The following is a 144,179-nucleotide window of genomic DNA, read 5'->3' as shown; positions in this document are numbered from 1 at the left end:
ATCCACGTTGCTTGAGGTCCAGTGTAAAGTTTCCACAGTCAGTGATGGTTTGGGGTGCCATGTCATCTGCTGGTGTTGGTCCACTGTGCTTTCTGAGGTCCAAGGTCAACGCAGTCATATACCAGGAAGTTTTAGAGCACTTCATGCTTCCTGCTGCTGACCAACTTTATGGAGATGCAGATTTCATTTTTCAACAGGACTTGGCACCTGCGCACAGTGCCAAAGCTACCAGTACCTGGTTTAAGGATCATGGTATTCCTGTTCTTAACTGGCCAGCAAACTCGCCTGACCTTAACCTCATAGAAAATCTATGGGGTATTGTGAAGAGGAAGATGCGATATGCCAGACCCAACAATGCAGAAGAGCTGAAGGCCACTATCAGAGCAACCTGGGCTCTCATAACACCTGAGCAGTGCCACAGACTGATCGACTCCATGCCACGCCACATTGCTGCAGTAATTCAGGCAAAAGAAGCCCCAACTAAGTATTGAGTGCTGTACATGCTCATACTTTTCATGTTCATACTTTTCAGTTGGCCAAGATTTCTAAAAATCCTTTCTTTGTATTGGTCTTAAGTAATATTCTAATTTTCTAAGATACTGAATTTGGGATTTTCCTTAGTTGTCAGTTATAATTATCAAAATTAAAAGAAATAAACATTTGAAATATATCAGTCTGTGCGTAATGACTGAATATAATATACAAGTTTCACTTTTTGAATGGAATTAGTGAAATAAATAAACTTTTTGATGATATTCTAATTATATGACCAGCACCTGTATGTGACACTAGTAATATTCAGTACTATTTAGGGTGGACAGAGTGGATAGTATGCACATTGGGATGCAGGGTGAATGTTGAAATTAAGTGTTAATGTGTTTTTCATCTTTGAGTTTAACTTCTTTTTTTTTTTTTTTTGAGTTCTGCCAACTTACTAGAGTTTCCTCTTTTTTTTCCATACAATGGAAGCCAAAGGGCACAAAAACTTGTAATCTAGTAACCAATGATCTTCAAAATATCTTCCTTTGTGTTCCACAAAAGAAAGAAAGAAATGTAGATTTGGAACAAAATGTCAGTGAGTAAATGATTATCTAATTTTCATTTTGGGGTGAAATAACCCTTTAAATCAGATGAACGAAGGTCTTACGGGTGTGGAACGACATGAGGGAGAGTAATTAATGACAGAATTTTCATTTTTGGGTGAACTAACCCTTTAAATCATTTTATTGTTCACTTACACATGATGCAGCAGCAGAGAAGTACCAAAAGGAAAAGAAGCACCAGCATGCATCCAGCACCAATGGCCAAATCAGGCCTGTCTGAAACAGAAAATCCTAAGAGTAACCAGACAAAGGTTCTGAACAGACAATAAAATGAATAAATGAGTAAAATGAGAAGATGAATTATGAGATACTCACCCCTACACTTCACTTCATGCTGAGCATAACTATCATGCGAACATGATGCTTCAAAGTGAGGTAATATCTGCCATTATATAATACCAGACCAATGTTAATTAAAAAGTCCTTTAAAATTACTCAAGTCAGTTATTATGTGTTAAAAAGAGCATTATTTTTTATAGTATATTTATGTTTTTTTGTCTTTATTTTGACAGGACAGGCAAGGAGAGACAGAAAGAGAAAGGAAAGGAGAAAATGGGTCAGTTTACCTACAGAGAATATGTCTTAAAAATTAACTTTGTTTTTACTCATTGACCTATATTGAGCAAATTAATAGTAAAAAGTTGAGCATTTTAAGTTAATTTCCATTACTTTTCGGAGTGGAACTCTACGCTGCATCCTCAGTTTGAATGCTTTGTGTATGTTGGCCTGATCAGATGTGCCGGGAGTTGAGGTGGACATGCTCCTCTCTGGTCCATCTTATGAGGAGCTGGTTGATGTAATGACCGCTTGCCACAGCTAAATTAAACCTAGACAGGAAGTTACCCCGAGCCGGATCCCTTTACAAACCGGCAAATCCACAGAAAATAGCAGTCGCAAAATAGATTCGGGCCACATCCGTGGAAACGAAAGCACGTTTTTTTCTGGAGTTTTACAAGATGAGACGGCAACAGTTGGTATCGTACCTCAAAAAACTTCAAGAGTGGTCAAACTGTTCTACTAATGAATTAATTTCTTACTGATTATGTTGTTTACTCGTTAGCCTGCTGGGAGCTTTTTTAGATCGGTATTGAATCGTAATGTTAGCTAACTCTTGTTATCAGAAGGTATGTTAACAATGCAATGCAATTTTACTTGTATAGCACATTTCATACATACGGAGCCCCGGACATGACATGCAGGACAAAAAAAGTAGGCTAAATCGTGCGCACAATTTAGTAAATTGAGGGAATGAAATAGTAAATCACGCAAGATTTTTTTCTTGTATGTCATGTGCGGGGCTCTGTACATACAAAATTGTAATTCAAAGTGCTTTACATAAAGAAGAACGTCTCGGTTACATAGGTAACCCTCGTTCCCTGAAGGAGGGAACGGAGACGTACGTCGGACAGACCGACGAATAGGAATCTCGCTAGAGAGGCCAATCTACTTTGAGTGTAACTAAAACGAGCCAATGCACATTGGCATGCAATCATATGCATCAGCTGCTCGCCACGCAGCGCGGGTATATAGTGAGCAGCAGGTGCGTTGCATCTTCAGGTTTTCGCTGAGGAGCCGAACCCAGCAGGCGGCAGCATCAGCAGGATGGATAAGTACATATGGACTAACCTTGTAGGTTGTACAACATATGGAAGAACTGGGGTGACTCCACTCGGTGAGAGATGGGTTCTCCCAGAGGGAAAGACACGGGCTTCGTTTAGGAGCAGCCGTGGAAAAAGCCATATGGGATCCCCGTAGGGTCACACATATGGAACCCAGCCTAAATCCGGTTCTCAAGGATACAACGGAGTATAGGCCTGGCGCCAGACGCTCCGCCACGTCGGCTGCCGAAGGGTAACCGGAGGACTCAACGGGGTCTGCCCGTAGGGACTCTCTGGAGAATAGAACGCCATGTAGCGCAGCAAGCCGACACTAAGCCTGACCTGAGGCGAGAACACGGGAGGAGACCGGCTCAACACGAAGGCTATAGTATCTAGCAAATGTGTTAGGTGTCGCCCAGCCCGCAGCTCTACAAATGTCTGTTAGCGAGGCGCCACGAGCCAGCGCCCAGGAGGATGCCACACCTCTCGTGGAGTGAGCATGCAACCTGAGCGGGCAGGGCACGCCCTGAGCTTGGTAAGCCAGGGCGATGGCATCCACTATCCAGTGGGCCATCCTCTGCTTGGAGACAGCCTTTCCCTTCTGCTGGCCTGCGTAACAGACAAAGAGCTGGTCTGAGGTCCTGAAGCTTCGAGTTCTGTCTATGTACAGTCGCAAGGCGCGAACTGGACAGAGAAAAGCCGGGGCTGGGTCTTCCTCCTCCGAGGGCAGCGCTTGCAGGCTCACTACCTGGTCCCTGAAGGGAGTGGTAGGAACCTTGGGCACATAGCCAGGCCGGGGTCTCAGTACCACGTGGCTGTCACCCGGCCCGAACTCTAGGCACGATTCGTCGACCGAAATGACTGCAGGTCCCCTACCCTCTTGATGGAGGCCAATGCCACCAGCAGCAAAGTCTTCATAGACAGAATCTTTAAGTCTGCTGACAGCAAAGGCTCAAAGGGAGCAATCTGGAGTGCTCTGAGCACCAGAGTAAGGTCCCAAGAGGGTATGGAGGGGGGACGAGGAGGATTTAACCGTCTCGCCCCCCTAAGGAACCTGATGACCAGGTCGTGCTGACCAACAGATTTGCCATCTATGTGGTCATGGTAAGCAGATATGGCAGCAGTATGGACTTTGAGGGTGGAGGGGGACAGCCTACGCTCCAACCCTTGCTGCAAGAAGGAAAGCACGACTCCGATCGAGCATCTTCGAGGATCTTCTCGGCGAGAAGAGCACCACTCGACGAACAGGTTCCACTTCGAGGCGTAAGCACGTCTCGTAGACAGTGCACATGCCGAAGTGATGGTGTTAAGTACCTCAGGGGGTAAGTCACCTAGAACCTCCGCGTCCCGTCCAGGGACCAGACATGGAGTTTCCAGAGGTCTGGACGCGGGTGCCAAAGAGTGCCCCGTCTCTGAGAAAGAAGGTCTTTCCTCAGAGGGATGGGCCAGGGAGGGGCTGTCGCGAGGAGTGAGAGTTCTGGGAACCAGGTCCGGTTGGGCCAGTAAAGCGCAACTAACAAGACCTGCTCCTCATCCTCCCTGACTTAGCACAGGGTCTGTGCAAGTAGGCTCACTGGGGGAAACGCATATTTGCGCAGGCCCCGGGGCCAGCTGTGAGCCAGTGCATCTGTCCCAAGTGTCCCCTCGGTCAGAGAGTAAAACAACTGGCAGTGGGAGGTTTCTGGTGAGGCAAACAGGTCTACCTGAGCCTCTCCGAACTCTCTCCAGATCAGCTGAACCACCTGGGGGTGGAGTCGCCATTCTCCTGGCAGCGCAGCTCGTGATAGCTCGTCGGCCACACGGTTGAGCACACCAGGGACATGAATGGCGAGAAGCGACCTCAGAAGCTTCCGACTCCACAGGAGGAGATGGGGGGCGAGTTGCGACATGCGACGGGAGCGTAGACCACCTTGACGGTTGATGTACGCAACGGTCGCAGTGTCCGTACGGACCAGTACATGCTTGCCCCGTAGCAGGCCTTTGAGGCGGCTCAGAGCAAGGCGTACTGCCAGCAACTCGAGGCAGTTGATGTGCCAATGCAGATGGGGTCCCGTCCAAACCCCTGACACTGCATGCCCGTTGTACGTGGCACCCCAGCCGGTGGCAGAAGCATCTGTGAACACCACAGCATGCCGGGACACCTGTTCTAGGGGCACTCCTGCCCGAAGAAACAAGGGGTCCGACTGAAGGTTCGGCGGCACTCCTGAGTGATTGGCACCCGGAACTTGCCGCGCTGCCACGCCCATCTCGGGACTCGGCCGTGAAGCCAGTGCTGAAGCGGTCTCATATGAAGCAGACCGAGCGGTGTTACAGCCGCAGCAGCCGCCATATGCCCCAGGAGCCTCTGAAAGAACTTCAGTGGGACCGCTGTCCTGCCATTGAATGTATGTGTTTGCACAACTGATCCCGGGACTGTGCTAGAATGAGCCAGTCGTCGAGATAGTTGAAAATGCGAACACCCTGTTCTCTCATGGGAACAAGGGCTCCCTCCACGACTTTCGTGAAGACGCGGGGAGACAGGGCCAGCCCGAAGGGTAGGACTCTGTACTGATATGCTCGACCTTCGAACGCGAATCTCAGGAATGGCCTGTGTCGCGGAAGAATTGAAACATGGAAGTACGCGTCCTTCAGGTCAATCGCTGCAAACCAATCTCGGGGACGGATGCACTCGAAAATGCGTTTCTGCGTGAGCATTTTGAATGGTAGCTTGTGGAGGCTCCGATTCAAAACTCGCAGGTCCAAGATCGGTCGTAACCCGCCGCTTTTCTTGGGTACAATGAAGTAGGGGCTGTAGAACCCCGACCTCAAATCGGCTGGAGGGACCGGCTCTATCGCGTCCTTCGCCAGTAGGACTGCGATCTCCGCACGCAGGACAGGGGCATCGGCATCTTTCACTGTAGTGAAGAGGACGTCCCTGAACTTGGGGGGGAAGCCGGGCGAACTGAATCGCAAAGCCGACTCTGATGGTCCGAAGGAGCCAGCGAGACGGACTGGGGAGCGCTAACCCGGCTCGCAGAGACCGTACAAGCAGGACCAAAGGGACCACCGGTGTACCCGCAGCAGGGCAGCGAGGTGGAACACAGGGACGCGGCTCGGGGGGCTCTCTTTGTGAGGCGGCCCGAAGCGGCGTCACAGTGTGCTAGGCAACACTTACCTGGCTCCACGGATGGACAGAGGGAGCAGTCGAGGCTTTGGCTGCCCGCTGCTGTCCACTGGCGACAGAAGAGGGGGATGAGAGTGGTGAGGTTTTCACCTCCCACTGCTCTCCAAACCCTCTTCAGACCTGGAAATGGAGGAACTGCTCTTTAAAATTTGGGTACTGCTGCCTCTTGGGTCAGTGGCGGAACGGAAACAAACCCAATAAAAGGATTTACCACCTGGCCCTCCTCCAGGGGTGGAAGAGCAGCCCCACCCATCTCTGGGTCGCCCGTCTCAGGGGTGATTCTCACCAACCAGTTAAACAGCTGCAGAGACGGGAGGCATCATCTCCCCGCAATGGATACAGCAGAGCCTGCTGGGCCGGAGTTTCTTGCAGGGGACGACACCCTTGGCGACGAGCAGACTGAGGGGCGGCCCAAGAGGAACTCAATGGTTTGTCATGGGAAGCTCCCCGATCCGCTACTAACTGAGGAGAACCGCTGGGCTCAGTCCTCGACAGTGTCACCGAAAAGGCCACCTCGTAAGATGGGAGCATTGAGAAAGCATTTATCTTGACAACCTCTCACAACTCACAAGGTAAGCCAGGGGGCACTTCTGGACCACTGAGGTGGACATCGTCTGGCTGAGGGCCTGCGCCGTGACTTTGATCACGGTTAGTCAACAAGCGCAGCTCAACCCCAGCACAGAACTACCCTCATGCAAAAAGAGTGCCTTGGCCTCACATGCAGGGTGGGTGTGGTCTGTGTACAGCCACCCCATCCAAGAGGGTAGTGAGAGAGGAAAAACTTATGCAGATTCTGGCACCTTTGGCATTCCATATTTATGGCACCAAAATACCCCCATACTGCCAAGTTTTCCATGCACATCTGGAAGACCCAGGAAAGCATGGCTGTAAACTCCGAATCTGAGTCAGCATAAGCACACACCATTACAGTGGGCAGCGTCACCCTCATTTCCAGAGCATAACAGCACTCTCTCCGATGCTGCAATCGACGTCTGTCCCTCAGCTGGAGCTCTGAATGAAATGCTAGGTTCCCCTATGAAAAGGACCAGCAATTCAATCCAGAAACTGCACAGCTTGCAATGCGCTAGAGAGGGAGGGGCCCTAGGGGGTTGGTTCCCCGAAGGAACCCCTCAACCTCATGTCACCCAAGCCATATCAGCAAAGTAGACCTCTTCTGGTGCACCAGAGAGGGCGCTACAATGGAGATTATGCAAGGGAACCGCGCATCTAGAGCGCCGAGTGAGCGCTGGGTTGCCGTGACAACCCGCGCTGCAGCCCGGCAGCTCGACGGCACACGACACGCAGAGGAGCGAGAGGTTTGCTCTCGTTGATCTCCACGGTCTCCCAGAGTGTCGGGCAGACCCGCGGCTGTGCTTTTACACACAAGCGGCAGCTGGCCAACAACAGAGGGGACTCAAGCTTCCCGGAGAAAGAAGAGTCACGACCGGCGTGTCGACGTGATCATGTTCTCATATGAAAACATGAACACCCACGAACCTCACTTCAGCACGCGCCCAGACATGTGAAACGGTGATTGTGGCCGTCAGTGAGGACAGGAACGACCGCATCCAGAAACACAAGTAGGATGTCGTCTTTAAAAAGACGCGAATCTACTTGTGTAAGCTCTTTCAGGGACTTTACTCTTTTAGAAGTGCTGAAGCACGCAGGGGAACGGCCACCGCAACACAGACAGGGATTGTGTGCAGCCTGTCGTGTGCTTTCTCTCTCTTTGAAGGCGCTCACTCTTACCAGACGTAAAAACGGCTTTTCAGCGCTCAAAAGCGCACCGTACCGGCCGTGAGAACAGCCTTCTGACGCTGTTAAACAGCTATTTGTTCAAAAACGGCAAACGAAACAAAAACAGAAAAAGAGAGGACTTCGACCCCGCTGCTGTGCTGTTCGCCCTCACTCAAAAAAAGAGAAGTTCAACCAAAAAGCTTGACTCGTCTTCTAGCAGACACTCGCTTGCAGAGAACAGGAACAAACACCGTTCGGCTCCGAAGCGAAAAGCTGAAGATGCAACGCACCTGCTGCTCATTATATACCCGCGCTGCGAGGCGAGCAGCTGATGCATATGATTGCATGCCAATGTGCAATAGCTCGTTTTAGTTACACTCGAAGTAGATTTGCCTCTCTAGCGAGATTCCTATTCGTCGGTCTGTCCGACGTACGTCGAACGTGACCGACTGAATGGGAACCAAATACATAATGATAAAAATGGAATGCATAAGAAATAAGACCATTGCATTAGTATTGGCTCTATATGAAATAAGTGACAGCACATTTGCTCCATCCCTTTCAATCGATTGCCTCTGGCTTATGGTGATAAATATTGTGTTTAGTCATGTGTGTTACCTCAATGGTGTTTTGTATTGTTTTGTGCACCTTCTATATATTAGATCTGATATTATAGTTACCCATATTGTAAGGTCTTCACAGGGACCCGTGTATTCCAGTTCTACTTGACATTCTTTGCATCCCTGTAGAGCCAACAAACAAATATGAAGGAATGACAGAACAGGCAGAAAAAATGTTTTACTACACCAGCAGAACTTGTTTTACTTGTTTATACTTAAAACAAGTGAAGAGAATCTTATGCATATTATAAAGATATTTTATTTGAAAACAAGTCTGTCACAGACACGCCAGGCTCCACCTCACCACAGTACCCACGCACCCAATCACCAGCTTACTAATCACCGCCACCTGCATCTCATTCACTCTGCAATCACCAGCACTTCATAACCACCACACTCACACACACTCACTGTCCGGTCTCGTTTGCAATACCTTGTGTTTATGCTTACCTTAAGGACTCCCCTTCATCATACTTACCTGCTCCAGCGATCTCCTTCATCTCCTTCGTCTCCTGGTCCCTTCGTGTGCTTACCCTTCTGTGTGTGTGAGTGTCTCCAACGTCTCCCTCCATCTCACTTCAGCTCCTGGATTATCTACCATACAAGGACAGTATTACTCTCTATTCATCTCTCAAGAACCCGATAACAGCCATTTCCACTCTGTGTACTCATATTGTTCCAATAAACTCACCTGGATTGCTTTTATCTCTGCCTCCGTGTCTATATCATAACAGAAGACCGGACCATAACAACTAACGGCATGAGTACAAACGATCCATTCCAGGAACTCGTGGACGTGCTGCGTCGAGCACTCACACCACAGCCCTCAACATCGTCATCCCACAACACGGCTGTCTCCGCACCCACCAGCACCACTCCTTCACCTGCATTCACCGCCAGTCCCATGGCCAAACCAGCGCCCTACTCTGGATCGGCGGAGGAATGCAGCGGATTTCTTCTCCAATGTGAGCTGGTCCTGGAGATGCAGCCGCACCTCTACACCACAGACACGGCTAAAATAGCGTTCATTATTTCACAACTGCACGGGAAGGCTCTGCAATGGGCAGATTCGTTGTGGACCCAGAAAGGCCCAGTCGTCCAATCCTATTCGGCGTTCGTCTCCCACTTCCGGGAAGTATTCGGGAAACCTCTGACTGATTCCTCGACTGGTGAGAAACTTTATAATCTAAAGCAAAGAAACCTATCTGTTAACGAATATGCCTTGCAGTTTAGAACGCTAGCCGCCACCAGCGGATGGAACGAGCAAGCCCTCATCACCACGTTCCGTCAGGGGCTGGAACCCTCCGTGCGGCTGCATCTCGCTGCATACGAGGACTCCATGGGATTAGAACGCTTCATCCAACTCGCCATCCGCGTGGGGTCCCGTATGCAGTCGTGCATTCAAGAACACCAGGGCCAGTCATCCACCACTAACCTCCTCCGTCGGTCCGAACCCGTCAGCTCCCCAGAACCAGCCAACGAACCCATGCAAATTGATCACTCTCGTCTCACCCCAAACGAAAGACAAAGAAGGCTGGCCCTGAATCTCTGTCTCTATTGCGGAACAATGGGGCATAATCTCTCCACATGCCCAATCCGTCCTCCTCGACCCGTGGTGAGTGCAATACTTCCCTCCATTCAGAAAATGAAACCACTCACTACAACTGTAACCCTTACTGCTGCTAACATCTCTGTTCCAGTGGTGGCGCTCCTTGATTCAGGGTCAGCCGGAAACTTCATCTCAGGCACCCTCTGTAGACAACTCTACCTTAAGATCTCTCCTTCACCGACGAGCTATCAAATCCACTCCATCACGGGCAAACCCCTAAGCCGCAGACACATCCGTCACTGCGTGGGTCCACTTCAACTCAGCATCGGTATCCTGCACACTGAACACATCCATTTGCTGGTTCTGGAGGAATCCACCGCTGACGTGGTTCTAGGGCGCCCGTGGCTGGAACAACACAACCCCAACATCTCCTGGCGCACGGGCGAAGTCCTGAAGTGGGGCGATCACTGCTTCCCAGACTGCTTCCCAGCGCTTCCTGTTCCAAAATCTCCACTCTCCAAGTCTCTTCTCGTGAATGCCACGTCCATCGAGAGCCCTGTTGAGAAGCGCTCCGTGGATGTTCCCCCTGACTACGCCCCCTTCAGCGACGTCTTCTGCCCGCAACGCGCCTCCAAGCTTCCTCCACACCGGCCATGGGACTGCGCCATCGATCTGCTGCCGGGTGAACCAGTGCCCAGGGGACGCATATACCCCCTGTCCATACCGGAGGAGAAGGCCATGGAGGAATACATCAAGGAGGCACTCGAACAAGGTTACATCCGCCCGTCTACTTCCCCTGCTGCTTCAAGCTTCTTCTTCGTGGCAAAGAAGGACGGAGGCTTGAGGCCCTGCATCGATTACCGTGCACTCAACAAGATCACTATCAAGTTCCGATATCCACTTCCCCTCGTCCCAGCGGCCCTGGAACATCTCCGCGGTGCCACTGTGTTCACCAAGTTGGACCTCCGCAGCGCGTATAACCTCATCCGGATACGTGAGGGGGACGAGTGGAAGACCGCCTTCGTCACGCCCACTGGACACTACGAGTACCTCGTGATGCCGTATGGCCTGGTCAACGCCCTCCGTATTCCAGGATTTCATCCACGAGGTGCTCCGGGAGTTTCTCCATAAGTCCGTTCTGGTTTATATAGATGACATCCTCATCTACTCCCGGAGCTTGGCCGAACATCGCCACCACGTTGCGGAGGTCCTCCAGCGCTTACGGCAGTTCCATCTCTTCCTCAAGGCTGAAAAATGCTCATTCCACCAACCCTCCGTCCAGTTCCTGGGGTACGTGATTGATCACAGTGGCATCCGGATGGACGAGGGGAAGGTCTCCGCCATACAGTCCTGGCCCACTCCTACCACCATCAAAGAACTCCAAAGATTCCTAGGTTTCTCCAATTTCTATCGCCGGTTCATCAAAAACTACAGCACAATCGTCAGTCCACTCACCAACCTCCTCCGTCACCAGCCCAAGTCTCTGTCCTGGTCTCCATTAGCCACCGACGCCTTTGAGACCCTGAAGAAAGCCTTCACCACCGCTCCCCTCCTCGTCCACCCTAACCCGGACCTCCCGTTCATAGTAGAGGTGGACGCATCTACCACCGGAGTGGGAGCGGTCCTTTCACAGCAGCAGGGGACACCAAGTAGACTCCATCCATGCGCCTTCTTCTCCCGCAAGCTCAACCCGGCGGAGGTCAACTACGACATCGGTGACCGCGAACTCCTGGCCGTCAAGCTTGCCCTTGAGGAGTGGAGGCATTGGTTGGAGGGAGCTACTCACCCATTTCAAGTTCTCACTGATCACAAGAACCTCGAATATCTGAAGGCCGCAAAGAGACTCAACCCTCGCCAAGCTCGCTGGGCTATGTTCTTCTCTAGATTCAACTTCTCCATCTCCTACCGTCCTGGTTCTAAGAATACTAAGGCTGATGCCTTATCTCGCCTCTATGCTCCTGAGGAAAAGCCCGAAAAACCTGATACTATTCTGCCGGAGTCCATCTTCGTGAGCCCTATCCAGTGGTCCGAAGAAACCATTCCCTCCGCCAATGCCTCCACACGCACTCCGCCGGGTTGCCCACCGGGCTTGCAGTACATCACACGGGCACGTCGCACTCCACTCCTGCACAACGTTCACTCTTCACTTGGCACTGGTCACCCGGGGGTCAAGGAGACCCTCTCGTTGCTCAAACAACGCTTCTGGTGGCCCAACATGGCCAACGACGTCAGGAGGTACGTGCAGGGCTGCAGGGAGTGCGCCATCTCCAAGAGCCCACGCCATCTTCCCACCGGCAAGCTCCTTCCTCTGCCCGTTCCTGAGAGACCCTGGTCCCACCTGGGAGTGGACTTCGTCACCGACCTCCCCGAGTCTGACGGTCACACGTGCATCCTGGTGGTAGTAGACCGCTTCTCAAAGTCCTGCCGATTAATACCCCTGGAGGGTCTACCTACCGCCATGGCCACCGCAGAACTAATGTTTAATCATGTCTTTCGCTATTATGGATTACCTGAAGACATCGTCTCCGACAGAGGACCCCAGTTTATCTCCCATGTCTGGAAAGCCTTCTTCTCCCTCCTGGGTGTGACCGTCAGCCTATCGTCTGGATACCATCCTCAGTCGAACGGGCAGACGGAACGGAAGATCCAGGAGATCGGCCGCTTCCTGCGTACCTTCTGTCACGGCCACCAGAACTCCTGGAACCAGTACCTGGGTTGGGCCGAGTACGCACAGAACTCCCTCCGCCAAGCCTCAACTGGACTAACACCCTTCCAGTGCGTACTCGGCTACCAACCCCCGATGTTCCCCTGGGACGGGGAACCCTCCGACGTTCCGGCAGTCGACTACTGGTTCCGGGAGAGCGAGAGGGTGTGGGACTCAGCTCACCACCAGCTGCAGAGAGCCCTGCGCAGACGCAAGATGGCAGCCGACCTTCGTCGCTCCGAGGCCCCTGACTACCAGCCGGGGCAGAAGGTCTGGCTGTCCACCCGGGACATCAGGATGCGTCTGCCCTGCAAGAAGCTGAGTCCCCGCTTCATTGGCCCATTCACCATCCTTCGGCAGATCAACCCCGTCACCTATCGTCTCCAACTCCCGGCACAGTATAGCAGAATTCACCCTACATTTCACGTGTCCCTACTCAAACCTTACCACCCTTCTGTTGTTCCCTCCACAGAGCCTGACGTGGCAGCCGCCGAGCCCCCCCTTCCACTTCTCCTAGAAGACGGCACAGCCTACGTGGTCCACGAGATCCTGGATTCCCGGCGCCGTGGTGGTAAACTCGAATACCTCGTGGACTGGGAGGACTATGGTCCCGAGGAACGCTCATGGATTCCCAGGAACGATATCCTTGATCCTCTTCTGTTACAGAACTTCCATACCAACCATCCAGACAGACCTGCCCCACGACCCAGGGGAAGACCACCACGACGTCGGGGTCCGCGGCCCTCAGGAGCGGGCCGTGGGAGGGGGGGTACTGTCACAGACACGCCAGGCTCCACCTCACCACAGTACCCACGCACCCAATCACCAGCTTACTAATCACCGCCACCTGCATCTCATTCACTCTGCAATCACCAGCACTTCATAACCACCACACTCACACACACTCACTGTCCGGTCTCGTTTGCAATACCTTGTGTTTATGCTTACCTTAAGGACTCCCCTTCATCATACTTACCTGCTCCAGCGATCTCCTTCATCTCCTTCGTCTCCTGGTCCCTTCGTGTGCTTACCCTTCTGTGTGTGTGAGTGTCTCCAACGTCTCCCTCCATCTCACTTCAGCTCCTGGATTATCTACCATACAAGGACAGTATTACTCTCTATTCATCTCTCAAGAACCCGATAACAGCCATTTCCACTCTGTGTACTCATATTGTTCCAATAAACTCACCTGGATTGCTTTTATCTCTGCCTCCGTGTCTATATCATAACAAAGTCTTTGTATCTTATGCTGTATGGGTTTTCAAGTAAATTTATTTAAAAGATTTTTAGATATTTTATTTATTTACTTATTTTCCTGTGGGTTGCAGTGTTGTTTGTGCTTGGAATTCATTTTAGCATGAAATGAAATGTTGAAGAGGAACATACCTCTTTTTTCTCAACAGTTTTTAGTAGATCTCCTTTTTTTGTCAGTTCGATGGTGTATCTGTCCGCCGCAGAGCTCGCATTGAAGTTCACCACTATTTTATCATCATGAAGGACTGAATAAATCTGAGCGTTCCATTGGACTTTAGCTGGGAAATAAATCGAACAGGGAGAAGAGCAGTCAGTCCCCAAATCACTGAAAAGGTATTAAAAGTATTAAAGTGGAGTGTGTGTCAGCCTGCAGTGTTTGTGCTCCAGACATTCCTCAAATGAAGTGTCTTGCTGAAAGAGATTTGCTGTTATTTTAATAACTGATCAGATGCACAAATTTAAGCTGCTGGATAAAACAAGTGAAAAAGTCCCACAGACATACATTGATGGAGAAACCTGTAACGACAAATCAGACACTATTATTTGTTATATTAAACTAATAATTATTTAAAACTTTATTTAAAAGTTTTATTGCCCTGAAGTATGTGTGTGTTGAACGTAGAGAAGCAGAGACAGAGACACAGAAAATCTCCATCTTTCCTGCATTTTTCCCACAGAACACAGACTTTCCTGCATTAATTTATAGACAGACAGTTCTATAAATGAACATGCACATCCCCAGGAAATGGTATCCATTATTACTCTTGTTGTATTGTACTCACAGTGTATTCACATGTTTTATGATACATTTAAAGTAACTTCAATTATGCCATGTTTAGTGTCTATGGGTTCGTATTGAGAAGATTTAAATGCTTGTGTATACGGTATGTGTCACAGACACGTCAGGTTCCAACGTCACCCAATCACAATGCACACTGGTCCTTGAGATGCAGCCGCACCTGTACCCGAGTGATACATCCAAGATTGCTTTCATCATTTCTCAGCTCAGCGGCAAAGCATTGAAGTGGGCCGATTCCATCTGGTCCCAGCGGGGCGCTGTAACCCAATCCTACTCGGCGTGCATTCAAGAGCACCAGGACCAGGCACTTTCCAACATGCTCCTCTGTCGATCCGAACCCGTCAGCACTCCAGAACCAACCCAAGAGCCTATGGAAGTGGAAAACTCTCGTCTTTCCTCCGAAGAATGCCGCCGTCGGCTGACCCTGCATCTCTGTCTGTATTGTGGAAGCCCCGGGCATGTGATAGCTGCATGCCCCACACGACCACCGCGACCCCTGGTGAGTGCCATTATTCCTGCTACTCATAAAATGAAGCCACTCATCACTGTCGTCAATCTTACTGCCGCTACTGTCTCCCTTTCAGTGGTTGCGCTCCTCGACTCAGGCAACTTCGTCTCCGGCGCCATCTGTCGGCAGCTACGTCTCAAGACCTCTCCGTCTCCGACCATCTACAAGATCAATTCAATAACCGGCAAACCCCTGAGTCGTAAGCGTGTCCGCACCGTGGCTGGTCCAGTTACACTCCGAGTTGGTCTACTCTAGTTGGTCCACCGTCTCCATCGCCTGATCTCTCTCTCTACGCCACGTCCATCGAAAGTCCAGTTGAACAACGCTCCATCGACATCCCCAAGTGTTACGCCCCCTTCAGCGATGTCTTCTGCCCGCAACGGGCTTCCAAGCTGCCTCCACACCCGCCATGGGACTGTGCCATCAACCTGCTTCCGGGTGAACCAGTGCCAAAGGGTAAGATATACCCACTCTTCATCCCGGTGGAGAAGGCCATGGAGGATTACATCAAGGAAGCCCTCGCCCAAGGTTACATCAGCCGTCTACTTCCCCTGCTGCTTCCAGTTTCTTCTTTGTGGCTAAAAAGGACGGAGGCTTGCGGCCATGCATTGATTATCGCTCACTTAACAAGATAACCGTCAAGTTCAGGTATCCCCTTCCTCTCGTCCCAGTGGCCCTGGAACATCTCCGTGGTGCCTCTGTGTTTACGAAGCTGGAGCGTGTACAACCTCATCCGGATACGTGAGGGGGACGAGTGGAAGACCGCCTTCATCACCCCTACTGGCCACTACGAATATCTTGTAATGCCGTATGGTCTGGTCAACGCCCCCTCCGTATTCCAGGATTTCATCCATGAGGTGCTCCGGGAGTTTCTCCATCGCTTCGTCCTGGTGTACATCGACGACATACTCATCTACTCCCGGAGCCAGGCCGAACATTGCCGACACGTTGCGGAGGTCCTCACCCATCTTCGTCAGTACAACCTGTTCCTCAAGGCAGAGAAGTGCTCCTTCCATCAACCTTCCGTCTCATTCCTGGGTTATAACATCGACCACAGTGGCATCCGGATGGACGAGAGGAAGGTGGAGTCCATCACCAACTGGCCAGAACCTACCACCATCCTAGTCGTTGTGGACCGTTTCTCAAAGTCTTGCCGTCTAATTCCACTCCCAGGATTACCCACTGCCATGGAGACCACCGGAATACTCTTCAACCAAGTCTTCAGATATTTCGGAATACCAGAAGACATAGTCTCTGACCGAGGACCCCAGTTCATATCCAGAGTGTGGAGATCGTTCTACTCCCTCCTAGGTGTGGCCGTCAGCCTGACTTCCAGATACCACCCGCAGTCGAATGGGCAGACGCAAAGGAAGGTGCAGGAGATTGGCCGCTTCCTCCGTACCTTCTGTCATGACCACCAGGACTCTTGGAACCAGTTCTTGGGTTGGGCCGAGTACGCCCAAAACTCTCTCTGGCAGTCGACTACAGGACTCACACCATTCCAGTGCATACTCGGCTACCAACCCCCAGTGTTCCCCTGGACAGGGGAACCCTCAAAACGTACCTGCAGTGGATTACTGGTTCCGAGAGAGCGAGAGGGTCTGGGACTCAGCACACCATCAACTGCAACGAGACCTGTGCAGATGCAGGATGGCAGCCAATCTTCGACGCTCCAACACTCCAGTCTTCCAGCCTGGTCAGATGGTTTGGCTGTCCACCCGGGATATCAGACTGCGTCTGCCCTGCAGAAAGCTGAGTCCCAGGTTCATTGGCCCATTCCCAATCATCAAGCAGGTCAACCCAGTCACCTATCAACTCCGACTTCCACAAGGGTATCGTATACACCCCACTTTCCACGTGAAAGCTCACCACCCTTCTGTTCTTCCCACAGGACCTGACGTGGCTCCCGCCGAGACCCCCCCCCCCCCTTTTTTGGCATGCTTTCGAAATGACAAATGAGAGTCTTAAATAACCCCTATTTAAAATCAGAGACGACCTTAAGCTTTTTCCTTTAACAAATACATCAGGATGGGGAGTCACTGTAGATTTTACTGAAGATTGTACAAACAGATTATATTCGAATGTACATATGAATTACTTAATTATTTGTTTTTAGCTCGCACATAAAGAACTGTGTCATCACAGACAGAGTAAAGTCAGGCAAATCCTATATAACCCCCCATCTATGAACTGAACAAAAGAGGGCCCAAAATTGAACCTTGAGGAACTCCGATATTACAGTTAAGATATGTTGATTGACGATTACCAACACATACACTTTTCTTCCTGTTTGATAAATATGAATTCATCCATTAAATGGCATCAATAGAAAAATTAGAAGAGTGTGAGCTCTGAAAGGAGTACCTCAATCGAAAGCCTTCTTTAAATAAATAAAAAAATCCTGCTCCTAGTGTCACGTTCATGGTTTCAAACACAGCTCAGAATATCATATATTTCAGTTGAAGATGATGAAATGAAGATGAAAACTGACCTGTTTCGAAAGACTTGATATAATTGTCCTCCTTTGCAGGTAGTGGTGGTAGGTTATAGGCCCAGATGGTATATGTGTTTGAAGGACAAATGGGTAAATTTGACACAGTGAAATTGAACCACAGCTGTCAATCAAGAAAAGAGTGAGGTTAGGAATATATCAATGTTTTCTGTGATGCTCGATGTCCTTTGACTGGCACTGTGATGTTGTAGTAAAGGTACTGATGACTGTCTAATGATATTAAAATGAGGCTCTCATCTGATCCATCTTCATAAGACAAACAAATGATGTTCTTCCTCTGTATTTTTGTCTTATTTTTCAGTAAAATATTTGAGTAATTAAATATTTTTTTTGTAGTAAAGTTGTCTACAGTAGTATCATGAATCAATGTTTTTCTTTAAAGCATTTAAAAGAGATTTCTGGCATCTTCCTCATTCTGTTATGAAATACGCAGTGTGATCGGCATATATTTACCTGTTGTAGAGCATTGAGATTGTGCTTTGAGGTAAATGGAGGCTGGTATTCACATCTATAAAATAACTCTGAAGTAACCTGTATCCATGTGCTTTTAAGAGTGTGAATGGTACCTAAGAAGAAAATATTCATAACGAATTTATGCAACAATGTACAACTCAGTCTAAAAAATGTGAAAAAGAATATTTTTGGTGCACCAAAAAAAACAAAATAATGACTTATAGTGGTGGCCGATTTCAAAACACTGCTTCAGGGAGCTTCGGAGCGTTATGAATCAGTGTATGGAATCTGCTGTTCAGAGCACCAAAGTCACGTGATTTCAGCCGTTGACAGTTTGGCACACGATCTGAATCATGATTTGACACACTTGCTGCATCCCAATTTGCATACTATCCGTCCTAAATAGTATTCAAGAATTAATATGTCACAAAGCGTATTATGTTGAAATGAGTATTCCAAAGATACCCGAATGGTGTGCTTTTTCCAGTTAGAATTCGAAGTGCAGATCCGTGCACACTTCTAACGGCTAATATTGCCCATAACACATTGCGCTGTGGATGAGGAATCGATTAGAACTACAAACACGAATAAAAATGTGTCAAAAAACTACAAACATGACGGATATGCCAGACCGACGGTTAAGCAGAGCGGTTAACATAAAGGGGCTTGAATGATTAATAATCAGTATCTGACCTGACGAAAAGATATTTATTAAATGTTATCCACATTACATTTCATCTGCAACAGCACTTTACACTTTATAACGATGTGTTTGGTCATTAACTTTTAAATGTATCATTATGCAAAGATGAGGAGAGTTCTCTGCATGAAAGACCCACGACTGGCAGATAAACGTGTGACTATTTCTCTCCGAAACGGTAGGAAATTAAATTTAATTGAATGTTGAGGATTTTATCTGTGACAAGATGACTGACAGGACAGTTTAAACAGTTACAGGTTGCGTAACTAAGCAACAGAACGTCCATTAAAGACGCAATTATGACGAGGTAGTATGTCCCAAAGCTTGCATACTCTCAGAATAACACAAGACGTGTCACTCGTATTGTTTTGAATGGGAGAAAGTGTAACACGCAATATGGCGGAATAAGTCCCGCCTTCTAAATAAGAGCCAATCGCTGACTGGTAAAGTCTTCGCGTCACTTCAGCTGCCGTTAGAATCACCGGTTTCTATAGAAACAGTCAGACGCGCGCCTCCGGAGACGCGCATTTAGGTCTGCGTATGCGCATTAGCTTGATCCAGCCTGAAAAATACTTTTTGTTTTGTTTTGTCATGATTCGAGTGTTTAGAAACTAAATTTATGAGCCGGTTGTTGTTAGATTTCATTGGTGATTTCAAATATGAAATTTAATCGTATGGTTGGCGAACAGTTTTGGAGAATTTGATGTTTCCCCATTCAAAGAGATTGCATGATGCCCAGGATGCCCGAGAGGCGTTTCAAAGATGGCCGCCGAGTGAAATGACTTGTCTTAAAGGGACTTTGATACTCTTCTACTACACACTCAAAAGTATGTACTTTTTCTTTACAAAAACAGTACATACTTTTAGGACGTAGCCTAGTATAAGTAGGCGAATAGCAACTGATTAATTTATGCTCCGAAGCTTCCTGAAGCAGTGTTTTGAAAGTGGCCATCACTAAATAAGTCGTAATTTTGTTTTTTTTGGCGCACCAAAAATATTCTCGTGGCTTTATAATATTAATATTGAACCACTGTACTCACATGAACTGATTTAAATATGTTTTTAGTACCTTTATGGATCTTGAGAGAAGAAGTGACATTACTCCCTATGAAGGCCTCACAGAGCCATCGGATTTCAACAAAAATATCTTAATTTGCGTTCCGAAGATTAACGAAGGTCTTACGGGTGTGGAACGACATGAGGGTGAGTAATTAATGACATTATTTTCATTTTTAGCTGAACTAACCCTTTAAATTTTAGTTTTGGACCTGAACCAGCTTGGGGTAGAAGTGTTTGTTATGATCCATCTGAATCATTATCCTTCTCTAATCACTGCTGTGCTTTTGACTCTCAGAAACACATCAAACCTCTCATCTCTATCTCATCCTGCTGTCATTTTAAACAGGAAGTCAATGTTATCTTCAAAAGACTGAGCTGATCTCCACTTCCTCCCTCTCAGGACTGTTGGTAACTCAAGAATTATACTTCACAGACATTCTATTGTTACCCACATGATGAAAACATTAAATGCAGTAACAAGCAAGCTGACTGATGTCAAATGTACTCGCAAAAAATGCTGTTCTTACTTAGAATTTTTGTCTTGTTTCCAGTCCAAATATCTAAAAATTCTTAGATCAAGAAGCATTTTCTTGACAAGTAAAACTTATTTTTCCCAAAAACAAGAAAATAAGTCAAAATTAAGTTTTTCCTTAAAACAAGCAAAATAATCTTAATCCAAACTGAAAACAAGATTATCTTATTCTTGGTTTGAAATAAGATAATTTTGCTTACCCCATTGGCAGATTATTTTGCTTGTATTAAGGAAAAACTTAATTTAATCATTTTTACTTGTCAAGAAAATGCTTCTTGATTTAAGAACGTTAAGATATTTAGACTCGAAACAAGACAAAAACTCTAAGTAAGAACAGCATTTTTTGCAGTGTACTCGCAGAATATTTGAACAATCAAGCTTCAATTGCTTTTAACTAACAAAAAAATCTTGTGCCAAATAAAAACTAAATTCTAGTGAAATTTATATAATACAAAACTTCTAAACACACAAAATACAATTTCAACAATCACTTCTGGTTGATGTACAGATGTACGACTGATCACACATTTACAGCCCAAACAGAACTAAATAAAAAAAAACTGATTTAAAACTGAGTTAATGTAATAAATGTAAGATGTGATGTCACTTACTATCCACATTAATGGCCCATCTTATATTGAGTGAGGTTTGAGATTCACTCAGGTCCGCAGACACAGCATGTAAGGGTGAAGGGATAGACTCATGAGACGTATACAATTCTATAGGGGTCAAATCTGCTTAAAAAATAAATAAATAAAATTATGGGGGGGGGGGGGGGTTGAAAGAAAGAAAGAAAGAAAGAAAGAAAGAAAGAAAGAAAGAAAGAAAGAAAGAAAGAAAGAAAGAAAGACATTTGTATGTTCATGAACACTCACCTTCTTTGCGACATACAGAAACCTGTAATCAAGGATTTAATAAATTACTGATCAAAATATTTGCATTATTATTTCTGTTATGAGATTATGTTACTTACTATACTGTGAGAACTGCTGTCAGAAGTTGTCCACTGGATTAATAAGACAAAAGCAGTGATTTCCCTCATGAGGTTCAGAAGATCCATCTGAACAGACTCAATCCAGGAACGACAGTCCAAGGCAAACTTCAGATTCTAATTATTAAAAAGTCTGTATTCAACTGCCTAATTCAAACAGAAAACTTAAAAAATTCACATAATGGATTGCAAACCACCGCTTTTTGGCAACAAACCTTCTTCAGGGTCCAACCTTGAACACAAGTTGAAATGAGCAGCGTCTCTGCTTTATCTCTTCTCATGAAACGCCCACAAATCACATGAACACAAGAACAGATTTACACAGCTCTGCTCACAGATCTCAGTTCCTGTCCTCTCTGTCTGTCTATCTATCTGTCTGTCTATCTGTCTGTCTGTCTATCTATCTATCTATCTGTCTATCTGTCTGTTATTCATTTAAGCCATTAGTTTAAACTTAAATACTGGAGAGAATAAACCATAATAATGATCGTAATATAGGCTATAGCGCACGCATAAAGCTTGCACTAAAGAACCGGCAAAAGTAATAATTATGAATGTGATAAAAAAAAAACAGCAAGGAGACATTTTAATTGTTTATTAATAAAGTAATATTTTCTGAATCAGTGTCGGCTGCAAAGATGAAGTTGACATTATTGACTCTCATCATCTCCTCATATACTGGACACACCTAGAAAGAGAATGCACATTTCATTCGGATAAGGCTACATAATCAGAGTAGCCTATTTCTTTTCATTTTTAGATATTTCAAGCTTTCTATAGATATATTTCTCATGTCTGCTAGGCAAGCAGCTTATACGTTGAGTTTCGGTTCATTTCGCCTATAAGTCACGCTCCAGTACACACGCCAGTGATCGCGCCGGCGCCTCCATGATTATATTGTCTGCTATATTTGCTTCTTATTTATTAAATCCAGGCAACTGGTTGATGAAACATTGATTAAAATCAAGATACAATTTTTACAAAATGAAATTCACTTTAAAGAGAGGCTTTTTACAAAACAAAACTTAATGAAGTTGTCAAAATCATGTCTGACCCACTCCAATATTCCCGATATATTGCGCATCTTATGATGCATCTTACTCATGCTGTTCACATTTCATTATCAAATAGATGAATTTAAAACATAACATATAGGACTATTTAAACATAAATATGAAACTACATTTTCTTTAATGGCTACCAACACGTATTGTACAGAGAAATTTCAAAAGCAAAAGCGGATCATGAGTCAGGAGTCGGATCAAGAATAATTTATTCTTAGACTTAGATTTAATATTGGGGACATTGAAGTTATTTGACCTATTTAATTTTTTTTTTTTTTTAAGTAACGCAATAGTTACTTTCCCTGGTAATTAGTTACTTTTATAGTGATGTAACTCAGTTACTAACTCTGTTACTATTTGTGAGAAGTAACCAGTAACTATAACTAATTACTTTTTTAAAGTAATGTGCCCAACACTGGTCCTCTGTCTTTCTTTCTGTCTGTCCGTCTGTCTGTCTGTCATCTGTTTGTGATCTCTCTTTCTGTCTGTCGTCTGTCTTTCTGTCTGTCTGTCATCTGTCTGTCATCTCTCTTTCTGTCTGTCTATTTGTCATCTGTCTGTCTGTCATTCCTCATCAGCAGGTTCTGGCTGCAGACTTGCACTCACATCAGATACCTGCACTTTTATCTCACATTTCTGAATTTTTTTCTTGCAATTGCAAGTTTATGTCACACAATTATGAGAAAAAAGTCAGAATTGCCCGTTTATATAGATAGATGATATAGAGATACATATAGTGGTATAAACTCGAAATTCTGACATTTCTTAAAAAAAAAAAATAAATATATATATATATATATATATATATATATATATATATATATATATATATATATATATATATATATATATATAGATTAAAGTCACCTTGAAATCAAAATTGACAATCCTTTTTTTTTTTTTTTTTTTTTTACAAAATGTTGCAATGTTTATTACAAATGATCTATCCGTGCACATCATTATTTTTTTTGATTCATGTAAACTCCAAAGGCCACAATAGAGAAGAAAAGACTGTCGCAACTTCCTGTTTCATGCTGACTTTTACTATATATGTGTTTGTCTCAGCTTGTGAAAAAGCTACTTGTGGTGAACTTTACCATCAGTGTTATTGTTGTGGATGTGGTACGGAACAGATTTTTAACAGCACTGTGGCTTTGATAATTCAGTAGAAAAGGGTAGTTAGATTTACCGGTTTAAATGTTTTTTGTTTGTTTGTTTGTTTGTTTGTTTTTTAATTTACAGGTTCTGTAAATATGTTTACATTTATATTGTATACAGAATTATTCTGGCAACCACAGCTGACAGTTTTATTTTATTTTTTTTCTGTAAAAACAACAGTATTGTACCTTTATGGGAGAATGTTAGTTAAACTGATGAATTATTCAGTGAACTATTGACTGGTTTGAGCCCTGGTTATTTGTTATTTTTAATAACAAAACGTGGTTTGCTACAGAAACAGAACACATGTTCTTTGTATAAAATGTAAGTTTATTTGATTATTGTAATGTCAAATGCTGTTGGACACCCTCAAGATTCTGTGAACACAATGTTGCACTTCATTTTGCTGTAATTTGCCTATAATTTAGTGCACATTTGCCTGTTTTGTTTAGTTTTTGTGTAGATTCACTAACACTTTTGTCAGATTTTAGAATTATTTCATATCATTAATTTCTTTATTAGGTGCAAAACTAGCAAATTGGCAACTATAACAGTAATAATTTGTTTTAAAATATTGTATAAAAACATTAAAAAAAAAGATTCTGAAATAGTTTGAAGGCGTTTAATTTTCATAATCAATTCCCATAATTTTCAGTTTAATTCTATGATGAATTTTTGGTATTTTAAGTCTGTAAATCTTGGACAACAGTGGGTAAAATAAATTAAACATATGTCCAGACCAGCTGTCTGTCTTGTTTTGCTCGAAAATACAAGGATTGATGGACGAGGTGTAGGAGGGGTTACACGCCACGCCCATACGCAGACCCCGCCCACAGCGTCAGCTTGTAGTGCGCAGTGGTCACAGGCGAGTGGGCGGGGCTTCGCTCAGACTCGAGTCCTTCACTTCGCTTCAGGTCAGCTGTGCGCACTGGACAGCACTACACGGTAAGATGTTTTTCTGTCAAGCAACTTGTAACTGCATGTCTATAACTGTGTATAACTCAGTCTCGCTGGACTATCAGCTCAAAGTCTGTAGTTTTGAAGGGAAAAGTAGCGCAACAAAGCCTAATGAAACTAACGTTTCACGCTCACGCGTGGAATGAATCTCAGTGTTTTGGGCGTAAGCAGTAAACAACTCTAAACCATCGACAAAAAGCAGAAAATGTAGAAATAAAATATAAGAAAGAAGGCCTGGACTTGTCTTTGTTAATCATTGATGAGACATATTTCATCAAGTCAAACAATCCTGCAGGAATTTGCGCAGGATCGCTATTGGAATGTTATCAAGTCCTGAAGGATCCTCATTATAATACTTAATTTGTCATTAAAAGACATTTTTTGTTTTGTTTTTTTCCCCAGTAGATTATTTCAATACAGTAGGTGGATAGACAGTGTTCTGATAAAAATTTTTGATTAATTTTAGTTTAGTTTATTCGGTACAATCTTATTATTATTTGATCCTACCTATAAGGATCTTTTATGATCAAACTGCGATAGAAGATCCAGTAGTGTCCAGTCATGTCACATTCTGTAGGCTTGTTTGACTGGTACTCAACACTATCAGATCAGAACAAAGTCACATTACTCTTCTTCAAATTAAATCATTCAAAATAAATCATTAACCATCTGCCCTGATCACTGAGTACAGGGATTTTGTCAGTTGTTATATTGTTGTTCTCATTCAAACTCTAAAAGTTTGCTTGCTTAGCCTTGTCTGAATTTACTATTCTTGATTTTAATTATATTATATGCTTTTTTATATATTAAAGGTGCAATATGTAAGAATGTTGCAGTAAAATATCCAAAAACCACTAGGCCCTTGTTATATATTTTGTTCACTTGAGTACTTACAATATCCCAAATGTTTCCAACTATTTGTAAATCGTGAGAAAATTGCGATTTTAACCAAGGCTCCAGGACGTGTGAGGAGTCGCCTGTCAATTACCCTTGGTTTCCGGTTTATTTTGTAGAAACCATGGAAACACCAAAGACGCTTTAATATTTTAATAGACAACTGATTTGATATATTTATAGACAGAAAACTAATTATTGTTATATAGCTCAACACGTTTAGTCTTATTGTTTAAATCTAATTTTCTTGATTTTTTGCGAGTCTCATGCTTTGCCATGCCTCAGAGAAAAACACTATTTTGTGAAGTAGCTAACATACAATCAGATGCAGCTTTATTTTTAGTAACAGTAATGCAGCATTTTCTCCATCATACAATACGTTTTAAAATTAATTGCATGTCATTTATCAACACCATCATCCAGCATTTAATGTGATATTGTAAAATGGATCGATCTTACTGCAGTGTGTAACAGTGTCTCACGCAGCTGCCGAGCGAACGCTCAGTGTAACGTTATAACATCATTTTCAACACTCTCAAATGTATCTAATATGATAAACAGAGCTGCGTTACCTCATACTCATGACCGGAAAAGCGGAAGCGGCGCCGGCGACTGTGTCATAATAAAAGTCAGTGTGTCAGTGACTGAACGCCAGTGGGTGGATCTTATGGTGCGATGATGTGTAACTATTCGTCAGTGTCTTGCTCTGGAGGCAGGCATATGCAAATGTATTTGCCTGTGTGATGTGACAGGTCACCCATAATCAAACAAGCTGTTTTTGGAGCTTGATTAAATAAATGCTATGTTTACAACAACAACATTTATTTATAAAGCACATTTAAACCCAATGTAGATTGTTCCAAAGTGCTGTACAAAGTAGAAACAGATCTACACAAGAATAATTAACAGGTTTCCAAACGCTAAAGAATAAAAATACGATTTAAGAGAAGATTTAAAAATGTCCAATGAAGGAGCAGACCTCACATGATAGAGACAGAAAAGGCCTTTGATTTATAGCGACATCGAGGCACAGTTAAGAGCAAGTGAGTCGAAGATCTAAGTGCTAAGATCACTTATATATTGGTGCACGGCCAGACAACGCCTAATAAATAAACATAAGGATCTTAAAATCAACTCTAAATTTAATGGGAAGCCAGTGAAGGGATGCTAAAATGGGTGAGATGTGGTCCCTCTTTTTAGACCCAGTCAGAAGTCTTGCGGCTGCATTTTGAACAACTTGCAATTGTGATAATGAAGACTGATTGAGACCAGAATAAAGAGAGTTGCAATAATCTAATCGTGATGTTACAAGAGCATGAATAACAACTTGCTTGAAAGGAGATGCTTCAACTTTGCAATTGATCTTAAAAAACTTCCTCTAATAACAGCACTAATTTGTTGATCAAAAAATAGTGAAGAGTCAAAGATCACTCCAAGGTTTTTGATTTGTTTGTGTACATTTGTGGAAAGAGGACCTAACTGGTTTTGCAGGACAGCCTAGAATTAAAACATCTGTTTTATGCTCATTTAACTGCAAAAAATGGTTTGCCATCCACCTCTTGATATCATTTACACATTTTAATAGCACATCAGATGAACCAGTGGTGTCAAGCCTTAGTGGAAGGTAAAACTGGGAATCGTCTGCATAACAGTGATATGAGATGTTGTATTTCTGAAAAATGAGGGCAAAGGGAAGCATAAAAAGGGAAAACAATAAAGGTCCCAAAATTGATCCCTGGGGCACACCACACAAAACAGGTGCAGATGACAAGGAGAAATTCCTTAAATTTACAGAAAAAGTCCTATTCTCGAGGTAAGAAGCAAACCATTGCAATACAGTGCCTTTGACATCTACCATGCATTCTAGTCGTTCATGAAGAATGCTATGGTCAGTGGTATCAAATGCTGCACTCAGGTCCAACAAAACCAGCACAACGCAAGAGCCTGAATCCAGTGCAAGCAGCATATCATTTGTGACCCTCAACAGAGCTGACTCAGTGCTATGTAATGATCTAAAACCAGATTGAAACATGTCCAAAATATTAAAAGAATCCAAATAAGACTGACGCTGTGAAAACACTACTTTCTCCAAAAGCTTAGAGATGAAAGGCAGTTTAGAGATAGGTCGATAGTTACTGCACATTTCCAGATCAAACTGAGGTTTTTTCAACAGAGGTTGCACAATTGCATGCTTAAAACTAGCTGGAACAACACCTTTGGCTAAAGAGCTGTTACCATAGTAGAAAAAACATCCTTAAAAAGTCCAACCGGGATAATATCTAACTTGGAACCAGAACACTTCATAGTAGAGATTATATTTCTTAACTGAATTGAAGAAACAGGTTGTTAGACAGACAACTCATAGGGCAAGGCAGTTGCAATTGACACGGTTCAGACTGAACAATAGATAACATTAATTTTTTGAGTGAAATGTTTTAAAAATCATCACAAAGCTCTACCGAGGCTTCAGATAAAGTATTCATAGTCGGGTTTAGAAGAGAATCAATCGTGTCATACAGTACTTTCGTTCTCTTCAGTAATTAATTGAGAAAAGAAATCAGACTTTGCCCTTCTTACTGCCATTTGATAGTTGAACAGACCCGATTTTAAAATATCAAATGAAATCTTTTTTTCCACTTTCGACACTCTTGTCTGAGAGCGTGGGTGGCATTATTGAACCATGGCTGGCCAGCAACCTTCAACTTTTTACACTTAAGCAGAGCAACAGCGTCCAGATCTACAGAGGATACTTTATAAAATTCCTCAACCACACATTCAGTATCCGTTTCGTTAAGAAAAATATTATTAAAATGTTAGAAATAATATTCAGAAAACAAATTTGCAGTGTTAGAGTGAATAGATTGAGAAAGACATGAAGGCTGTGAGCAAATAGATGACTGGAGAAAGCACTCAGATTCAAACAAAATTGGATAATGGTCAGACATACAGTACAGTCCAAAAGTTTGGAACCACTAAGATTTTTAATGTTTTTAAAAGAAGTTTCGTCTGCTCACCAAGGCTACATTTATTTAATTAAAAATACAGTAAAAACAGTAATATTGTGAAATATTATTACAATTTAAAATAAATGTTTTCTATTTGAATATATTTCACAAAGTAATTTATTCCTGTGATCAAAGCTGAATTTTCAGCATCATTACTCCAGTCTTCAGTGTCACATGATCCTTCAGAAATCATTCTAATATGCTGATCTGCTGCTCAAGAAACATTTAATTTTCAAAACATTTCAGGATTATTTGATGAATAGAAAGTTCAAAAGAACAGTGTTTATCTGAAATCTAATCTTTTGTAACATTATAAATGTCTTTACTGCCACTTTTGATTGATTTAATGCATCCTTGCTGAATAAAAGTATTAATTTCTTTAATTTCTTTTCAAAAAAATAAAAAATAAAAATTCTTCCTGACCCCAAACTTTTGAACGGTAGTGTATAATGCTACAGAAGCTTTGTATTTCAGATAAATGCTGTTCTTTTGAACTTTCTATTCATCAAGGAATCCTAACAAAAAAAAAGTACACAACTGTTTTCAACATTGAAAATAATCATAAATGTTTATTGAGCAGCAGATCAGCATATTAGAATGATTTCTGAAGGATCATGTGACACTGAAGACTGGAGTAACGATGCTGGAAATTCAGCTTTGCATCACAGGAATAAATTACTTTGTGAAATATATTCAAATAGAAAACAGTTATTTTAAATTGTAATAATATTTCACAATATTACTGTTTTTTACTGTATTTTTAATTAAATAAATGTAGCCTTGGTGAGCAGACGAAACTTCTTTTAAAAACATTAAAAATCTTAGTGGATCCAAACTTTTGGACTGTACTGTATATCTGACCATTATCCAATTTTGTTTGAATCTGAGTGTTTTCTCCAGTCATCTATTTGCTCACAGCCTTCATGTCTTTCTCAATCTATTCACTCTAACACTGCAAATTTGTTTTCTGAATATTATTTCTAACATTTTAATAATATTTTTCTTAACGAAACGGATACTGAATGCACAATTCCCAATGCAGCGCAACGATCGTATATTCTGCCGGAGAGACGGCAGAACAATTTTAGTCTCTGTAAATCAAGAAACAGACCCCACTTCGAAGAACAAACGGTAGAACTCCAGCACAACAGTGCACAGATGATATAACACCACATTTCAACCTGGATTCACTCTTCCACGTTCAAGGTCATCAGACAGTTCTCAATAGATCCATGCAAAATCCAATCTGAGTCGGTCAACCATAACAAGCGATGAAAAAATATCCGGTAATAATCAGGTGAGATCTCCTCGATCAAAGGTCTTAAAATATCCTCGAATGGGCAAAAAAGATTAAAAGAAATAAAACCGGAGAGCAGCGGCAGCCAAACGCGCCAGCGTTCGCTCGAACCGGAAACAGACAAACCTATTACCTATCATTTAAAATGAGGAGTTCGATTTAAGCTATTAAACTTACAGTTTTAATAGTACAAAGACAAGATCAAAGCAAATTTGGTTCCTCATCTTATGACCCTTTTAACACACACATATTTATTTATTTTTTTAAAAATAAATTCTTATCTTGTAGTGACGAAAAGAATATGTGGGAACCAGCAAGAAATATGTATGCACTAAATTCACTATATATATGCACTATATCCCGTATCACCTTGTGTGTTTAATGCAGTGTTCTCTGCTTTCTCAATGCTGCAGATAAGCATCAGTGCAGCACTTTGAAGGCTGTGGCCTCCGTCAGAATGCCGTGCTTCTCGTCGTCTGTGAGGCTCACCTCCAGCATTCGTAGGTACATCGGCGTGCCACGCTTCCCACACTCATGTCCAGCGCTGCTACAAAACCACATCTATCATCACAGGTATAGCAGTACGGCAGTGAACAAGAGCACAGCGTCCTGCAGCTATGTTATCGTTGGAGCTGGATCTGCAGGTTGTGTTCTGGCCAACCGTCTGTCAGAGAATGCGTCCGATTCGGTGCTCCTTCTGGAAGCCGGACCCAAAGACAAGCAGCTGGGAAGCACCCGTCTGTCCTGGAAGATCCACATGCCCGCCGCTCTGACCTATAACCTCTGCGACGACAAGTATAACTGGTATTACCATACATTACCTCAGGCACACATGGACGACAGGGTGATGTACTGGCCGCGCGGCCGCGTTTGGGGCGGATCGTCGTCACTCAATGCCATGGTGTATATTCGGGGCCACGCCGAGGACTACAACCGCTGGCAGAGGGAGGGAGCTGAAGGCTGGGACTACGATCACTGTCTGCCGTACTTCCGAAAGGCCCAGACGCATGAGCTCGGAGCGGACCGATACCGAGGGGGCGACGGCCCGCTGCATGTGACGCGAGGAAAGACCGATCACCCTCTGCACCACGCGTTCATCAAAGCGGGTCAGCAGGCTGGATACCCCTTCACAGATGATATGAATGGATTCCAGCAGGAAGGAGTGGGCTGGATGGATATGACCATCCACAGAGGTAAATGTTAGGACATTTCACACAAAAACGAAAAAATTGTCACTAATTTACTCACCCTCATGCCAAACACAAGATTTTTGTTCATCTTCAAAACACAAATGAAGACATTTTTAATGTAATCTTAGCAATTTCTGTCCTTTTGACTTGGGGCTGTGCAATTAATCGTAAATGATTTTTCGATTTCGATTTTGGTTTCCGAATATTATAAAAACAAGATAATCTTAAAATGATAACTGTTCCGTCCAGCGCACCATCCTTTCCTTCAGAGTGATGCACTTTTGTTCGTCCTTAAGGGGCTGTTTACACGACACCTTTTTCAACTAAAAACTTTTTATGCGTTTTGGCTGTTCATTTACACGCCAACGGCGTTTTGGTGGCCTGAAAATGCAAACTTTTGAAAACAGGTATACATTACAGTGTAAGTATTTGAAAACGATACCGTTATCATATCCGTGTAAATTGCAAAAACGCGAATTTATGAAAACAGCGACGTGACGCACATGTGTATTAAAGTATGTGTTTAGTCTATCCACCTTATTTTTCGATGCGGAAGTAAGGTGTTTTCTGTAAATGTGCAAGACTTCGATTTATTAGCCGCTATAGGGAAATGACGAGAAGAATACCAAAGTGCAGTAAACTATAAAAATAAGGTGGATAGGCATTGCACGTTTGGTGCGAGTGCTCTGTAAAAGAATGCATATGTGCGCAGGCGTGTAGTCTCATATCCAACTACTTGTCTGGCATGCAAACTACAGCATTTTTAGTCATTTTCGCGGATCAAAACACGCATAAGCAAAGTATACTGTGGGCTTCAGATTCGTGCCCAAATTGTCAAACAGCCTACACACAAATATGACAAAATGGCATTTTGTTAAGTATCTTCGTAAACACAGTAGGTTATATCTTAAGTGAATGTAAACAGTTGAGAAACAATATGCGTATAACAGTATATTGGTTCCATGCAGCTCTTAAAGTGACAGCAACCTAATAAATCTGTTGCAGTTATTATAAATCAAACAAAAGACAAAGATAAAGTCACTCACTGCCCTTGAAAGAATAAGTTTTGTCATTTTAATTAAATTAGTCTAAATGTATTATATATATTCAGCATTGTTGTTTTACATTTGATTACTTTATTCAATTTTTTGTTGTTATCTATTACTTATCTGTTAGTACATCTCCCGTTCTCTTGGTTTTGTTTGATTCGTTTCTTTGTTCTTATTGTATTGCTGATTGTTTACTTGTTTTCTGTAACTGTTTTGAGGATTTTTTACTCTACATTAATTAACCTAGTATTAGTTTTTGCTGAAGTATCGATAATTGTAAAATTTAGTTGACATTTAAAATTACTCCTATCATAAAAATAAGACTTTGATAATTTTTTTCCAAAGATTTTGATCATATCACCCACCAATAGTCGTGTTAAATAATCATGATTTCAATACTGACCAAGATAATCATGATTATGATTTTGCCATAATCAAGCAGCACTAGTTTGAATGTTCAAAACAATCACAAAGTAAAATAAATTTATATGAAACAAGCTTTACATGATAAATAGATTTAGTTTAGGCTTTTATTCACATATAAACATTGATCAGAGCAACTACATATAGTAGAGCACTTAAATATGGTAAATGGAAGCTCAACTGAACTCATTTTAGCATCTGCCATGAGAAGGACGAAAGTCTGAGTTACTTTAATGGGGATGTTTATTTAACATCATGTGGTAAGAAATGCTACAGAAATTGAATAATCAAATGTAAAAAATAAAACACTGCATAGTCTTCACTGTATGAATTTATTATAAATTGATTCTTATAAAAGATACAAAAGTCATTCAGTTAAGAGCAGCGTTTTTTTCTGTTTTTTATTGTTTGATTAACATTAGGTTTTATTAGGCTGCTGTCACTTTAAAACTTAATGCATGGATCCAATATACTGACACACATCCGGTTTTCATGCCACTGTTTACATTTACTTTAGACCTAACAGACTGTGTTTACATGAATACTCCACATGATGGGCGTTTTGATATAATTGTGTGTATTTGACCATTCAAGTGCAATAAGCCACGAAAGAGAACTGAACTTGTGATATGCTGTACGCGCATCGAGTGTCTGTCAGCCAGCGTGGGAGTCAATCATTTCACGTCTTATTGTGCTTAATAACTCTTTTTAACATCATACACATCACACTTTTAGTTTTCTCATTCATGCATGTTTCTTTAGCAATCAAATGTGGCAATAACTTTATGTAATACTGTGGATATATGTATGTACAGTATATGATGATAAACAATTATACAATCGCCACAACACATATCATCATTCCACCCAGAACTAGTCCTTTAGCAAAGTTAGTAGCACACATTTTCCCTTGAACACGTGATCTGAGGAATAATTCATGTCTGGAGAAGTTTAATACTTGGTATGAGTGTGAGCGGTAATTCTGTGCTAGTGTCTATAATGAACAAAATCAAAATCACATCTCTATTTTTCTCCCACAGGTAAGCGATGGAGCACAGCTAGCGCTTACCTCCGGCCTGCGCTGTCCAGACCCAACCTGAGAACAGAAGTGCGCTGCATGGTGACCCGTATCCTGTTTGATGGGACGCGTGCACGAGGGGTGGAGTACCAGCAGGATGGACAAACGAAAAAGGTAAAACAATCATGTGTCAAATGAGCTTTTCACACTGCACTTAAGTTTGCGACATACTTTGTTCCAGACTGGCTTTCAGTCTGTGTGTTGATTAGTAGGGCTGGGTAAAAAATAATGATTTCTCAGTTTTAATCGATTCTCATTTTTATGAACCTGTGTCGATTCTTAAATCCCAAGAATCAATCTTTTAGTTTATGCTGTTTTCAGATGATGAATGAACAAAACTTTGTAGCATACATCCAATCCAATAAATCCCAGTAAGCGTTGTGATTTGTTACTTTTGATATGAAACAAAGCCTCAAATGTCAAATTCTGTCAATTTTATTAAGAGATTCTGTCAATGACTGTGTTTTTGTGTCTCTTTAATGTGTGGTGGCAGATTACTTCCTCTTTACTACATATTATGAACATCAGAAGATACAGAACAACTTACTGAAATGAATCATGTGTCATGTGATCCATCAATCAGTGTTTCAACCGCGGAAAGATGTCAATAAAACAGCTTTAGAACAACATCATGTAACATCACATTTACCTCAGAAAAGACCTTCATTGACCATAAACTCGATAGTCAGCTAGAAAAGAGGAGAGCTTTGATTAATATATGTACTATATTACATATTCATTATATATTTTTCTATATTCAATGTATGTTTGAATAAATTGTCATGAAAAAAGTTAAGATGGTCACAATTTCAATGTTTATATTTAAAAAAAAAAGGGAGTAAAAACATGATCATGTAATTATAAAGTTAGTATTATAATGTTATTATTATAAAAACTAATTTAAGTGTTTATGTAGTTAATTTTACCTTCAAAGGTGCTAAATAGGATGTTTAGTTTTATACATATACATGTATTGCAATATTACTTGAAACTGTCTTTACTAACTGTTAAAAACTATTTATTAGGTGCACTGAAAGGAATAATATTAATATACATCATCTGTGCACGAGGTAGGGCCTTAAAACATCAGCCAATCGTTTGCGCGATCATCACGTAAACGATTGGCCCTCTGGCTTGTCAATCACTGCCGTGACGTTCCTTGTGAGAGACGAGTGCGGCTGCGCGCTCCAGTAACTTTCCACACTCCACAGGCGCCGCATGCAATGTTTTTGTCCGGAGACAGGAGTAACAACTGCAGATTATGAGTTACCTGCGATGAGTCCGACATAATGAATCCACGAACACGACACAGCGAATGCCGGTGGTAAACACTCGTGTTCCTATGCTCCTGCATGAGTTTTGGGAGGCGTTCCTTCGAAGGAGGGGGTTTGTTCTTACGCATGTGCTCATTTCAAAAACTCACTAACAGTCTTTGGTTTCTCAGTCGATGAAAACATCCTCTATAGCACCTTTAATATTACAGAAATGTACCAACTGACTCCTTGTATAGTTTTCAGCATTAGTTGATTTTCCTTGAGAAAGTTTGCCATGTACTGTACCTGATATGAATCGATAGTGAATTTGAATCGAATCACGAGCTTGTGAATCAAAATCTAATCATGAAATTTGTGTCAATGCCCAGCCCTATTGCTTAGCGACACAAACTTTAATTTTTTGGCTTCATTTAAAAACTCTACATTATATATATATATATATATAAAAAAAAAATTTTTTTTAATTTTTTGGGTTTTTCTGAACCAAGATGAACTTTTCATGACATCAAATCACTCTCATTTCTGTGGTTGTGTGCAATGCAAATCCATTGATATCAATTGGAATGGTGCACTGTAAAGATAAAGAAGGATAATGCTAATGTTTGTGGTCCAATTTCCTGAATTCTCACTTTATTTAAATGAAAAACATCTCATTCTACAGCTGGATAAATGAGCTCACACATTCCTTCCTGTCAAACGTTCAGTCAGTGTGTAGGAGTCCTACATCAGTCATAGCAGTGAAAATAAATCTGTTCTTAACTTATTAGTCTCTAACTCAAGTTCTGGTGAGTGAAATCTAACAATTTACTAGCCATGGGCTAATGACAGACATTATTTAGTCACTTAGTTTATATTGGTATTGTAGAAGGTTGATATGGCTTTGTCCTTGAGTAGTTAAGTCTTGCATTGGTAGTGTTGAGGTGCATCACTTGTTACCGTCGGGTCAGAGGTCACTCGTCAACCAGAACTCGACTTGTGTACGGCTGTTGCCAGAAGCCATTGATTATAGTTTATAAATTTATAAATATTGATATTTTTCTTTAAAAAAACTCATTGCTTCTCTTCTCCTCCTGGAGTCGTGTGGATTACTTTTACGATGGATGGATGTGCTTTTTTGGGCTTCAAAATCTCAGAAGCCATTCGCTCCCATTATAAAGCTTGGAAGAGCCAGGATATTTTTTAATATAACTCAGATTGTGTTTGGCTGAAAGAAGAAAGTCATGTACACCTAGGATGGCTTGAGAGTGAGTAAATCATGGGATAATTTTCATTTTTGGGGTGAACTATCCCTTTAAACTGCTGCGTTACTGTCCACCACTGGTTTACTGGCAGTGAAAGCAGCATTTTCCTGGAGAATTCAGGAGCTGATCTATTTACACATCTGAAGCGTTTGACCAGAATCATCTTGTGACAGAGAAAACTTCAGCAAGCAGGTTGTGCAATCTGTGTGATCAACCTACATATTATGTCACAGTTGCAAAATTGGGTCTTTTTTTCCATCAGCTCTGAAAACAGACCGCTGATAAGCGATGACAGATGTGATTGTGCTGACATCAGTTCCTGTCCCGCTCACGCAGCGCGGCTTATCTTCAGTCATCAGTCTTTCCTTCTCGCTCATTTCTTCTGAAGTCATATATGAAGAATAGATAAGTTACATGTTGACACGTTTACTTCAGGTGTTTGCTGATAAGGAGGTCATTCTCAGCGGTGGAGCCATAAACTCTCCGCAGCTCCTCCTGCTGTCTGGAGTGGGAAACGCAGATGAGCTTCGCAAACACGATATTCCGGTGACACAGCATCTCCCAGGTGACTTCATTTCCCTCTTTGTGCCCTCTAAGATCTCCCCTCTCCACAGATCACACATTATGCTCCGAATGCGAGTCGATAAAATGGGTATTTCTGGACAACTGACTGTTACCTTTAAAGTAGGCATGAATTGAACCTCTACTGTAATATAGGACTGTTGGGAGGGAGGTCAATTCTTTGGGGGTAATTTCAGATGTCTTTGGACACTGCTTATGAAGGACTTGTCTTGTCGTGTGTTCCCAGGTGTGGGCATGAATCTTCAGGATCATCTGGAGCTGTATGTGCAGCATCGCTGTACTCAACCCATCACTCTGTACAAAGCCCAGAAGCCCTTCCATATGATGAAGATCGGCCTGGAGTGGCTTCTCAAATTCACAGGTATGTCTGAACCTTCGATAAGAGCTCTGGATATTTGTGTGCATCTCACCAAGAACATGCTCATATCACCCTAAAAGAAAAATAGAGAGACATTTTTATTGCCATAATACAATCTTATTCTCATTCCTGAGATTAAATGTTCAGCTGTAAAGTGTTATTGAAGCTTTTATTAATGGGTCACTATATTAGGTGTCTTTAACTGCTACTTTATGTACTAAGATTTAAATTAATGCACTTATTGTGTTCGTCTCAACCAGGGGTGACTTAAATGATTTGCAATGAGACAAAACAAAGCTTTAAAATAAGATAAAACAATTAAAAATCAAGATTTTCTTTTTTATTATAATTCACCCTCTCAACAATTGTCCAGGATTCCATCTGTCTTGGAAAACCAGAATATTTGAGGAAGCCTCATTCTTAAAATCTTATTATAATTAATAATACATTTTGTACTTGCGCCAAGCTCCAAAATGTTTTATTGGGTTGAAATTGTGAGTTAAAAATCCTTATTTTAGTCCTTATTAGGGTTGCAAAATTTCCAGTTGGAAACTTTCCATGAGAATTAATGAATATATGAAAATTAATGGGAAATTTGCAAAATTGCAAGTTAGCTTTTAACAGGGAACTTAAATGTAGCTGAAAAGAAACATCTCGCAACATAATCTTGGTTAAAACAACCAGTTTTAATGCAAATTTAGGAGCCGTTTACACAACACAGTTTTCAACTACAAACAGAAAACTTTTTATGCATTTTTATGGAGTGTTTTGGGGGTCATAGGAAATATGTTTATTTTATTCTATGTTCATGTTTTTCTGTTGTTCAGTAAAATAATCGATTAAAGTTCTAGTCAGAAATAAATCAGTCAAAAATGTATTAGTTTGCATGCATGTCTGCTTATGACAAAACAGAATGTTTATATATGATACATTTTGCATAAGCGACCCCAAATTTTTTCAATTAATTCCAGTTCTTGGAATATTTCCAAAATTCCCCAGCTTAACTTCCCATGGAAAGTTTCTGGAAAGTTGCCAGAAATGTTCCGCCCTTTGCAACCCTAATCCTTATTCAGTAAATCACAAACAACTAGAAAAACCGTTGTGCCTTTGTATCTTGTTGTAGTCAACTTGGGAAACAAAAAGGTTGAAAACCACTGGTGTACATGCATGTTTTGCATGTTCTTATATTTAAATATACTGCATTCCTGTAATTCCTTCTATAATCACACTGTTGGCCATTAACCCACCCTTAAATATCACCCATACCAGCTAACTTTACCCATATCTCACCTCAATAGCAGCACAAGTGTTTTGCAAACACAATAAGTACATTATTTAATGTGAGCAAAGAGTAGTTAAAAACACCTTATGTAAAGTGTGACCCATTAATGCATAAATAAATGTAGCACAAACTATATATTATGGTGCGCCGAAGTCATGGGTTCGATTCCCAGGCGGTGCATGAACTGATGAAATGAGTGTCTTCAATGCAATGCAAGTCACTTTGGAAACTATTAATAAAACATCACCAACATCTAATGACAATCAACAGTCCTGATTTCTTTTGTGAGCTCTGCATGTTTTCATGAGATTCATTTAATACTGGCCCTGATTGAAGGTTTTCTAATGGAAACATCCTCAACATTTGCTGATTGTTTACTCTCCCCAGGCCATACAAGATACATATGACTTTCTTTCTTCAGCTGAAGAGAAATTATGGTTTTGGAGGAAAACATTCCAGGATTTTTCTGCAAGTGGACAGAGCCCAACATAGACCATAGATCTTTGATGTTATTAACAACTGATAGTTTCGTGTGGGCTCGTGAGGAGCCCTTTGAAGCTGTCCAAATATGGATTTTGGACAGTCAAAAAGTCGATCACTTTTAGTTTTCCTCAAAAAAAATTTTTCGATGGTCTAATGATGCATGTTAAAAGATGTAAAATGCATGTAAAATCACTACAAGAAGTAACACATTTCTCTTCAATGGAGGAAAGAAAGTCATATGCATCTCAGATGAGCTTGGGGTGAGTAAACAATAAGGAAGATTTTCATTTTTGGGTGAACTATTCCTGTAACACGCTTGTGTTTTGCTGTAGGTTACGGTGCTACGGCTCATCTGGAGAGCGGCGGTTTCATCCGCAGTCGTCCCGGCGTTCCTCATCCTGATATTCAGTTCCACTTCCTGCCCTCTCAGGTCATCGATCACGGTCGCGTTAAATCCAAGATTGAGGCCTTCCAGGTCTGAGTGGTTTGATTTCTGTCTGCTGTATCTGTGTTAAGGCCCGTTTACACCAAGAGCGATAACCAATAAGATAACAATAAAGATATAATGTTCTAAATATAAAAGAATAGCACTGTCCACAGAGAAACAATATCGTTGGGATCATTTTCAGAACAACTGTTGAATGATAAAACACTGACAGCCAATCAGAATCCATTCTAATTTGCGACATTGCAGAGAAGTTAAATTGCAGAGAAGTTAAATCCACCACTTTTTGAGAAGTCAAACCCCCTTTTCAAGGATACAAGAAAATGGATATATGGAAAACATTTGCTCAAACCATTGGAATAAATTGTGAATATTGAGATATGAGATCATTATGTCAGGCTAGCAAACAGTGTAAAATAAAATGACCTCAGGTATCCAGCGTCAGTTTCAACAACACTGCCTTGCTTCCTTTGAAGTTGCAGTGAAAAGACTAGGCGTTGTTTTTATTCCACTATATTGACTTCATCAGCTAAATTCACTCTTAGATTAGATCGATTACGCTAGCTATTCACTCCAAACATAGCATGCTGGTTAAAGCTGTGTAAATGCAACAAGAACATGTAGTTCTTGGCATGAACAGGGCTTTACTGTTGTTAATCAAACGACACCTAAAGATGGGCATTCACACAGGTCACTAAACAAACATTACTGTAGTGGGTGTAACCTAACATTACACAATGCTGGTGATTTCAGGTCAAGCTAGCTTTATTTCTATAGCGCTTTCTACACTACAGATTGTTTCAAAGCAGCTTGTTCATGCAGTATGAATGATCTGCATCTGTAGGTTCATGTTGGACCCATGAGGAGCACGAGTGTTGGGTGGATCAAACTGAAGAGTAAAGACCCAAAGGCCCACCCGATCATCCAGCCTAACTACCTTTCCACCGGTACGTTTACTCTGATCTCACCTTCTGCTGTGTAATGCAGCTGTGTATTCCCACATTAGGGAATCTTATTATGAGTCTCTCTACAGTCTTAAAAATAAAGGTTGTTTATTGGCATCGATGGTTCCATGAAGAACCGTTAACATCCATGTTTTTCGCTGCATGAATGGTCCTTTATGTTGGATAAAGGTTCGTCAGATTATTAACAAATGTTTGGTAACACTTTGCTTAAAGCCTTTATGTAAAATTAATGTATTCATAATGTATGTTATATATTTTCATAATTGTAACCATAGTTAAAACACATTATAATATTCGCAGATTCCTTGTTACATCTGAAATTGTCATGAGTTTTAATGCATTATACTCTCTAAAGGTGTGTTCATTGAATAGGGAAGTATTAGAACCGTGGTTACAATTATGTATGATTATGCAATTATGAGACCACACAATGCATTACATAATGTGCGTTACAAGGTGTAACTAGTTGAGTAAAGTTAGTCACAAACTTTGATGCTGGCTTAACAAAGCCAGGTCTGAAAGTTTAAAATAACTTTGAAAAGATTGAAGTTTGAAGGTTTTAAAGGGATAGTTCACCCAAAATTATTTCATGATTTAGTCACCCTCAAGCCATCCATCTTCTTTCAGATGAACACAATCAGAGATATATTTAAAAATATCCATAGTCCTCCAAGGATTATAATGGTGGTGAACGGTAACCCATAAAAAAAATGCATCCATCCATAAAAAAAAATGAATTCATACGACTCCGGGGGGTTAATAAAGGCCTTCTGAAGCGAATTGATGCATTTGTGTAAGAAAAATATCCTTATTTAAAACTTTATTAAGTTTTTTTAATAGTCACCCTAAAAGAGAGTAAAATTACACATTTACATAACAAAATGTATCACAGTACAGTTACAAATTACTTCATAAAAAAAGTATTCAGTAACATAATCCAAGTACCACAATATGAAAGTAATGTAATCTGATTACTTCAAGGTCACATATAGAAAGAAAGAAAGAAAGAAAGAAAGAAAGAAAGAAAGAAAGAAAGAAAGAAAGAAAGAAAGAAAGAAAGAAAGAAAGAAAGAAAGAAAGAAAGAAAGAAAGAAAAAGGGGTCAACTTTACTGCAAATAAATTGCATTTTTTAAATTTAATTTTAATGATTTCTTCTCAATTTCTGCAAGTTTTTAAATGTTACACATTCCACACTTTTGAATGGGTCTCAACAATAGAAATATTTTAAAAATCTGATAAATTATCTATTGCAATATTATTATCGTTGTTATTTAGAGCTTAAAAAATATAAAAGTGACATCAGATCATAACCAAACTGAACAAGCTCGGATCAAACATTTCTGTTTATGTTTGTTCTGCTTTCATTTTAATGTTTAGCATTTTGGTTACTTTTAAAACCTATTAAATCCCTGAATATAACATGCAATGCAATACAAAAAAAATCTGTAATACCATACTGTAGCCACTAGATGTCTGTATAGCCATATATATATATATATATATATATATATATATATATATATATATATATATATATATATATATATATATATATATATATATATATATAATGAAGGGCTATACAGACATCTAGTGGCTACAGTATGGTATTACAGATTTTTTTTTTTTAGTCCTTTGATAAAGAAAGTGTTTTTGTAGCTGGAAGGCAGAGTTTGCACTGTTCAACATTTTGCATTTTCTTCTTTGAAAATAAAATAGCAGCAAAATTTCCATGAATTGATTTCCCCTCGGGCAGCATCATTTCAACTAGCAATCTGCGTCTGAGGAGATTGTAGCCGGTGGCTCACGTGAGTCATCACTGGCAACAGAACCAGGAAATACTGTATAATCAAGCAGCGCTTACTATGGTGTTATTATGGCAAAATAATGATTTATTTAGTTTTAAATTAAACAATTGTAATCCTGATAGTATCCCCCCTTTCTTTCAAAATGTAACTGTAATCTGATTACTACGTAACTGTTTTTTGACGTAACTGTAACGTATTACAGTTACTGGATTTTTGTATCCTGATTACATAACGCTGTTACATGTATTCCGTTACTCCCCAGCCCTGGTCATGGCGTAGTGTAGAAGGTCATGGCATTGTGTGCTACGTTGCGGAAGTTAACACTTTTGGACATACGGTTAATGCGTACGGCTGTTGCGCTCTTTTTTTATATATTATTGCTTATTATATATGCTAACTGTGATTGTTAAATGTCTTTGTAAATGTGCTGCAAACTTACTTTCCCTACGGGGATAAATAAATAAACTTACTGAATTAATGAAGTGCCGTTTGTGAAGGGATTCAGGTGTTCACTTTCGTTTGGATTCAAAAGATGGCGTCCCCTTCCCGGGGTGCCCTTCCTTCTGTTTGGAATTCGACTAGAGTCCATGCAAACCAGTGGATATCAACCTTTTTGACTTCAAGCACAACAATATTTGAAGCCAACCCCCACAATTTCTACCCAATAAAATATTTGAGATCTTGGCATACCTGTTTGTTATATAAGTGACCAAATACCAATAAATATCTTGATTCTCACTGCCTCGTGTTCTCCGTCCCACAGACGCTGACGTGTGGGAGTTCAGAGAGAGCGTTAAGCTCACGCGGGAAATCTTCGCTCAAGAAGCCTTCGAACCGTTCCGGGGCCCCGAGGTGCTGCCCGGCCCCGGCGTCCAATCTGACGCGGAGATCGACGCTTTCGTTCGGCAGAAGGCGGACAGCGCTTACCACCCCTCCTGCACGTGTAAGATGGGCAGCGCCGCGGACAGCATGGCGGTGGTGGGTCCGGATCTGCGCGTGTACGGTGTGGAGGGGCTGAGGGTGGTGGACGCCTCCGTCATGCCCAGCATGCTCAGCGGGAACTTGAACGCCCCCACCATAATGATCGCAGAGAAGGCGGCGGACGCCATTAAAGGGATTCCCTCCCTTCACGACCCTGGAGTTCCTGTGTACCGGCCCACGAGTCTCGACACGCAGAGATGAGACCTGAGAATGCTTCAGATGGGAGCCGTGCCTGCGGGTTCAATTCTGCCACATGATCTAACCACTCTTCAGTCTCAGGCAGCTTAGCTTTATCCTAAAAACAGTGACCGATATCCTAAATTCAGATGTATGCTATAAAGAGGGATAATTGCTGACACGTTTATATATCATGTGATGTGTATTCATACGACCATAACAACACATAAAGGCAAATCTCTTGTTTTTCTCCTCAAAATCAGAATATGAAGCCTGTTTTTAGGGCCATGCAGATTTGTTGTCTTATTTTTGAGACGTGTCTCAAAGTTGAGTCTCATTTCTGTAGTGCATTAAAACAAATGGTAACAGCTTCCGATAACATTTCATTAGTTAATATGAACAAACAATGAACACTAGCATATCTAATAATAACACTATCTATCTCATAGCAACCACCCAGAACAACCTAGCAACCACCTAGAACACCATGTCAACTGTCTAGCAACCACACAAATCACCCTGGCAACATCCTAGCAACTAGCCCGATTACCCTAGCAACTGCATAGCAACACCCTAGCAACCACCCAGGACACCTTAGCAACCACCCCAAGTACCCTAGCAACCGCATAGCTACACCTTACGAACCACCCTGAGTACCTTAGCAACCGAATAGCAACACCGTAGCAACCACCCTGAGTACCTTAGCAACTGCATAGCAACACCTTAGCAACCACCGTGAGTACCCTAGCAACACCTTAGCAACCACCCGAGTACCCTAGCAACCGCATAGCAACACCCTAGCAACCACCCAGAATACCTTAGCAACCGCATAGCAACACCTTAGCAACCACCCTGAGTACCCTAGCAACTGCATAGCAACACCTTAGCAACCACCCTGAGTACCCTAGCAACACCTTAGCAACCACCCGAGTACCCTAGGAACTGCATAGCAACACCCTAGCAACCACCCAGAATACCTTAGCAACCGCATAGCAACACCTTAGCAACCACCCTGCGTACCCTAGCAACCACATAACACCCTTGCAACCACTTTGAGTATCCTGACTGTCTATCTGTCTGTCTATCTATCTATCAATCTATCTATGTCTATCAAAAATACTAAACTAAAACTTAAATTTTCAAACTAAAAACTCTCAAACTTCAAACTTTTAAAACTACTTCAAACTTTCTGGACTGGCTTTTTCAAGCCACCTTAAAGTTTGTCTCGACAAACTTTTTTGTCTAGTTTTATATTACAGTGCATTGCAGTAATGCAGCTCAGAACAATACAAAAAAACTTTAAAGGTTCTGAAATGGGTTTAACTGCCTTCAAATTATTAGTAGTTTTGATTTTGAGGTGAAATATGACCAGACGTGATCTTGATCATTTTCATAAGTGTCTTAATGAAACTGTAGTGCATTTCCACATGATCAGCATGACAGAATTATGAGTGAATGAAACATTTCAGCTGCTGAGCCTAACAACAGGAACCAAGTGTATGTGAAAATAACTCTGTGATGTTTACAAAGTGTAGAAGAGAGAACTTTTACACTTCATCTGTGTACTTTACTGTTACGATGGGTTTTAAAACACTATTAAATTAGATTAAAGATGAATAAGAAAAACACTAATTTTAAAAGATGGAAAACTCATGTAATCACTACAACAAAATGTCTTAAATCAAAAAGAATAAAACGATCTCCTGGAAGTCTCCTGAATATTGATTTATATGTCTTTTTACAGGCAAACAGTCCATGATTAGCCCTTGCATAATGCCAGTAAGTCTAGATTACAATTGCATTTAATTTAAGAAAAACAAACATGAAAATAACTAACAAATGTACAGAATACAGTGTATATGTAGAAATGTACAATACAGAAGTGTTTCTTTCCAAATGAAAGGAAATCAGATATACTTTGAGGTTAAATTCATTGTCATAATGCATCCATTCATTCAATGTATACATGATTTTAAAGCCTCTGTCAGACATTTGGTTAAAAAAATAGCTACTCTTTAATGTCTAGAACATAAAGGCAGTCGAGAGTTGTTGTAAAAGTGCTAAACTTTACATTTAGAAAAGAAAAGCTTGGTTTTCATTGAGTAAACAAACATACAGAAACTGTTACTCCTTAAAGACTTCTGTCATCATTTACTCTCTAAACCCATACAACTTTATTTCTTGGTTGAAGCTTCTGATAACATAATGAAATATTCCATTCAAATCTGATTTTCTGAAATGGATCAACTGAATCACTGAAATTATCTGACTCAAATGAATGATTTAAAATAATATTTTTACACTAATTTATCATTTGAAATAAATAGAACATTTTGTCTGAACTTTAAGTAGGCCTAAATCACGTTATTTTATTTAATTGTCACATTTTCAGAATCATGGGAGAACTGTGATCTGTATTTAGAAAAGAAAAGAAAAAAATCCAGATTATTCAGAATCATAAATTAAGCTTAAAAGAATAGGCTATATAATATATATGGCAGCTAAATTATACCTACTATTAGCACTGTTTCTAAAATTCAAATGTACAATATGAAGTCTTTAAGTCACATGTGTCAATTACAAACACGGCCCGCCCCGACTTTTAATCAAGCCCGCAAACAAATTCTGGTTATCAATTTAATGTGGCCCCTGCACTGTTTAAAGCTCCATAACTTTTGGCACTCTAGTGGAAAAACGTACTCTGTTACTAATGTAACCTTGGTTCCCTAAGATATTTCACTCGTACTGCATATGGGGGAACGAATTCAACCGCGCCGTGCCACGGCTGGGGAACGACAGAACTTGAACGGGCACCAGAAGGGGCCGAGGACAAGTGAAGGCCGAAGCCTCCGTACCCTGTTACACTACGGAGGAGAGAACTCCTGAGTTTGTGTTGTGCAAAAGCAGAATACTTAAGGGCTGCGAATTTACACTGAAAGGACCCGACCATGTAAGGTCGGAACGTCCAACTGGTAGAATCTGACAAAGGTGGACGGCGAAGACCAGCCGGCTGCCTCACAAATGTCTTTGATAGAGACTCCACTGGACCAGGCCCATGATGAAGCCATGCCTCTAGTGGAATAGGCTCTAACTCCAATGGAGGAAGGAAGGTTGGAGGAAGGTTAGTATGGAAGACACCTCGCATTCCTCCGGGTCTATGCTGCGTCTAGAACACCAGCTAACAAAGAGCGACCACTTCTTGGTGTAGAGACGTCTCGTGGACGGAGCTCTTGCCTGTGAAATGGTATCTAGCACGTTCCTGGGGAGGTCAGACGGCTCCCGTCGAGGATCCACAGATGTAGAGCCCAAAGCTCTGGCTGTGGGTGCCAGATTGTTCTGTTCGCCTGAGAGAGGAGGTCCCGTCTTAGGGGGATTGGCCAGGGGGCTTTCGTGGAAAGTAATTCGAGGCAGTTGATTTGAAGGTGGCTTTCCTCGTGTGTCCACGAGCCGAAGGACGGACTGCCCTCGCACAGGGCGCCCCAACCTGAGTTGGATGCGTCTGTCGAGAGAATCTTCCTTCGTGTTACCGCCTGTAGGGGTACTCCTAGAGTGAACCAAGTAGGGTTCATCCAAGGTTTCAGAGCCATTATACAGACCTGATTGACCTTGAGGCGAAGGCGCCCGTGACGCCAAGCGTAGGGAGGGACCCGGGTTTTCAGCCAGTACTGCAGGGGCCGCATGCGAAGCAGCCCAAGCTGGAGAACTGGGGAGGCGGAAGCCATGAGCCCTAGCAACCTCTTCAGAGCTTCAGAGGGAAGCTGCAAGCTGCTGAATGGCCAGAGCGCGCTCTGGTGAGACTACGGCCGTCATGTGGACCGAGTCGAACACTGCACCCAGGAACGAGATAAGTTGAGTGGGGAGCAGTGAGCTCTTGGCTAGGTTGACCCTGAGACCCAGGCACTGTAAGTGGCTGAGGAGCACGGATCTGTGGTGTTCTAGTTCCGAACGCGAGCTGGCCAGGATGAGCCAGTCATCAAGGTAATTCAAAACTCGTATTCCCATCTGCCTCAGAGGGGAAAGAGCCGCATTCATGCACTTCGTGAAAGTGCGGGGAGCCAGGGAGGGCCCGAAGGGGAGGACCGTGTACTGATAAGCCACACCCTTGAATGCCAATCTCAAGAATCGCCTGTGATGGGGGGCTACCTGGATGTGGAAGTAAGCGTCTTTCAGATCCAGCGAGCAAAACCAATCCTCGTGGCAAATCTGCGCGGGGAAAAAAATTGGGTCACCGAAAAAAAGGCGGTTGTGGAGGGCACAATACTTGTGGGCCCTGTTATAGCAGGCTGTGTTATTCCCGCGCCCAGAAATGAACGAGGCGGAGGGGAATTTGCATGAAGGAGCTTCTGGGGTGGTCCGGTCGTGGCGGGACATGCCCCAGTCCTCTTCCTTTGCAGATCAGGATGACTTAGGAGTTGCCGGGTCCAGCGCAATCCTGGGCCGGGGTCCCTGGCGTCTCGGGAAGGATGAGCGCTTAGAAGGGCGCGAGCGCTGGCGGTGCTCCTTGGGCGGCGCTGCTTGAGAAACGGTGGGAGCGGGCTTCGTCTGCTGAGCCGGCGCAAGCCTGGGGCGGCTAGAAGCAGACGCAGAGCTTGAGCGTTTAGGTAGGAAGTGTCTCATGGCCTGAGACATCTTCTGTGCAGCTGTGAAACGCTCCGTGAATCCCTCCACTGCTGGCCCAAAGAGTTCTGACGGGGAGATGGGGGCATACAAGAAGGCCGTCTTGTCCTGATCCTTTATTTCCGTCAGGTTAAGCCACAGGTGGCACTCCAGCACAATGAGGCTGGCCATTGATCTGCCAATGGCCTGGGCCATGGCCTTCGTGGCCCGCAGGGCTAAATCCGTGGCGCTGCGGAGGTCCCTAAAAGCAGGCGCATCAATGCCGGACTCATCCAATGAGCGGAGGAGTTTGGCCTGAAACACTTGAAAAATGGCCATGGAATGTAGCGCTGAAGCTGCTTGGCCCGCTGAGGCCTCCGCCCTTCCTGCCAGGGCAGAGGTCATCCTGCAGGGCTTGGACGGGAGGGCTCTCTTCGTCTTCCACCCCACAGCCGCGGGAGGACAGAGATGAGTGGCCACTGCTTCGTCCAGGGGTGGCAGATGCTCGTAGCCCTTTTCTTCCGAGCTGTCCAAAGGTGAGGGCTGAGCGGTGCGAAGTATGCAGGCGGGCCGAGTAAGGGGCGTGCCACGACTTTGTGAGTTCCTCGTGAACTTCTGGGAAGAAGGGGGCGGAGCGCTGGCGAGGGGCCTGACGATGACCTGGGAGGAACCACTCGTCCAGGCGCCTGCGCGATGGCTCCTCTGGGGGGGCCCAGTCGTGGTCGAGATCTTCAACGGCCTTCGACAAGAGTTCGGCGTCCATGCCCGTACCGTGGTCGATGGGCTCCAAGGAAGGCAGGGGGGTGGTGTCGTCCGACTCGCCAACCCAGGCTTCTGGCTCAGAGGCTGGCATGGACATGGAGTCGAAGAGGGGCTCTTCGTCGGATCCACCAAATGAGACGAGGTCGCTCGCATCTGCTGAGGGACGCTGGTCAGGGCGGGAGAACAAGACTGGGGATTGCTCTCTGTTGGGAGAGGGCGAGACACGCGGGTGCTGAGCCGGCGTGGGCTATCCCATCTCCGTGCGCTGAACCGCTCTGCCCCGCAGTCTCTTCCTCACAGGAGAGGGGGACGGGAGGGCGCGAGCAGAGGGGTCTTCTTGCTTGAATGTTTGGCGCTCTCTTCCCATAGGCCGCGCAGCTGAGCCGCACCACCATTGGTTCAACGACTTGTCTATGAGTGAACCAATGACGGTGCAGTTACACTGCGTTATTGAAAAGGCTTCAGTAGCGGGGAAAAAGGGAGACTTTTCCCCCATACGCAGTACGAGTGAAATATCGAAAGGGAACTGCATGTGTCTTGCAGAAGAACATTGCAGCCAAAAGTGCAGAGAGTCTGGTAAGAGTTCTAAAAAAGCCTAATTTGCTTAGGTTTGGCATTAGTCCAGTGCACGAGTCCTTTAAGTTCAATTTCAGATATTTGTTATCTATATACCATTTATCTATAATTGCCTACCATTTGTTAAATGTTATCAAACAGTTTTTCCTAAAATACATGAGCTGTTTAAGTACTGTTTTGTTTAACTGACAGTTGGCATTATGCAGAGTGCACGTGTCCTCTCTTTTAAAGTAAGAGCTACCAAAATAATACAGTATCAGATGTCATTTGTTGTCTATATGTCATGTGATATTTATACAGTCAAACCAAAAAATATTCAGACATTTTTAAAATTTTTGATATATTTTTACTAGTGGGTTTAGGACACTATAGTTCATTTCTGTAAGTGAGGATAGCAAAATAAAGTATCATACCCCTCAATTCTTCATACAGTGGACTACCAGTAAAACTGATACAAATTTGGAACCAAAAAGGATTCAGACACTTTGACCTGACCATGTTTTGCTTTAGTGTTATCTGACATAATTAAGATGTTTTTTTTCTGACACAGTCAGAAACTCTGAGATCTTGTCATATTTTATAACCATTTTTTTTTAACTATAAGCCTAGTGAATAAACTGTAATAATGAATGAAATGTAGAAGGTGTCTGAATATTTTTTTTTTTTTTTTTAGTTCACTTTCAAATTAAAATTTCCTAATTTACTCACCCCCATTTCTTCCAAGATGTTCATATGTTTCTTTCTTCAGTTGAAAAAAAATTAAAGTTTTTGATGAAAACATTCCAGGATTATTCTCCTTATAATGGACTTCAATGGCCACGGTTCAAACGGTTGAAGGTCAAAATTACAGTTTACAGCGATCCCAGACGAGGAATAAGGGTCTTATCTAGGGAAACCATTGCTCATTTTCTAAAAAAAAAAAAAAAAGTATACTTTTTAACCATAAATGCTTATCTTGAACTAGCTCTCTTCTTCTTCTTCTCTATTATAATTCCAGCAGTATAGACACTGCTAAGTGTATTACTGCCCTCCACAGGTTAAAGTTTGAACTAAATTGTCATATACAATATGCTAGTGCAAGTATATAACTATTACTTCAAACTTTGACCTGTGGAGGGCAGTAATACACTTAGCAGTGTCTACACTGCTGGAATTATAATAGAGAAGAAGAAGAAGAGAGCTAGTTCAAGATGAGCATTTATGCAATTTTAGAAAATGACCAATGGTTTCTCTAGATAAGATTCTTATTCCTCGTCTGGGATCATGTAGAGCTCTTTGAAGCTGCACTGAAACTGAAATTTTAACCTTTAACTGTCTGGAGGCCAGTAAAGTCCACTATAAGGAGAAAAATCCTGGAATGTTTTCCTCAAAAACCTTCATTTCTTTTCGACTGAAGAAAGAAAGAGATGAACATCTTGGATGACATGGGGGTGAGTAAATTATCAGGAAATTTTATTTGAAAGTGAACTAATCCTTTAATGAATTGTGAGGGCTTTTTATACAGTTATTAATACACTTATGTTTCTTCAATAAATGAAAAAGTCCACTAAATATATGTCCGGCCCTGATTTTATTCACAACCCTCGGCACGGCCCTTGCTGAGTTTGGATTTGACACCCCTGCTTATGAACCGGTATAAACTATATGTAGCCTACTTCGGCTTGTTGTCCAGCAGGTGGCGCTATCAGACCTGTCCAGATTTACTCACAAACAGAAGTTCTGATGAACTCAGTCAGTGTTTGCGCTCTTCAGCGGGACAGAAGTGTTGCAGATTCGCCTGCTTTGTGGTTTAACTCTTCAATATCTATATATGCAAATATATCTATATATGCTTCGTGTCGCACTGTACTGTACATTCATAAAATATGACAACAATTTTCTGTAACACTTCAGTATAGGGAACACTGTTAACTACAACTTTTGCCTCAATAAACCCTTAATTACTGATTATTAATAGTTAGTAATTTAGTTGTTAAGTTCAGGTATTGTGTTAAGAGATGTAGAATAAAGTCATGCAGAATAACGCATTAATATATGCTTAATATGTACTAATAAACAGCTAATATTCCAGTAATATGCATGATAATATAGTTAAAAGTGAGAATTGAACACCCATTTTTTTAAAGATTGAATTGTTGCTCTCAGTCAGTTGTAGCCTGTAGGTATAATATTCACACTGCGAATTCTGCTGCACTGAGTTCATGTATCTGGTGTCTTAGTTTTATTAATGGTGATATGTTGGGGTTTTTTTACACTGTAGGGCCTAACGGGCCTAACCTGTGAGCGCGTGCCTGAATGTGTGTCACGTGACGCAGCGCGTTATCTGGGCGGAAACAGATCGCGAGCGGCGCGGAGGGAAGAGCAGGATTCTGGGCTGTGTCTCACTCGAGCATTGTTTCCCTCTTCCTTCTCCGTCTCAAACACTAGAGACACTCTCTGGGGTTTGATTCAGAGTTGCTCTAACATTTCCTGAGCATTGTGAATAAAGCAGTAAATACTGCAACAAACACATTGACACAAACTAGTACTGCCTTCAGTGAGTTCAGTAGCAGGCAAATCATCAAAATCTCACTGGATTTTAAAATGATGATTTTTAGCACAACCACCATTAAATGACTTTTAAATCCCCAAGCCATTCTTGTTTTTTTTTGCAGTGTTTATTATAAATGATTTATTCATGCACATCATTATTTCACTGTTTATTTACAACTGTTAACATATACAGTATCCTATATATGTGCTATTATCACTATTATTTGCAAAAGTTTTTACATATCAGTGATTCTGTTTGTGGTAATGATGTATTTGTTTATGATCAATCACCCAAGCCACTTCTCTGTAGAAAGTGCAGTGCCGTCTGAAAGAGCGCAATCCTCACAGGCCTGAGAGAGAGACGTGTCACGGATATCGTTTTCATGCTCAATTATTCTGACTGTAGAGAGCGTGTATTAGGAAGTCTCTGTCGTGTCCATATGGAGGCACTTCAGCGGCTCCATCACACGCTCAATCTGCACGACTAATTGGAAAGATAAAGAACATGAGCAGCAGGTCAAAGTTCAGCAGCCAAAAACACTGACATGGACTATAATACAGCTAGAGATTCCCTCCGCTTGACAAGATAAAACATGGTTTATGGTAAGCCTGAAACACTTTAAAGATCAAATGAAATTAACACTTAAACACACACACAGTTTTGTCAGTTGTTCAGAGGGTTTTTCTATGACTGCTGTTTTCGGAGTAAACTGACGTTTTATCATAAACTCTATCTTCCAGAGGGTATTTTCTCAGTGATGCCTCAGAGGAATCAGTTCCCTAAAGAACCTTTCAGTGATCAGTTCATAAGAGAAACATTTTTTCATTAGTGTGAAAAACATTTTACAGTTTTATTTCATACTGTAGAGTGATCTTACAGGAGATGAAAGTAGATGAAGTAGTTGATCAAGAGAAGAAAAGTTCAAAAACCAAAGAACTGTGAATTGACACAGTATACTGTCAATTACAGTAATACATAAATAAAGAAAGAAATTCGCCATCCTCTGCACTTTTGGCTAAATTTCATTACAGTAATCAGTACTATAACGGTTTCTTGGTCTGAATCTGCAAAACCATACTCAGTTTAACTTTCATAAAACACACAAAAATCTTGATTTCCTTTTTCTAACACAGCATTGTTTCTGTCCAGCTACACACAGTTGATGTATTTCCGTTCTTTCGTACTGTATTTCTGCTCTTTAGTACTGTAATACTGTATTCACAACCACACATGCTTACAGTAAAACAATAAATAGTTTGGTTTCAGTCTTGCTTTCGGGTTTACCGTGAATTGTTCAACATCTCTCTGATGATTACTTTCATTCTTGTACAGAAATGATCACAGGAGCTCATGAAAGAAGAGCTTTTAACTGTGTGAATATAATATATCCCAAAAAAAAAAAAGAATATAATGGCAAAAGTGTTTGTAACGTAAGACAAATGTTTGTGATGTTTTGATTGCAGTGCTTCATTTTGCAAGAGATGTGAGGCATTTTGCAAAGAGGCAAAGTTTTGAAAATGTGTGTAAGCATGTGTTTGTGTTTTCTGAATGAGAACATGCTTAAACCACTGCAAAATAAAGGCATTTTTGTGTAGAGTTTTGCAGAAATCATTAAGGAATGTGTGTGAAAACAAGTAGTTTTGAGAAATGTGTCTTTGTTTAGAGAACTGAATAAACGGACTGTAACAATCTAAAGAACCTTCTGTGGAATGGAAAGATTCCATGGATGTTAAGCGTTCTTTATGGAACCATCGATGCCATTTAAAAACAAATATTAGATAAATAAATATAAAATAAATAAAATATAAATAAATATAAAGATAGTATATAATAGATAAAATAAATATAAAGAGTGTATTATTGCTACTTTATTTACTTTATAAACTGGAGTACGACAGTAATGAGCGAAACCATCCAGCTCACATCTCATGATGTCTTTGTCGAGTTCGAATCCCATTTATATCCCGTTATTTTTGGACACTCTAACTTTTATTGAAAGGCTAAAATGAATATAGCAATAATAATACGACAGCTGTCGCGGTGTGAGACTATCAGAAGGACAGATCCGCGGTCTCTCCAGAGAGATGTTGAGCGCCGGAGAGCTGCGAGAGTCTCTATTAAGGAAGCGGAGACTCTTCATCACGTCATTCGGTGTTCAGGCGTTCGGCAGGAAACGGTCTTTCCTCCCGGATAGCTGCGCTCTTTTCCGCTTGCTCAATGCGCCTCACCGTCCAGAACCCGCGGAAGCCAGCCAGAAGGAAAAATGCCTCCTTCTACAGCGGAAAGATCCTCTCTCGGGCTCTTAGCGGTGGTTTTCGCCGTGTTTTTAGCGGCTCTCCAAACGCGCGCGCTCAAGATTCAACAGGAGTTCGCGTCTCCCAACAGCACCAATAACTTCGTGGTGGACGCGGTGTCCCGACGCGTTTACCTGGCCGCGGTCAACAGCCTGTACCAGCTGAACGCGACGCTCGGACGGGAGGTGGAGATGCGCACGGGACCAGTGCGCGACAACCCGCTGTGCCACGCGCCGCAGCTGCCGCAGGCGACGTGCGAGCACGAGAAGACGCTCACCGACAACCACAACAAGCTCCTCGCGCTGGACCGCGAGCAGGGCGTGCTGCTGGCCTGCGGGTCCGTGTACCAGGGCTTCTGCGAGCTGCGCAACATGGACGACGTGTCCCGGGTGGCCGTCAAGTTCCCGCAGGACGGGGCCACCGTGTTCCCGAGCATGCTCAACATCGTCGCCAACCACGAGAACGCGAGCACCGTCGGGCTCGTGTTTCGGAGCCACGGCGGCGCGCCGCGGCTTCTGGTCGGAGCGACATACACGGGCATGGGGACCGAGTTCTTCCCCAAGAACCACAGCAAAGAGGACCTGCGCTTCGAGAACACGCCCGAGATCGCCATCCGCTCGCTCAACACCAAAGACCTCGGCCGGCTCTTCACCTACGACATCAACCCGTCCGAAGACAACGTGTTCAAAATCAAGCAAGAAGTCAAGCAGAAGAACAAGCTCAACTTCGTGCACGCGTTCGTGCTCAAGAACTACTCTTACATCGCCATCAACAACGACGCCAACACGGGTCTGAAGGAGAGCCAGCCCAACAGCATCCTGGCGCGCATCTGCCTGGACGGTTCCCGCAGGTCCGCGGAGAGCCGCAAACTCACCGAGTCCTACATCCAGATGGGAATTCAGTGCGGATCTAACGGGAACATCTACAACCGCCTGCTGTCCATCTATCCCGTGGAGGTCAGCGCGCAGAGCGCCGCGGCCCCGGAGCCCTATCTGTTCGGGGTGTTCGGCAGGGCGGGCGGGCAGTCGGCCGTGTGCGCGTTCCGCGTGGCGGATGTGGAGGAGATGATCCGCCAGGGCCGCCGCAACTGCTCGAACGGCCCCAACAGCGACGTGCAGGTGCTGGACAGCGTCATCCAGGGCTCCGGGGCCGAGTGCGAGGCCAAGGGGAACATCGTGGTAAGATTTTTCCCACACTATTAGTCGAAAAAGTTACAGTACAGTAAATGAAAAGCAATGCAATTGATTATTTCCAGGAGCTCGTTGCTTCTACCTTCACTTAAACTGCTAACAGTGATTGTAATTGAAATATTTACATTATTTGCTAACTGCATTCTTCTTTAAATTGTAATGTTGACATGCATTCTCTGTAAAGCTGCTTTGAAACGATATGTATCATGAAAAGCGCTATACAAATAAATGTGAATTTAATTGGAAAAAAAGGCGTTAAAGTTATGGAAATACGTTAGGGAGCCAATTATATACGAGAAAACGTGTGTATTCAGCGAATATGAGATATGGACAGCAGTTACAGCATATAAAATAAACTTTCCTTTCTCGTGCGTTTGACTTTAAATTTAATAACTTGTTGCTTTTTCAATATTGGGAGTCAGTTAAAAGTTTCCATAATGCATAATTGCTGCATTATTGGGGTTAAGTTATCGTGGTGAATGTGATCAAATGATAGTATTTTTGTGCTGGGAAAATCTCCTATCGTTTCTGTCATTAAACCACGTATTAAACACAGAGTGTGTACAATCATCGCGTTGAACTGAATGATTGTTTTGATTCCTAAACATTTATGAGGGTGTCGTAATAAACGCAAAAGTTTGAGTGTGAGGCTTTCATCAAAAATACTAAAACTATCATTCACCTTATTGAACATAAGTTTATGATCTGAACGATCAAACTGAGACTAAATAGAGTTTTTCACTGCTTTCTGAATGATTTTGTGATGTGTAGAGCAGAATGAAAAGCTTTGACTATTGTGGCTTGTCCTTTTGGTCATGTTCATTATAGAACTGAATGTCTCATAATATACAGTGAACTCAAACTTAGGCTAATCCATCTCAGATGTTAGTCACATATAAATCTGATGTGAATTTAAAGTGGAGCGTGAAGCAGATTCTGGAGCAGCTCATTTCTGAGAACATGCTGTTTTTATTAGGTGAACATGGCATTTTATAAAAAGCACATGGCAGCCTGGTGTTTATTCAGCGCAGGGGATTTGCTCTTTTACGTAACTCAGACTTTCCCATAAAGTCCAGGTTCACGCCCCCCTCCTGACGCGGGTTTCATCGCTCATGCCCAGTGACATCACATGATGCCCTGTGCCGCTGGTGAAGCTTGTGTTTGGTTTGGAGAGGCTGACGCTGATGTGTGGCGTATCTGATAGATTGCAGTCTCCTCGGAGCGCAGGAGGTCACGGCGCTGAGGGGGAGAAACCCGTGAGAAAAACTCGGCCGCTGAATTCTTTCTCTCCCCCGCTTCAGTTCCCGTCACCCTGCCGTGAACCTCTCTCTGCTCGCGCACAAACTCTACTGGAACCTCCAGCTTCAGACGCTCGATTAAACAATAGATTAATCAGTGTGTTACAGCAGGTTCAGGACACACGCATGTAACGCTGCATTATTCTTAGTCTAATCACTTGTGTTGTTAGTCGCTGCTGTTGCTCAGGATTGAACGACCCCTGAGCTTCACTAATCGGTTTTGGCGTGTCATTTGGCATCTCAAATCATCACCTTTACAATCTAAACCCACGGATTTCATTTTGCATGACAAAACGAACATGTATAAATTCATAAAGAGCCATATCTACACTGAAATAAATGATACTGTTACACCCAAATGTATTATTTTTCTCAAAATATATTTATGGTTTGGTCAAATATTTCTTACCTATGAGAGAAAAGTAAAGAGATTATTTATTATAAAGACTGTATTTTCTGTAAAATGTTACTAAATATTGTCTTTTTTTTGGCTATTTAGAACTTAATTTCATCATAAACAAAAGATACATTTGCTACAAAATGAAATTGAATTTCCACTTAAGATAAAACTAAAAACATGTTGTTAGTCAATGTTTAAAGTCTTATTGTTTATTGTGATGTTTTTTTAAAGGCACACTATGCAGGATTTTTAGATTAAAATATCCAAAAACCACTAGAACAGTGTTATATATTGTGTTGACTTGTGTACTTACATTATTTCCAAGAATGTTTAAATCCAGAGAAATAAGTCATTTTACCCAGGAGCATCACCTGTCAATTACATCATACCTGTGATATCCTCGATTTCCAGTTTTATTTTGTAGAAACCATTGAAATACCAAAGATGCTTTAATATATTGCATGTTTTATCAGACAGATAAGCAACTGTTTGGTTACATTTATAGACAGAATTATTAACTAATTATTGTTATATAGCTCATAGGCATGTGACGGTATCAAATTTTCATGTTGCGATCAATTGCTGAAGCTTTTATCACGGTTTACGGTATTATGACGATATTGACATAAGTTGCAAAAAAAGTGTTCTCATAGTATAACAGGTTTAAGAACTATTTTGAAATAACAAAAAGAACTCTGAATGTTTAAATACAATAATACAATACACAAAAATATATAATTATATTCAAACAGATTAAAGTGCAAAAGAATTAGGCTATAAAGAACAACATATAACACTTTACAATAATGTCTCATTATTTGAAGCATTAACTAAGATACAACTGAACTGAACAGAAATACATCTGATCATTGTTAGTTTTATCTCACATCTGATTTTAGTAATGTTATTAAACAGTAACTAAGAAATGAACATTAATTAAGAATAATTAATGTTTTATTAGTATTTTTCACTGTCAGTTTGGTAATAATGAATTAACATGTTAACTAATGAAGCCGTAAGTTTTACTGAACAATAAGAAATAATCAGAACATTTCTAATCATTAGGGCATGTTGTAGTCCTGATTAAAATATAAAATGTTTAAGTTTGAAAATAAATAGCCTATTAAGTCTGAAGTATTTGGTGCTGTGATGAACAACACTGAGATTACAAAAAAAAAAAAAGTGCTGTTTGAAGCATTTTAAAAACTTCACTAGAGCAGCTGCTTTGTTTACAGAGTTTCCGGGGTAACCGCTGCATTTCAGCTGTTCCATCAGCGCCCTCTGCTGTCAGAGAGTGAACGTGCACTTTCATTCAGCGCGTCTCCTTCACCGGTTCTGTCATGTGCTTCTCCTTGGGTTTGTTTACATCTGAGCGCGTGTCCCTTTGACGCAGAATACAGCGGTGTTGTGCATGTTATACGGTTGATGGGGAAAGTATTCTTAAATGCACTATAACAATTTTAATAACAATATCGTGCATATTCATTATCGTGATATATTGCATTACCGAATATCAGCACATGTCTAATAGCTCAACATGTTTAGTTTTATTGCTTAAATCCCATGACTGCATGTTGTACCATACCTTTAGAGAGCCGAGCGAATGCACAGAATAAAGTTATAACATCATTTTCAATATGATAAACAGTGCTGCTTTACCCCACAGACTTTTGACCGGAAGAAGCGGAAGCGGCAACTGTGGCATAATAAAAGTCCTGCTGCTCTCGAGACATGTGTCGCGCTCGTCTCTCATTATCACTCGCTCCGGCGGCCTCGTTCCGCTCCCACAGCTCTCGTCCTGCTCTGCTCCATACTGCAGTAACATTAATAATCTCATCCATGAACATGATTTCTGCCCGAGTCTCGATTATTTTCCACCGGCTGTGAGGTGAAGACAACATCTCCCATGATTCCCCGCTCAATCAAACTATGCCTTTGTTTTGAATGGGTGACCTCTAGTGGTGAAAAATTACATTTTGTGCCATCGTATTTTCTATGTACTAACAACAAAAAGTCAAAATACTATCAGAGCTGAATTGTTTTTTCTATGGGGAGTGTTATTTTCTTTGAGACAAACTGAACAAAACCTTGATTTATAAAACTGGCATGGTCTGTTTGACTTCTTTCAGTGTAGAGCTGATAATAATAATATCACAGAGACTCTTTTGGCTTCCTCCAGCATGAATAAACCGCTCCGAAGACCCTTAAATCCCACAGCGATTGCCAGGCAAACGCCTCCAACCGTGAGTTTTGCACAGGGGATTATCACTCACATCATGTTATTATTTGTTCCAGCTCCAGCAGGAGCAGCTGAATTGTGGGGCGGCTCACCTCCAGCACCCGCTGGCTCTGCGGAGGCCCCTGAGGGCCCGACCCATCTATGAGGCCCTGGGGCTCAGATCTATTGCTGTAGCCAACGTCCACAACCGCACCGTGCTGTTCCTGGGGACGAGCAAGGGCTGGCTACGCAAGGTGAGATGACACACAACAATAATACTGCGTTATATCACATATTTTGCAGAGTATAATATATTAGAAATGTGCAAAACAGATGCTTTATCTACAGTGGCTTACACTGCATTCATTTGATTCCCTGGGAACTGTTTGAGCTGCTGTTCAGGAATGCAATAAATAACACTGACGGTCTGTATTCAACCAGACTAAATATCTGTAATCTTTCTTTTTTCCTTTTTTGCACAAAATATCATCTTATAGGCAAAATCTGAGACAAAAGCAAACAATTGTCTGAAATCTGTTGTTGAAGGCGGTGAATTTGTGCTTTGATGCCGCAGTGCTTTAAATGCTTTTAATTTGTGATCATCTTTTCTTCCTTAATGTGATGTATATATGGAAACAGCTTCTCGAATGCGAACAGACGAGGGGCGGGGCTTGATTTTGTCTGTGAGGAATTGATTGGCTCGTCGTGAGTAGACAGGGCTTGAAAATGTAACTTTGTTGGAGGGAGATTGCAATGCTGACAGTCTAAAGTGCTGCAAATTCTTAATATGATCAAATATTAAAGCTAAGACAAATATAAAAACTTAACAAATGTGTTGACCTAATCAAATTTTGGTGCACGATTAGTTGACTAGTCTACCATCCATGATTTATACACCATATAAAGACATAATAGTTTCAGTATTTGATAATTGCACAGCTGTGATTGATTTCAGTGATGTTACAGCACATGGAAACACACACATTCAAATATTTGTTCATATTCTTTAAAAAGTGTTTGCCTTGTACACAAACTCCATTTAAAAGCATTCCTGTCTGATCGGGTGGTCTGTCTTCTTTTGTCTGTGTGTTTGTTGTGCTTCTTTACACAGACGGTCAGCTGTAAAGCTCTGCTATCATGAGTCTCTTTCCCACTGCAGAAACTCATGCTCTTTCCAGGATCTGTTTAAGGGAACTAGTCAGTTTTTTGTCATTTGTCTCACATGAGGAACTGTAGTCACTTCCGGGGTGTAGTTTAGTGTTCTCCTACACTCTTAAAGCTTCGTTATCTGCATCTGTGGTCCATGAAGATCCTTTAAAATCCATGGAATCTTTCCATTCCAAAAAAAGGTTCTTTACAGTAGATGACGGTTCTTTAGATTATTAAAATGTTCTTCACACTTGTAAGAATTGTTCCTGAAAGGTTCTTTGGGGGAACAAAAAAATGGCATCGCTGGTTTTAGACGAGTTTTTTTATTATTGTGTAAAAAATATGTTATATTAATGTGGTTGTTCCATAGCATATGTCAAATGGCATGATATTATGAAATTTTAGACAGTATATAAGCATAGGTAACCATGTTTGATTTGTTGATTAACAGAAAGTGTCTGTTCCAAAATCTACCACCAGTCAATGGATAGTGCACATTTTCTGTCTTCAGATGTGTTTTTGTGAATTCATCGGTTTTGTATGCATCTTATTTGTCACCATTAAGTTGTATATTGCCTAGGGATGCACAATATATCTGCAACCATTAGGCCTGTCACAATAATCAATATATCGACTTATCGCGCAATATATGAAGAGTTTGGTTCCAAAACGCAAATTTTGATTAATTTGAGTAAAAAGGTGCTTTCTTTACCAAGAAAGACGAAAACCACTATTTTCTGTTTCAAACTTTCACGTAGCATCTTTTGGTTAAAAAAACGTAAAAAAATCAAATCTACATTTTGATTTTAAAAAGGTTATTATGAAAACGTATTGCACAAAAAACTCAAAATGCAATAAATCCATGACACTTTTTTTTCAAAATGCAATTAATCCATCAATATAAAAGTTATTTTTCAAATTGAAAATACACAACAAAGTAAGTTGATTCACATATATGACAGAGTCTAAACTTTGCCAATATTTATCTTATATACTGGCATTTTACTAAAAATACATTCAGCCATCGCTGAAATGTATTTATCGAGTCATCTTGTTAATGTTATAAATTATTTGAATTATAAATTATTAAAATACTGATTTTGGCGGAAACTCAGTTTTTTTTTTAAATGGCGTTTATCGCGTTTTGGAACCAAACTCTCTCTTCATGACCTCAATAATTTTTGGTGACGCAATAAATCACCCATAAATCACCAACATTTGGCCGATCATTCTGTCATCTGCAGTTCCTACACAGAGCAGTCATCGACAGGTGAAAAAAGGCATTATTTGAGGCGTTATAGTGTTTTAATGTCATCGTTATCAGCCCAGTAAGAAAATTTGGCCGATAGACACTTCAGATGCGCACTGTTCACTATGATGGTTTTGAATTGCTTGAAATATAATTGAAATCACTTCAGAAAGGAAAATAGAGTGCAATATACAGCCCAACTCTGTCATATAAGCTACATAAAATTATAATGAGAATATTATAATTGTGTGTTTGGGACATGGCTTTTGTTTTGTAATCAGGCTAATATAAAAAGTTGGATTTAGATTTATCGGCCAATATATCGGTTATTGTTTTGGCCAAAATGTTCATATTGGTGCATCCCTAATATTGCCATTATATATCGGCCATGACCACCTGCTCTTTAGTTTTGGCCATTTAAAACCACCCATAAACCAAAAGTATTTTCAATCCTCTATCACTAAACCTTTCTACATTTTTCAAGTGCCCATATTATGCTTTATTCAATTTCATGTGGTGTGTAATAAAGCTGTTTGTGAATGTAAAAGGTCTGCAAAGTGCAGATAAATGGACTTATTGTCTCCTAAAAGAAAGAATCGATTCTGAACTGCCTGAAACGAGTCGTCAGTAATTCAGTAGGTTTGTAACTAATTTGCATAATGTCAGTCTATGGTCTTGATTGGCTGAACAGCGTCTCTTTGCCCCGCCCTCAATCACTGTACACTGTAAAAAAAATTTTGTTGACTTAACTCATTATTTTTTGTTATCTTTTTGCATGGGTTTTTTTGAGTTAAACTAACTTATTTGGAAAAGTGTACCTGACAAATTTGGAAAGGTTTACCTGACAAGTTATAAAGTACAATGAACTGATTTAATTTAGTTAATTAAACTTCAAACTTAAGTTCAGCCAACTAAAGTTAAAGTTATCTAAACTACATCCAATAAGTTCAGCCAAGTAAAGTTAAGTTATCTAAACTACATCCAATAAGTTCAGCCAAGTAAAGTTAAGTTATCTAAACTACATCCAATAAGTTCAGCCAACTAAAGTGGTGTTTTGAAACTTTAAAACCTGCAGCAGAACCAAATAATGAATTACTACTTGAACATTAATTTGTAAGCTACATTTGATTTAAACAAAAATGTATGGCAAATTAACGATCACTAATACAATTTTCAGTACAAAGTTTATTGCAATTAACTCATACAATATAGAAACATCCTGTTCACAACATTCCTTTCAAAAAGAAACTCTGAAAAGCATTAACACATTAAAAGACGTACGAATTGGTTTCATACCACCTTAATCTCAACTAAGCTGATGCTTTAACAAATTCATCAATTAAATTGAACATTACTCTTGAAAAAAAAAAAAAAGGTAATAGCAATGGTTGCAGGCACTTCACCGCATTAGTTTGTTTTTCAGTCCATGAACTTGAGCGGAGCAGCTTTCCCCATCAATGTTCATGAAGATCCGCTGGATCACCTCAAAGGTGTATCGCAGCTCTTTGGGATAGCTAATGTTTAAAGCGTAAAGCAGTCCAAACAATGTGACAAAGGCATTTGGAATGTCTTGGAGATCCACAATGACAATCTCCCCCTCCAGTATCACAGCCATATTCACGACGTTACCTGGGAAGGCACAATCTTGTCTGGTGTCCTCGCTCACTGACAAGATGCCCACCTTAACACTCTGAACAACATCGACCTCATTGTCAGTTGGCTGAAAAAAAAGAGAGAGATTAAAGATTTAGCAGTAGACTAGAACTTTCATTACCACATTAAACATACATTTTACGCCAGTTTACATTTTGATCGTGTATTTTTTTTACTGTCTATGCCAATAAAATGTTTGTCTATGCAAATCAAATTTTTCTAGAATGATTTTCCAAATAGAGCTATTCAAGTAATCTGATGAATATTCTTCTACTTTTTATCAAATAAAAATCACAGAAAAATGTCAAAAGGAGGTGTGCACTATGCACAATCAGCTGTGTTTTAAAATTCAGAATAAGGGTACGTTTACATGACAATGATGTACTAAAAACAGACAACAACATTAGCCGCGTTTCCACTGTCGGGCTTAAAGCGGGCGTGCTAGTGCATGCCAGGGCCAGTCGCATTTCCACTGTCACTTCTGGGGCTTGATCATGCCTCGCCGGGGCTTTCTCGGGGCCAACGGCCAGGGTTTTTTGGCCCGACGAAAAAGCGGGCCAGCTGGGGCTAGAGGAGTGGTTATGATCAAAGGCTGAGTTTCTCCGCGTCTGCAGAGCGTCAGCGCCGTTCATTTCAGAAAGATAACAGCTATAACGTTGTGTACATCAACATTAAAAACTTTTAAAAATAAGCTGAGCTCAAAACTCACTTTCAGTCAGCAGCGAGTGTTTGAAATAACGCGATCCGATGTGGATTATAATCACCATAAAAGGCAGAAATATTTATAAGCAATGTAAAAGATATGCACGCTAAACATTAACGTTACCATAATAAACATGGTAAATGTGACCATTTGAAGAAATCAGACATCAGCTTCTTATTCTCTTTCACAATTGTGTATTTATTTAGTAACATATTTTATCTCGAGAGTTTAGCTCCGCGTAGCATGTCATCAAAATATAATAATGATTTTTGTTCGGGAGCTTTTATAAAAATAGATAGCGTCTGCACTGTGGATCATTTCAGAAAGCTAACAGCTATAACACCAGCATTAAAAACTTTTTTTAATAAGTTGAACTCAACTCACTTTCAGTCAGAAGCATGTGTTTGAAATAATTTGATCCGATGTGAATTATAATCACTAAACAAGGCAGAAATATTTATAAGCGATGCGAAAGACTGTGCACGCTAGACATTAACATTACCATAGTAAACATGGTAAATGCAACCACTTGAAGAAATCAGACATCAGCTTCTTATTCGCATCACAATTGTGTATTTCTTTACTTATATTATCTGTCATAAGTCTCGTCTCGAGAGTTTAGCTCCACGTATGTTTTTGTTCGGGAGCTTTTATAAAAATAGAGTTATCCTTCATTCTAAATGTGACGTATATAGGCTACTGTGGCTACAAATAAACAGTAACAGTCTCGACTGAATAAGCAGGCTATTTTTATAAGTGTTTAAAATAAATAAATAAAATAGAAATACATTTATTTCTGTGTGATTAATTTTGAGTCCTGATAAATTGATTCATTATGATCAATGTATCATTTATTCTATAGTAAAACATTGATGCTTTTGAATTTGAATATGTAACAAAGCATGCACACATAAGGCCGCTGTTATCGTGTTCGTTTTGTGAGCGCACTAGTTCCAGTGACTTATTTCTTAGTTTTGTAATAACTTCTCTTTGTTGGTGAAACGATGGGGTTGCATGACGTTGTTCCTGAGAGGCGTGTAAAGGGCGGGTTTTAGTGACGAGCAGCGGAGCTTCAGGCCTGACTGGAAACGCTGCACTATTCTGGCCTCGTGCTACAGGCCCGAGGCTATTAGCCCCGCCCCGCCCATTTTAAGCCCTGGCTCGCACTGGCCCGACAGTGGAAAAGCGGCTATTGTCAAAATGATCCTTGTTCACACGGATCTGCGAAAACGTCAGTAGTTGGCGATGTCACTTCATCAAAAAACACCTACACATACGCGCATTATGTTACCGTTTTCAGATTCATGTTTTTGTTGTTTACATGAAGAAGGTAACGGTATCATTTTCGAAACCTTGTGCTTTGAAACTTCGTGTTCAGTGCTCACTTCAGTTTTCGTGTAAACAGCCCCTAAGTTTTAGAATAGAAGTTATTGATAAAGGATTATTTGTTTGTGAAAATGTTAGCATGCAGATTTCATATGCAAATTCATTTGTACACATACTTGTTGAATGAGATCCAGTTTGCTTGGTACTATTTTATCTTCATTTACAGCGAAATGATTTGATTCAATAGTAATTTTTGCAAATTCAGAAAAATTCAACACAATACACAAATAAAACTGATGATTCACAATTAATGATTCGATTCTGCATTTTGCGTTTTTAATATTGTGAAATGAGTTTGGATGTACTGATCAGTCACATGAAAAATAGTAAAACCAACATGAAAAATAATCGTGATATTCCTGAAAATAATCGTGCTGTGATATTTTTGCTATATCACGCGACCACCTCTACTTGAAAGATAAAATATGATATAGCAATACAATACATTTTAAAAGGCATAATTAAGCATAACATAACTGAAGGAAAGCCAAATAATGATTCATATTCTTATGGTTTCAATGAAAATACAGGTATCTATAATCGGTATCACCAAAATATAAAAAGTACCAAATAAAAGCATCACTATCATACTAAAGTGATATTGGTGCATCCTTATTCCAGTGTTAATGGAAAAAAGTACTAAAATGTTTACCTCAAACTTTGAAGATGTTTTCTGGTTTCTCCCTCATGTAGTATGGAAGGCCCAAAATAACTGCTCCCCTCTTCTTCTGGTTACAACTCTGCCAAAAAAAATTTGTTCACTTGACGGACGTGTTTTGTTTGTATGTACAGTACAGGTCAAAAGTTTGGAAACATTACTATTTTTAATGTTTTTGAAAGAAGTCTCTTCTGCTCATCAAGCCTGCATTTATTTGATCAAAAATACAGAAAAAAACAGTAATATTGTGAAATATTATTACAACTTAAAATAAGTTTTCTATTTGAATATACTTTAAAATATAATTTATTCCTGTGATGCAAAGCTGAATTTTCGGCATCATTATTCCAGTCTTCAGTGTCACATGTAACATCCAGTCTATCACATGATCATTTAGAAATCATTCTAATATTCTGATTTATTATGAGTGTTGGAAACAGTTCTGCTGTCTAATATATTTGATGAATAAAAGGTTAAAAAGAGCCAAAGGTGTTTGGCTGGAGGTCATGGTGGAAATGACCCTAGGTTGAATTTAGTCCAAACCATCCCTTTAAGTTACCCGCATCACAAATTGATAGTTAATTTAAAGAATTTCCAAAGATTGCTGTGAAAACTGACCTGTATCTGGTGCTCTGCAACTGAGATGAAGTGAAGTGACTGAGGTAAAAAAAATTTGGTTGGCGAACAAGCTTTTAGTCAACTTGACAGAACCTGTGAGTCAACATGAGAAAGTACAATGAGCTCATCTTCTATGTGCAGAAATACACTCAATAATCGTACATTCGTGACAACATCGCGTGTAATTCTCCTATTATTAAGATTTCTTAAAACAAGAACAAAAGCGCGACGAAATGGCCCAAGGCCGCACAGAATCCAAACTCTGAATAGTAATAATGAAAAAACGTAACATTTCAAACCACTGACATATTAATTGTCATTTCTATCACCCATCGATTCAATTTGACAGTTACTTTCTTAATTCAAAGACTGTGATGAAAACTTACCTATATCTGGCGCTCTGCATCTGATGAAGTGACTGAGGTAAAAATCCGGTTTGGTCCAGTTGGAGAACGAGCAGCATTTAATCAACTTTTGAACCTGTGAGTCAACACGAAGAAGTACGTTACAATGAGCGAATCTTCTATTTGCAAAACACTCTGACTCGAAATGGATAATATAATTCTGAAAATCTGCTTTTAATAATGGTCATTTGCACTTATGAATTTAATGTATGATTTCAGAAATGACGGATTTGTGGACAATATTTACACTGCGACTATAACAAACATTTAATTGCTTTACAAATCCTATATTATTCGATAACACAATACTATAAAACGCTTATTACGAAATAAAAACTTGCAGCAATCCACGTTAACAATATAAAATGTCACACTTACTCTGTATCACTCAGTTTCTTCTGAAGACACGTGTTGTCCAACATGGAAAATCATCCGGTTTCCGCTGGCTTCTCTCGAAAATTCTCAAAGGAAAAAAAAATGATGCAGCGAATCATCTTGAGCGGTTCATTGTTCATGAATCGCTCAATTCCGCCCATGATGAATTGGAATCTGACCATGAATAAAAACTGAAGCAGCTTGACAAATTTTTGGTGTAATTTAATTAATCTGTGCTCATAATTGTAAACAACTATTTTTAATGTACACACTAAAATAAAATACACTGTAATTAATTTATATATACCACAGTAGTGATAACTAAAAGACAACCATTGACACTGGCTTGAGAAAACCTGAGCAGAAAGTTTGAAATATATTTAATGTCGTTAAGTTTGAAGATGTATGTTTACAGTGGTTTTAAAAGCTTGAAGTTCAGGGTTTAAGACAATGCAATCTACAAGACAGCGAGATAGATAGATAAATTAAGTTTAGTTTACACAGTAAATTGTTTAGTTTACTGCTATGAAAGCATTATAATTGAAGTAAAACCTGCAGAAAATGTTGTGCAGTTGTTTCAACTTACATTTATAAATTAAAATAACAATTATACTTGTTAATTCAACAGAAAGTCTATTGCAGTTGTTTAAACATACATTTTTGAGTTAAAATAACCATTTTACTTGTTCATTCAACTTTCAGTCTAGTTGAGGACAAGAAAACTTAAAATTTCTTGTTGTCTGGACAATCTAGTTATCTCTACACAAAAAAACAAGTTGAAATAACTAAATTGTGGAAATATTTTTTACAGTGTAGTTGTATCTGAGATTGGAAGAGTTTGGTTTGTGTTGTTCATGTTGAGAAGACGCTGTTTTCTGCTGCCAAAGCAAATCCACTTTGATGAGATTGATGATGAGATTGATCACTGTGAATCAAGTGCTGAGGTTATGATAATGAGCGTTTGGTTTCTGACCAATCACAACAGACTGGAGCATCTGACCAATCAGAGCAGAGCAGGCTATCAGAAAGGTGGGGTTTAGAGAGACTGAATCCTTGATCGAACCGTTTCAGACACTGAGAGAAAAGAGCTGATGCTGCAGTGATATTATGAGAAAATTAAAGTGTTATTTGAACTTGGATGCATGTAAACCTATTTTAGGAGACTCCATTAGGAGTCAACAAACAACACTAGGAATCCATATAGCATAATGGCACATTAAAACATAATTAAAACATTTATGAAGCCGGGACTGTGAATTCAGGTTTTCACATTCGCTTCTCATAAATGTACGCAAAACTCGAGCCACACACCTACTCACACTAACCTGAAGCGACGATTATTCATGTGTCGCTGCCTTAGAAAACATCTGCGAGCTGCAAAACCTCCGAACAAAAGAGCCGTAATTAGGGCCAGATTCCAGGGAGGTGTGTCACAGTTACTCAGATTCACATTTAGTAAGTTATTTGAAGTCTGGAGACGATGGAGGGCTGGTCTGCGGCCTGCAGTCGGTGAGCTCTTTGTGAGCAGTGCTATTATTGAGTGTTTCATTCACACAGATAAGGAATATCTAGCTGCAGGGAGTCTGCTGTAAAGAGTCAGAAAAGGCTTTTTGTTTCGCTGCCAAGACACAGGGACGACGTCTGCTCAGATGTAATGGCTTGTTTCGGAGTCTCTGCTCATACGTGTGTTTGAGAGAGAGCGTAATCTCAGATAGCTAGATTGAATCTATGTTTCAAAAAGTAGCCAGGATACAGTCATATCATGGTACTTTTGATAATATGTTTTCTGGTAGTCTTTTCTGTTTCTCAGTTTGTCGATTGTTGTCATATTTCTGTTATGTAAGGTGTCTTGCACTCTGACCAAAAGCTTTACCACTATCCTGTCATAGACTCCCTGTAATTAATGCATCATTTATTAAGCCTTAATCTGCTGACGGCGGTGGGTGTATGAGTGCGAGTGTTTGAAGTGCTCCTGTTCTACATTTTATTTACATTCCAGCAAGTTCACTTAATATATGAGTCAGGGTTTCAAAGCATTAAAAACGTTTTTCATGATCAGGTTTACAACATGAGATCCACCAATAGCAAACCACAACCATCCAATCAATTCCCCACAGACAAAATCAAGCCCTGCCCTGCATTTGTTCTTGTTTGAGAAGCGTTTCACTCAACGTACGGCATAATAGGGAAGAAAGGGCATCTAGCTCAACTTCCCTTGCATGCCAGGAGCTACTGTACCTTTAAGACTGCTGTATGTAAATGAGCACCGCTGACCTCCACATAATGCTGTGTTTCATCATGATGGGTCAGCTTCAGTGAAGAGGTGTTGATGAGGGGGCGGGGATATGTTAATGAGCTTGTGACGTCACACTTATGATGAATATTTCTTTTTGCAGTTCAGATTCAGTATTCACTGTGTGTGTGTGTGTGTGTGTGTCCTGTGGTGGTTTCATGATGCCGCTGATGGTCTCAGGAGTGTGTGTAATGTGATTTGTGTGGTGAGATAAGCTTATTTGAGGATCTGTGTTAGTAGAGGCTAATTCAATTAGAGCTCAACCTCTGCTTATCTGTCTGTACATCTGCTCACATATACAACACTAACACTCACATTCATGCTTGCAGGCATCTGCACTGTACAGAATAAAGTAAGCTTTGCTTTAGGACACACACACACACAGAGATACACTCCTCTGTTGATACTGATGTCACTCTTTCATGTGCACGCACTCCATGAACTCCGGATCAAAGCCTGAGTTGATGAAGTTGATGATTGGCATCATGGTGCACTCTAAAAAATGCTGGGTTAAAAACAACCCAAGTTGGGTTGAAAATGGACAAACCCAGCAATTGGGTTGTTGGGTTGTTTGCCCAACCTGCTGGGTAGTTTTATTTAACCCAACTATTGTTTGAAAATGACTATATGGCTGACTTAAAATGAATCTAAAATGAAATTAAAATGTTAATTTATTAAACATATTAATAAATATTAATTTTCAAGATATTTTGTGTTCAACTAGAATCATGGTACGGGCCCCAGAGGCTTTCGCTTGATGCCACAGACCTATATATGTTTTCTACCCACCATTAGTGTACTGTAAGATGTATAAACCTGAAGAGAGATAACAAAGTAACTGTCAGTAATCACATGATTACAGACCAGTCTTTTTTTAAAAAAAACAAAAAACAGAATTAAATGGTATGTATATGTTATAACAATTTGTTTTTATTTATTTATTTGCATGACTTTTTAAAGGGTACATATCATGAAAATCTGACTTTTTCCGTGTTTAAGTGCTGTAATCGGGTACCTGGTGCATAGGCGCCGATTTATATTTCTGCCGGTGGGTGCCCAGTAAGCACACCCCCCCCCCCTCTTTTTTTTATTTTTAAAGATGTTTTAGTTTCATTCTTACAGCTACATTACAATATAAGTATCGTACTACTATTATAGACAAATCCAACATACAGATACAATGTGTTCGTGCTGCCCATTGGTCTCGTGGTAAACTTTTCGTTAATAGAGGCAGAAATTCACCCGTGCTTTAATTATCAGCGGTTCGAATTCGCCCTGACATAGTTTTTGTTTCTCATTAACATCAAATACGTTTATGATTGTATATCAATACCAGGGAACGTCAACTGGATGTCTCATTTGAATTGACCCAAAGCAAGCACATTCCTTTCATGAGTGTTGTCGTGCTCTCGCTGAAATCTGATGATCAGAGAGTGACGTTACCTAAAGGTAGCCTACACTGTGTTATTTCGTCAGTCAGTCATGAAAGTCAGGTGTTTAAAAGCTTCAGTGAACTTTAAATCCAGGAAAGGAGACCATTTTAGGGACAGGACAGTTTTGAGTTCTGATTCTGAATCTGAGCGAGCGCGAGAGTGATGGAATCCGAGTTGAGATTTGTGCTCGCTCAACACTGGACGCGCTCTCGACTTTTGCCTTTAAAATAACGTCATTGAAACGGACTTAAATAAACTATATATAAGGATCGTTTCTGATCACAATCTGCATTGTAAAAAGCGCTATATAAATAAAGGTGACTTGACTTGATAGCTGCAAACGATTTTTTTTCCTTGTTAAAATCCATGGATAATATCTCGTAATTTTCCGTGGGTGCTCCAGCCCCCGCGCACCCATGGGATCGGCGCCTATGCCCTGGTGCATCTACCAACCCAGAAAACATGAAAAAGGACGACCCAGTAACTTTCTCTGCAAGCATGTGAAAAAACGAGCCGCTCAGATTTCCCTCCCCTTGTGACATAGAAAGGGGATCTTATTATAATATTACCACCAATTAAACTGCACATTTCCAACCTCGGTGCGGCCATTTTGTTTTCACAAGTGACAACGCCGTGGCAAAAGTTGGATCAAAGCATGTTAACTGTTCTGTCGATGGCTGCACAGACAAACACTGAACACTATTCAGAGTCTCGTTAGCTTGAATAGCTTGAAGTTGACCCTGGCAAGATCGATTGCTAAAAAAGGAGCGTTTCTGTCCGAGCATTTGACAGCAATCATAAACGTTAGGCTAGTGTGTATGGATCTGTTTGACAAACAGGTACGCTATGTATAGTGGCCGTCCATATGGGATTAAGATGAACATGACGCACATGCTAGTGGATGAGTTGAATCAACTCCACAGCAACTACATCAATTTATCCACTAACCATTCAGAAACGTCTAAAAGTTGTAACTTCTTCCTGAGTCTCTCCATCAGTGTCGACTCCGGTTTGAACAATGTAAGGCTGAACACTTTCCTCATTTTGGCTGCGTGAGATTCTCCAGCTTTGTTGTTGTTGAGCTGTTAAAGCTCCGCCCTCTTCTGGAAAGCGGCAGCTCATTTGCATTTAAAGGGACACACACAAAAACGGCGTGTTTTTGCGCAAACCCAAATAGAGGCAAATTTGACAAGATATAATAAATGATCTGTGGGGGATTTTGAGCTGAAACTTCACAGACACATTCTGGAGACACCAGAGACTGATATTACATTTTGTGAAAAGGGCATAATAGGTCCACTTTAAAATTTCTCTCTGAACTTTTCCCTGGAGCCCGCTTGAAAGCCTCAGTGAGTTGATGCATCTATACAGCAGATTTACTCACAAACACACTCTTTTCTCACTGCTGTGTGTATGTGCGCTCCTCTGATAACTGTGTCTTTGTATCTGGCATAGCATAATTCAAATGTGTGGAATTTGTCTCATAGTGTGTGTGTGTGCGTGTGTGTGTGTGTGTGTGTGTGTGTGTGTCTGAACTGCTGAAACTTGTCTACGTTTGCAATTAGCACTTTGTCTCTGAAGGTTGATTTTGGCATGTCAGATTTGAGATGACGAATGTTTCACACCCACCGAATGTCTTCATGCTTTTTTTCTCAACATTCAGAGGATGATAATTATGGTGCATTATGATATCATATCATTATCATGCTCTTCCTCTCATCTTCCACCGTTTTATTTAAACTAGGTGCCGTCGAGAAGCATTCAGAGAAAATAGCCTGGTTTTAAATAGAAAAGGGAACACAAGATGACTGCATAGTGTACAGTACAGTATGAAATCATGATAACCCTTACGAAGAAGTTTATGCAAGTGTGTTATTAGTAAACTTCTTTTAAACTAAAAATAAATAAGTATACATTCAGTCTACTTTTTATGTAAATATAGGCTACTTAAATTGCACTTGTAAAATATATTTGACAGAAAAGTCTAAGTGTATTTGGACTATACATGGACTATACAATCTTTGATCGAGATATACGTAAAACTAATTAATTATTCTAAGTACACTTGGCTTGTATACGGTAGGGGGCGCTATTACGCTTCTTCTAGTACAGAATCTCCAGATCAAAACACAGGTGAAGAAGCAGAAACAAGTGATAGAAGATTGCTTACGCAAATGTAAAATAATGCAATCATCGAACATTAAACATCATAAAAATCAAAACTGTCTAACGCTACTGAATGAAATGATGAACCCTTGAAGAGGAAATCTAGACATGTTGTAGTCTTTGACAAAAATGCAATGTTTCTTAGATTTTTGTTTACAATGTAATACAACTTACCCACATTCAAGTGTTGATAAAAAGGATGCATGAAGCAAAAATAAAATGTTTTAAAAATGGAAAGAGCTAAAGAACAGTTAAAGGTATAATTCAAGTATAAAAATTAATACCTAAATAGGAACATACTTAGTACATTACAATATAGTACATCACGTAAGTATACTTCATAAAATGAACTTGATGTATACTTCTTTTTCGAAAGGGAAACTGTCCATTGTTGTGCTTAGATTTACATGTAATCATTAACAGACGATCATGTGAGGAGAATAACCTCATCATTCGAGGGTGCTGTCCAGTTATCATCTTGGAAACAAAGCTACTTTTTTTATTTAATCACTTTTAATCCAATTAGTCTAATGTTGTAGTGCAGTTGGCAGTCCAAATGAGTCAAGAAAAAGATTAAACCCATTGGAAATGGAGTGTGATGTTGCATTGTGGGATACAGTATCTCCTGAAGTGTGTTCTGATTGTACGGTTCACTGAGGTGTGTGTGTTAAACGCTTGTGTTTCTTCATCAGCTGTCTCTGCTGGCGAACCTGTCTGTGGCCAAACTGTGGTCACTGAAACTCCATGCTAACGAACCGGTTCACCACATCATGACCTTCGACCCCAGCGACAACAACTACCTGTATCTCATGACCACACACCATGTGAGTACAAATCAAACTTCAACATCAAAAAATAAAAATCAAACATATCATACACTACATACTTTTGATTTAAGACCCTGATATACTCACCGCAACGTTGGTCCTCTGCACTGATATACTGTTACTTTGCTTCAGTTTCTGCTATAAAGCATCTCTCTGGTGGGTTCATGTTTTCACTTGTGTCTGACTTCGACCGGCTGAACAGAAGAAATGAACCGGAGATTTACACCTCAGTGCGTTCTTCGATTTCACTTGAAGTATATCGGGGCTTTAAGTGTCTTAAAGGGATGGTGCACCCAAAAATGAAAATGTGATGTTTATCAGCTTACCCCCAGTGCATCCAAGATGTAGGTGACATTTTTTCTTCAGTCGATCACAAATGATGATTTTTAACTGCAACCGCTGCCCTCTGTCATTCAAATCATTGCAGTAGATGGGAACTTCATCTATAAGAGTGAATAAACCTTGCTTAGACAAATCCAAATTAAACCCTGCGGCTCGTGACGACACATTAATGTCCTAAGACACGAAACGATCGGTTTGTGCGAGAAACCGAACAGTATTTATATCATTTTTTACCTCTAATACACCACTATGTCCAACTGCGTTCAGCTTCCGGCTAGTGAGGTCTGATCGCGCTCTGACAACGGAAATGATGTCTCGCGCTCATTGAAGTATATGGGCGAGACATCACTTCCGTCTTCACAACGCGTTTTTTGACCTCACTAACAGGAAGCTGAACGAAGTTGGACATAGTGGTGTATTAGAGTTAAAAATTATATAAATAATGTTCGGTTTCTCACACAAACCGATCGTTTCGTGTCTTAGGACAGTAATGTGTCGTCACGAGCCGCAGGGTTTCATTTGGATTTGTCTAAGCAAGGTTTATTCACTCTTATAGATGAAGTTCCCAATCACTGCAATGATTTGAATGACAGAGGGCAGCGGTTGCAGTTAAAAATCATCATTTGTGATCGACTGAAGAAAAAATGTCACCTACATCTTGGATGCACTGGGGGTAAGCTGATAAACATCACATTTTCATTTTTGGGTGAACTATCCCTTAAAGGGGCACATCCTCAAACGCAATGACTGATATCAGCTTAAATCTGTGTGAAAGTGTGCGTGAGCAATGCTGGATTATTGCTCATGGTAACACTTTATAATAAGGTTTCATTTGACTTCTGCTGCATTTATTAATCTTAGCTGATGCTAATTTCAACATTTAATAATACATTTTTAAAATCCAAAGTTGTGTCATTAGGTAATGCACCATGAACTAACACGAGCAAACAATGTTTTTATTAACTAACAAAGGTTAATAAATACTCGAACAAATGTATTGCTCATTCATAGTTTGTGTTAATTAATGCATCAGCTAATGTTAACAAATGAGATTTTATTATAGAGATCATTATATTACAAAGATTTTTTAAGCCATTTGTGTCATATATTTATAGAAGCTTGTTTCCGCCAATGCATAAAAAATAAAAAATGGTCATTGCGACTTTTTATCTCACAATTGTGAGTTTTTTTCATGCAATTCTGACTATTTTTTACTCACAATTCTGTTTCTGTATCTCGCAATTGCAAATTTATATCTCTTGATTCTCACCTTTTTCTCGCAATTGCTAATATATATCTCGCAATTCTGACTATTTCTCGCAATTCTGACTTTTTATCTCGCAATTGCGAATTTATATCTTGTGATTCTCACCTTTTTCCTGCAATTGCGAGTTTATATCTCTCAATTCTGACTTTTTTTCTCACAATTGTGAGTTTATATCTCGCAATTCTGCCTATTTCTCGCAATTCTGACTTTTTCTTGCAATTCAGACATTTTTCTCACAATTGCTAATATATTTCTCGCGATTCTAGCTATTTCTGGCCATTCTGACTTTTTATCTCACAATTCTGTCTTTTTATCTCACAATTCTGTCTTTTTATCTCACAATTCTGTCTTTTTATCTCACAATTCTGTCTTTTTTTCTTGCAATTCTGACTTTTTTTTCTCACAATTGCAAATTTATCTCGTAATTCTTACCATTTCCTGCAATTCTGACTTTTTTCGCAATTCTGACAAATTCTTGCAATTGCTATTGACTATTTCTGGTAATTCTGACTTTTTATCTCAATTACTAATATATATCTTCCGATTCTGCCTATTTCTCGTGATTCTGCCTATTTCTTGCAATTCTGACTTTTTTTCCTCACAATTCTGGCTTTTTATCTTGCAGTTGCGAATTTATATCTCGCGATTCTCACCTTTTTCTTGCAATTGCGAGTTTATATCTCTCAATTCTGGCTATTTCTTGCAATTCTGACTTTTTTCTCACAATTCTGACTTTTTTTTTTGGCAATTCTGACTATTTCTTGCAATTGATAGTTTATATCCCGGCATTTCTGACTTATCTCATAATTCTGTATTTTTTCTCGCAATTACTAATATATATATATATATATATATATATGTATATATATATATTGCATTTCTGACTATTTCTCGTGATTCTAACTATTTCTTGCAATTCTAACTTTTTTCTTGCAATTGTGAGATGTAAACTCACAATTGTGAGATAAAAAGTCGCAGTTATCTTTTAAATGGTTTTGTTCTGTGGCAGAAACAAGCTTCCATATATTTGATTCAAACAGAGCTGCATTTAGCATGCACACACTGTCTTCATCGCATTCAGACATCAACTCTATTTCTGGGAGAGGTGATGAGAGAGTGTTGTGTGAATAATCATTGATGGAGGCTGTGAAACTGAACATATGACTGAATGTTAGTCCGATACTCAAGTGTTCTCTCACATCTTGTGTGTGGCGTAAGTACGCATGTGTGTGATTTGTGTGTTTATTTGTGCAGCTCCTGCGAGTCGGTGTGGCGGCGTGTGGTCAGTACAACTCCTGCAGCGAGTGTTTGAGCGCCACTGATGCCTACTGCGGCTGGTGTACACTAGAGAAAAGGTAAACCTGCTCTCATTCCCTCTTCATTTACTCTGAAATCAGGGAGAAAGGAAAGGCGCTTGAAGCCCCAGTCGAACCATAACTCCAAAATCTGAATGTTTGATAGGAATGTTGATGATGATTTTCCAGGATCATGTTTGTCTTATTTGACAAAAACACAATCAATGAGCCATTTGAGCCAAACTCATGAGCCATATGGACTACATTTTTCATCATTTTTTGAGCATCAATCTCCATTCACTTTCTTTGTGTGGGAAAAAACAGTGCAAACTCTGCTGAGTATTTTTGGTTTTGGTGACGGTCTACTTTAGACATTCAGTTGACTCGACATAATGTTGCGCCTACATGTCAGCTAAATCTCTTCAGAGTATAGTCAGTGTAGTTGCAAAGTTACTTACAGTCAGTGTGTCTGTTGGGGAACATCAAAATAAGTGTTCGCAGATTTTCTTTTGATGAGAAGGAGTCACAGGGCTTTGGAGAACGAACACTTGTGACAAAAATACACGTGTGGAATTTGTCAAATTGCGTGTTTGAATGAGATTTCAGATGTTTTGGGCTGGATTTCCTGTAGAGTTTATCTTTATTCAAGGGTTTTCCTGAATGCTTGGAATTTGAAGCAGACGTCACTGGGTGAAGGAGTGCAGCGATTCTGTGCTTCACTCATCTTTAACATTTATCCAACTCATGATGATTGTTCTCATGATAGAAGCTCTTTCAGAGGAAAATGTCAAACTGCACTGAGGGTCTTTTCATCCTGTGTGTGAGTGTGTGAGTGTGTGTGTGTGAGTGTGAGAATGTGTGAGTGTGTGTTCAGTACATCCATTCAACAAAAACCAAACGTAACTGGTCAGATTAAACGTTTTATCTGCATGTTTCTCTACATTCATCACAGTCCCTCTAACCTGCTCTTATATCTTACCTGTCTTTTCTCCGGATGAGCTTCTGTCAGGTCTTGCTCTCAGCTCTGTATTTTATTGCTCATTACAGCAAACTAAAGAGACGTCCCTGATGTTTAGACTTTTTCTCCCTTATAGTCCACACACGTTTATAAATGACATTTTCTGAGCACAGTGAATTCAGTTAATGCTGTTTTATGTTCGTTCAGTGGGTCTTTAGATTAATGGACTTATTATTAGGATCAACAGATAGGGCCCACTTGACAAAATAAAAGTTTATTTAATTGTATTTACATTTATGAATTTGGCACATGCTTTTATCCAAAGTGTGTTTACATCTGGTCATGCTTTCTGTGGATATCGAACCCATGACCTTGCCATTTGCAATTTATGATTTATGGATTATAATTACAAATATTTGGCTCAAGAAGCTTCACATGCTTATCAAACATTTTTCTTCATTATTGTTAATTAGGGATTTAACAATATTCAAACTGAACTGCATTAACCACCAGTAATCTCAATAAGCTCCACGTTTTGTTACTTTCCATAAGAAATAAAGTGTCATATTTCAAATTCTGTCCATTTTATCACAAAATTCAAACAAAAAAATGCTGTTTGATGCTCTTTAAAGTGGCGTGACGGATCACTGTATAGTCGCCTCATTTCAAACGGTGGCGTGGAGCGAACGTGATCGTCTCTTCCTCTTTAATACTATAGTTAAAGAATAAACATGAATGAACATCTGAAGGTATGTTGAAAGATACACTACAACTTACTGAAACGCATAATATCTAGTGTAATCGCTCAATCAGTGACATCAATAAAACAGCTTGTAAACATTGGTCACAGTATTTACCTCAGGGCGAGTCTGCAGCTTGTTAGTTCGCCAGAGAAATGAACTCTTTTGCTAAATACATGCACTATATTAACTTATATATTCATTATGTTTTACTTATATTGTTTGTGATGTATTGATTACACAGCCACTGTGTAAATGATAATATATTTTAAGAACAAATTGGAGTAAACACATAATTTTATAATTAGATTTAAAGTGAGTTTCCCTATTTGTGCGCTGCAGGTGTTCGATTCAGAAGGGCTGCTCCAGTGGGAATCTGAGCCGCTCGTGGATCAGCAGTGTTGATGGCGTCCAGCAGTGTCCCTCCATGACCGTCACCCCCTCCGAGATCAGCCGCTCCGCACACATGACGGTATTCCACATTAACACACATTCAAGTTTCAGCTCAAAATCCCCCACAGATCATTTATTATAGCTTGTCAAATTTGCCTCTATTTGGGTGTGAGCAAAAACACACCGTTTGTGTGTGTGTCCCTTTAAATGCAAATGAGCTGCTGCTCCAGAAGAGGGCGGAGCTTAAACAGCTCAACAACAACAAAGCTGGAGAATCTCACGCAGCCAAAATGAGGAAAGTGTTCAGCCTTACATTGTTCAAACCGGAGTCGACACTGATGGAGAGACTCAGGAAGAAGTTACAACTTTTAGACGTTTCTGAATGGTTAGTGGATAAATTGATGTAGTTGCTGTGGAGTTGATTCAACTCATCCACTAGCATGTGCCGTCATGTTCATCTTTTGTGTTGAATTGACCCTCGTTTGTGAAGCAGTCCGGTGTAAAATGACGGCATGACAACAACACTCGACTACAACAACTCTTCCTCTTCTCTAAAGCAGCCCAACATGGCCCCGCCCCCTTTGTTGTGTGTTCTCGGGGGCGGGGTTTATGTAAATTTTAGGGTTAATCATGTCACTAATGCAGGAAGAAGCTCTTTATAGTCCCTACCAGCCGTTTGTTGTAGACCTAAAAAAGCAAATTCTTTAAAAGAAAATATCTTCGTTTGCATTAAACTTTGAGCGTCGTAACTGTGCAGATGTTGCTGTCAAAACTGCTAATAAACAAGATAAATAAAATAAACATGGAAGGAAAAGGAAAAAATCACAGACACATACAAATAAGCAATCTACAAATTATCACAACACATACAGAGCACGATCACTTTTCTAACAACTTTCATTTAAATAATCATGCGACAATTGTTTTATAAAACATTATAATAAATTTCCATTTAGCTTCGCTTTAATTATGAGACATAATTCCAGATGTTTCTCTGTTTCCAACATCACTCGATCTCATTTGAATGAGAGATGTCGCTTCATTTTGTTGGACTTCAAAGCTTATTTTACTCGTTCATTTGCATGACAAAAAGTAATATAATTACCTCTCGTTTTTGAGCATGTTTGTGCAATGAACTGATTTGCATAATTCCTTGCAAGTGAAACAACAGAGTCTCGTACACTGAAATCAACACGCATTTGAATCTTCAGTTATGAGGATGATTAATATTTGTACAAACAGACATTTTAGGATTTAGGGCATCTCAGATTGTGGGCTGTTTTCCCCACATAAACACTGGGAATAAGGTTCTGCTCCTAATGTGGCAGACTGGAAGATCTTGATGGGAAGGAGCTTCTGTCCTGGATGAATCTGAGGAAATGACTCTTCAGCCCAAACAGGAAACAGGAAACAGGCACCATGTCAGGAAGTCTACCATCCTGACAACAATAGAGCTCAATGTGGCGTGTGATGGCAGAGGCTGGAATATTTCATCACCTCGGATTAAAACATGATCATAACTAGAGTCATTGTGTGTCACATTCAGATACTCTAATGAGGAGAATGAAGTCTGTTGACATGCATGAAGAATCTTCTGGATGAATGTCATCCCAATCCAATCGTGCATAAACAAAATGAAACCAAATGATTTCTCTGTGTGTGTTTGTTCCTCTCAGAACGTGGGGATCCTGATCAACGGCAGCGTTCCGGATCTGCAGGGTCTGCGGGTGGAGTGTGATTTCGGGGTGGGAATCACCACAAATGCCACCGTGCATCTAGACTACGGCACAACTCAGATCCAGACGTGCCCTCTGCCTCCGCCTCACATGTATCCCACAATCCCCTTCGGCAGAGGTGCATACACAAACACAGCTGCAGTAAACATATGTAGTAAATCCTTGTCTGATTCTTTGGTGAATATTTCTTTCTTACTTTTTATTGTTCTTATATGAATGAACCTGTCAAAGGCTTTTCAGTGCACGGCGAGACAAAAGAGCAGCCAGAAACACACAGTGTGCTGAGGACTTGAAGTTTTGCTTATTACATGTAGTTTAGTGTCATGATGCAGCTGAATGTGTCTCTGTTCAGATCACATCACTGTCCCCGTGGCGATCAAGGTTAATGGTGTTCCTGTGGTTTCTGGAGGTTTCATCATTTACGAGTGTGAACGAATGGGAAACATCAACTTCACAAATGCGTGAGTAAACACACACACACTTGTATATGTGGTTTACGGGGACACAAGCTGAGAAGCACAATACTAATATATAGAAGATGCACACAGTGTCATTCACACACACACTAAACACCATCATGGTAACATGCATGAAATTTTAAAAATGCAATAAACATTAATTTAACAACATTAGATGTAACATAAAACCCTAATGTACATAACTGATTAGAAAACATGAGAAAAACTAAGAAGAAACAGAGTTATTTCAACGAAAATACAGTATATCAAATGTGAAGTGTCACGCAGGGAATTGTGGAAATGTCAATATACGGTTTTTCACTGTAAATTTTACAATGAATTGTTATTTTTCACTTCCAAAAACTGTGAATTTAACGGTATTTTACCGTAAAATTACATTAAATGTACCGTTAGCTCTATTACAGTTATTCACCGTATATAGTACGGAAACTTTCTGTAAACCAATCAACAGTTTTTCACCGCAGCATTTTTACAGTCTTTTACTGTTAAAATCACGGTCATTTTTTACAGTGTAAACCTACACTGTAAAAAATATTCCGTAGTTTTCACAAAAGAAATTTGTTGTGGTTGCCAGAATTTTGTAAAAAATACAGAAAAACTGTAAATTCAACAATGCACACTGCTACTAAAATCTGTGTTGTACCTTTAACATGCACTGACAACCACCATAATAATGCAGGTGTTAAAAGAGAAACCCAGAGTTCATCACAAGTAGCTTTTCCACAAGCTGAAGTATATACTGATATAAAGAAGGTGCAAAAAGTAATTCACGCAAATGCAAAACACCATCATGGCAACCCACAACACTTACATAATGCAATAAACATTCATTAACCAACAGAAGATGTAATATAAAACCCTAATGCACACAACTGATTTCAAAAACTATTAAGAAATGTGATTTTGTTTTAAACAAAATACTTTAAATGTGGAGTGTCACTTAGGGAATTGTGGGATATGAGTTTACAGTTTTTGATTGTTTGATTTGTTCTTTTTTACTTCTAAAAATTTACAGCATTTTACTGTGAAAATTACATAAAAAGTCTGGTTAGAGCTTTTACAGTTTTTCCCTGTATATAGTACAGGAACTTACTGTTAACCTATTTACAATTTTTTTCTGTAGCATTCTTACAATAATTTATCGTTAAAATCACATTCATTTTTTTACAGTGTACCCATCACAGGAAACTGTCTGTATTTTTACGTTTTTAATAAAACACTTTTTAGTATGTTTTTAAAGGTATTTTAAATATGAGGACTCATGAAATGTCATGAAATATCAGTGTAATACCCATGTCGTTATTCAAATTTGTGTCCACATAAATCACAAAAACGTGCACACACTCACACACATACACATGCATGCTCACACACACTCACACATGCATATATATCACATGACTGTGTAATATTTCATTCAGCACAGTCTTCAACAGTGACTTTAGATGGAAAACACAGTTTAAAGTGTTGATCTGCAGCATGTCAGGTACGTGTGAGTTCATTAACATGTGGCGTCTGTGAAGGTGATAATAAGCTCAGGGCCGCAGGAGACGCAGTGCAGTGTATAACTTCACATCTAGAAGAGTTTAAAGCATTCACACCATTGCATGACTCTATATATATATATTACTCTCTCAAGCGGTGTAAGAACATGCAATCAGGTAAAGAGAGGACTGTAATGTGTGGTTGCAAAAACAAAATAAAAAAAATAAAAAGCGCTGCTTTAAATGCAGCAGTTGATTTTATTAAGCAAAAACTCAAAGAAACAAAATACTCAGAATAATTAGACTCAATAAACTGGAACAGAACAACCGGTAAATCAGATGAGAACAGATAAATGAACAAAACACAGGGTTTAAATACCAAAGCAAACTATCGACATGAACATCAGATACAGGAAACTGAACTAAAACATGTGCAAACCCACCCAGAACAGACACAGATAACCTGTTACGAAGACAGATTCTCCACTTATAGTCATGTGACAGCAGTGCTCGATTACATGAATGGCTTACAGTAATAAGATATTAGCTCTGAAATGAAATCCTCTGGTCATATTTCACCACAAAATAGATATTATTTCACAAACTCATAATAAATCAATTATAAACCATAAGTTTCATTTTTCTTTATGCAAACCATGAGTTGAGGTGTTTTTAACAGAAAGAGAGCAAGACTTGAATGCAAACAGTGAGAGAAGAATCTGTGATAAGAGATGATGTCTGGTTCCTCTCACACACTCACACACAATCAGAAGTTACTCACTCCATCTGTCACGCTGCAGTGACTCTAACACACACTCGTGCTGGATCTTATCTTAAACAAACACACACGGCCTCTCTCTGTGTGTGAGATAGCGTCGTAATGAATGCTGGGCTAATTGTGTTTGTGTGGATGAAAGAGCCTCTCCACCTCCTGCAGACACACTTCACTGCTTCAAGTCAAGTCAGCTTTATTTCTAGAGCGCTTTACACAGCACAGGTTGTTAGGAACAGAGAATCACAGAATCACTGATGAAAACTTCAAACTTAAAATGTGATGCAAACTGAAAAAACATCTCTAGTGTCATTATTCAGATTAAGTTTATCAGTTACGAAACAAAGTTGATCCAGCTATAAAGCATCTCTACAGAAGACAATAGTCTAATGTTTCACTCAGTAAAGCAGCTGTGTTTGCTTTCTGATCACTGGTGCGTCACTTAAAGGGTTAGTTCACACAAAAATGAAATTTCTGTCATTTATTACTCACTCCCCAGTAAGATCTTCATTCATCTTCAGAACACAAATTAAAATACTTTGATGAAATCCGAGAGGTATATGACAATATAATCGACACTTTCATTGCTCTGAAAGCTACTAAAGACGTATTTAAAACAGTTCATGTGATTCAACCTTAATGTTATAAAGCGACGAAAATACTTTTTGTTCGCCAAAACAACTTTATTCAACAATATCTAGTGATGGCCGATTTCAAAACACTACTTCATGAAGCTTCGAAGCTTTACGAATCTTTTGTTTCGAATCAGTGGTTCGGATCACCAAAGTCACGTGATTTCAGTAAACGAGGCTTCATTATGTCATAAGTGCTTTGAAAATTCAATGTTTCACCACTGGGGGGCGTGACTTTAGCAGTTTGATACTCACTCCGAACCATTGATTCGAATCAAAAGATTCGTAAAGCTTCGAAGCTTCATGAAGCAGTGTTTTGAAATCACCCATCACTAGATGTTGTTGAATAAAGTCGTTATTTAGTTTTTTGGCACATAAAAAGTATTCTCGTCGCTTCATAACATTAAGGTTGAACCATTGCAGTCACATGAGCTGATTTAAATACATCTTTAGTAGTTTTCTGGGTGCTTGAAAGTGTAAATTATCTTGCTGTCAATGGAGGCCTCACTGAGCCATTGGATTTTATCAAAAATATCTTAATTGAATGATTTGCAGGTAAAACATCACCATGAAGCTCCACCCTCACTGGGCCGTGAGCACAGCATGTGAATCCATACCAATTCACCAGCAAATCAAACTCATAAATGGTTATGAGAATGTGTCTGTGTGTGTTATAACGGTGCCGGATGTGTGTGTTCGTGTAGGTGCACAAGCTGTTTGAGTGCTGGGTGGCGCTGTTACTGGGACCCGCAGCTCAACTTGTGTGTTTCCAGCAAAAACAACACACAGCGTGTTCTTCTAGAGGTGAGACACGTCACTCCAACACTCACATACAGTGGCATTTCTCTTTAAATGCTCAGCATTTTCACTGTGAAACATGTTTGCCTGTAACCTTGAAATGTGCTTAATGGTAACAACTGCACAATCTTAATTGTTATAGTGTACTTATCTCGAGGTAAGGCCAAAGGAAGCAATATAGATTGATCTGTTCCAGACCCCACACACAGCAATGTGCCCTCAGCACAGAAGGCAATCCCAGGATGCATTGCAACAAGATGAATTAAGATAAAACTAAAACATTTTGCCAGTATTTAATTTGGTTTGCTTACTCTAAATAATAAAACAAACTTTGTAAGACCTTAATGTTTAGTGTGATGCGTCATATTTTCTGCTATGTACTAAAAATACACCAGAAAACGAATCAAACCCACAATAATTTCTGCAGCCAGTAAGGCTTGCCAGTGTGTTTCTCAAGATGGCCTTTAAATACTGCTGGGGAATATGTGGCAATTTAAGATTTGTGGTCTTTTTCTCATTTACTAAAGCTCTTATTTTCCATAAAAACAATCTGAATGTGGTCTGATTGCTCTTGAACAGTCACAAATAACTGATGTTTGCATTGTCACCACCCTTCCTCTGGTGTTGACATGATCCCTCACACACACACACACACACACACACACACACACGGGAGATAGCTTGCATTCATAGTTCTTATTCAGTCAGTCATGTTCAACGTTACATTGATACTGACGTATTAGGGTCTCATTTGGGAGCCCCAATCACCCAGTAACAAACGGACCAATGAATATTGGCGAGTGAGATTTGCGTCTCTGTCCCCTCCTTCAGGGAACGAGAGACGTTCTCTAAACATTGGTCACTATTGTTTTTGTTGAGTCTCATTTTTTCTCACCTCCTGTTTCTCTCCCAGAATTCCTCATCCTGTCCCAGTATGGTGGCCCATGACGTTCCTCCGTTGCCCACTGGAAGCACTCATGTTTTCACCCTGGACCTGAAGAACGTAGAACATGTAGGACTCTGGCGTTTGTACACATATTTGACCCATAAACACACACACAAATGCATACAACACAGGGTTCGGTTCGCATGCCTCACAGCTCTTTTTTGCCCTGTTCTTTGTGATGGTAAACAGAGATAATAACCTGAAAGGATGCCCTTTCTGAAAGCTGGAATACATTAGTCTTAAAATGTGAACAGAATCAGTTTCTGAACTCCCTCAAACGCCTCCATTGTAGTCTTGAGTTTTCTTCTGGGAACGAACACATCACAATATTCCTCATTTAAATAATTAATATGCAGAATAAAGGGGTGGGGCCTGCTTGAGTTAGTTAGTAGTGTGTTGAAACTGGCAGTTATGGTAAGGGGCGGGACATTTCCCAAACACCAATCACAACACACTGCTCCAGGCGACCAATCAGAGCACATTGTGCTTTTCAGAAGGAGGGGCTTCATAGAGACAGGAACTAAACAGGGGTGTGTTTCCTAAAGCGAACTATATGGTGGCAAGTTCTGTCGTTACCAATAGAGTTCAATGGGACTTATGACCATAGTTGGCTAACGATGCTTTCGGGAAGCGCACCCCAGAGTGTTACTGACAGACTGGGAAGAGAGGAGTTGCAACAGTGGAGAATATGGGCAAAATAATGTGTTTTTTTGAACATTCGAGAATGAAAACATTCTAGTTGAGGTCAAAAACAAAATCAAAACTTTGTTAAAGGGCATAATAGGTTCTCTTTAAGACAGCAGCAACATGCAACATCAGTTTGACTCAGTTCGACACACTGACTCAAATTCACTTACAGTAGAAATGCTTTATATTGCACAATAGACTTCCATTCTAAGTCCACAACAGTCTGACCACTTTTTACTGATTCTTACAAAGTACATTATTTTCTGTGGTAACTTTGAGTTTTTCCATTTATTGAATGCAAGAGGATGCACAGAATTAGTAAGATTTGCTGTTTTGCAAACTGGAGTGTGACAGGTACTTTTCACAAATGGAGACGAGAATGAAAGATTCACAAATCGACAAGTCAAAAAACACTGAAACCAAACCAAAGCCTTTGATCAAGCTAACTAAACTACAGCCTGAATTCCAGAAATGTTGGGACGTTTTTTAAATTTGAATAAAATGAAAACTAAAAGACTTTAAAATCACATAAGCCAATATTTTATTCACAATAGAACACAGATAACATAACAAATGTTTAAACTGAGAAATTTTACACTTTTATCCACTAAATGAGCCTCATTTCAAATTTAATGCCTGCTACTGCATCTAGCAACTAATTAAGTTAATTGATATCAGATCTGTAACATGATTAGATATAAAAGGGATGTCTTAGAGAGGCTATCTGAAGTAAAGATGGACAGAACTGTGAAAGAGTGTGTAAAAAGATTGTGGAATACTTTAAAAACAATGTTCTTCAATGACAAATTGCAAAGGCTTTGCAAATCTCATCATCTACAGTGCGTAACATCATCAAAAGATTCAGAGAAACTGGAGAAATCTTTGTGCGTAACGGACAAGGCCGAAGACCTTTATTGGATGCCCGTGGTCTTCAGGCCCTCAGACGACACTGATTGTGTCAATGACATTACTAAATGGGCCCAGGAAGACTTCCAGAAACCACTGTCGGTAAACACAATCCGCCGTGCCATCTGCAGATGCCAACTAAACCACTGTCGGTAAACACAATCCGCCGTGCCATCTGCAGATGCCAACTAAACCACTGTCGGTAAACACAATCCGCCGTGCCATCTGCAGATGCCAACTAAACCACTGTCGGTAAACACAATCCGCCGTGCCATCTGCAGATGCCAACTAAACCACTGTCGGTAAACACAATCCGCCGTGCCATCTGCAGATGCCAACTAAACCACTGTCGGTAAACACAATCCGCCGTGCCATCTGCAGATGCCAACTAAACCACTGTCGGTAAACACAATCCGCCGTGCCATCTGCAGATGCCAACTAAACCACTGTCGGTAAACACAATCCGCCGTGCCATCTGCAGATGCCAACTAAACCACTGTCGGTAAACACAATCCGCCGTGCCATCTGCAGATGCCAACTAAACCACTGTCGGTAAACACAATCCGCTGTGCCATCTGCAGATGCCAACTAAAGCTCTATCATGCAAAAAGGAAGCCATATGTGAACATGGTCCAGAAGTGCCGTCGTGTCCTGTGGGCCGAGCCTCATTTAAAATGGACTGTTTCAAAGTGGAAAAGTGTTCTATGGTCAGACGAGTCCAAATTTGACATTCTTGGTGGAAATCATGGACGCTGTACCCTCTGGGCTAAAGAGGAGGGAGACCTTCCAGCATGTTAGTTCAAAATCCAGCATCTCTGATGGTATGGGGGTGCGTGAGTGCATACGGTATGGGCAGCTTGCATGTTTTGGAAGACACTATGAATGCTGAAAGGTATATAAAGGTTTTAGAGCAACATGTGCTCTCCTCCAGACGACGTCTATTTCAGGGAAGGCCTTGTGTATTTCAGCAGGAAAATGCAAAACCACATCCTGCAACTATTACAACAGCATGGCTTCATCGTAGAAGAGTCCGGGTGCTGAACTGGCCTGCCTGAAGTCCAGATGTTTCAGTTATAGAGAAAAATATGTCAAAGACGACCACAAACTCTTCAGCAGCTGGAAATCTTTATCAGACAAGAATGGGACCAAATTCCAACACCAAAACTCCAGAAACTCATAATTTCGATGTCTTCACACTGTTTTGAATAGGAGAGGAGATGCTACACCATGGTAAACATGCCCCTGTCCCAACTATTTTGAGACCTGTAGCAGGCATCAAATTTGAAATGAGCTCATTTTGTGCATAAAATTATAAATGTATATTCTATTGTGAATAAAATATTGGCTCATGTGATTAGTTTTCATTTCATTCAAATTTAAAAAACGTCCCAACATTTTCCAGAATTGGGGTTGTAACACAACAGGTCCTAAGATCTGTTTCATAGAGTCTTGAAGCACATTAATCAGTGCGATGCGACGCATTCTCACACAAACGCACACGATTCTCCTTCTGCTGTATTAATTTGGATAATGATGGCCTCACAACGTCTGCTCTCTGTGTGGGTCTGGATTATGACTTCCAGATGAGCTCTTGCTTCACATATGTGCAGATGTATGAAATAAGCATGCTCAGGAGATGTGTGTGCAGCTATTCATGATGTTTGTGTGCTGTTCATGTCATGGACATTCATTAGTTAAGAGTGTGGGAATAATTTTGAGCCCTATTTATATTAGGTGTCTTTAAGTACTATATACTTCAATAATTGTTAGGATGTGCTTATTGTGTTGATGTTGCATTGCAAAACACTTGTGCTGCTACTGAGGTGGATACGGGTAAGGTTAGGACAGGTTTGCTGGTATGTGTAGGTTTAAGGGTTGGAAAAGTGGTGAACAATGTGATTATAGATGGAATTAATTACATGCAGGGTTTTTTTAATACAAGTACAATGTGAAAATGTGTATGTACACAATAAGTGCATTGTATTAAATGATTAAATGTTAGCACATAGTAATTATAGACACTTAACATAAAGTTGGACCCAAAAAGGATTTTATGAACCACAAACTGGCAATATCAGAAGTCTGACTCAGTAAACGAAACACACGTTTGAATGGCATTCCTGAGAGCAGCTGAGGACATGGGAATCACTGGATGTCAGAGACAGTTAGTCATCAGTCTGATGGTCTTGTGATGTTGTGTGAACATGCCTTCATGGCTCTGATGTGATTGGGCACAGCTGTGGTCCTTATGCGTTGTGTGTGTGTGTAGGGCACCGCGCTGGACTGTGACTTTGGCGATGGGCAGCTGTACAGTGCGCAGTGGCTGGACGGGTTGTCAGTGAACTGCAGTGGAGTGACCGTAAGTTCATCCGACATGTTTGATTCAAATGCAGTCACAGTGGACTGCAAACTCACATGCATGTCTGACTCGGACACGGAATAAAAAAATAAACTTGACTTTTTATCTCTGAGGAAAAAAAAATATGAATAACAGATTATAAACTCAGAATTGCGAGAAATAGTCAGAATTGATAGATATAAACTTGCAATTTTAGGGAAAAAAAAAAAAAGATAAAATGTTGCAATTACCTTTTTTATTTTTTTATTCTGTGGTGGAAACAAGCTTCCATGTTTGTAACTGAAACTCAGAACTTTGATTTTTACAGATGAATAAGTGTTTCATATGTTTGTGCAGCTAAAAACTACAATGTGGAGCAAGATATTCCATCTGAACCTGCGGAGACGAGGAACCAACACGTATATTGACAGTCCAAAGCCGATGACAGGTATCAGCACGCTCACACACACACACACACACACACACACACTCACACACACAAATAACAGACGTTCTTAAAGGGATAGTTCACCCAAAAATGAAAATGTGATGTTTATCTGCCTACCCCCAGTGCATCCAAGATGTAGGTGACTTTGTTTCTTCAGTCGAACGCAAATTATGATTTTTAACTGCAACCGCTGCCGTCTGTCAGTCAAATAATAGCAGTAGATGGGAACTTCATCTATAAGAGTGAATAAAACTTGCTTAGACAAATCCAAATGAAACCCTGCGGCTCGTGACGACACATTAATGTCCTAAGACACAAAACGATCGGTTTGTGCGAGAAACCGAACATTATTTATATAATTTTTAACTCTAATACACCACTATGTCCAACTTCGTTCAGCTTCCTGTTAGTGAGGTCAAAAAACGCGTTGTGAAGACGGAAGTGATGTCTCGCCCATATACTTCAATGAGCGCGAGACATCATTTCCGTTGTCAGAGCGCGATCAGACCTCACTAACCGAGTGCTGAACGCAGTTGTACATAGTGGTGTATTAGAGGTAAAAAAATTATATAAATACTGTTCGGTTTCTTGCACAAACCGATCGTTTCGTGTCTTAGGACATCAATGTGTCGTCACGAGCCGCAGGGTTTCATTTGGACTTGTCTATGGAAGTTTTTTCGACTCTTATTGTTCAAGTTCCCAATCACTGCTATTATTTGACTGACAGACGGCAGCGGTTGCAGTTAAAAATCATAATTTGCGTTCGACTGAAGAAAAAAAGTCATCTACATCTTGGATGCACTGGGGGTAAGCAGATAAACATCACATTTTCATTTTTGGGTGAACTATCCCTTTAAGGAAATGTATGAAATCCAGCAGAAGCGCGTGTAGATTTCACAGTTGTGCTGAGCATGTGTCTCGTCACCATCAGACTGTCTGTTCACTCACACTGACTCATCAGAGCACACACACACACACACAAACACACACACGCATATGTTGGGTTTCCATGTTTTATGGGGAATTTCCAAAGGCATAATGGTGTATATACTGTACAAACTGTATATTTTATCCCCTAATCCCAACCATACCCCTAAACACAACTCTCACAGAAAATGTCTCTCCGGTTCCCTGAGAAGGAGAATGAGATGCTGCGTCTTGGTGTTGAATGCCATGCATCACCGGTGTCTGAAACATAAACACACCAATATTCGTTGGCACACAGCAGTCCATGACGTCACATGTCCAGTTCCAGCATGTCCAGATTGTGTTCACACATGCTGTTTTAGAGCGCACTGGTCATTTCCCATATCAGTAACACTGCTGTTCACTGTTGTGCACTGTGGTTTGATTATGCTGTCATGTGCTCATATAAACAACGTTTTCACAATGTCAATGTGTGTGTGCAGTGGAGGTGTACAGCTGCGGTGCGGGGGACAGTGACTGCTCTCAGTGTCGGGGCCGTGAGACGCAGGGTCACATGTGCGTCTGGTGCCTTAACGACTGTCGTCAGCGAGACCAGTGCCAGACCATCACTGCACACTGCCCAAATCCTCAGATCCAGAAGGTGAGGCTGACACAAACACACAATAACAAACACATAGCAAAGAAAAATCATAAGTGAGATCGTGAACAGCAGTGAGGATGGATGGAGAATGCAAGAGATGAAAATCTAGTCAATATTTACTCAGCCTGCCGTGTGACCTTCTTTCATTTTCTGGGCAAGAAACAAAACATAATTTATTATTTGAGCAAAAAACAAAGGCCACATGGCTTAAGAGCAACAGCAGGTTGAGTAAATAAAGACTGAACTGAACTATTCCTTAAGGTTTCAGAAAAAGCTTCAACAATGTCTGAATTCTGCTCAGATTTGTTTAAAGCTCAATATGAACATTTATCTCAATATCTGAGCACTCACGTCAATGAAACCAAAAACTTCAGTGCTTAAGGACTATAAATTGCTGTCTCATGTGACGCAGGTCACACGGTCGAGTTTAGTCATATTATTTTAGGTTGGTGAGTTATGTGACACACACATCAAATGTGCAGTTATAAGTTGCCAATGTAAACCACAAGTCTTTAATTCTATTGTTCTATAACCAGCTGACACATTAGAAACAACAGAGGGATTGGTTTGGGTTCGCAGAGACATAAACAAACATGATTTAACAGCACAGTATATTACGCCATAGTGCTTCTGACCCACATTCCCTGAACAATTCATCATGACACAGCGATGAGACAGAGATACTGCTGATCCACACCGAATGAGGTCAGAAAGTGCTTGGAAACAGACTGAAAAAAAGAGAAGCATTGGAGTGACTGTGCTTGTGTTGCAAGAATCCTCAGATGAAGAGCAAAGGTTCAGTACGGATCCGCTGCACAAATACTCATCGGCCATAACCATTTGCAGCAGATCTAAGATGATGTTTAGTTTGTCAGCTAGGTATTAATCGGCTGTGACAGTTATCACTCACTTTCTGCAGTTTTTATGGTAAACATGCTAACAAAGTAAAGTCTGACCATAATAAGCAGTTAACGTGCTTATCATATGCAACAATAAGAGAAGTGTTTATATAAACCAAAATTAGTGAGTGAATGAATCTCGATTAGGCCCTGTCTCAAATGTCGTGCGAGATCCCATGTGTCATTTCAGGTTTCACAAGACAAACTTAATTTTGAGAAAATGAAATGCTGGATTTCATGACAAAACTCTGTTATGCGTTTTGTACAGCCATTGCATTTCAGTGTAAAGTCATTACATCATTTTGTGCACACAATTCTAAACCAAAAACAATGAATGAAAGTTCATTGGACATTCTGTGAATGCATTTTTCATTTTGTGGATAACTATGGAAGCTTGTTTCCACCACAGAATAAAATAAAAGGTAAAAAGTTAATATCACACAATTTATACTTTATAACTCGTAATTCTGATTTATTTTACAACCCAAATTCCAGAAAAGTTGGGACGTTTTTTACATTTGAATAAAATGAAAACTAAAAAGCTTTCAAATCACATGAGCCAATATTTTATTCACAATAGAACATAGATAACATAACAAATGTTTTAACTGAGAAATTTTATACTTTTATCCACTAAATGAGCTCATTTCAAATGTGATGCCTGCTACAGGTCTCTAAAAAGTTGGCACAGGGGCAACAAATGGCTGAAAAAGCAAGACATTTTGAAAAGATTCAGCTGGGAGAACATCTAGCAACTAATTAAGTTAATTAATATCAGGTCTGTAACATGATTAGCTATAAAAGGGATGTCTTAGAGAGGCAGAGTCTCTCAGAAATAAAGATGGGCAGAGCTCTGAAAGAGTGTGTAAAAAGATTGTGGAATACTACAATCCGCCGTGCCATCTGCAGATGCCAACTAAAGCTCTATCATGCAAAAAGGAAGCCATATGTGAACATGGTCCAGAAGCGGCGTCGTGTCCTGTGGGCCGAGCCTCATTTAAAATGGACTGTTTCAAAGTGGAAAAGTGTTCTATGGTCAGACGAGTCCAAATTTGACATTCTTTTTGGAAATCACAGACGCCGTGTCCTCCGAGTTAAAGAGGAGGAAGACCTTCCAGTGTGTTATCTTATGGTATAAGCAGCTTGCAGATGCTACACCATGGTAAACATGCTCCCATCATAACTATTTAGAGACTTGTAGCAGGCATCAAATTTGGAATGAGCTCATTTTGTGCATAAAATTGTAAAATTTCTCAGTTTAAACATTTTTTATGTTATCTATGTTCTATTGTGAATAAAATATTGGCTCATGTGATTTGAAAGTCTACCAGTCTTCATTTCATTCAAATTTAAAAAACGTCCCAACTTTCCCAGAATTGCGAGTTATAAACTCTGAATTGCAAGATATAAAGTCAAAATTGGCAAGAAATAATAGAAAACACCTTTCGTGGACAAAACTCACCCAGCAACATGAGATGCATTTCACAATTCTTTCTCAAAACTCTGAAATCTTGATTCTCTGTACCTGTATGCAAGCAGAGTTATGCAACTTTATATTGGCTGGATGACATATATACATTTCTTTTGATGTTTGTGGCTGCAGTGCATGAAGCACAGTGGATACATGTCTTGTAGTTATAACTAGTTGAAAGAAAAACTCTGTTCAAAGCATGATGCAAATTCAGTCTGAAGAAACCGTGAGTGTCCTAGTTTGCCTTAAACTTATTTTCTGCATTAATGTTTTTAAAAACAGCCTGTGCTTTCTGTCCTCTATATTCACACTTTCTCTGTGTCTCTGTCTCTCACATCGGTAAGGGGTGTAAATGAAGAGAAAAGCAGGTAAAATGACGTGAACTGAGACTCATTACACAGTTCAGTGATAATTATCATGTCAGGAGTGTTTACAGGCTTTCACAGAACTGCTGCTTTACAGGTTTTAAATTTGCAGATGTTTCTTTACATATATCCTACTTTGGTGGTTTGTGAAATTCAGTGTTTTTCATGCAATACTCTGCTATAGGACTGTCTATCTTTGTAATGAAACAACTTTTTTTTTAGTACACAACTTCCCAGAATTCTCTGTTCTCTGACTGGCAGGTAATTAGGGACCAAGCACCGAAGGTCTTCTTCTTCTGCCATTGAGTCCAAGGAAGCCCATAGAACCGCTTGCGAGTAAATTATGAAATTTGGCACACTGATAGTGGACAGTCTGAACATTAACCACAGCAATTTTAGAGTCTCTAACTCCCTCTAGCACCACCAACTGCCCAAATTTGGACTTACATTTATGCTTATAACTTTTGAACTGCAAAGACTAGAAACAAAATACTTTTTTCCTCTGAGTCAAATGCATTTTTTTTTTCATGAAAATTGGCTCAAATCATCTTCAAACCATGCTGACAAAAAGCTTTTTGATAACACCAACAATTTTCGAATAACACGTGAACGAATTCGACAAAGAGCACGCCAAAATAGATGCAATGCTATATCTTAGCAATGCTTTAGTGTATTGAGATGAGTCTTGGTGCATGTCATCACAAGCATGATCTGAGATTACATGCAGCATTTTGTCACAGCACCACCTACTGGTCAGTAGATATGGAAAATGGCTGTTTTTGCTGGAATTTCTGAACGGTTTGCCATAAAATCATAAAACTGTTCTCTTTAAGTTCAGTGCGGCATATAAGTCAAATAAAACCAAATTTTCCCATATTGACCATTTTGAATTTTGTAGTAAAATATTGTTACAAAAATTGTTATGTGTCATCAGGACAATGCCCTGAACGTATTCTAAATATTTTTGTGGTCAAAATTTATAATGAAATTTGAAATTTAATACCAAGAACAATTGATTCCAATTATGCCACATTCGATCGAACTTGTTGTCTGCCACTTTAAATACCTACTTTTTCAAAATCCTCCTAAACCTTTTGTCCAGTTTTCACCAAAATTGGCTCAGATCATCTTCAGACCATGGTGTAAAAATTCATTAAAAGCTTTTTGATTGACCAAACCATTCTCGAATGACACATCAACAAACATGAAAGCTGATTCTTTGGCATATTGACACCAAACTTTGCATTGTCTCCTCTCACTGACCAGACAACACCAATTTGGCAACAGCGCCACCTATTGGTCAAAAGTGATAAGCAATTCAGTCATATTGTGGTTGTATTTGTGAGTTTTTTTTATCTTGGATTACTCATTGTTGCAGTTGCTCTGACGCTCCCTGCCTTGCTTGCAGAACTCATCAAGCTTTTTTGTGCTTGGCCCCTTAATTGCTGCTTGCAGCTGTAATTTGTCATTGAAACTAGTGGTCGATTCACATTTGTTTCTTGCTGATACCAGTATCGCAAGAGCAGGGTGCTGATTTATACATAAAACAGTTTTAAAAAGTAAAGATGAATTGAATGAATGAAGCTCTTAACATTTCCTCATAACTCACAAAAAGTGTGCTTGATGCATTGTGTGTTTGCATTGTAGTTCATACAGTTGTTAGCTCCAGATAAACACAATCACACACTTGTCAGTGATAATGACAGCATTACTGTGGCTCTGGCGTCATTTCAAGTAACTGAAAAAACCTTCTCTTAGAATTGTGATCATAATGAAGACATGCAACAGAATGTAAATGTGTCTGTAAGGACAGATGGTGGAGAAACATTGGCCTAGTGTTTTCATGATCATAGTGCTCATGTGAAAAGCACAAGTTTGGCTTGTTTCATTTCCTTATCCTGTTTGGCCCTCTTCACCTCCTCCTCCCTAACTTCCTGTCGTCTCACTGCGGACAGTGTCGATGAAAGAGGCACAAAAACCACTGAAGCTGTTCTGTCTCTCTCTCTGTCATTCTTCTCTCATTACTCAGACTTCAGTTTTAACCCACAACAGTGGATTCGGCTCAGACAAACAAACACACAAAACATCACTTTATAACAAGGTTCTGTTCGTTAGCATTAGTGAACTGCATTAGTTAACATGAACATGATATTGACATTTTAACTAATGTTAACAAAGATGAATAAATACTGTAACAAATGTAATGTCATTTATAGTTAATGTTAGTTAATGCATTAGCTAATGGGACCTCATTGTAAAGTGTTACCATTTTTTAAAATGCACATATTCACCCTAAATACATTAAAAGGTGATACAGTATTTGGTAACACTTTAGTATGGGGAACAATTCTCACTTTTAACTAGTTTCTTATTACCTTGCATGAATATTGGTTGTTTATTAGCACATGTTAATGCTTTATTCTGCATGAACCTATTCTACATCCCTTAATCCTACCCAAAACCTTAACTTAAATGCCATGACAACTATCTTACTAACTAGTAATAAGCAGTAAATTAGGAGTTTATGTAGGCAAAGGTCATAGTTAATAGTGAATATGTGTTCCCCATACTGAAGTGTTACCTAGCATTTTCAAACCTGGACAAACTTTAAAAAAAAAAAGCAGAATTTCACATTTAGTTCCCATTTTCTGTTCCCATTTCATTTCTATCCAAGATCCTCACTAGAGAGCATAACCATAATGGATGTTTTGTGGATTAGCAAATGTAAATGTTTAAGAATAAAGATACATGACCACCAGATTACACATCATTTAATGAATATTAGAATGATTTCTGTGACACTGAAGACTGGAGTAATGATGCTGAAAATTCAGCTTTGATCACATGAATATATTACAGTTTACTATATATTCACATAGAAAACAGCTATTATAAATTGTAATAATATTTCACATTTTTACTGACTTATTTATTATTTTTTACATTAAAAACGTGTGTGTGTGTGTGTGTGTGTGTGTTTAAGGTGGATAGATTGTTTATGAGCAAAGGTTTAGTCTGTTTAGTCTGAGCCTCTGAATGGCTTACCCAAACCATAATGAACATAAACATTTTAACCATGCAAGGTTTATAATAACTGTACCAGCAGGATTTCAAAATAAACCATGTGATGAGCTTCCCACTCACTACTGCTACATTCGAGCTCTTTGTAAAGTTTTGTGTGAAAAATCTGCAGTTACTGCATCAAGTCAGTGGATTGTTCAATCACATGTGCTTGTTTATCTGAATCACGCCGTCATTCCTCAGTGATGATCCGTCTGTGCAGATTGAGCCGCTGACAGGGCCGCTGAAGGGCGGGACGCTGCTCACGGTGCAGGGCAGGAATCTGGGACACAGCGCGGGTCTCGTCAACGTCTCCATCGGGGATGTGCCCTGTAACCTACTGCTTCAGTACTACACTGTTTCAGTCAAGTAAGTTCACACAGGATGCAAACCGAAATTCAAATCAGCCTTTATCAACATGACATGGTTTTTAAAATGTTTTTAAAAAAAATTCAAACATTCCATTTTGTCATTCTTCAAACACTTTTGGAACGTTACTTTTGATTGTTCTCTGAACATTCTGAAATGAGTAGTAACATTCAAAAATGTTTGAATATCCAAAAACGTTCCAATAACATTGGGTCATGACCCGCCGGTTGATGTCAGGAGTGTTTGTGTGTTGCTACAGGTTGGTTTGCAAGACTGGTGCATCGTGGGAAAAGAAGAGTGATCATGTTACAGTGATTGTGGCCGGTAACGCAGTGGGTGTTTCAAAGGACACGTTCTCCTTTGTGGTACGTTCAAGCCTTTTGTTCTCTGTTCGTGTTTTAGTTTGTTCTTTTTCACACCCTCAGATTGATGATCTTTTGTCTTCATCCTGATTTATTTTCCCATCACACCCTTCGCTGTGCTTTAGACCACCCTCGCATGAGGCTGCTAACAGATATAGAACATTTTCACCCAATGTTTGCATGATATGAATGCATGAACTGAGAGCAAAGACAATACGCTCTCTAGATCAACTTGATTCACTTATAATGGCCATTGTGAACTTCAGGTTCCTTTTGTTTTGGCTGAAAGTTTCTGATGTCATTTTCACATGGCATTGAGAGATACTGTGGTTTGTTTTAAAATGAATGTGAAAGAACGGAGTGTGATTTGGTGCTTCTCAGCAGGGTTTGCTTTTCCTGCGCTGATTTCAGGGGAAAATCTGTGGAACGTTGGTCGAATAAACAGAGTTGAGTTGAGCGCAGTGTGCTGGACAACTGAGCTTAAACTGGAACATGGTTTGTTACTAGTCCAACATTGTCTATCACCCAGCTAACGGGGAACATTCTCAGAAAGTCTGGCAAAGGTTCTCTCAAAGTTCTTCCAGTAATGTTAATAGAACGTTTCGCCCAAAGTCTTAATAATGTTCTCAAAACATTAGCACAAAAACATCTTGGGGCATTTTAGACATTTGTCTTAACATTTTCTTAATGTTACTCCTTGTTTCAGAGAACATTCAAAAGTAACATTCTCATAATGTTTGCAAAATGGAATGTTCCCTTAACTTTCATAAAACCAAGAAACTAAACGTTTTGAACCATCAGAGAATAATAACGTTTTCATAACTTAATGGGAATGTTACCAAATTGTACTTCACCACAAAAAATGCTTATCTTAAGCCCTACTCGGACGGTAATTGTTTCTCACATGGACATCTGTCAAAATAAATTTGCATGGCACTTCAGTGATAAAACTTCTGTATTCGGATGTCGATGTATTCATGGTAGAGGAGTGAGTTTTGTGGAAGCGTGTGCTGCTCACGCGGCCGGTTGCATGATTGTCTGCTTTAAATAAAATGCCACGCTTGGAATAAAGAGAATAAATTCATATGAAATGAAATAATAATATCATATTTATTATTTGATTCTTTAAATCTCCCGTTTAAAAATAGGAAGATGCACTATAGCCTATAGTTTAAATGATTTTGTCTTGCATTTTATCTCAAATATGTCATTTTAAAAATGGGGAATTTAGCAGAAATTAGTTAATGCAGTATGTGAGTTAAAAATGCTTTATATTTTTTATGTAATTGTGTATATAACAGGCTACATATTTTAAAATATTATTGCACACCTGCTGCCAGGATAAATGCCCATTTGTGCTTTATTTCCCTTTCTCATTTTTGGGGAATTTTCTGCTGTGGTGGAGCAGTGATGAAATATTGTTCTTGTAAATACTTTACAACATTTCCGTAATAAATCTTTAAAATAAGTGCAATTAACAGTGAAGCTCAACACTTATCATACGGTGTTCCGCAGTGGCCAAAAGGGATTTAAACTGTGAATTTTGAATTGATCTGCTCTTGTAAACTCAGAGATGTGGATTCGGGCGGCAGTCACATTACCACATGACCTTGGTGTCAAAAAACAGGAGGTAATTCGGCCGGGGATTTTGACGTGGGTGGTGGAATAAAAACACCGACATTCTAGATTCGGACGGCAATAAAATCACAGACAACCCCCTGTAAATGGTGAAAATACCTTACATCCCTCTGGGAAACACTTACTGTCTGAATAGGGCTTTACTTAGTATTTTTGTCTTGTTTCCAAGATGTCTAAAAATTCTTAAAGAAAGATGCATTTACTAGACAAGTAAAATCACATAAGATATGATGTCTTGTTTTCTGAAACAAATAAATAAACCAAAATGAAGTCTGTTTTTGTTTAAAACAAGAAAAATTATCTGCCAATGGGGTAAGAAATATAATCTTGATTCCTTTTGAATTAAGATTATTTTTCTTACCACATTCTTGTTTTAAGCAAAAACTCACTTCATTTTGATATCTTATGCCATTTCACTTATCTAATAAATACATCTTGATGTAAGAATTTGTATATATTTGGACTGGAAACAAGACAAAAATACTAAGTAAGAAAAGCATTTTTTCAGTGAACATATTTTGTTAGCTTGGCAGCTTGGACTAGTTTATTACCAACTGGAAACCATCCACCATGTTCCTAACATATCCTGCAGACAGTCGAGTATCATAATGGGTCAAACATAAAGTTATAAACCAAAAGACTACTTAGGACTGGTTTAGGTGAGAAATGGAGCTGGAGCAGAACTAAAAAACATGGATGAAAAGTTATAAAAGAGGAAAGTTTGGATCATTCCCCAAGGAATCATTCCTCCTTCAAAGCTCCTTCCTCAACTTTAGCCCACTCGCCGGGCTTAGGAAACATCTGTCTGAGCGACACACACACTTACACTCTAATATCCTCCCCTCAACCCTTCACCTCCACAGGATATGATGTCATGGTTTGAGTGGAGTGTTGCAGACATGTGTGTGCGTCACTCTACATGCCACATTACTTCTGAATGACATGCTAGTTTAAACTAACCTTCCACAACTGTGTATGTGATCAGAGCTGCTGCACGCTGACTTTATCAACACAGCTTTAGATGTTTAACAGTCTGGAACCTGAATATTTAAATGTGCTACCTCTAATTTACTGTTAAGACACCATCCTAAGGGAAAACACAGCCTGCTTAAAGTGGTCTTAGGAAGATTAGTTGCTGGGATGGTTGACCTTCTGGCAAAAGCTTGTCATATTTTGCTGTATTTTGAAAAATAGTAGCTGATTTGCTACTGGTCCAAGAAGGTCTATCAGCTCTTACCAGTTCAGTCAGCCAGATCTTGCACTAGATAGAACCATAGTTTGTTTTTTCTCTGTCCTCCATGACACAGGAGCCCAAGCTGCTGGAGTTCACACCACAGCAGGGTCCTCTCGCCGGAGGAACCAAACTCACCATCCACGGCCAGTTCCTGGATGCTGGATCCACCGTTAACGTCAAGATCAACAGGACTCAAAACTGTAGCATCGTCATGTGAGTGTGTTTGCAGTGTTTCATATTTTATTGATATATCATTAGGGATGTAACGATACACTCATGTCATGATTTATTTTGATTCACGATATTCATCTCACATTAAAATACAGATAAAATTATATGTTTTTTTTTTTTTAAATCATTACTTCTAACACCATATCCTAATCAGAAGTCAAAAATCACAGCCAATCAGAAGAGCATGTGGGCGGAGTCTCTCCGCAATCGCACTGCACTCGCAATCAAATCAATCAAAAATCACAGCCAATCAGAAGAGCATGTGGGCGGAGTCTCTCCGCAATCGCACTGCACTCACAACCAAATCAATCAATAATCACAACCAATCAGAAGAGCGTGTGGGTGGAGTCTCTAAAAGCACACTGCACTCGCAACCAAATCAATCTAAAATCACAGCCAATCAGAAGAGCATGTGGGTGGAGTCTCTCCGCAATTGCACTGCACTCGCAACCAAATCAATCAATAATCACAACCAATCAGAAGAGCGTGTGGGTGGAGTCTCTAAAAGCACACTGCACTCGCAACCAAATCAATCTAAAATCACAGCCAATCAGAAGAGCATGTGGGTGGAGTCTCTCCGCAATTGCACTGCACTCGCAACCAAATCATTCTAAAATCACAGCCAATCAGAAGAAGGGTGAGGGCGGAGTCTCTCTTCACTTGCAACCAAATCAATCAAAAATCACAGCCAATCAGAAGACGGGTGTGGGCGGAGTCTCTCTGCACTCGCAACCAAATCAATCAAAAATCACAGCCAATCAGAAGACGGGTGTCGGCGGAGTCTCTCTTCACTCGCAACCAAATCAATCAAAAATCACAGCCAATCAGAAGACGGGTGTGGGCGGAGTCTCTCTGCATTCGCAACCAAATCAATCAAAAATCACAGCCAATCAGAAGACGGGTGTGGGCGGAGTCTCTCTGCACTTGCAACCTAATCACTCAAAAATCACAGCCAATCAGAAGAAGGGTGTGGGCGGAGTCTCTCTTCACTCGCATCCAAATCAATCAAAACTCACAGCCAATCAGAAGAGGGTGTGGGCAGAATCTCTCTGCAAGAGAACTTTACTCGCAACCAAATCAATCAAAAATCACAGCCAATCAGAAGAAGGGTGTGGGCGGAGTCTCTCTTCACTCGCAACCAAATCAATCAAAAATCACAGCCAATCAGAAGAAGGGTGTGGGCGGAGTCTCTCTTCACTCGCAACCAAATCAATCAAAAATCACAGCCAATCAGAAGACGGGTGTGGGCGGAGTCTCTTTGCACTCGCAACCAAATCAATCAAAAATCCCAGCCAATCAGAAGAAGGGTGTGGGCGGAGTCTCTCTTCAATCGCAACCAAATCAATCAAAAATCACAGCCAATCAGAAGAAGGGTGTGGGCGGAGTCTCTCTTCACTCGCATCCAAATCAATCAAAAATCACAGCCAATCAGAAGAGGGTGTGGGCGGAATCTCTCTGCAAGAGAACTTTACTCGCAACCAAATCAATCAAAAATCACAGCCAATCAGAAGAAGGGTGTGGGCGGAGTCTCTCTTCACTCGCAACCAAATCAATCAAAAATCACAGCCAATCAGAAGACGGGTGTGGGCGGAGTCTCTTTGCACTCGCAACCAAATCAATCAAAAATCCCAGCCAATCAGAAGAGGGTGTGGGCGGAATCTCTCTGAACTTGCAACCAAATCAATCAAAAATCACAGCCAATCAGAAGACGGGTGTGGGCGGAGTCTCTCTGCACTCGCAACCAAATCAATCAAAAATCACAGCCAATCAGAAGACGGGTGTGGGCGGAGTCTCTCTTCACTCGCAACCAAATCAATCAAAAATCACAGCCAATCAGAAGACGGGTGTGGGCGGAGTCTCTCTGCACTCGCAACCAAATCAATCAAAAATCCCAGCCAATCAGAAGAGCATGTGGGCGGAGTCTCTCTGCAAGCACACTGCACTCACAACCAAATAATCAAGTTCATAAATATGACGCCATTTTAACATTATTAAAAGTACACAGTGAGTGACTGAGACCAGTGGGTCTCCAGGAGCAGGACTGAACACCCCTGTCAGAGAATGCATTTATTTGTTCACAGTCAGTACCTGAGATTATTTTTGTCACACTTGTGTATGTTGTTGTTTCAGCCGATATTGAGTTTTATATGTGAATCAGAACCTAAATTAAATCTGTCTGAACTATCATTTTGGGTGAACAATACAAAATAGCATATTGTCAGATTATTGTGTTGTGATATTTTGTGGCTCAACACGTTACACCCCTATTTATCACATATCTCCCGTAATCTGCTGTGTGTTTGTGCAGGCAGTCCAGTGAAGTCATCCAGTGTGTGATGCCTCCCGTTGCGCTCGCAGAGGACGTGTCCGTATGTGTGGTGTATGACGGCCAGCCGTGTCTCAGCAATTCACCCAACTTCACATTCACCTATAAGAAAAACCCGACTATCACTCAAATCAAACCCAACAAAAGCTACCTCAGGTAGGATGACACGTACAGAATTGACAAACTACAGCAGTATTCAAGTGTTGCTCTACTGTAGACTATATGCAGCTTACTGTTTTTGAATTGTAATATGTGAGCAGTGTATGCAGTGTAAACAGACAATGAAAACTGTGTTTGATGTCATATATCATACATAGTATTATAGAGATGGCAGTAGGAATATTAGGCTGCTGTCACTTTAAGAGCTACACAGATCCAATACACTGTTACAGATGCGTTTTCTTTCTCAACTGTTTATGTTAACTTAAGACATATATGACTGTGTTTACTGGGATATTTTGACATATTTTTGTGCATATTTGTCCGTTCAAAACGTGGAAGAGAACTCAGTTCAGTATAGCGCACTAATCAGTATGAAAGCTGTGCGCACGTTTCGGATGTGTGCGCAGCTAAGAAAAACAGTGTGTGAGTCTTCTTGTGCTTTAATGGTTTAAAATCACATTCAAATATTTTTTTCTGTGCTGCAATGAAAGCTGCCTCTCATGCTGAATAGTGTGCAATACTGAACTGAGTTCTCTTCAGCGTTGCACTTGAACGGACAAATACTCTATATACACTAAAATAAACTAAAAAATACACTATATTGCCAAATGTTTTGGGACACCTGCCTTTATGTGCACATGAACTTTAATGACATCCCATTCTTAATCCATAGTGTTGGTCCACCCTTTGCAGCTATAACAGCTTCAACTCTTCTGACAAGGCTTTCCACAAAGTTTAGGAGTGTGTTTATGGGAATTTTTGACCATTCTTCTAGAAGCGCATTTGTGAGGTGAGGCAGTGATGTTGGCGAGAAAGCCTGGCTCACAGTCTCCGCTCTAATTCATCCTAAAGGTGTTCTGTCGGGTTGTAGTCAGGACTCTGTGCAGGCCAGTCAAGTTCCTCCACATCAAACTCGCTCATCCATGTCTTTATGGACCTTGCTTTGTGCGCTGGTGCGCAGTCATGTTGGAACACGAAGGGGTCATCCCCAAACTGTTCCAACAAAGTTGGGAGCATGAAATTGTCCAAAATGTCTTGGTATGCTGAAGCATTAAGAGTTCCTTTCACTGGAACTAAGGGTTCAAACCCAACCCCTGAAAAACAACCCCACACCATAATTCAGTCAGGCAAGTACCGTTCTCCTGACACCCACCAAACCCAGACTCGTCCATCGGATTGCCAGACAGAGAAGTGTGATTGGTCACTCCAGAGAACTCGTCTCCACTGCTCTAGAGTCCAGTGATGGCGTGCTTTACACCACTGCATCCCACGCTTTGCATTGCACTTGGTGATGTAAGGATTGGATGCAGCTGCTCTGTCTTGGAAACCCATTCCATGAAGCTCTCTATGCACTGTTCTTGAGCTAATCTGAAGGCCACACGAAATTTGGAGGTTTGTAGCTATTGACTATGCAGAAAGTCGGTCACTTCTGCGCATGGTGCGCCTCAGCATGCGCTGACCCCGCTCTGTGATTTTACATTGCCTACCACTTCATGGCTGAGTTGCTGTTGTTCCCAATTGCTTCCACTTTGTTATGATGGCACTAACAGTTCACTGTGGAATATTTAGTAGGGATGAAATTTCACGAATGGACTTATTGCACAGGTGCAACCTATCACTGTACCACGCTTGAATTCACTGAGCTCCTGAGAGCGACCCATTCTTTCACAAATGATTGTAGAAGCAGTCTGCATTCCTAGGTACTTGATTTTATACACCTGTGGCCATGGAAGTGATTGGAACACCTGAATTCAATGATTTGGAGGATTTCCCAATACTTTTGGCAATATAGTGCATGTCAAAATATCCCAGTTAACACAGTCTTAGAGTATGGGTCTGCTTGTACTTGAGTTGTTTAAAGTCATATTAAATGCACACAAAGGAATCGATAAGAGGAATCTAGATTTTATAACAAGTATCCGATTCCTGACCTTAAGTATCCGATTCCAGAATTGGAATTGATTTTTGATTCCCAACCCTATTCACTACACTGGAAATGAAAGGCTGGCAAATGTAGTCCCAGCTAACTGGAAACATGATCATGACGTTCTGGCAAGGTTCTCGTAAAGTTATGAACAAACGTTCTAACCTAGTTCTGGGATGAAACTCTAGATGGCACAGGCTGATAGGTCTTTAACTCATTTGGTTGTGATCACATCATTTATTTATACATCGTTCATAGGAACTTTACCAAAATGTTCTTATGATATTGCATACTCTGCACAATACAGGCTACCTACTGTAGAATTAGCATGAGTAGTATGTTAGTATGCCACTCCAAACACAGACCTTTCTTTTGGCTTGCAGTAACATAGATCTTTCTTCCTCTGTTTTCATTTGTATTTCTCATGGGACAATGTTAGTGGTGGTCGCAATATCTACATCACTGGATACGACTTCAATCTGGTGCAGTCGGCCATGATGGAGGTGAAGGGAATCGGACTGACGGTGAGAAATAATGCCTTTTCATTGATTAGAGATCAGACTGTGTGCACTCATTCATGTCAAGTCAAGTCCAGTGCTTTATACAATACAGATTGTTTCGAAGCATCTTCACAGTCCTTCACAGGAAAATAACAGAATAAACGATGCATACTTCATCAAATATAACACATTCAAATTCTGCTGTAAAGTCAAATCAATTCAGTTCAGGTTTTGTTCTCATCTGATTGTGTCAGTGCAGTCAAATCAGTAATATTACTGAATATGAATGTCTTTCATGTGGTCGTCATTTCTCCAGAACTGCTCGTGTGTGTCGTCCACTCTGATGGTCTGTCAGTCTCCTGCGGCGGGTCAATCCCAGCCTACCACGGCTCACTTCTACCTCAATGATGTGCTGTACAGAGGAGAGGACGCGTCTCCATCAGACCAAGGGCTGGACGAGGACGAGGAGCCTCACGCTGATTCCTTTCGCTTTGACTATGTGGAGGATCCACAGTTCTATACGGCAAACAAAGAGAAACTCATCAAACATCACCCTGGAGAGCCTCTCATCCTCGTCATCAATGTAAGTGTGCGTGTGGATGATCTGCTCAAAAACACAGAGCGCATGTTAGGGCACCATTGATGGTAGTTTGCCTTCTAAGATGCCTAGTGAACTAGTAAACTAAATGTACTAACAAAACATTTGTAGTTTAATCTTGAGTGAAATTCTACTTTCATATTATAAGTCATTTATCTTTTGTTTATGGCGAAATTAAGTTGTAAGCAGCCAAAAAAATAACAACCAGTGTTGGGAAAAGTTACTTTTAAAAGTAAAGCGTTACAATATTGCATTACTCCCTAAAAAGGTAACTAATTCTGCTACTTAATTACTTTTTATGGAAAGCGTTACGTTACTTTTGCATTACTTTTTCTCGCCTGGGCTGGACTGGGCTTGCTTGTTTGTTTTTATAATAACAAATGTAAAGGCCCTTTTACACCAAAAGTGAAATGATAAAGCCTCAGGCTGAAGGAAATGCAGATTCACGCCTCTACTAGGGCTGGAAAATATATTAACAGTCCATAAATACCCTATGGTCTGCCATGACAAAAGTAGTTAAGCATTTCTCACACACACACTCATACACATTCTCTCTCACACACTCTCTCTCTTTCTCTTTGTGTAAGTATTGGGAAAGTCCAGAGCTGTGTGGCGGGATGTTGAGAGTCAGACAGGAAGTAGCTAACAGGCACAGCAGAGCAAGGGAGTTTTATTTTCATTCTTTCCTAAAGAATTGGGGAGGAAGGAAGGAAGGATGAAGAGCTGAGGCCAGTGTCTGTGTGTTTGCCATCAAAGTATGTGGTTAATTATCATAGGATGTTTAGTTGTTCATGTTTTTGTTACACTTTTGGTGCTTTTCCTCTGGCTAGGACAGCTCTGTACGGCTCGCTTAAATAGTACCACCTCGGTTGAGGTTCCAAGCATGCCATACCAATACTAAATGTGACGTGTAAACACTGCAGACCACTGAATGGTCAGTCATTGGATTTGAAACACAAGACACCAAACCCGCTAGATTTAAATAGTCAGTAACAACCACCGCAGTATCATTTGTTCATGAAACGACTTGCTTTAAATGACCATCAAATGCAACTTGAGTAGATGAGGTGCAGACTTGTTGGTAGATGACAACTATAATGATCAGTCTATAATCCCACCCAATGTGAAGCGGTACTAAACTGCAATGGAAAAGCAAATCGAAAGTAAGCAAGCTAAGCCATACCGAGCCGAGCCAAGTTGTTCCACACAGTGGAAAATCACCATATGACATAAACAGTCAATCACTTGGTTTCTATTTCCACTGTGAAATACTGAACAAAACATATCTGTATATTTGACATCATACACACATACTCACATATCTAGACACAGAGTAACAATCTTTGTGTTTGTGTGTCAGAAAGGGCCAAGCGAGCTGGACCTGACACTGGATGAATACTCAGTGACGATTGGTTCAGACCTCTGTGACATCACCTTCCATAACGAGCAGCTGTTCCACTGCACCATCAACAGATCACTGAGTGCCAGCACTGGAGATCTGCCTGTCACTGTGAGTTCAGCCACATTCAGCACTGCAGCATCAAACTAATGTTCCAGGTTCAGGAAGTTTCAGGTTGCACCTGTAATCATGGTTCCCTGAGAGGGGAACGAGACGCTGCATCCCCTTTACTTCGTCACACGTCATGAAGTAAACAGTACCAATCAGGATTGGATTAGTTGCACACATGCTTCAGACGCAGTCACGCAGAGGTGTTCCCCAAAATGTCATAATTGGATGCAGCGTCTCATTCCCCTCTCAGGGAACCATGGTTACATGCATAACCTGAGATGTTTTGTTAGCTGGGTCAGTGTTGTTTTTGTTTCCATACAATGAAAGTCAATGTGCCTTCAAAATATCTTCATTTGTGCTCTTTTTTGACTGAATTTATTGCTTTAATCTTTTAATATTAAAAATGTACAGTATTTCCATAATTAATTATAGAACAGAAATGAACATTAACCATGTTTTAACCATATTATGCTATGTTAACGTTTATATTGAACAAATATAGTGTCTTAGTGTAAAGAGTAGCAGCTGTTGTAGTTTGGTTGTGAGTATTTTGTATCGCGGTAATTCTTGCATACACTGCTGCTTTTTTGCACTGTTACACGACTCAAGGAAACAGTCGCCCTGTGGAAAGAAAAACTTCACATGCTGCAAACTCACTGTGACCTACAGACTGAAATCTCTTTATTATGTGTGACTCACACGCCCACATCAGCCTTATCAGTGTGCTGTATCTAACGTTAATCACATGGAGGATGGCGCGCTACCAGCGTAACCATCACTGTTCATCACTTTATACTTTATCTCCACATCAGTATCGTTCTCTCTCGGCCACTGGAACACTAAGTTTAAAGCAGCACTGGAATTTTTCTCTGGTGTGGTGGACGACCTCAACATCAAGCATGAAAACAAGAGTTAATCAAGCCTCTGAACCGCCCTGATTCCAACGTGCTTGTTTTCATGTCTGAATTCCCTGTTCCTTTGTTTGGTCTGATTGTGAAACACACACACACAGCTATATTTAACACGGCCGGAGCACTGCATGACACAGCCAATGGAGCAGAGAGACCACTGAACGTCTCAACAAACAGTGGAAAATATCACAAACATCTGAGACTGAGGGCAAATGAAGCATACAGAGTGGGTTCCAAACACTCACGCATGTTATTTCATGGGAACGGGAGGATGTATTGAATTGCATTCTGGCCATTTTCACATGTTTTATTAACAGGACAAATGGTGAAAGACTAGAAACCACATGATTAGGAAACAATTCTGTCATCTTTTACTCACCATCATGTTGTTTCACGTCTGTAAGACTTTATTTTATCTGTGGAACACATGATAAGATATTGTAAAGAATGCCTGAGCTGTTCTTTTGCAAACAGTGAAAACTTATAGAACAGGGCATCATAAAAGAAGCTGTCTTAGGGCTGGTTAATACAGAACAAGTTTAAAATGTGAAACGCAGGTCAGCAGAACTTTTAACTTGTCATGTTTTTAGAATGGCTTGTCATGTGTGAGGCGCTGCAAACGACGAGAGATGCAAGCAAAATGGTCAAACACATCAGTCTAGCATGTTTACATAGAAACACAATGGAAAAGTACCGCTGTGGTACTTTTTCGTCTTTTTATCTTCCTTCTTTTCTTTTTTTTTTTTTTTTCTACAGCACCTTCCAAGCCATTATGGATTATTTTGCACTGAAAATCTAAAAATGGACTATTGGATAATGGAAAGTTTTGATCTCTGGGAAAACACATGGTGATCAGCATGTATTAGTGTGTGAAATGTGAGAAACACAAGAGATGGCAGCGTCCAGAGACCAGATGATTTCATCAGTCATGGAGACTTTACACAGTAACAGCACTTGCCAAATATGAACAAGCAGCTTTGGCAGACACAGAATAGAGTAGAATAGAATAGAATAGAATAGAATAGAATAGAATAGAATAGAATAGAATAGAATAGAATAGAATAGAATAGAATAGAATAGAATAGAATGCCAGATCTAACACTGATCTGTCATGACGGTCAGATGCTCCAGCATGATGATGATGATGATGATGATAATGAAGCATTATGTTTGCTCTTCTGCCGGTCTGTTCCAGGTGCGAGTGGGTCACTTCCATAAGGTCATAGCGAAGGTTCAGATGGGTGGAGGCAGTGAGCTGGCCATAGTGGTCTCAATCGTGGTCTGCTGTGTGCTGCTGCTTCTGTGCACTGTGGGTACGTCTGTATTCACTCTCTAGACCACTGATCAAACATCAGATCTGTGATGTTCAGCATGTACAGATGGTCAGATGTTCCTCTGCTGAAGCTCAAGATACTCTTTAGATCAGGACTTTTCAATCTGTGTCTGTGTGAAAATAGAGAGAAAAATAAATATTCTACTAGTGTATCTACTCTGAAAAGCTAACATGAGTAACACGTGTGTGTGTGTGTGTTCAGCACTGGTGGTTTACTGTACTAAGAGCCGCAGGGCAGAGCGGTACTGGCAGAAGACTCTGTTACAGATGGAGGAGATGGAGTCACAGATCCGTGAGGAGATACGCAAAGGTAACACACACACACACTCCAGTGATGGACTGTTAGTTTTAGTAGCAGGAATCCCTCACCAAAACCCACTGGCATTATGCCTATTATAGATATAATAATAGATCTGCTATGCCACTGCTGCTGCTGCAGAGCAAGTACAGGACTTGCTACTGCCGATACATATACACTGCTGTGAGCAAGTAAGACATGCTGCTGCTGTACAATATAGCATGCATGAATTACTCCTAGCAGATGTAAACAGGTGGAGCTGGGGAGGTGGAGGGTTTCTAAAAGCACGCTGCAAACTGCTACAGCAGACGCTGACCAAGTATTTGAAAGTTGAACAGCGAGCTCATTGGCTACTGATACAGTAGGAACCAATCAGTTGTGTCCTATAGAGAATGATTTGATTGCAAGCAGATTGAGTTACGTACCTATCGTTTCATGACAAAACTTTGTATTTATAAACATAATTGTTTCAAGTTTCGTTTTGTGTAATGTGTTAAAGGTGCCCTAGAATCAAAAAATTTAATTTACCTCGGCATAGTTGAATAACAAGAGTTCAGTACATGGAAATGACATACAGTGAAGGCTCTGGTATACTTCAAACTTTTTCATTCTTCATTTAGGGGTAAAATGAAGTTCGAAATGTGTGACCGTAAACGAACTGTAAACGAACATCTGACGCCGCCCACACTGCTAAGATCGACGTTTAGATAAATATTTAAATATGTGCCATGCACTTTCTTCTCAGTAACAAAATAAACACAACAAAAATGAGGAAACAGCAAGCATTTATTATAGAAAGCATAAGAAAAGTGTCTGATCATAACAGCATGGGAATGTTAGCACAAGCTCTGCAAATTAGCACTCCAGTCACGTCACGTCTTCATTTAGCACTTTATTCAATGGATTGCTTAAAATCAAGCAGCTTTACAGTATCAAACATGAAAAACAGTGTTAGTGCCTCATTTTTTTACAGTCACAAATTAATTTTGTACTATAAAGCGGCTGTCTAGTTTCATGTTTTCACCCGCAGAGATCTTACCTGAACAAACTCTACAGATCAAATGAGACGCGTCCCACGCGAGTGAAGGCGGAGCCTCAGCGCACACCTCCTGTTACGTTATCTTCACTGACCAATGGTAGTACAAAGGTGTTTTGGCCTGATTTTGTTCGAAATGACGTCACGTCAGTTCTTTCTTCGATTTCGTTTGAAGTATACCAGAGTCTTGAGTCTCAAACTCCATTGTTTCCTCCTTCTTGTGTAAATCTCATTTGTTTAAGCGATTTAAAGGGGCTGCGCGCTGAATCGGTGCATATTTAATGGTGCCCCAAAATAGGCAGTTAAAAAAAATTAATTAAAAAAAATCTATGTGGTATTTTGAGCTGAATCTTCACAGACACATTCAGGGGACACCTTAGACTTATATTACATCTTGTAAAAACTGGTTCTAGGGCACCTTTAAATGTGAATTTTGTGATCATAACCAAAGGGTCAAAAAACTGCAGTGTAAGGCTAAGGAGATGTGCTTCCCCTTTAAAAACACATGATTTTTAAATAGATGTTTCGTGTCACCGCACAGCCTACACATCCCAGCATAAATGTTCCCGATAAATGATTTGTTATTAAAGCATCTACATTCACAAACCACTGTCTGCAAGATTTGGCACCTTTATAAGCACTAAAAAGCTGTTGCTCATCATGATCTCGTAAAGTTCTGTTATAATCAATGAAGCTGACTGCACAATGAATCTCTTATTTACATAATTGTTCATCATAATGAGAGGATTTGCGAGAATGCAGAACTCCACCACTCAAAATTCCGGAGTGTTTGTTCAGTGCTAACTTAAACACCTCTGATTGGCTATTGCGTTCAAGAAATCAACAGATATGTTTGTGATTGGTTACAACGCTCAACACTTCAAAAACTCATATAGAAACATTTGACACTCTTTAGAGTAAAAACACAGATATGCACTGGATTGTTTGCTAAATCTGTTCGCCAATATGCTATTGTTTCAGAGAAAACTGATCCTAGATCAGCAGTTATGAGCAGATTTTCCCTCTAAAAGCAATCAGAAGCAGCAGCAGTCAGTGGTTTGAGTGAGAAAATCCCACCCTAGTCTCAACTCTGTGGCCAGGGGAAGGCTAAGTTAACTCTGTGTAAATTTCTGATTCCTATTTCTGAAGATAATGAGTTATTTAAAGTTACCACAAGTGTTCCTGTGAGGGGGGTGCACGTGGTTTTAGGTTTGAAATGTGTGATTGTTCTCGTGTCCCGGGTGTTTGTTAATGTGACTCGAGGGAGTTGAGCTTTCTGGATGGCTCACCCATCATCATCTCTCTCTCTCTCTTGTTTCCTCCTGTTATATTCTTGGTTTCCATGGTAATTTGATCCCTAAATATACACAAACATCCTGTGTTGAAACAATAAGAGGATGTTTCGCTTCCTGTTATCCCAGCAAGACTTTCCCCACAGCACTGATCTGACATCAGCTCACATCACAATAAAAGAAAACTCAAGACACACACACACACACATATGGTGCAAGTTTCCAGAATTAGTGTGTTACTTTTTACCACAAACCACTGCTTCACACAAACTTGAGTGTGTTTATACAAAGCCATTTAAAAACCAACCACTTCATATTAACAGTGTAATTCATGATATTTTCAGAGTGAATCAGAGTTTGAGCTGACATCTGTTTGACTCAAACATAAACAGTGTTTAGACAGAACAATTGATTACACTGTAAGGGACATTTTTCCATTCCACTGCTCGCGTCTCGCTCATGTCACAGCATTGTAAAAACGCAGCACTCAAGTTACAAGTTCAACTTTTAAAAAGCGCATCTCTAGAGCTTGCTTTTTTCCCCACTGACCTGAATCTCAAGTTTTAACTGCAAAAATGTGTTTGCAGTGTTGGGGTAATGCATTACAGGTAACACAAGATACGTAATCGGATTACTTTTTTCAAGTAACTAGTAAAGTAATGTGTTACTTTTAAATTTCCGACAAAATATCTGAGTTACTTTTTCAAATAAGTAACACGTTACTTTGTTTTCACATGTATTGACTGACAGCTCTCCTGTCCTCATGTTGAGAGAAGCGTAAGTGCAGAGGTGTTGTGTGTGAACATGATGGTTATTGTAGTCACTTGCACAAAAACACATTCAGTATTCCTCAAAATGAATAAAAACAGTGAAGTGCAAACTCAGAATATTACACCAACCTGCAATATTTAAATGTTAAATTACACAGATATGTCTTTGCTGATGACTTTCGATGATCTAATTCAACCATACCATTAAGCAAAAATTACTCAGTAGATAAACATCTTGTTGTGTTTCATTTTTGTTTTTATTGCTAGAAGCCAGGATGTTGAATTTTGCTCCCTCTACAGTACAGGAGGGAATTTGCATTTCCTTCAGCCTGAGGATTATTCATTTCACTTTTGGTGTGAAAAAGCCTTTCTTAATATAAACTTTTTTGTTATTAAAAAACAAACAAGCAAGCCCAGCCCAGGTGAGAGAAAGTAATGAAAAAGTAACACTTTTCTTTCCGGAAAAGTAACTAAGTAAAGCAATTAGTTACTTTTGTAGTGAATAACGCAATATTGTAACACATTACTTTTAAAAGTAACTTTTCCCAACACTGGTGTTCTGTGTTAATGACCTCAATTATTCCCATATTTCCATTTATACAGTGCCCTCCACTAATATTGGCACCCTTGGTAAAGATGAGCAAAGACGGCTGCGAAAATAAAACAGCATTGTTTATCCTTTTGATCTTAAAAAGAAATCCTAACCTTTCATTTAAAGGTGCCCAAGAACATTCTTTCACAAGATGTAATATAAGTCTAAGGTGTCCCCTGAATGTGTCTGTGAAGTTTCAGCTCAAAATACCCCATAGATTTTTTTAAATTAATTTTGGGGCATCATTAACAATGCACTGATTTACACTCGGCGCCGCCCCTTTAAATCGCATGCTCCCTGCCACACGAGCTCTCGACTATATTACAGCGCATAAACAAAGTTCACACAGCTAATATAACCCTCAAATGGATCTTTACAAGATGTTCGTCATGCATGCTGCATGCATGCTTCGAATTATGTGAGTATAGTATTTATTTGGATGTTAAAAGTTTTATTCTGAGTCAATTTGAGGCTGTCCTCCATGGCTAATGGCTATTGCTACACTGTTGGAGAGATTTATAAAGAATGAATTATACAGACTGCAAGTGTTTAATAATGAAAATAACGACGGCGCTTGTCTCCGTGAATACAGTAAGAAACGATGGTAACTTTAACCACATTTAACAGTACATTAGCAACATGCTAACGAAACTTTTAGAAAGACAATTTACAAATATCAGTAAAAATATCATGTTATCATGGATCATGTCAGTTATTATTGCTCCATCTGCCATTTTTCGCTGTTGTTCTTGCTTGCTTACCTAGTCTGATGATTCAGCTGTGCACAGATCCAGACGTTAATACTGGCTGCCCTTGTCTAATGCCTTGAACATGGGCTGGCATATGCAAATATTGGGGGCGTACATATTAATGATCCCGACTGTTGCATAACAGTCGGTGTTATGTTGAGATTCTCCTGTTCTTCGGAGGTCTTTTAAACAAATGAGATTTATATAAGGAGGAGGAAACAATGGAGTTTGAGACTCACTGTATGTCATTTCCATGTACTGAACTCTTGTTATTCAACTATGCCGAGGTAAATTCAATTTTTGAATCTAGGGCACCTTTAAGTAAAACAATTGAAAATGGGTGGAAAAAGCTCATTATGAAATAAATGTTATTCTCTTGTTCATGTTGGCCACAATTATCGGCATCCAATTATTGCAATGTCCTTTTCCCTAAGATAAAAGCTTTGAGTCTTCACCTATAATGCCTGATAAGTTTGGAGAACACCTGACAAGAGATCAGAGATCATTCCTTCATGCAGAATCTCTCCAGATCCTTCAGATTCCAGCTCCATGCTGGTGTTTCTTCTCTTCAGTTCACTCCACTCATTTTCTTTAGGGTTCAGGTCAGGGGACTGAGATGGTCATGGCAGAAGCTTCATTTTGAGCTCAGTGACACATTTTTGTGTTGGTTTTGATGTTTGCTTTGGATCATTGTCCTGATGGAAGATCCAACCACGGCCCATTATTGGATTTCTAGCAGAAGCGGTCAGGTTTTGATTTTCATCTATTACAGGGAGTGCAGAATTATTAGGCAAGTTGATTTTCTGATCACATTTTTTTTCCAAGCACATTTTACCAATTCCAATCCACATCAATCTTAATAACTACTATTAATATTGTTTTTAATCATTTATAAGTGATATATAATTGTTCATGAAGGCTGGAAATGAAAAAACGCCCTATATTCAGGTGTGCAGAATTATTAGGCAGGTTTTCTTTTACAGATAAAATGAGCCAAAAAAGAGATTTAACTCAGACTGAAAAGTCAAAAATTATTAAATACTCATGAGAAGGACGCAATACTAATGTAATACTTGAAATTGCAAAGTTAAAGCATGACCATTGGACAGTGAAATGCTCATTGGGTCAGCGGGGTCATACAAAAACAGCTGGAGAAGAAAAGACACGTTAACTGCAAAATAATTAAGAATTAAGGTGAAGAATTAAGTGTGAAACCATCAGGAACCCTTTAGTCTCCAGCGCCACCATTTCCCAGTACTGAAACCTACCTGGAGTCTTCAGAAGTGTGAGGTGTCAGGATCTCAGAGACTTAGGTTAGGTGAAGAATCCTAAAAAATGACCTGCTCTTAATAAGAATCACAAGCTGAAGTGTTATGAAGGTGTGGGAGTTCACTTTTAGTCCATCTCTTATCCTGAAATGTCCATCTTGCAGAGATGGACTAAATGATCTTCCAAAACGTACTGCCAGATTCTGGAAGATAAATTATTCAAACAGTGGTACAAGAGGATGTGGTGCTGGTCCTTCAGGAGTCACTCTCAAGCTGTCTGTCTATAAGGCCTATAAAAACCCAGTCTTCATGTACTTTATAACACTTCAGCTTGTGATTCTTATTAAGAGCGGGTCATTTTTTAGGATTCTTCACCTAACCTAAGTCTCTGAGATCCTGACACCTCACACTTCTGAAGACTCCAGGTAGGTTTCAGTACTGGGAAATGGTGGCGCTGGAGACTAAAGGGTTCCTGATGGTTTCACACTTAATTCTTCACCTTAATTCTTAATTATTTTGCAGTTAACGTGTCTTTTCTTCTCCAGCTGTTTTTGTATGACCCCGCTGACCCAATGAGCATTTCACTGTCCAATGGTCATGCTTTAACTTTGCAATTTCAAGTATTACATTAGTATTGCGTCCTTCTCATGAGTATTTAATAATTTTTGACTTTTCAGTCTGAGTTAAATCTCTTTTTTGGCTCATTTTATCTGTAAAAGAAAACCTGCCTAATAATTCTGCACACCTGAATATAGGGCATTTTTCATTTCCAGCCTTCATGAACAATTATATATCACTTATAAATGATTAAAAACAATATTAATAGTAGTTATTAAGATTGATGTGGATTGGAATTGGTAAAATGTGCTTGGAAAAAAAATATGATCAGAAAATCAACTTGCCTAATAATTCTGCACTCCCTGTAGTGTTTGATAGAATCCATGATACCATGAATCTGAACAAGATGTCCAGGACCTCCAGCAGAAAAATAATCCCACAACATTAAAGATCCAGCAGTATATTTAATCGTGAGCATGGGGTACTTTTTATCCATGTGTGCGCCAAACCCATCTGGTGGGTTTGCTGACAAAAAGCTATTTTTTTAGTTTCATCTGACCATAGAAGCCGGTCCCGTTTGAAGTTCCAGTGTCTGACAACTGAATATGCTGGAGATTGTTTCTGGATAAGAGCAGAGGATTTTTCTTGAAACCCTCCCGAACATCTTGTGGGGATGTAGGTGCTGTTTGACCCCAAGACTCAACTAATCTCTGCAATTCTCCAGCTGTGATCCTTGGAGAGTCTTTGGCCACTCAAACTCTCCTCGTCACTTCACATTAGGATGATTCAAACACTCGTCCTCTTCCAGGCAGATTTGTAACATCTTTAGTTGATTGGAACTTCGTAATTATTGCCAAGCATTGAATTTCCAATGCTTTCGCTATTTTCTTACAGCCACTTTCAATCTTTTGCTGCACATGAGAACTATATTCTTTGGTTTTATGATGAATGATTAAGGGAATTTGGCCTTTGTGTTTCCTCATGTTTATACTCCTGTGAAACAGGGAATAATGGCTGGATAATTTCATTCTCATGATCACCCTGGTGTGCAAAAAATAAAATCTAAATATGAATGGTAATATACTTCAGAGATATTTTACTAATAAGAATTTCTATGGGTGCCAATAATTGTGGCCAACGTGTTTTGGAGAAAAACCTTTCTTTCATAATGTGAGAATTTTGTGATTTTTTTTTTTTTTTTTTTTGAATTTTTTGAATGAAAGATCAATAGCATAAACAATGCACATTTATTTTCACAGCCGCCTTCGCTCATATTTACTAAGGGTGCCAATATTTGTGGAGGGCACTGTAAGTGTTGGTAAATGTTTGCTGACATGATCTTTAACTGGAAAAGCAATTCATGCATAAAATTAATAGCACATTTATTATTTATTATTCAGGTGTCCTCATTCAGACATGTGTTTGTCTCTCGCAGGTTTTGCGGAGCTGCAGACTGATATGACGGATCTGACTAAAGAGCTCAATCGCTCACAGGGAATCCCATTCCTGGAGTACAAGGAGTTCGTCACGCGCACCTTCTTTCCCAAGGTACCGCAGGACACGACGCGCGCCATTATATACACACGTAGATGTGAGCAGCAGGTCGTAAAAGCATGAATCAAAGCTAAATGATGAAAAACACTGATCTCAGTCCCATTATTTGATGGAGCTCTCTCTGTTTAAAGTGTGATCCATTAATAGCTGACAGTAATTATATACGCCGCTTATGCCTGAGGCGGGGGAATGTGATTTCTTAAACAAACAATGAATCTGTTCATCATCATTTAATAATTCTTAACTGAAAACTAACCTAGTTTTGCAGCTCTCAAGTCCTCGGTGGTATTTGTCAGATTTTCTCAACAGTTGAAGTCTCCAGCGAGGGCAAATATAGGACTCTCCTATTTGTTTTCCATTTAAAACCACAAATGTTGCAATCTTCCAGTCATAGTGTCTGCAGAAAACAGGGCACAAAGACAAGAAAATCTCCCTAAAATACTCTGACACAGTGAACAAAGAGTTTGGTGGACGGCATTTGGGGGGAATTTTGGGTTTATTGGACAGTGACCTTAAACACACTGCAGTCCTGCTCTTCTTCTGCCTAACCTGTATAAGAAACGTAATGATTACAGTTCCCATTCAGGTCCAGCATAACAGCTCGACATTTAAGAGCAGTATGGCACTGAGTTTGGTGTCAGAATGAGCTTGTGTTGACTCTGTGTTTGTGTAGATGTGCTGTGACTATGAGCGGAGTCTGGTTCAGCCGGTGTATGAGAACGATCCGCTCGGCCCGCGAGCTCTGTCTGAAACCCATCCTCTGCTGCAGGACTGGCAGGTGAGACACACACACACTTCAGAAACGTTCACACACTCTGGGAAATGATGAGTGGCTCTTATATGTCTTGTTGGCTCTTTATAGCATGATTCTTGTAGTGTGTTTGCAGTAAAGCACAGATTGTTGATTGTCAGCAGATTCAACACAACATAATCTGAGGAAGCTTTTGTTTCCATCAGCAGTCTTTCTTTTATCAGACTAGTTTTGTCCCTCACACACTCACAGATTTTGGCTGAGCATATTTTTTCCCCCTAATGTTTAAATAATTGTTTTGCACAGTTGTTGGGAAATTACTGTTGTGATTCCCCTGTGCAATTGTGAAACTTCAGTACTGTACAGCAGGGTGTTTTATGAGAGAAAGAATTTATTAGTTATCTAGTTGACAGGGTGTGATTAACAGGACAGCACACGATTGCAAAATAGCATGAACTAATGCGAAACAATATTCTAGAAAGAATGCATATGGGCTTGACATTAACACCCGCCAACCTGCCAAATGCGGGTGTATTTCGGCAGTGGCCTGAGTCATTCTCTTACTATCCACTTTGGCAGGTTGAATTTTATATATAATATATGCATTTTTCAGTTGTAGTCTTTTAAAAGGCATCTGAAATAAGTGCAATGTAGTGTTGTCAAAAATATACATACTGATATAGAAATATCTGAAACTTCCCTAAACTCATTTTCCACAGAATAGATTTCTCTCTCTCATCTCTCTGACCGCGAGTGACACGATTGTTGTTACAGGGCTTGAATTTTGGCGTGGAATTGCGTATACTGTGCATCATTTTAATCATTCTTGCAGATTTTGTGTTCACACCTAAAGTGCCTCTCAGTACTAAAATTAGTTATTTTCCGCTGCTTATTGCTCTTAAACCCTTAACTGTCACCGTCCAACAGGTGGGACGTTTGCCATTACATATTTAAAACAGTAATATTCTATACTAAATCTAAACTAATCTTGACAAACTATATATCACTGATTTTCAAAATAAATTACAGAGGAGCAGTAATTTATCAATTTGCAACAAGCATATTTTCAACAAGCATATAGCGATGAAGATGAAAAATCATTAAAGATTGGTTGAAACATGTTTGTTTTCATGCCAACAGTTCAAAAGATAACATCCATTAAATTTTTTTGAGAAAAAAAGGTCTGAAAATTTTTTTAATAGAAAAAAAAAAACGCATTTATGATTGTGGCGGCGATCTATAACCCACATACATGTTGTTTTTATGTTTATTAGAGGCTGAATTCATATCAAATTCTGCCAAACTTCCCATACTACTTCTATATAGGATGTCTACTTCATAAATTTTACGAAATATGTGGAAATATATGGTTCAGATCACTCAAACCATATATGGAAATGGAGGCGCCCTTATATGGTCAGTAATGGAGCTTGGTTGTCATCTAGTGAAAAAGTGTGGTACTGCGCCCAAACAAAATCTTACTGAAAGCTCATTTTTTGAGATATCAACCTGAAATTTGGAACACAACTTGGCTTTGATTTCCTTTCAGCTTTAGAGTAAAACTTGTTTTGTAAAATATATATTTTATATAAAATATAAAATATTATATTTTTACATTTTCATAAACTTAAACTTCTATAACTTTTTTTTCTGTTTCACTTACATAAGCTATTTCACATCTACAATAATCTGTAAAATTCATCTTTAAAACAAGACCAGCCTTATGTCTATACTCCAAAGTATTCTTGAATTACAACCATTTAAGTTTGGATAGTGCATTTTCTTGTCTAAAAAAAAAGTGGGGGTGACAGTTAAAGGGTTAAACAGTCAAATTCACACAAAATAATGTCAAAATGCCAGTCTAGGTGAGTATTCATGTAAACACAGTCAGTATGTTTTAAGTGAATGTAAACAGTTGAGAAAGAAAATGCATGTGTAACAGTATAATGGATCTTAAAGTGACAGCAGCCTAATATACCTGCTGCCAAATTATGAGATAATATTAAAAATATCTATATTGTAGTTTTTCCCCATGGTATCAATGTCAACATTATGGCCAGTGAAAATGCTGAGTGGATAGTAACTGGAAACTAGTGAGCAAAAAGGTTAATGTCAAGCCCTGGGCATAATGTAGTCATTCTAGGAGTTTTACATTTTATGCTTTATAGTGATTATATGCCATATGCTGATGTGGCCTGTATCTCTTTTGCTTATGATAGCCATGTAACACCACGCGGCCCAACCTGGAGGAGGGAATCACTCTGTTTTCCACCCTTCTCAGCAACAAACACTTCCTGGTCACCTTCGTTCATGCTCTTGAGCAGCAGAAAGACTTTGCCGTTAGAGACAGGTGAGTAGAGACACAACACAAAACTACAGTCTACAAACAGCTGTTATTCTCATGGTCTTGCAGTGGTGCTTTAAAGAACCCAGAAACTAAGACACAGAGCTAAAAAGCCTATAATGTAACATCTGTCGCTCACAGGGGATCCCATTCCTGGAGTACAAGGAGTTCGTCTGAATGACCAGCTCAAGCTGCTCAAGAGCCCAATACAGTCAAACATACTGAGAAATGAACACTGTTGTTTCCCAAAAGCCCATCATACAATTCATCATATCTTGCGCTCCGTTTCCTAAAGCCTTCGTAACTTTAGTACTTGAAAATGGACATAGATTCACGAGTGCTCTTGAGTAATCGCATTGCAAGGAGACAGTCAGACTTATGCAGTCACCAAAATTAAACATAATACATTTTGTTTGATACAGTTCATGTTGAGGAGCAGTATATATACAACAATACTCTAATATCAGGATACAATTATTTTATTTATATATTTTAACAATTAAATAGCTGCAAGCAGCAATTATTAAGCCTGTAACCACCTACAGTACGCAGATTAAAGATGGAAAATACCATTTACAGCCAATACAGGCAATTTAAAGAGCATTTTAAAGCTTTTTAGCAGTCATTGCGCCATCTATGGTCCGATCTCCATAAAAGTATGTATGCTTCTTTAGAATCATATGTTGCACAGGCTCACCAATTTTTGTGAAGTTTTGAGTTTTCGTTTAGGATTTATTGACTTTTGAGTGTATTTTGCCATGCCCTTTTTCTAAATGACCCTGCTATAGCTATCCAAAAGGTTAAATATTTTTTAAATATTTATTGACCTAGAGAGTCCTGAGAATTGTACTGCAGTGGTTTTATTGAGGTTGAGTGAAAAACCTAGGACTAGTTGGCAAAAGTTTTTTTTTTTTTTTTTTAAATAATTGCAAATATTTAATGAACGATTTTATTGACAGCAGTGGTTCATGATGCAAAGATGAGGAGATCTAACATATGATACGAATATTGTGTGTATGTGTGAAACTCGGCATGATAACTGAGGTGTAAAACTCATTAGCACCACCCGGTGGCTGATTTCTTTCAAATTTCTCACAGACCTCTAGGACCATGAGTCGAACATGCCCTCCGAGTTTTGTTCCAATTGGCCTCCTTGTCTAATAGGTGCTCAAAATTCATTGGCCGATGGCGACCATGTTTTTCGAGATACGCAAATATCCTCATTGATTATCATGTCACCTTAGACATAGACTGCATGTCAATTTTAAAGTCAATCGGACAAAGGGTTGCATAGTTAGAGCCATTTCTATATTTTTTTCCCTGTTATAACGCCACCAAGTGGCCAATTGCCGCTTTTTCTTTTTTTTTTTTTTTTGCGTGGCTAAAGATTGAGCCCATACACATATGCACCAAGTTAGGTGAGAATATCTCATTCTGTTCAAGTTATGAGCCATTACATACTTTTGAATGCTTTCTTCTTTCTGATGAACACAACCGGAGAAATATTCATAAATATCCTGATGCATCCGAGCTTTATAATGGCAGTGACGCGTTACCAAATGAGTATGAGCTGAAGAAAGTCTTTCAATCCACATCCATCTTTCATAAACGTACTCCACACGGCTCCAGAGGGTTAATAAAGGCCTTCTGAAGCAATGCGTTTGTGTAAAAAAAATCCATATTTAACAAGTTAAGTAAAATATGTAGCTTCCATATTCAAATTCTGAAAAAAAAAAAATCGAACTGGCATCGCGTCAGTTCCGTAAGTTGAATAGGGAAGGCGCAGGACATACAGCGTAAGCTTTTTGAAGAATACAGAAGGCGGTCTGGCGGAAGCTACATATTTTACTCCATAACTTGTTAAATATAGATTTTTTTTTTTTAAACGAATGCACAAATGCATCGCTTCGCTTAAGAAGGCCTTTATTAACCCTCCGGACCTGTGTAGAATATGTTTATAATGGATGGATGTGGATCATTGGATGGAGACACTTTCTTCAGCTCATACTCATTTGGTATCGCTTACTGCCATTATAAAGCTTGGATGTGTCAAGATATTTATTAAAATATCTCAGATTGTCTTCGTCAGAAAGAAGAAAGTCATATACACCTAGGATGGGTGAGTAAAGCTTGGGCTAATTTTCATTTGAAAGTGAACTAATCCTTTAAGGTTTGGTTTGCCCGATCGCTTTTAGAGCAGAATGCTGATACTTGGAAATTCTAACAATTACAATAGTGTTTCAGTGCTATTCGCCTGATATGAGATGGGAAAAGGCAGAAGAATGGGATCAAAAAACTCTTTTTCACCTAAAGTGCTCAGGTCAATTGTGTCAAAATCTCATCTAGCGGTGGCTAATATATTGTTAATAGCCTTTGCCAACAAGATGGGCTGTTTGTACTTAGTGAATTAATAGTGTTTTTACCAACCCTAGAAGCAAACTGAAGGAATGATGAGATCTTATGCACAAAACTATGTTTAATATGTGGCTAATTAGGTTGAGAATTTAAGAAAGTTACTGGAGACTTTTCATGTAAGTGTTTATAAAGCGTAAGTTACAGTAAATAGTGATAAATTTCAGCTCTTGACGTATAAACACAGGTTTTTAAAGCACACTCATGTAAGTAGGAAACGCACATAATAAAATTACAAACATTCATAAAATGGCTAGTGGAAAATGCGCTGATCACATGCTATTGGGAAACGAGGCTCAGATGAGAATTCAGTGAGTTCAGGTTTTGCATCTTGGCAGTTTGAGACGATAGTTACACACCCTGCATTGAAGTAATTCATCAGTGCTTTCATTGTCTGTCATCGTCATCTGTGTGTGATTAGCTGTTGGGTGATTGTGTAGCTGATGTCCAAGCTATTCATTATCAGTAGGGCTCTTCAGAGAAAGGGCTTTTCCCCAACTCTCTTCACACCGAAGTGAATGTTTTCAATTACTGTCTGCCTCTAGGATTGGTGTGATGATGTGTACGCATTTTTTCATTGATGTTTAGGTGCAATCTTGCCTCTCTGCTCACTATTGCCCTCCATGGTAAACTAGAGTACTACACCAGCATTATGAAGGAGCTGCTAATCGATTTGATTGACGCTTCAGCCTGCAAAAACCCTAAACTGATGCTGCGGCGGACAGAGTCAGTAGTGGAGAAGATGCTGACCAACTGGATGTCCATCTGCATGTACAGCTACCTTAAGGTTTGTGCGGCAGTACACAAGAGCAGTTTCATTCCTCGAGGGGTTTTGCTGGAGATGCTGGTTATGGTGGCTTCACTTGCATTGGTGAACGGTTGTTTCTCTCTGCCACCATCAGGAGACGGTCGGTGAGCCGTTCTTCCTGCTGCTGTGCGCCATCAAACAGCAGATCAACAAGGGCTCGATTGACGCCATCACGGGGAAGGCGCGCTACACGCTCAACGAGGAGTGGCTCCTCCGCGAAAACATCGAAGCCAAACCGCAGGTGAGCCTCACTCTTGAAATCACATTCATGAAGGTGTTGTCCCAGCTAGCAATAATATGTTCTAAGAACGTTTCACTAACGTTCCTATTAAGTTATGAAAACGTTATTTCTGAATGTTCTCTGAACGTTCCATTTGATCATCCTTCTGACATTACGGGAACGCTACTTTTAAATCTTCTCTGAACGTTCTGAAACAAGTAGTAACATTTAAAAAGCATTTCCATGAATGTTTTCTATGAATGATGTATAAATAATATTTTTGTGCTAACGTTTTGATAACATTATTAAAGACCAGATAACTTTGAACAAACATTCTGTTAAAGGATTAGTTCACTTTCAAATTAAAATTTCCTGATAATTTACTCATCCAAGATGTTCATGTCTTTCTTTCGTCAGTTGAAAAGAAATGAAGGTTTTTGATGAAAACATTCCAGGATTTTTCTCCTTATAGTGGACTTCAATGGACTCCAGACGGTTGAAGGTCAAAATTACAGTTTACAGTGATCCCAGATGAGGAATAAGGGTCTTAGGTAGAGAAACCATTTTTTGCTCATTAAAAAAAAAAATATATATATATATATACGTTTTAAGTTAAATGCTCATCTTGAACTATCTCTCTTCTTCTCTATTAGAATTCTGGCAGTGTAGACACTGCTGAGTGTATTACTGCCCTCTACAGGTCAAAGTTTGAACTAAATTGTCATATACAATATGCTAGTGCAAGTATATAACAATTAGTTCAAACTTTGACCTGTGGAGGGCAGTAATACACTCAGCAGTGTCTACACTGCTGGAATTCTAATAGAGAAGAAGAAGAAGAGAGCTAGTTCAAGGTGAGCATTTATGGTTAAAACATATATAATTATTTATTTATTTTTTAGAAAATGAGCGATGGTTTCTCTAGATAAGACCCTTATTTCTCAATTGGGATCACTGTAAATAGGTAATTTTGACCTTCAACCGTTTGGGCTCCAGTGAAGTCCACTATATGGAGAAAAATCCTGGAATGTTTTCATCAAAAACCTTAATTTCTTTTCGACTGAAGAAAGAAAGACATGAACATCTTGGATGAGTAAATTATCAGGAAAATTTTAATTTGAAAGTGAACTAATCCTTTAACATTTGTTCAGAACATTAGCTAAAGTTCTGAGGACGTTGTGATTTGATGAGCCTCGATTTGACCTCTGACCTCTTCCGTCTGTGTTCCAGAACATTAACGTATCGTTCCAAGGTTTCGGGATGGACTCGGTGAGCGTGCGTGTGATGAACACCGACACTATCTGTCAAGTGAAGGAGAAAATACTGGAGGCCTTTTACAAGAACCTGCCGTTTTCCCAGTGGCCCCGAGAAGAGGATGTTGAGCTGGGTAAATAATCGCGCTGTGACGTCTGTCTTTACATGCTCGACTCCTCGATCCTCTATGCTCAGTAGCGAATTCATTCTTTGTATGCAATGCATTTTTGGTGAAAATAAAGTGGTTTAGAGCAGACATCTTAATATTGCATCATGAGGATAGCTGTAGCTTGCAGAAATTTGGAATTTATAAACTAAATGCATGAAATTAATGTTAATAGAATGTCATAACAGGGAGGAAATAAAACCTTGCATGTAGCTATTTTAAAGTTATATCTATATTTTCTTATTGTCCAAGAATGAATGATATGAAAAGGCGGGATGAAAATGGAATTGGACCTGGAAGAAGCATTTGACCATTCAAATATGGGACCAGTATGAACGGACCACCTGTCTATTATGTTATTAATCAACAGGGGAATAAATAGAAAAACACACTCCTAATTTATTTGTTTATTAATTAGTTACTGGGTAATAACTAGGCACTAACCCTGAACCTACTCCTAAACCTAACTTTAACCCATGTAGTTACTTTATATTACCCAGTACTTTCTTAGGTAAGTACATGTAAGTGCACATACTGTGAAATAAATTGCAACCATTAATATTAAGGAAACTAAGGAGTTTTATGAGAGACTGAAGTATCATGTTCAGAGTTATTGTCCCGGCTAACTCAGTGCTGTTGGTCTGTCCCGATCAGAGTGGTTTCCAGAGGGACGCAGCAGCAGAATCCTGCAGGATCTGGACGACACGTCTGTCATGGAGGATGGCAGAAAAAAACTCAATACCGTTTTCCACTATCAGGTGTGTGTTTGTGCATTTGTGCATCTGTTTGTGTGTGTGTCAGTCACAAAGGTCTATGGTTTACCTTCCCCTTTTCTGCTTGTTTATTAAATATTTTGTCTAATCCGATCATGCTTTACACAGAATTCGGCAGACTTTCCCCCAAATTCGGTGCAGAAAATGCAAAAACCAGCTAATTCAAATAACCCTTGGACAAACCCATTGGCCCCGCCATGAAGTGTTGGCTGATGGTTTGAAAAGCCCTGTACGCAACACACTAATGACCTCTGACCTATATCTTGCAGATCCCAGATGGGGCGTCACTGGCCATGAGCTTGAAAGACACGAGAGAGAACACACTGGGCAGAGGTACAACAATCACACCTTACACGCCTAAAAGCCCCGATATACTCGCTTCATTTTCGTACTTCGCTTAGGGGTAAGAAGAAGTTTGAAATACGTTTGCAGTGATATAGACTGTTAGTGAACCTCCGGATGTCGTGTCGGATGTGCTTTCCTCGCAATGACAAAATAAACACAACAAAAAAATGAGAAAACAGCAGTTCAGAAAGCATCTGATCATAGTGATGTGTTTGAGATTCAGTCACGTCACGTTTATTTCTATATCACTTTATACAGCAGATTGCTTTAAAGCAGCAGCTTAAACATGAACAACAGTGTCAGTGTCGCTTTAAATTAGAATCACAGCTTCAGTTTCATCTATAAAGTGTGTTCATGTTTTCACTCGCATCTGACCTCGACCGACTGAACAGAAGAAATGAACCGGAGGAGATTCACACCTCAAAGAAGGCGGAGCCTCAGAGACACACCCACCTATTACATCATCACCACAGTAAAAAAGGTGGAGCTTTTCCATAAAGTTCACTTTGGCAAGCTGTTTCAATCTCCAAACAAACTTCATTTAGTCCTGATTTTATTGGAAATGGCGTCACACCAGTATATCGGGGCCTTTACACATGCACAATACTCAACTCAGTTATGAACTCTTTGTCCTTTTCAACTCATTTCCATGAACGTCTTTCTGTTGATTCACAGTTAAAGATCTGGACACAGAGAAGTACGTTCATCTGGTGAGTGTGCTGGACGTCTCTCACACACTACAGTCTTTAAAAGTCTTCTGCTCACACTAATAATCAAGAGTTTTTATCAGTGATCTCGATTGCTTAAACTATTTTCTAACAGATCATATCATGTTCAGGACTCACTAAAGCAGAAATGTGCTGGGAATAAGTTATAACTTAGCTCTCATAAACTCTGCCTGCGTAACAGACTCTCACTAAACAAAGACTGTTCGTCTCGCATGCCGAGGTTTAGACTATCAGCTTTACATTTGCCCATGCTGCCGACTGATGTATTTATGACTCAACTGAATCAATTTCACACTCACTTCTCAGATATTTTTCTCTCAGTCTGAGCATAGATGTCTGTCACATAAGAGGCTTTTGTGAAAAATGTGCATCAGTGGCGTGTGGTCGGGCCCTTAAAACCCTTAGGGGACGGACTGACAAGAAGCAAGATTGAAGATTTAAATGTTATGAAACCTTAATAACTCTTGAGAAGCTCAAGATGCTTCTTGATTACCTGTCTGACAGAGATCGGTCTGTGATCTGACCCAGTGTATGAATGGTAAAGGGTTGAGCAAGTCTTTCATAATAGCAAAATCTGACCAATCACATCTCATATTTGCACTGTGAAGGGTTTCACACCTTCAGCAAAGAATAGACTATATGTTACACGATTCATGTAAAAAATACCCAAGCATTTTCTAGAGAATGGACTGTAATGCTGGGTACAGAGACTACACAATATTTCCATCTGTTATGAAAGTTACTTTGTGAGATTATGTGATTTTGATTGCTAGATTCTTGCCATGTCATGGACAAGAAAAATGTCAAACTAAAAACTGCCCAATGTCACACTCTACGGCAAACAGATTGTGCCAAAATTGTGTATTCTGAATCTGATCTCTAATTGACTTTGTTAATCTCTAATACATTGTATTCATAATTGGCATAAAGCAGTGCTAAAATTTTAAAATAGAACAAATTTACCAGCAAATTCACAAGAACACTTCCCAGAAACTGTGAGTAGAATCGTGCTCCAGCTAACAGGGAACGTTCTGGCAAGGTTATCTCAAAGTTACGAACAAACATTCTTCCAGTAGCGTTAATAGAATGTTTGTTCAAAGTTATCTGTTCTTTAATCATGTTCTCAAAACCTTAGCAGAGAAACATTATTCATTCATTGTTCATGGAATGTTTTTTTGAGTTCGATTTTTTAAATGTAACTACTTGTTTCAGAACGTTCAGAGAACATTCAAAAGTAACGTTCCCGTAATGTTTGCAGAATGATGAAATGGAATGTTCCCTTAATGTTCCGAAAAATGTAATGTTTAAGGAACACTCCACTTTTTTGAAAATAGGCTCATTTTCCAACTCCCCTAGAGTTAAACAGTTGAGTTTTACCGTTTTCGAATCCATTCAGCCGATCTCCGGTTCTGGCGGTACCACTTTTAGCATAGCTTAGCATAGTTCATTGAATCTGATTAGACCGTTAGCATCGCGCCTAAAAATGACCAAAGAGTTTTGATATTTTTTCCTATTTAAAACTTGACTCTTCTGTAGTTAAATCGTGTACTAAGACCGACAGAAAATGAAAAGTTGCGATTTTCTAGGCTGATATGGCTAGGAACTATACTCTCATTCAGGCGTAATAATCAAGGAACTTTGCTGCCGTTCCATGGCTGCAGCAGTGCAATGATATTACGCAGCGTCTCTCACAAACGTCTCCATGGTTGCAAGGCACGTTCCCTGTGAAAGCAGGGGCTCACGGGCGCTGCGTAATATCATTGCACTGCTGCAGCCATGGAACGGCAGCAAAGTTCCTTGATTATTACGCCTGAATGAGAGTATAGTTCCTAGCCACATCAGCCTAGAAAATCGCAACTTTTCATTTTCTGTCATTTAACTACAGAAGAGTCAAGTTTTAAATAGGAAAAAATATCAAAACTCTTTGGTCATTTTTAGGCGCGATGCTAACGGTCTAATCAGATTCAATGAACTATGCTAAGCTATGCTAAAAGTGGTACCGCCAGAACCGGAGATCGGCTGAATGGATTCGAAAACGGTAAAACTCAACTGTTTAACTCTAGGGGAGTTGGAAAATGAGCCTATTTTCAAAAAAAGTGGAGTGTTCCTTTAAGAAAATGTTTAAAGACTAATGACATTCAGAGAACATTCAGAAATAACATTTCTATAACCAAACGTTCTTAGATTGTGTTTTTGATAGCTGGGCAGAAGTGATCAAGCACTGGACAACAGATTCAGATTTTATTATAGTAAAATGCAATCGATAATTGTGCTGAATGCATTTCATACTGGTCGATTGATAATTTAATCGTAATAACTGTAATGCTCCTCTGGTTTGACTGCAGGTGCTGCCGCATGATGAACTGACCGAGAGCAGGAAGTCCCACAGACACAGTCACAGGAAGAAGGTGTTGCCTGAGATCTACCTGACACGCCTGCTCTCCACTAAGGTAGCGTTCGACTCATCCGTATCAGATCTGAAGTGCCCTGCTGCCTGTGGATATACTGGTACAAACAGTCACAAGACTGGATATGCTTCTCTGAAATGCATCCTTTGATAAGACATGAAAGTCAAATACTGTTCCAAATAAGAGCTTGAGATGTGAATCCAGCAGAGAAAAACACACTACTGACCTCTCAAAGGCTCATATCATGGGAACAAAGGATTTTGAAACAGAATTGAGTCAGAACTTTCACAATTCAGAGCATTCCATTCCAACGGTAAAATACACTCTTTATTGCCGACATAATTCAATTCAATTCACGTTTATGTGTATAACGCTTTTCACAATACATATCCTTTTAAAAGTTATCATGAAAGGGAAGTTGCACTGGTCTTTTCTTCCCTGTTGTACCATATATCCGAGTAAAACACTTCAGGAACAAGAACAAATGTAGGGCGGGGCTTGATTTTGTCTGTGTGGAATTGATTGGATGGTTGTGGTTTGCTATTGGTGGATCTCATGTGAGTGACAGGTTGCCCCGCCCTCATCATCAGAGAAGTTGCAAGAGGAAGATATTCTGATTCAAGATTACCAGGGGTGATGCTGTTCAAAACCGGCTGATGTCTATAAACAGGATTCTTGTGCAAGTCCAGATGCTGCAGGATATAATCCACACCCAGTGTCATCATGACCTCAGATGATTATGATATCACAACCATGAGCTCATCACCACACAGTGTGTTTAAAGGGACAGTAGCGAGAGAGATGTTGACTGCAGACTTTATTTGTAGGTAAATAAACCCCATCAGAAAGCACTATAATGAAGACTAATAATAAGTGTGTGAATGCGTTTGTTTCAGGGAACGCTGCAGAAGTTCCTGGATGATCTTTTTCAAGCCATCCTCAGCATTCCTCTGGAGAAACCACCGCTTGCCATCAAATACTTCTTTGACTTTCTGGAAGAACAGGCAGACAAGCGCGGCATAACCGACCCGGACACGTTACACATCTGGAAGACGAACAGGTATTGTACGCTGCTTTATTACACGCTCTCTGAAATGCGCGACTCTTATTGGTCATTTGCGATGATCCGAGGTCAGTCATGACCATCCTAAATAGCAACAGAGATGCTGGTGCTGGTGTACTTGACAAGATGAGCAGATGAATCTGAAGAGCATGTGTGATGTTTTCTGTCTCTCGGCAGTTTGCCTCTGCGCTTCTGGGTGAATATCCTGAAGAACCCTCAGTTTGTGTTCGACATTGATAAGACGGATCACATGGACGCGTGTCTGTCTGTCATCGCTCAGGCTTTCATTGATGCCTGCTCACTGTCTGATCTGCAGCTGGGCAAAGTAAGTGAGGACATTCATTGACACAATGCAATCTCTAGCTTCTTACCCTGAACCTACCCTTAATCTAATTATAACCTGATCTCTAAAACCAAGTCTTGACCTTCAAACAGGCCTTCAAAGGCTCCTAACAGCAACATAGTGTCGGCCCAGATCCGGCCCACATCTGGTACATGTGGATTACACGCGGACCAGATGTGGGCCGGATCTGGGCCGACACTATGTTGCTGTCAGGGACAGATGAAACCTCATGACTGATCATTAATGACGCGCTATAATCTCTCCGATCAGTCGTCAGTTCAGGGATCAGTGGAACAGATCTCACATTCTGCCTCTAATCAGCTGCTTTCTTTATTACAGGATTCTCCCACCAATAAGCTGCTGTATGCCAAAGAGATCCCGGAGTATAAGAAGAGAGTGCAATGCTACTACAGACAGATTCAGGAGATGGCGCCGCTCAGCGAACAGGAGATGAACGCTCACCTGGCCGAGGAGTCGCGGGTGAGCTGATGCTGCCAAAAGCCCTGATATACTCGTGCCAAAGTTCTGCACCATTCTTCCCTTTGAAGTAAATTACAAGTACAGAATGCAGCTCACTAAGTTATTGAGCCAATGCACGTCGCCTGCAGTACACACTTGAGGAATGCCAGAATGCAGAAATATCAAGTGCATATGAATGATAAATGTACAAAGTATGTATACTTACAAAGAATTTCTGAATGATTTTTTTTCTGCAGAAATACAGGAATGAGTTCAACACCAACCTGGCCTTAACGGAAGTCTACAAGTATGCCAAGAAATACCGCAGTCAGGTGAGTCTAGATCCCGTCACTGTCCGGTGCGTGTGTGAGCGTGCAGATGGACTGATGCGAGCTCATTTCTGCTCTGAATAGAGCTCGTTTGACATGAAAGAGCAATCACATGGGGGTTTGCCAAACAATGCTGATGATTGTGAATGCGCAGTGTGCATTTCACTGCGCGAGCGTACAGTGTTTGCATTCTCTGGCCCTTTCTTGACGGTCAGAGAACTGTGCAAAATGCAAAAAAATAAATAAATCAGTCTAAACAGGGACTGTGCTCTTTTTGAAGCTTAAAAACACTCATTGAGCCAATGAGATCAAACGGTCACCTGTATACAGTGAGCGATGGACTGCAGAAACAAAGGGACACAGTTCTGCAGTGTTGTAGTACTTGAGTCCATGTTTCAGGAGCATTGAAAATATGATCTTGAACTCTGATTCAAGACGGTCTGACTCGGTCTTTCTGAACTCGAGTATTACTGTGTTTTAGCTACTACATTTTAAAGTGTTTGTTGATCTTTGGCCATGTGTGAGGCTGCGCTTTGATCACTTCGATGGCATTTTATTGATTTCATTTTGATAACGTTCCAATTAAAGGATTAGTTAACTTTTAAATAAACTTTTCCTGATAATTTACTCACCCCCATGTCATCCAAGATGTCCATGTCTTTCTTTCTTCAGTCGAAAAGAAATTAAAGTTTTTGATAAAAACATTCCAGGATTATTCTCCTTATAGTGGACTTGAATGGGCACCAAATGACTGAAGGTCAAAATTAGTTTCACTGCAGCTTCAAATTGTTCTACATGATCCCAGATGAGAAATAAGGGTCTTATCTAGTGAAACCATCGCTCATTTTCTAAAAAAATGGAAAATTATAATATAATATAATTGATATTAAACTAATTTTGACCTTCAGTCATTTGGTGCCCATTCAAGTCCACTATAAGGAGAATAATCCTGGAATGTTTTCATCAAAAACTTTAATTTCTTTTCGACTGAAGAAAGAAAGACATGGACATCTTGGATGACATGGGGGTGAGTAAATTATCAGGAAAAGTTTATTTAAAAGTTAACTAATCCTTTAAGTTATTAAAATGTTATCTCTGAATGTTCTCTGAATGTTCAAATGTCCAGTTTTGAAAACGTTAAGGGAAAAATTCCATTTTATCATTCTGCACACATTATGGGAATTTGGAATACTTTTGAATGTTCTCTGAAAGTTCTAGTAACATTTTAAAATCATTAAACAGCTTTCCAACCAAAAAACATTCCATGAACAATGTGTAAAAATGTTTTTGTGCTAATGTTTTTGTGCTCGTTTATAAAATGTTGCGTAGAAACCCTCCTACATTTGATGTTATGATAATTTCTACAATGTGTGATCTGTGATTCAGGGAACGAATGCACTCCTCTTTCCAGATGTGAAAATTATAAATCGCAAATTATCTTGTAATTGTGCGCAGCTGAATTGTTTCAGATCTCCACTTTGTAAACGCCGCCTAATTAATATATAAAAGATTACCAGTCAACATCCAAACTCTTTACTTGAGAACGGCAAGAATTGCTTATATATACAAATACCTGCATTTCTCTGACTCTCTGCCACAAGAAAAAGTGTGTATGTCTGCTCAGATCCTGAGATGTTGCTAAGCACTTTTCCACACGTCAAAGAACATTTAATAAATATGAATGTTGGAATATGAATCTGTGTATACACAGGTTTTATAAATGGAAACTTTGAACCAAAGTTATATTAATGTCACATGTTAAAATAACATTTGTAAGCCAAAGTTCTGAAAATGTTCCCTGTTAATGGGGTCACTTATTGTTAACGTACATTGCAAAATGTGTCATATTCATGTATTTAATTTAGGGCTGTCAAGCGATTAAAAATTTTAATGTAATTAATTATATGATGTGCCAATTAATTAATCTAATTCATTGCAATTTAATAGCACATCACTTTTGGCTGAGAAATTACCCCCAAAAGATCAGTTTAAGTCATTATTGTGTAAAGCATCAAATAGACATTACAAAAAGTAGCTTCAGAAAGGAACAATTTATTTGATCTAACATAGAATTTATTACACATGAACTTATGGACCATGAGGTTGAGTAAAAAATGACTGAATTTTAATTTTTGGGTGAACTATACCTTTAATTTTTATTTCAATTTAATTCATTTTTATTTAATTTTAATTAATATAGAAATATGAAATTTTTAAAATCAAATTAGACTCTAAATAAGAAACTAAAACTGACAGTAGGTGGCAGTAAATCTCTTAATGATTAAGTCTTTCATTCATTTGACTCATTCAAACGGTTGATTAATTCGTGACGTAAATAGTTCCCTTTCGTGGGAACTATCGACGCTACGTTCCCATCGTGTCATTCGACGTAGTGTCTTGTTCCCTTACTCAGGGAACAAGGGTTACACCAGTAACCCAAGACGTTCTCTTCAGGCTTACTGGACTTGAAGCAGCGCTACACAGAATGATCGGTGTTTGACATCAAAGTACCGCGAGAGCGTTTAGCGAGCAGACAGCTCGATTTGCTTTTGAATCGTTCTCACTGAACTTTGATGTCATACACCGTTCGGTCTGTGCAGCGCCACTTCAAGTTCATCAAGTCTTTTAGGATTGATCGGCTGAATCATTGGTTTCACTCGGTTCATTCAAAACAACTGCTGTGCACTGTATATTGGCAAAATTGAACAAAATAGACAATATTGTGTCTAAAATAACACAATATCAACTTATTTACTGAACTGTTGTATAAAATCAGTATTGCATTTGCACTCGTTATATAGGCTATGTGACAAAAACTTGTATAATATTGCATTCGTTACTCGCGTGATATTACTTAACTCATATGATCTAAACATGAGACAAAAACTCAAACAGGCATTTTTGCCCCATATCTTGAATTTTAGGATCATGCATCATGTTCGTCATCAATCAACTGTATGTAATGTCAGATGAACTGCATAGGTCTGGGGCAGGGCAATTAACACATATTTTTTACCATAATTAATCTGATTAACACGTTAAATCGTTAGCCCTAATTTAATTAAAGGAATGTGAACAAAGACTCGTAAAAGTTTGAATCCTGTCTCACTCTGGAAGCCTCTAATAAACCAGTTCAAATAAAGCTATATCCATGTGTGTGTGTCTCAGGTGGTGAGCGCTCTGGACTCGAACCCGACCGCTCGACGCACTCAGCTGCAGCACAAGTTCGAGCAGGTCGTCGCTCTGATGGAAGACAACATCTACGAGTGCACCAGTGAGGCCTGAGACGCACACCCTCGTCCCTCCATCTGATCAAAACTCTCGTTTAACGAGGATGTTCAAGTGAAGAGAAGCATCCGCTTGTTCTCGCTCTGATGAGTTTGTTTGTTAATTTTCGATTGCTATAGTATTCAAGTATTGACTTCAAACGAGGAGTTTAATTGTGACGCACTGACCCCACACTCGGGGAGAGCCAATTATGCACTGGATTATACAAGACCTTCTCCATAGCAATATTTATAGCTGTATGATGAGTTTATAGTGTGATTCAATCAATGTGAATATGTTTCTGATGGGATGTTTGTACTGCACTGTTCAATGGCGTTTCATTTTAATTCCACGATGCCTTGGACGACAAGTAATGATATGATTAACATATAACAGGCTTGAATGAGACTGTTGCATTTGTATGAATATTTTTTTTTTGAAGGGTTTGGATCATTCTTGGGTGGATCCAAACCGAAATGTGTGCATTCTTCTGTAGATATTCTGCTGGAAATGTTTAATTTTTTTTTTTTTTTTTTTTTTTTTTTTTTTGGAGAAAGAGGGAAATTTTATCAGTAAAGATGAACTTTACTAAAACATTGTGTTACAGGCATGTTTTTTTTTTGTCATGTTTCCAAGCGCCGCAGCATTTTAGTAGCCCAAGTAGACTTTTTTGTTTCACATGAGCTTTTATTTCTTCTTTGCCTCTATATTTTTTATCTGCAGGCAAATTCACATCTTCACACATTTACATATTCAAACTTAACAACATTTACATCTAAACGTTCAAAGAATTGTTTTGTTAGCGTATCTCCTGAGGTCTCTTGTGGCTCCAGCGCTTCTTGGGTTCAAAACATAAGCCTACAATAGTCAAAATGTACAAAATCATAGCTACATATTCATCTAACACCCGGAGAATCAACAAACAGTGGTGAAGCCGAAGCTAATGGAACGGACATTTGAAATGCCATCACGTTACTAAACACATTCCAAGGATTTTCCATATAAATCGCACACAGTTCAAAACATACAGCAGTATTATAGAGATCTGATTGGCCAGTTTTGTAAGATACAAAGACAGAAGAAGTTGTTGATGTAGCAGATGGAAGCCAAGCCGACTTGGAGAGCTGTATTTGGCCTGTAGGAGGCTGCGGGCCGGACTGGTCCAGTTGTGAGCCGTTCGGATGTTCAGGCGGGAGCCACTTGAGCGGACGAGACCACCGAGGACTGAGTCTTACTGGAGACCGCCATGCTGGTCTCCTCCTCACCAAACGGGTTCTTTCCACAGCAGACCGTGGTGAGCATGCAGTTCCTGAACTGTACCAATGTAAACGCAGCAGTTAACATATTACTTTGGTGAAATGTGTAGAGCTTGTTGCATTTTATACTGTATATACACCAGGGATGTCCAATCCTGCAGACTTCAGTTCAACCTGGATCAAACACACCTGCCTGTTGTTTTCTAGTGATCCTGAAGAACTTGATTCATCCGTGTTTGATTAGAGATGGACCTGAACTCTCCATGAGCGGGACTGGACTCACAGATATACAGTAAATATCCAGGAACGTTAGTTTACGTCACATCCCGGTGTCATGAGCAGTTAGGATCTGTCGGTCAAATGTGTCCACCTTGGACACCAAATAATTGCATTTAAGACTGTTTAATGAAACTCTTCATTGATGGTAAATTAACAAAACTACAGATTGCTACAATTACAGTCCTAGGGCCCTATTTTAATGGGGCGCATGGTCCAAAAAGGTTGTACCTAATGTCTTAATGTACCTAGTCTATTTACATGGCGGAATTTGTAAGCAGAAAGACGGAACGCTTCTCCAGAGAGGAAACGGATCTGCTCGTGCGCAAGGTTAAAGCATGTAAACCTTTTATTTTTTAAAAATCCCTGTGCGTGTAACAAGCAGACATTGTGCACCTACCTATAGGTGCATATCACCAATGCACCCTTTAAATAACTAAAAAAATTAAAAAAATACTGCGGCATTGACTTGAGCCAGGTGGTCAATGGCACAGTCATTTTCAGTTGCCTCAAAATAGCAACACGCCAACAATGCACCTGAACACACCTCGTTTTCAGACCAGCACGTCCATGGGTGAACAGATGGGTGCAAGTGCATTTGCTATTTAAACAACGGGGCGCAGGGTGTGAAAATGATAACTGTGTCAGACTGAAACTAGCAAAAAACACTTCACTGTCGCACCTGGCGTCACACCTGCTTGAATGGGTAAGTCATTGAATTATTCACTCAACCGATGCGAGTCAAAAGCACTGATTCATTCAGTTCAAAAACACATTAATTCAGGAATGAAACAGCACTAGTGTGTGTTGCTTGGATACACACAACAGTTAACAGTTTGCTTTACATGTATGCATCTGGCAGATGTTTTTATCCAACATGACTTTCATTGCATTCAAATTGTACATTTAATCTGTTCATGCATTCCCTGGGAACTTTTTCATTTTGCATTTTTGTTGGTAAACCAATGACAAAGTAACTGGCAATATTGTGTCTAAAGTGCGTTGTCATCAGTTAAAACTTCTACTAGCATATACAGCAGAGGACCTTAACACTAATAGACTAAAAGCAACAAAACTTGTAAAAGCAAAAGCTCATGATCACTTTTTCAGCCCTAAACATAATATAATACATAGCAGAAGTATTAAAGTGTGTGTCAGTCTTACCTGTCTGTTGAGTATGATGTAGATGACGGGGTTGTAGAGCGCTGCACTCTTAGCAAAGAAAGCTGGTATTGTCATGGCGACAGGACCAAATTCAGCCCCCTGATTAGCAAAGATGTACCAGGCCACACTGGCATACGGCACCCAGCACACTAGGAACGCAATCACCATGACAACCACCATACGCGTCACTTCCCGCTCGGCCCGCTGGGTCGTCTCTGATTCCTGCTGCTGAGCAGCAGCCTGACAACAGAGAATGAAAAAATGACATAAAACAATAATATATCAGATATTCGTAGTCCTAGATGCTGATTGGTACAGTGCTATAGTACCTTGTGATTATAGTAAGTGTTGTGGTGTAAAACACTGGCTCATCACTGCACAGCTGCCATAGAGGTCAACTATCTTTATGTTTTAGGACTAGATCTTGTGGCCTTTATTTACGCACCGCTTTGTAAAAGCACTCCAAGACTGTGCTTGTTTGTTAGTGATGATAGTGATAGTTCACTCAAAATGACAATTGTAGATTCTTCTTTGTTCATATACACCCTTAAGAATAAACGCTCCAAATATTGGATATTTTTAATAGTTTAAAGAACCTTTCCCACTATAAAGAAACTTTTGTGCAATGGAAAAATTCCATGGATGTTAAAGGTTCTTCATGGAACCATTGATCCCAATAAAGAACCTTTATTTAGTGCAGTGCAAGTCAATGGTCACCAAAACTGTTTGGTTTCCAAAATTCTTAAAAAAATCTTCTACATTCTGCAGAAGAAAGAAAGTCATACAGGTTTGGAATGACATGAGGGTGAGTCAATTATGACAGAATTTTCATTTTTTGGGGTGAACTAACCCTTAAAGTCAGTTCTTCTCAATTAAGCCATAAAATGAAAATTGGCTGATCTGGTCAGAACACCTGTCAGGTGAACATAACTATTATGACTCTTAGGGATTATATAATTAATTGGTCAGGCAACACCCATTTTTACAAGTTGACCCATATCTGCTGAATGCAATTTCCAATCTTAACAAAACTTGACACACGCAGACAACAGGACATTCTGAGGACGCATACCAAGTTTTGTAATATTATACGAATAGGGGGGCTAAAACTGAAAACCATGTGATCCATCAAGTTGAAAAGTGGTATGCATCTTCTTTGGCGGATGTTTCTCGAATATGATTAGGATACTTCAAAAACATGGCCACCAATAGCCAATCAATTTTCAAAGGCTAATAAAACCAAATCTGAATGGCCTACCAATGGATATTCATACATTGTGTGAAAACGAAAATGGGTTCCAAATTTTGTAAAAATAGGCCACAAGGTGGGTCTATAATGAGAAAATGATTAGTAATAAGATCTTTAAACTTGAGTGCAATAATTAGATATATGTACCCCTGGTTTCACAGACAAGGCTTAAGCTAGTCCTAGAATAAAAGGCATATTTGAGTTGTTTTAACTGAAAGCAACTTGCACTGACATATCTGAAAATATGTCACTGCCATTGTTTTGTCTCAAGATGCACACCAGTAATGTTTTTTTCTAGGGTGTTTATAAAAGCTACTTAAATACCCTAAAGGAAATAAGGCTTAATCCTGGCTAAGCCTAAGCCCTGTCTGTGAAACCGGCCCATAGTGTAACAAACTAAATGAGTCTGACTTTCCAGCTCTGGTGTGTGTGTGTGTGTCTTACCGCACGGACAGTGCAGAGCAGACGACTGTAGCAGAAGAAGATGATCAGCAGTGGGATGGAGAAATGCAGGATGAACATGTAGATGACAAACGAGATGTTGTTGATTTCAGGTTTAGGAGTGTAGTAATCTATTCCACAGGAGCACTGCATTCCCTCCGGAATATACCTGCACACACACACAATTCATCACAGCGGTATGTTTATTAGGCCATTGTCCCGTGAGGATTCATGAATGGACTTTCAGATTTTACTGTCTTGGTAAATTTAGTTAAAAATGAGTTGCTAAACCTGCGTGTTCTCCTGAAAGGCCTGACTGATTACCTGGACCATCCCAGCAGGGGCGGCATGGCGCAGGTGAGGGCCATGACCCAGGTGAAGCCCACTCCTATGATGGCGTGCTTCTCACCGAAACGAAACGTGGTCATCGGCTTACACACCACAATGTAGCGCTCGATAGCCAAGACCACCAGAGACCACAGCGCGATCTCACCTGAGAAACATCGCGAAGATCACCATCACTCAGTTAAAGTCAGTCTAAATGTAGTCAAATCAGTTTTATTTGTATAGGCCTTCACAGAAATTAATGCTGTTAATGTTTGTAATGCCCATTAGTCCACATCTTAGCAGTTAAGAGCGAAGATAAGATCCATCCTGGATTGAACAGAATGATGCCACTCTATGAGAACAGGCCCAAACTGAGCACAAAATGTGATGTGGAGTTATGATCCGCCTGGATGAAAAGCAATATTTCCAAGCACTGATGTGTGAATCTCAGGAGGTCTGTGATAGGTTCATATTTCATTCTCAAAATCAGGAGAGAAAAAAGAAGCCTATCTTGTTTTTCTTTTTGCATCGTAACATTATTTTCCCCACAGAATTCATGCTATTGTAATTCTTTTGGATTGTTACTCTTTATTAATATTGATTGATTTTAGTGTAAAAACAAGAGACAGTGCCACCTTGTGTTAAAAAGTCCAAAAATGCTAAGAACTTTTTTGATTAAATTAGCATACCGTAATGAAACTTATTAGATTCCTTGGGTCATGCCGATAACATAGAGACCAATTTTGCCATAGTTGGCCAAACTTCCCTGTCCGCCATTTTGATTTCTTTAGAAACCTTCTTTTTCAAACTCCTCCTAGACCGTTGATCTGATTTTCACCAAAATCGAATCTTCATACTATGGCAGCAAAAAGTTATGGATTTCATGGATGAGTGAGTGAGTGAGTGAGTGCACTTACCACCCAGGGTGGCAAAGAAGCCCTCGATGTTGCAGCCCGTGACCCCCAGGACGAAGTACCCGTTCAGGGCCGTGTAGAGCGTGACGGTGAAGCCGCCCACCACCATGAACAGGTCGGCCACGGCCAGATTGAGTAGGATGAAGTTGAGGGGTGTGCGGAGCTTCTTGTGCTGCACCGTGACATAGAGCGTGAGGAAGTTGACAGGGAATGAGGTGGTGATGAGGAAGAGCATGTACGCGGCCAGCAACGAGTACTTCCACGGCTCTGCTAAGTAGTACTGCGGCTCCTCAAACGGGCTGCGAACCAAACCGGTCTTGTTGGACATCGGCACGTAGAAGTTTGGACCTTCCGTCCCGTTCATATTCGGTTCACTGGTCGAGGGTCAAAACGGAGAAAGCAGACGGAAGTTGGAAAGCAAATGAAGTCCCTGAGAGCAAGCGAGAGATCTGCTGCCTGGGACTTGAGCATCCCTCTTATATGAACCCCATGCGTCCAGATTAATGAGATTACAGCGAGGCGCTGCAATTTGGAGGAATTGAGTTACAGGCAGATTGGGGTCAGAGAGGCTCGATAATCCATGAAGGTAAACCGGCTGTAAACACAGCAACACTTTCATTTTCCACCCTCTATCTCTAAAGGCCCACAAAAATTGACTAGCACGCTCAAGGCCGGGTTAGTGCCACACTGAAGGTTCTTCTTCTACAATTGCAAGTTTGCTGGTGTTTGTTAATCTTTATCCAGTTCTAGACTTCAGAAAAGTGCTCTGATCAAGTACAGCCACACACACCTCAACTTTCTTAGGGGCCAAGCACCGAAACTGCTATGGCACCTATGGTAATCATTAGTGTTCCTATTCTTCTTATTCTTCCACTTTTAAGACTATGGTATCCCATAGAACCGCTTGAAGGAAAGTTATGGAATTTGGCACACAGATAGTTGACAGTTCGAACATTAATCACAGCGAAATTGGAGTCTCTAACTCAATCACTCTAGTGCCACCAACTGTCCAAACGTTCACTTGCATTGATGCTAATACCTTTTTTTACGTAAGGGCTAAAAACAGACATGTTCCTTCTGATTCCTTGGCTCAAGCCGATTCGACTGCATCATCATATACCAAAAAAACAACTTTTTCTAACTCCTCCTAGTCCGTTGCTCGGATTCTCAGGAAACTTGAAAATCTTCATACCATTCTGAAAAAAAGTTATGGAATTCAAGTTGATTTGTCAGATCGTTTTCGAATGACACAAACGAATTAGTCAAAGACCACGCCAAAATGGACATGAGGCTATATCTCCGCAATGCTTTAGTGTATTCCGAACAACTTCTGTGTTATGACAACCACGACCTGAGGTTAGCTGCACAATTTCGGCACCGTGCTCCTTCTGAACGGTTTGGGATAAACTGGATAAAAAAAAATAAAAAGAAATAAAAAGAAAAGAAAATCACAAAACTGGTCTTTTTAGATTCGGTGCAGCATTCTGAGTCAAACGATATCCAATTATGCCATATCTGCCATTTTGAAATGTCATAAAATGCTATATTTTATGAACGCATTGGCATATCATTACGAAACCCGATTAGTGTCATCGGCACCATGCCCTGAAGGTACTCAAAAAGTTAAGACAGCGCCACCTTGTGTTCAAAAGTTACAACATTTCCAAAAATGTCAATAACTTTTGATTAAATAGTCTATTATAATGTAATCTCAGTAGATTCCTTGGGTCGAGAACAGATACCAATTTTGCCATAGTCGGCCGTACTTCCTGTCCACCATTTTGATTTCTTTAAATACCTACTTTTTCAAACTCCTCCTAGAGCGTTTGATTGATTTTCACCAAAATCTAATTGTATCATCTTCAGCCCATGCCGGCAAAAAGTTATGGATTTCGTGTTGATAGACCAACAGTTTTCGTATATCATATCAACAAAGTTGATGGCATGATGCCAAACCGACTGAGGCTGTATCTCTGCAATACTTTGCCAAATTGACACCAAACTTTACATGTGTCTCTGACCACAACACATCAATTTGGTCCCAGCGCCACCTATTGGTCGAAAGTGATAAACCATCAAATCATATTACTAGTGACTGTATTTTTGATTTTCCTGCCATTTTGCCTAAAATCCTTTTAATTTGTCTTTAACTGCTCATTGCTGCAGTTGGTCTGATGCTCCCAGCCATGATGGCATGACTCACTGTGCCTTCTTTGTGCTTGACCCCTTATTTGCTGCTTGCAGCTATATTTACACTTTTTACTGACACAATGGCAAAAACAATGAACATTGCTGAATTAATGATGGAT

General features: G+C 40.1%; 4 protein-coding genes and 1 long non-coding RNA gene across 7 annotated transcripts in view; 2 read left to right on the top strand and 3 right to left on the bottom strand.

Annotated features, from left to right (window-relative positions):
- LOC137026698 (interleukin-17 receptor B-like) overlaps window positions 1–21,395 on the bottom strand; it is a 31,549-nt gene extending 10,154 nt beyond the window's left edge. The window contains exons 1-9 of one of the 3 annotated variants that reach the window (XM_067394129.1): window positions 21,265–21,395; window positions 21,167–21,188; window positions 20,903–21,028; window positions 18,001–18,113; window positions 17,527–17,650; window positions 13,861–14,006; window positions 8,282–8,344; window positions 1,419–1,485; window positions 1,239–1,334 (exon numbers count right to left, since the gene is read on the bottom strand). In XM_067394129.1, coding sequence (XP_067250230.1) covers window positions 1,239–1,334; window positions 1,419–1,485; window positions 8,282–8,344; window positions 13,861–14,006; window positions 17,527–17,650; window positions 18,001–18,113; window positions 20,903–21,028; window positions 21,167–21,188; window positions 21,265–21,351 — 844 coding nt within the window. In that variant the 5' untranslated portion in view covers window positions 21,352–21,395. The remainder of the gene's footprint in view (window positions 1–1,238; window positions 1,335–1,418; window positions 1,486–8,281; window positions 8,345–13,860; window positions 14,007–17,526; window positions 17,651–18,000; window positions 18,114–20,902; window positions 21,029–21,166; window positions 21,189–21,264) is intronic. The other 2 variants (XM_067394131.1, XM_067394130.1) reach the window with 2 other exon arrangements.
- A 2,994-nt stretch (window positions 21,396–24,389) lies between these two features.
- chdh (choline dehydrogenase) lies at window positions 24,390–45,107 on the top strand. The gene is made up of 8 exons (XM_067395534.1): window positions 24,390–24,449; window positions 30,071–30,850; window positions 33,360–33,511; window positions 36,348–36,477; window positions 36,721–36,855; window positions 38,950–39,092; window positions 39,907–40,009; window positions 42,600–45,107. The coding sequence occupies exons 2-8, from the start codon at window positions 30,115–30,117 to the stop codon at window positions 43,016–43,018; spliced, it is 1,818 nt and encodes a 605-aa protein (XP_067251635.1). The 5' UTR covers window positions 24,390–24,449; window positions 30,071–30,114; the 3' UTR covers window positions 43,019–45,107.
- Window positions 45,108–53,550: 8,443 nt separating this feature from the next.
- On the top strand, window positions 53,551–136,755 carry plxnd1 (plexin D1). Its single transcript, XM_067395533.1, has 36 exons — window positions 53,551–54,933; window positions 58,939–59,115; window positions 73,641–73,772; window positions 76,639–76,739; window positions 78,720–78,849; window positions 80,447–80,624; window positions 80,859–80,967; window positions 84,578–84,677; window positions 85,585–85,683; window positions 89,480–89,569; window positions 89,906–89,996; window positions 91,406–91,563; window positions 97,582–97,727; window positions 97,987–98,092; window positions 101,035–101,174; window positions 103,501–103,674; window positions 106,044–106,128; window positions 106,421–106,687; window positions 108,063–108,212; window positions 110,319–110,436; window positions 110,659–110,766; window positions 118,455–118,567; window positions 119,247–119,351; window positions 121,544–121,674; window positions 124,669–124,867; window positions 124,983–125,129; window positions 126,339–126,495; window positions 127,183–127,286; window positions 127,571–127,634; window positions 128,322–128,356; window positions 130,720–130,824; window positions 131,679–131,842; window positions 132,023–132,170; window positions 132,528–132,668; window positions 132,905–132,979; window positions 136,145–136,755. The coding sequence occupies exons 1-36, from the start codon at window positions 53,725–53,727 to the stop codon at window positions 136,259–136,261; spliced, it is 5,673 nt and encodes a 1,890-aa protein (XP_067251634.1). The 5' UTR covers window positions 53,551–53,724; the 3' UTR covers window positions 136,262–136,755.
- Window positions 62,492–67,093, bottom strand: LOC137026697 (uncharacterized). The gene is made up of 4 exons (XR_010895912.1): window positions 66,664–67,093; window positions 66,278–66,370; window positions 65,654–65,741; window positions 62,492–62,979 (listed from the first exon to the last, which is right to left on the bottom strand). It is a non-coding gene; the product is annotated as an uncharacterized lncRNA (long non-coding RNA).
- Window positions 136,756–137,428: 673 nt separating the features above from the next.
- On the bottom strand, window positions 137,429–142,234 carry LOC137027383 (rhodopsin-like). The gene is made up of 5 exons (XM_067395532.1): window positions 141,874–142,234; window positions 140,954–141,122; window positions 140,633–140,798; window positions 138,940–139,179; window positions 137,429–137,557 (listed from the first exon to the last, which is right to left on the bottom strand). Exons 1-5 carry the CDS (start codon window positions 142,232–142,234, stop codon window positions 137,429–137,431), a joined length of 1,065 nt encoding a protein of 354 aa, XP_067251633.1.
- Between the last annotated feature and the right edge of the window lie 1,945 nt (window positions 142,235–144,179).

Source organism: Chanodichthys erythropterus, chromosome 9 (assembly GCF_024489055.1).
Source record: "Chanodichthys erythropterus isolate Z2021 chromosome 9, ASM2448905v1, whole genome shotgun sequence".
In the NCBI taxonomy this organism is placed as follows: domain Eukaryota; kingdom Metazoa; phylum Chordata; class Actinopteri; order Cypriniformes; family Xenocyprididae; genus Chanodichthys; species Chanodichthys erythropterus.
The sequence above is the reverse complement of the archived record's forward strand: the minus strand, read 5'-3'. Positions and strand labels throughout refer to the sequence as shown.

Bases quoted from the DNA above. Each gene is read 5' to 3' on its own strand.
- chdh (XM_067395534.1), top strand. From the start codon at position 30,115: ATGCCGTGCTTCTCGTCGTCTGTGAGGCTCACCTCCAGCATTCGTAGG. The intron at 36,478-36,720 runs GTGACTTCATTT...GTGTGTTCCCAG, and splicing joins GGTGACACAGCATCTCCCAG to GTGTGGGCATGAATCTTCAG. The intron at 36,856-38,949 runs GTATGTCTGAAC...GTTTTGCTGTAG, and splicing joins GTGGCTTCTCAAATTCACAG to GTTACGGTGCTACGGCTCAT.
- plxnd1 (XM_067395533.1), top strand. From the start codon at position 53,725: ATGCCTCCTTCTACAGCGGAAAGATCCTCTCTCGGGCTCTTAGCGGTG. The intron at 103,675-106,043 runs GTAGGATGACAC...GGACAATGTTAG, and splicing joins CCCAACAAAAGCTACCTCAG to TGGTGGTCGCAATATCTACA. The intron at 110,437-110,658 runs GTACGTCTGTAT...GTGTGTGTTCAG, and splicing joins GCTGCTTCTGTGCACTGTGG to CACTGGTGGTTTACTGTACT.
- LOC137027383 (XM_067395532.1), bottom strand. From the start codon at position 142,234: ATGAACGGGACGGAAGGTCCAAACTTCTACGTGCCGATGTCCAACAAG. The intron at 141,123-141,873 runs GTAAGTGCACTC...GATGTTTCTCAG, and splicing joins CTTCTTTGCCACCCTGGGTG to GTGAGATCGCGCTGTGGTCT. The intron at 137,558-138,939 runs GTAAGACTGACA...ACATTGGTACAG, and splicing joins ACATCATACTCAACAGACAG to TTCAGGAACTGCATGCTCAC.